Raw genomic sequence first — 144,179 nt, 5'->3', positions numbered from 1 at the left:
ACACAACAGTTCTAAGCAGAATGTCAAGTGCAGTTTCTGAGAAACCTGAAATTCCTAAGGCTTGTTTTTTGGGCATTTGGCTTGGTGTTTTTGTGTTTTTTGTTTTTTGTTTTTTTTTTTTTTGAGGACAAACTATGAAAGGTTTATTCCCCCATATTCAGACTTGACACTCCATCTTTCCACATTAGTATGAGCACCAAAGTAATTTATTGAGTTGTTTTCTAATACACAAAAAATGTTCATCACAGGGCACTCAGGCTACAAACAGGCAAGGAGGGAGTGAGGTACAAGTCTGCTATGAGACCATGTCGTGGAAAACAGCACAGCACTTCCCGTAAGCAGAAAGGAGCACCCCCCCCCCCCACCAGTCACTGTGGTCTGGATCAGGCCGACCCATTTAGCTTTGAGAGCCTGAATTTCCCTTCCAAGATCTGTATCAATGGTCTTTAAAAAGTACATTTGCCTTAAAGGGTAGTTAATATAACAAAAGGTTTAAACAAACCATGCGATCTATCAGTAAGGAGACATGGTGGGTCTTCAAAAAGATCATTAGACAAAAGTCAAGGAAACCGGGGAGATAATGCTGGCCTCAGAGAAGAAGGAACCATCCAACAGGAAGGAGAAAATCAGGGAGGGAGTAACTGTTGGCAGGACCACCCTGGAGATGTCAGCAACACCCCCTGCAGATGCTCTTTATTACCCGAGGGGCTGGCCTTGCAGATCTGATCTCAGGGTTTTTACTGGCATTCCCAGCGTCAGGAGTTATCATGCAAAGCCTTTTACTCTTCCCACTATGCTGTAACTCCAGGAATTAAGAGATTTGAGCTCTCCAGAAGTTCCCTTGTATAGATTTCTAGTTTAGTTAAAATATTTAATACCATGAAGTTGGGGCAACAGTTGGCAGGTCCATGAAAAAGTCAAGCATGACAGAACGTCTGCGCAACATTCTGTCTTTCTCTGTGGCTGGAACACTACCTGACAAACGGACCGATAAAGAAAGGCGAAGCGCCTGTGTTTACTTAGGCTGCAGAGATGAAAAAGAACTCTCCCCAGCCACCTGGAACGGAACTGCTGACAGAATAGGAGCCACAAGAACAACAAGGTAGAAAAGTCAGGTCTTAGGAAAACTGACTGAAAGCCTGACTGTTGGAGCCTGGCATTCTTTTATTATTCCACAAAGAGAACATAAATGGGGGTCATGCTGGCTTTTTGAATAGTTTAATTCCTTCCCGCCCCCAACCCTTTTTATTTCTTCCTTTCTTCCTAAACAACACTAAGTGTCCTGGGTTAACAACCGAGTGTGTAAACACATATCCATATTCACAAACACATACACACATATATACGTACATGGCATACTTTTTCCTTGTATATTAGTATTATTTACAGAAATAGAATACCATACATCTCCACAACTAGATTTTTGTCACTCAAAAATACTTCATAGGAATCCTAACCAAGTATACAGACTCTGCTAAAATGTGTCCTTTTTAATGGCTGCATACTATTTTATGAAATTTTTCTAAAGTTTCTTTTGAAGATCAACTCAACCACTCTTCTATGGAGATTCTCTTTGTTTCAGAATTTCAATTGTATGAACAATGCTCTAGTAAACATCATGGTCCATATACTTTTATGAAATTATATTATGTTTTTCTTTCTTTGGAATAGCTTCTTAGGAATGAGACTGGTAGATCCAACTGTATGTGAATTTTTATTTTCAGAAGATATTGCCATACTGCAACTAACATTTAATTTGCAAAGTATGACAGTCCCTTTTCCTCTGCATCCTTACCTCTTAACATTATCCTTCTATTATGCTTTTATTAAATACATGATTATAAAGGGAAAATGCATTGTTACTTTAATTTGCATTTCCTGATTACTGATAATTTTGAGTGCCCATACGTTTATGGCCATTATACCTACTTTTGGATAAATTATTCTTTCATATCTATTTTCTATTATCTGTTGCCCCTTAGTAAGAACTCTGTATTATAAAGATGTTAACTTTATTTTAATCATCTGTGATGCAAATACATTTTTAACTTTATAATTTCCCACGGACCTTATTTACATTTTCTATAGCTTTCAGTTCTTTGTCTTACTTAAGAACAATCTCCACAAACCCTACATTGTATGTATAGGCTCCTAGATTTCTTTCTATAAGTAATTTATTCATCTGTTATTCATTGATTTATTTTTACATTTAATTATTTGCTTTAAAGTCTTCAATTATCTGTAGAACTTACTTCTACAAATGCTGAGATGTGTACACGTCCATCCTCTTCCAGATGGATGGTCAGCTGAGCCTGTATCTTCCTTCTCCCACTGAATTGAAATGTCAACTTCATAATAGATTAAAATAGTGTATATTGTAAGATCTAGATTGGGATTTTCCTTAAAATTCCTCTACCATCTTTATTTATTTTAAAAACCAATACCCTTATAGTCAAACAAAACTGTAATTCAAGAAGATACATGCACCCCTATGTTCACAGCATCACTATTTACAATAGCTAAGACATGGAAATAACCTAAATGTGCATTATCAGATGAATGGATAAAGGGGATATGCTACAAGTATATACAATGGAATACTACTCAGCCATTGAAAAGAATGAAGCAATGCTATTTGCAGCAACATGGATGCAATTAGAGATTATCATACAAAGTAGAGAAAGTCAGAAAGATAAGGACAAATGGCACACAATATCCCTTATATGTGGGATCCAAAATATGAAACAATTGAACCTATCTATGAACCAGAAACAAAATCAGAGGCAAACAGAATAGACTGGCGGTTGCCAAAGGGAGAGGGATGGGAGAGGGTAGGAATGGGAGCTCGGGATTAGCAGACACAAACTGGTATATGCAGAATGGATAAATGACAAGGTCCTACCATATAGTACAGGGAACTATATTTAATATCCTGTGATAAACCATAATGGAAAAAAATATGAAAAATAATGTGTATATATATGTATAACTGAGTTACTTTGCTGTACAGTAGTAATTAATACAATATGATAATCCAACTATACTTCAATAAAATAATTTTTAAATGCTTTGATTATAGTGACTTAATAGTAGCCATTAATATCTGCACTTATTAGTCTTTTTTATACATTTTATTCTTGGGCTTTTTATTTTCCCAAATAAGCTTTAAGATCATTTTATATTATTTTGAAATGTTATATGATTCTAATTTGAATTACAGTATATGTCATAACTAATTTTATATATAAATATTATATATACATGTATATAGTGAATTCGAGAAACTCTAACACTTCAGTTATTTTCAGCCTATACACCTAAGAACTTGGTATGATTTTCCATTTGTTTGAGTCTTGTTTTCAGGACAGTTATTCTCTTACAGTATTTCTTTTCATTTTATTATAACCACAGATTATTTTTTCCCATTTTCATGTTTAAGTCATTTTTTGCCTTTGATTGTTGCATGTATTTTTATACCTATTTGTGTTACAATTCAAGTATTTTTTCTTATGTCGTTTGGATTTTCCAAGAATAAAGTATCATCAAGAAAAAGAGTTCTTTCCTTTCTTTTCCAATGTTTAGACAAATTATTTTACTGTCTATTCTCACTGTGTTTTCTAGAACTTTGAAAGTAATATTGAGTAATAGTGGCAAGAATAAGCAGTCTTATCTAGTTCCTGACAATAATTAAAGTGGTTTTCATGGTCTGCTATTTAGAATCACGTTTGCCAATGAGGCAACAGTTAGAACTGGACATGGAACAACAGACTGGTTCCAAATTGGGAAAGGAGTATATCAAGGCTGTATATTGTCACCTTGCTTATTTAACTTACATGCAGAGTACATCATGAGAAACGCTAGGCTGGGTGAAGCACAAGCTGGAATCAAGATTGCCAGGAGAAATATCAATAACCTCAGATATGCAGATGACACCACTCTTATGGCAGAAAGCAAAAAAAGAACTAGAGCCTTTTGATGAAAGTGAAAGAGGAGAGTGAAAAAGCTGGCTTAAAACTCAACATTCAGAAAACTAAGATCATGGCATCCGGCCCCATCACTTAATGGCAAATAGATGGGGAAACAGTGGAAACAGTGACAGGCTTTATTTTGGGGGGCTCCAAAATCATTGCAGATGGTGACTGCAGCCACAAAATTAAAAGATGCTTGCTCCTTGGAAGAAAAGTTATGACCAACCTAGATAGCATATTAAGGAGAGACATTACTTTGCCAAAAAAGGTCCATCTAGTCAAAGCTATGGTTTTTCCAGTAGCTGTGTATGGATGTGAGAGTTGGACTATAAAGAAAGCTGAGTTCTGAAGAACTGATGCTTTTGAACTGTGGTGTTGTAGAAGACTCTTGAGAGTCCCTTGGACTGCAAGGAGATCCAATCAGACAATCCTAAAGGAAATCGGTCCTGAATATTCATTGGAAGGACTGACGCTGAAGCTGAAACTCCATACTTTGGCCACCTGATACGAAGAACTGACTCACTGGAAAAGACCCTGATGCTGGGAAAGATTGAAGGCGGGAGGAGAAGGGGACGACCGAGGATGAGATGGCTGGATGGCATCACTGACTCAATGGACATGAGTTTGAGTAAACTCTGGGAGTTGGTGATGGACAGGGAGGCCTGGCGTGCTGCAGTCCATGGGGTCGCAAAGAGTCAGACACGACTGAGCGAGTGAACTAAACTCGACATCTACTGACGTGTTCACTTATTTTTCTGCTTTAATCTGTTGATGTAATGAGTCTCATTGCTTGATTTCCTGGTACTAATGCAACCTTGCATCCTTGCAATAAACTACTTGGCCACAGTTCATTAGTCTGTTAATACATTACTGGATTATTGTAGCTAATATCACATTTAGAATCTTCTGCATCTAGTGTACTATTGATTTTTTCACAGTATTATTTTTACCATGTTATAGCAATAAGATTGAGCTTCCTTGGTGGCTCAGTGGTAAAGAATCCACCTGCTAATGTAGGAGACGCAGGTTCGATCCCTGGGTCAGGAAGATTCCCTGGAGAAGGAAATGGCAACCCGCTCCAGTATTCTTACCTGGGAAATCAAGGACAGAGGAGCCTGGCAGGCTGGAGTCCAGGCTGGAGTCGCAAAGAGTCAGACATGACTTAATGACTAAACAGCAACAGCAAAGTATTAATAATAAGACTGGCCTCATAAATACAATGAGAATTGTATTTAACTGAACACTATTTAAGCTTAAAGGGCAAACAATTCTGATGTAATTTAAAGACTGTAGAAGAAGACAGACAAGTTTACGGAGAAGGCAGTGGCACCCCACTCCAGTACTCTTGCCTGGAAAATCCCATGGACGGAGGAGCCTGGTAGGCTGCAGTCCATGGGGTCTCTAAGAGTCGGACACGACTGAGCGACTTCACTTTCACTTTTCACTTTCATGCACTGGAGAAGGAAATGGCAACCCGCTCCAGTATTCTTGCCTGGAGAATCCCAGGGACGGGGGAGCCTGGTGGGCTGCTGTCTGTGGGGTCGCACAGAGTCGGGCACAACTGAAGCGACTTAGCAGCAGCAGCAGCAGTGTTCAGTTATGTAATTCTCAAATTCTGTTAACTTCTTCAATAATACATTTTTGATCTTTCTAATCTCTCCTATGGTTCTAAAGCTATTCAAAATTTCTACTTCTTCACTGAATTTTAACAATTTATATTTTCTTAGTAAATCAATGATGTCACCTAGATTTCCAAATTACCTTACTGAGATTAAGATTTTCTGTGTGGTCAAAACCATGATTAACTATGTAAATGTTACACGGACACTAAAAGACTACATGTACTTTAGGATTCAATACATAAATAAATTTGTGTTTAATAAACAGAAATTTATTGAATCCTCCTTGTTGTTTACAATAGCTATAGGCTTAGGAGAAATAGGCTAAATTTCTACGTCTCCCCCTTTGCCCGTCTGCAAGTTTTTATAAAGGTGTTCACCACACGTGTCCCCAGTGGCTGGGTAACTTGTATTTACAGTTAGGTCTCAGTTTTATGTCGTTTCCCCCAGGAAGTCCTTCTTCATACCCTAGACTCGATTGTGAAACATTGACAATACAAAGAACGTTTTCCTCTTGGAAGTTGTCTTATTTGTCATTACCTTGTATTTGTATACAAAATAAAGAAATATCCTACTATCTAGTAACTTCCATGAGGATGGGATAATGTTTGCTTTATCTTATCCTCAAAATATAGCTGAACACAGTAGAGTGCCTGGCACACAGTAAGCGTGCAATATATATTTCTTATATGACTGACTGACTGAATGGATGAATGGCCTGTTAATCAGAGGAGATACAAATCAGGAACCATCACTGGCAGTTTTCCACCCAGTGGTTGGAAACCCAGGCTGCCACATCAATGAGCCTTGAAGCAGACATTCAAGAAAGAAGCAGAGTTGAGAGATGGATGAAAAGAAAACACCCTGGCTCACGAGAGCACATCAGTGAATCAGAGGCCCCACTCCATCCCAGTCCTTGGGGTTGTAAGACCTGCTGGAGCCTGCTAATTCCACTTTTTGCTGAAGCTAAAAACAAAAGTAGATTTCCTTAGGGTCTTCCTAATGTCCATCTTCTCTCCCAAGATGCCATCCAGGACGTAGCGTTATGTTTAGTTCTCATGCCCCTCAGACTTCTCCTGGCTGTTCGTGTTTCTCTTTCCTTGTTTTTAGTCCTCGTATTTTTTTTTTTTTAGTTTAGTTTATTCCTTCTAATTTTCTGTTTACTTTTTATTCACTTTGGTTTACTTTTTTGTCTCCTCTTCTTTCTTTTGATGTTTTTTTTGGTGCGGGTGGTGCTGGGTTTCTTTTTTCACTGTCTTTTTAAATTTTGTTAGTGCTGTTGTTTTGTAACTTTCTATACCTTAAATGTTTGCATCCCCTTTCTAGGACCTCATAACAAAACATATTTCTGTAATTCTTGTTTTTAAAAAACTTTAATTCCTTTCCTTCACTCAGCTAGTCTAACTACTTAGGTCAGCCTTTTAGAACATTTTCACTGCTGTTCTTCTCAAATGTGCCCTCACCCAGATCAAAATAAAATCTTTCACCTGCTTTGCCTCATAACTTTCCTCCCCATTCACCCCTAACTTCTAGATTTCTCTGAGACAGTTCAGTACTTTTCATCCTAGATTATTATTAGAATTGCCCTTACATAGTTCCTTTCTATTTTAAGAATTCTTCTTTGGAGTAGCTAGCATACATTCCTGGTCTATTACTGTCCACTTAAATTTAACTGGATGTGCATCGGGGATTCCCAGGTGGCACAGCGATAAAAAAGAAACTGCCTGCCAACGCAGGAGACGCAGGAGACACGGGAGAGGAGGGTTTGATCCTTGGGTTGGGAAGATCCCCTGGAGGAAGAAGTGGCAACAAACTCAGGTATTCTTGTCTGGAGAATTCCACAGACAAGGGACCTTGATGGGCTGCAGTTCCTGGGGTCGCAGAGTCAGACATGGCTTAGCGACTGAGCATGCACGAATGTTCCTTGCTGGGCACTCCCCTCTGCCTCTTCATGTTCTCCTCTCTCCCGTGGTGGCGCACGCGGAGGGGGGCGGAGCACTGGTCATGGTAGTTGTTTGGTTACATAGCCCTCCCGCTAGTAGTGGGAGGGATGATACGCATGAGAGATGTATTTTCTGGACTGTGGCACATCATGCACTCCTCTGTTCTGAAAGGGGAAAGACATCTTGAGTGGATACAGGAATCCGGGTCGCAGTCCTCTTCTCGCTGCTGCCATTCTGTCATCTTCCAGCTAAGGCGTTTCATACAAAACAACCTGACAAAGATGTCACAAAAAAAGAAAACTACAGGTCAATATCACTGATGAACATAGATGCAAAAATCCTCAACAAAATTCTAGCAATCAGAATCCAACAACACACTAAAAAGATCATACACCATGACCAAGTGGGCTTTATCCCAGGGATGCAAGGATTCTTCAGTATCCGCAAATCAATCAATGTAATTCACCACATTAACAAATTGAAAAATAAAAACCATATGATTATCTCAATAGATGCAGAAAAGGCCTTTGACAAAATTCAACATCCATTTATGATAAAAACTCTCCAGAAAGCAGGAATAGAAGGAACATACCTCAACATAATAAAAGCTATATATGACAAACCCACAGCAAACATTATCCTCAATGGTGAAAAATTGAAAGCATTTCCCCTAAAGTCAGGAACAAGACAAGGGTGTCCACTTTCACCGCTACAATTCAACATAGTTCTGGAAGTTTTGGCCACAGCAATCAGAGCAGAAGAAGAAATAAAAGGAATCCAAATTGGAAAAGAAGAAGTAAAACTCTCACTGTTTGCAGATGACATGATCCTCTACATGGAAAACCCTAAAGACTCCACCAGAAAATTACTAGAGCTAATCAATGAATATAGTAAAGTTGCAGGATATAAAATCAACACACAGAAATCCCTTGCATTCCTATACATGAATAATGAGAAAGTAGAAAAAGAAATTAAGGAAACAATTCCATTCACCATTGCAACGAAAAGAATAAAATACTTAGGAATATATCTACCTAAAGAAACTAAAGACCTATATATAGAAAACTATAAAACACTGATGAAAGAAATCAAAGAGGACACTAATAGATGGAGAAATATACCATGTTCATGGATCGGAAGAATCAATATAGTGAAAATGAGTATACTACCCAAAGCAATTTACAAATTCAATGCAATCCCTATCAAGCTACCAGCCACATTTTTCACAGAACTAGAACAAATAATTTCAAGATTTGTATGGAAATACAAAAAACCTTGAATAGCCAAAGCAATCTTGAGAAAGAAGAATGGAACTGGAGGAATCAACTTGCCTGACTTCAGGCTCTACTACAAAGCCACAGTCATCAAGACAGTATGGTACTGGCACAAAGACAGACATATAGATCAATGGAACAAAATAGAAAGCCCAGAGATAAATCCACACACATATGAACACCTTATCTTTGACAAAGGAGGCAAGAATATACAATGGAGTAAAGACAATCTCTTTAACAAGTGGTGCTGGGAAAACTGGTCAACCACTTGTAAAAGAATGAAACTAGATCACTTTCTAACACCGCACACAAAAATAAACTCAAAATGGATTAAAGATCTAAATGTAAGATCAGAAACTATAAAACTCCTAGAGGAGAACATAGGCAAAACACTCTCAGACATAAATCACAGCAGGATCCTCTATGATCCACCTGCCAGAATTCTGGAAATAAAAGCAAAAATAAACAAATGGGATCTAATTAAAATTAAAAGCTTCTGCACAACAAAGGAAAATATAAGCAAGGTGAAAAGACAGCCTTCTGAATGGGAGAAAATAATAGCAAATGAAGCAACTGACAAACAACTAATCTCAAAAATATACAAGCAACTTATGCAGCTCAATTCCAGAAAAATAAATGACCCAATCAAAAAATGGGCCGAAGAACTACATAGACATTTCTCCAAAGAAGACATATGGATGGCTAACAAACACATGAAAAGATGCTCAACATCACTCATTATTAGAGAAATGCAAATCAAAACCACAATGAGGTACCACTTCACACCAGTCAGAATGGCTGCGATCCAAAAATCTGCAAGCAATAAATGCTGGAGAGGGTGTGGAGAAAAGGGAACCCTCCTACACTCTTGGTGGGAATGCAAACTAGTACAGCCACTATGGAGAACAGTGTGGAGATTCCTTAAAAAATTGCAAATAGAACTACCGTATGACCCAGCAATCCCACTGCTGGGCATACACACCGAGGAAACCAGAATTGAAAGACACACATGTACCCCAATGTTCATCGCAGCACTGTTTATAATAGCCAGGACATGGAAACAACCTAGATGTCCATCCGCAGATGAATGGATAAGAAAGCTGTGGTACATATACACAATGGAGTATTACTCAGCCATTAAAAAGAATTCATTTGAATCAGTTCTGATGAGATGGATGAAACTGGAGCCGATTATACAGAGTGAAGTAAGCCAGAAAGAAAAACACCAATACAGTATACTAACACATATATATGGAATTTAGGAAGATGGCAATGACGACCCTGTATGCAAGACAGGAAAAAAGACACAGATGTGTATAATGGACTTTTGGACTCAGAGGGAGAGGGAGAGGGTGGGATGATTTGGGAGAATGGCATTCTAACATGTATACTATCATGTAAGAACTGAATCGCCAGTCTATGTCTGATGCAGGATACAGCATGCTTGGAGCTGGTGCATGGGGATGACCCAGAGAGATGTTATGGGGAGGGAGGTGGGAGGGGGGTTCATGTTTGGGAACGCATGTAAGAATTAAAGATTTTAAAATTTAAAAAATAAAAAACTAAAAAAAAAAAAAAAAAAGGCAGAAAAAAAAAAATGGCGGTCTGATTCCTTAAGTAGCTGGTTATCTCTGCCTACGGTTTCTCTTCATTCTTGGTAGCTGAAGAATTTTCCAGACAAGCTTGGAGGACTTTTTCTTTTTCTTGCCCCTTCTGCTTGGAACTTGGTGAGTAGTTTCAAGTTGCACCTTCAGGTCTTTCTTAATCTCAAGGACGTTTTCTTCTTTATTAGTTTAATTAGTGCCTTTTCTTCATCTGTTCCTTTTCTACTCTCTGGATCTTCTTTTATTCACAGGTTAGTTCTTCCAAATACATCCTCTAATAGTCTTTCTTTTAACTCATGATTGTTTTCCCCTTATATTTTTTGCTCTATGTTTAAAAATATTATTTCCAGTTGAGTTTGTAGGCCACTAAGTCAAGTCCCAACACTGATTTCTACTCTCTTTCAATTTGTTCATTATATTTTTTGTTCATAAATCATGTAGAAAGTCTTTAAAAAATATGACTGACTACTCTTCCATGTTTCTATATTTTGGTTCAAGTTTTAATTCCTTCATGTCAGGGCTTGACATGAGCAGGCTCCTGACAAGCCTGCTCTTATTTTCCTCTCTCAGCTTTCTGGCCCCTCTCTGAACGCTAGAGCTTAGGATCAGCTGCTGGAGGTCTCCAAATGACACCAGGGAACAGTGGTTCTCAAAGGGTGGTCTGCCGAGTTCTAGAATCCCTGAGACTTTTTCAGGGGATCAACAAAATCAAAGCACTTTCATAATACCAATATGGTATGTGTCTTTTTCCCCTGTATTGACATTTGCTCTGACAAACACAAAAGCGATAGCAGGCAAAACGGCCGCTTCCTTAGCATGAATCAAAACAGTGTCACCAAAAATGTATCAGCTGTCATCGCCCGTTCACCACCACACACGAGAAAACTGAAGGATGGAAGGCCTTCCGTGGTTTGTAAAGGTCTCATTGCAATAAAAGGCAAAGCTGGGCTCATGTAAAAATCTCAAGCCCAGGGTCAGACACCTGGCTCTTCTGTGACTCCCCTCCCCTGAGTAAAGTGAAGTGAAAGTCACTCAGTTGTGTCTGACTCTTTGCAACCCCATGGATATACTGTCCATGGAATTCTCCAGGACAGAATTCTGCAGTGGGTAGCCTTTCCCTTCTTCAGGGGATCTTCCCAACCCAGGAATCGAACCCAGGTCTCCTACATAGCAGGCGGATTCTTTACTAGCTGAGCCACAAGGGAAGCCCTGAGTAAACCAGTTCTAATTCCGGAGAGAAAAAGAGGATGAAAATAAACATAAACATAAAATATACCAGTACTTTTTACCAGAGTAGTGACTAAGCAGAAAACCAATCCGTTCTCCTCAGGCTTTCTTCCTCTTTAATGTCACTCCACACCTAATGTGCTGCTGTGGCAACCAGAAAAAAAAAGCACAGACTGCTTCCAAACCCAGGCTTGCCCTTCAGGTGCCTGAAGTTTCACCTAGTCCCTCTGACTCACTCTCACCCCAGTCCCAAGCTGACCAATCCCTCTGCTTTGGGCTGTATTTTTTTGTCAGGATGAACAGGAACCTGGGACTTTGGGTAGGAAACCTCACCTTCTTTGTTCTCCTATAATATCACCTCTTTCTTCTGGGAGCAGGGCTGCATGCTGGAAGGAGTCAGTACAAAATGACAATGAAATCCCCTTGTTTAAAAAGCAGGGAAATGTGCTTATATAAAGGTACTAAAACAAAAGGATTTTTTCTTTTAGAAATATTTTGTTACTTTCAGAAAAGTAATATGGGTAATAGTGATACATGAGAAACAACTAAATCTTAGAAATTTTCAAAATAATATTTTGGTGTCATAATATTATATAATACATGATAATACTTTATAGTGTGATATTTTGATTGCAAGATTTCTTTTTTCTGGCTCACTTTTCTGTAAAATTTATTAGATCATCAAAATCTTTACTTTCAGCAATTTAATTTTTAGTAAATATACTTGAAAGCAATATTGCTTGCTCTTAAAAATACAAGATTGTAAATACTTTTTGACAGTTTTCGATTTTGAGGCCCTTTCTGCCTTCCCCAGTAGCTCAGAGGTTAAATCATCTGCCTGGAATGCAGGAGACCTGGGTTCGATCCCTGGGTCGGGAAGATCCCCTGGAGAAGGAAATGGCAACCCACTCCAGTACTCTTGCCTGGAGAATCCCATGGAGGGAGGAGCCTGGTGGGCTACAGTCCATGGGGTCGTAAAGAGTCGGACACAACTGAGCGACTTCACTCACTCTGCCTATGCAACTCTTACTAGAGCCATGAAGAGTAACTTTTAGGCTGTGACAACATTGTTGGGATTATTTGGGGGTATTACATTGGGATAAATTTCTGATGAATTTGTCAAAATGTCCATTTTATTACATCTAAAACTGATGATTGTTGAGGAATGATTTTTCTAGAAAATTTCACTCTCTGTACAAATGTGTTTCATATAAGTCTGAAGTTCACTTTAAATGTGGATTTATAATGTGGTTCCAATATCTCCTCTAACATTTCCTCTGACTTGCAGCGTTGCCTGTGGCCACTTCTGCTGTTGTCTCTGTTATTGCCCCTAAGTGGCCCCTGTCCTGGCCTGGCCAGTCCCTCAGGACCCTGAACTGCCCGAGTCACCATGGGCGTCCTGAGCCAAACGTGAGCAGCCCAGACTGTTCACAGCACCCCAACCACTCACCTCTGCACTGCCGCCTGGCGCATCTCCATGGCCTATGTGGAGCACTGGCCCATCACCCTCCTCACAAAATACAAGTTCAACGATAAAATTATATTAAGGATTTCAAGACAGTCACAGAAGAACATTAAACCAAGCTCTGGGCCTTTCTCAACACAGGCCCTGCCCGGGAATCCAGACATATAGCAATGGTGATTTCTGGTTTTCCACCCGCTGGTGGTTTGGATTGGAGTGTTTAATGCACTTTTTATTGCCAATCTAGTCAGTAATTTGTCTCATAAATCTGCCATTTACAGTCTATCCTACTAGAGGCTTTCGGCAGCTCTCTAAGCCAGCAATCATCTCTCTTCTTGTAAATCAGTTGGCACCTCTTCTAGAAAACCAATGTGAACCCTAACTTTAAATAGTCGCTAATGACTTAAATTAGTGGCTGTCTCTTTCTGAGCCCCTCATTTTCCCTGAGACTAATTAGCTCAGGCCTAGGGAAGTTCTGGATTCTTCCAGCCATTTGCTACATGATGGAAATAAATTCAGTCCCTACCATAATTCAGCGTGCAAGCTCTGGAATAATCCTGCCTGTTCAAATCCTCCACCTTCCTGCTGTGAGCCTTCGGCAGGTGATTAACCTCTGCAAGCCCCAGTTCTTTCATTTATAAAACAGGGATAACGGCTTACTTTTAAAGATAAAGCTTGACAAATGTTTATTATTACTATTCAATTCTAGATAAGCGGGGCTCAGTCTCTTAGCTTACAGCAGGGATGTTCCTAAGAGGACCAAAGGGCTAGCTTTGACTAACAGATTTTTGGTAAAATATAGAGGATGTTCACTTCTGCTTTCTGAAAGAGTCCACAGGAGAGAAGAGACAGAATCTAGTTTAGGAAGGTCATTCAGAAAGTACAGCGGGGAGAAGCTACTGCAGAATCAGCTGAGGGTGTGGAGGGTGTGTGAGTGTGTGTGTGTGCGTGACCATGAGTTTGCATGTGATCAGCCCTGTGTTTACTTGAAAACAGGCTTTGAGTGTCCGTGTCGACAACCAAGAAACACACATGGCTTTTGTTTGATGTCTGCGATTGCTCCACTGGGTGATATGGCAGCTGTCAGCAGAGTTCCAAAGGGACAACACTCAAAAGTAATATACATAGAGACAAAGAACAGGCATTTTCTGAAGTTGGCTTTTTTTTTTTTTTAACTGGGATGAGCCTTTTCAAACACCTAATGTTTGGTCACATATTCCAAGCATAAGCCAACAGCAGGATTTGGTATAAAGGAATTCTGAATTTAAAAAGAAATTCACAATTAGGTGTTTTCAGCTTTACCACTATGTACGGAAAGGGTAACCACCATTAGAGGGTAACTGGTAATAAACAGGCCAATAGATGTTGCTGTTGTTTAGTCGCTTGGTCATGTCCAACTCCGTGACCCCATAGACTGTAGCCCGCCAGGCTCCTCAGTCCATGGGATTCTCCAGGCAAGAATGCTAGGGTGAGTTGCCATTTCCTTCTCCACGGAATCTTCCCCACCCAGGGATCAAACCAGCGTCTCTTGCATCTCCTGCATTGTCAGGTGGATTCTTTACCACTAGCACCACCTGGGAAGCCCCTAAATATACAGCTGTAAAGAGCCATATTTTGTTTAAAGGCTACCGGAAAAAGTGATTAGATATCGCACTGTGCATCAATTACAGCAAGCCATTATCTAGCACAATGGAAGCACAAGGCATTTCCAATACACATTAACTGACTAAAGTAGAACATCCTGCTTAATAACTCTATTAACGGGTACATATTTAGTGTGTGCTAATTATTTGTTGAATGAATTTCATCAAAGGAAGATTAATGTTCAGTGTAATATTGTGAATTTTAATTTCATTTTAATTATTTTTAAATGGATAATCCATGATGATACATATAATGAATCTGTTAACTAGAAACAAACATCTTAATATGATCTTCTTTTAAATAACTGAGAAGTCATTTCAAGACTTTGTACAGCCCTGGGGTAATCACTATGAACACCAATTATCATTATAAATATTACTAAAAAGAAGTCTGATTGGCAAAACTCCAGGTAATAGAGTTCAACTGAGCCTCGGTAACTGAAAAAAAAGTGAACTCTTTTCAAATAACCATCTATAATGCATTTTTATCCCTTTTTATTAAGTATTTATTCATGTAAGAAATATTTCTCAAGCAACTAATATACATGCTAGGGAATAACAAGTCAACTAAGATGCAGTCCCTTCCTCAGAGCATTTTATAATCTAATGGAAACGATTAGACAGTCACGTGAGTCCTGGTAAGAGGCAGTAGGTGCTGATTCTAACGTTCAGCAAGGTTGAGGGTGAACCCAGAGGACCCGAGAAGAGACACTTGACAGCAAATGTCAGCTGACTGGGGGAGTCATGACACACATTAGGAGTATTTGAAGAGAGAAGTGACCAAATCAAAATGATGTGCAGAATGGACACACGCCAGGAAGCCATTTAGGGATTACTGGAAAAATGTAAGTGAAAAGTTCAGAGAGGACAATGGCAGCAAGTATCCAAATGAAGGTGGATGCTAGAAATATCAGAATGAAAAAATCCATAGAATTTCATACCTGAATGTCTCTACCGACTGACTGGAGAAAAGGAAACAAAAGGGAGAGTTCATTGGAAGGAAAAGAAAATGAATAGAAGGCTACAGACATCCAACAAGAGACATCCACTGTGAATGCACAGAGAACACTCACTGTTTGCAAAGTCATTTTATTATGATCTTGACATTATGCAATGGTATTCAGAAATAAAATACTCACTTGTCATTCGCATTCCAAAATATTGTGGATAAAAATATAAATTCATGGTAGCACGGTATTCTTAAAGACTTTTAAAGACATCAGTGCAAGTCATCATTGTGTGTGTGCTCACTCAGTCGTACCCAACTGTTTGTGACTCCAGGGGCTGCAGTGCATCAGGCTTCTCTGTCCATGGGATTCTCCAAGCAAGAATACTGTAGTGAGTTGCCATTTCCTCCTCCAGGGAATCTTCCCAATCCAAGGATCAAACCTGCATCTCCTGTTTGGAAGGCAGATTTTTTTACAACTGAGCCACCTGGACAAGTGATCTTTACATGCATCAAATATGCAGTTTCCACTTAACTTTAACAAAATCACAAGGATGAATCAGGATGATGGATGTTGAAGAGAACCAGATCCAACTGTTCAAAAGTCCATCATATAAACAGCTATGATCCTTGGTGGACTTTGTAGATTTGTGCTTTACTACCAGGACTGGAGAGATTGCTGAGATGTTCGGTTCCGTTCAGTCACTCAGTGGTGGCCAACTCTTGTGACCCCATAGACCACAGCGTGCCAGGCTTCCCTGTCCATCACCAACTCACAGAGCTTACTCAAACCATGTCCATTGAGTCAGTGATGCCATCCAACCATCTTATCCTCTGTCCTCTCCTCCTGCCTTCAATCTTTCCCAGCATCAGGGTCTTTTCAAATGAGTCAGCTCTTTGCATCAGGTGGCCAAAGGACTGGAGTTTCAGCTTCAGCATCAGTCCTTCCAATGAATATTCAGGACTGATTTCCTTTAGGATGGACCAGTTGGATCTCCATGCAGTCCAAGGGATTCTGAAGAGTCTTCTCCAACACCACAGTTCAAAAGCATCAGTTCTTTGGTGCTCAACTTTCTTTATGGTCCAACTCTCACATCCATGCATGACTACTGGAAAAATCATAGCTTTGAGTAAATGGACCTTTATTGGCAAAGTACTGTCTTCTGCTTTTTAATATGCTGTCTAGGTTGGTCATAGCTTTTCTTCCAAGGAGCAAGCATCTTTTAATTTCATGGCTGCAGTTATCATCTGCCATGATTTTGGAGCCCCCAAAAATAAGGTCTTACTGTTTCCATTGCTTCCCCCATCTATTTGCCAGGAAGTGATGGGACCAGATGCCATGATCTTAGTTTTCTGAATGCTGAGTTTTAAGCCAACTTTTCACTCTCCTCTTTCACTTTCATCAAGAGGCTCTTTAGTTCTTCTTCACTTTCTGCCATAGGGGTGGTGTCATCTGCATATCTGAGGTTACTGATATTTCTCCCAGCAATCTTGATTCCAGCTTGTGCTTCATCCAGCATGGCATTTTGTATGATGTACTCTGCATAGAAGTTAAATAAGCAGGGTGACAATATACAGCCTTGACATACTCCTTTCCCAATTTGGAACTAGTCTATTGTTCCATGTCCAGTTCTAACTGTTGCCTCTTGACCTGCATACAGATTTCTCAGGTCAGGTGGTCTGGTATTCCCAGCTCTTGAATAATTTTTCACAATTTGTTGTGATCCACACAGTCAAAGTCTTTGGCGTAATCAATGAAGCAGATGTCTTTCTGGAATTCTCTTGCTTTATCTGTGATGCAACGGATGTTGGCAATTTGATCTCTGGTTCCTCTGCCTTTTCTAAATCCAGCTTGAACATCCAGAAGTTCTCGGTTCATGGACTGTTGAAGTCTCACTTGGAGAATTTTGAGCATTACTTTGTTAGCATGTGAGATGAATACAATTGTGGGGTAGATTGAACATTCTTTGGCATTGCCTTTGAGACCTGGGTTTGATCCCTCGGTTGGAAAGACCCCCTGGAGAAGGGAATGGCAACCCACTCCAGTATTCTTGCCTTGAGAATTCCATGGACAGAGGAGCCTGGCAGGTTACAACTCATAGTGTTGGAGAGTTGGACATGACTGAGCAACTTTCACCTTTCACTTTCTTTGGGATTGGAATGAAAACTGACCTTTTCCAGTCCTGGGGCCACTGCTGAGTTTTCAAAATTTACTGGGATATTGAGTATGGCACTTTCACAGCACCATCTTTTAGGATTTGAAATAGCTCAGCTGGAATTCCATCACCTCCACTAGCTTTGTTCACAGTGATGCTTCCTAAGGCCTACTTGACTTCACATTCCAGGATGTCTGGCTCTAGGTGAGTGATCACACCATCATGGTTATCTGGGTCATAAAGATCTTTTTTGCACAGTTCTTCTGTGTATTCTTGCTGCTGCTAAGTTGCTCAGTTGTGTCTGACTCTGTGCAACCCCATAGATGGCAGCCCACCAGGCTCCTCTGTCCCTGGGATTCTTCAGGCAAGAGTACTGGAGTGGGTTGCCATTGCCTTCTGTGGTATCCTTGCTACCTCTTCTTAATACCTTCTGTTTCTGTTAGGTCCATACCGTTTCTGTCCTTAATTGTGCCCATCTTCCATGAATTGTGCCCATCTTTGCTGAGACGTTAGGGATTATATTTTGCAATTGTATTGGAGTTGGGTTGACAACAGTCTCACAGTTTGCTTTATTAACTCTACAGCATTTCACTGACTCTTTCCTTTCTTTCTCTATCTCTTTAGTGATGATGGGCAAGTCATTGCTTCATCCTAACAACAGGTAAAAAGCTGAACAGATGGAAAAATCAATAGTTGTTCTGGTATCCATAAGACAGGGTAGGACATAGGGCACATTGCTGCCTCCAACTGGAGAGATAATACAGACAAACAAAGGACATCGGCTTCCCAAGTAGAGGCTCATGAAGGGAAACCAGCTCAGGAGTCAATGAAAGTGAGTGAAGTTGCTCAGTCATGTCCAACTCTTTGCAACCCCAGGGACTGTAGCCACCAGGCTCCTCCATCCATGGGATTTCCAGGCAAGAGTACTGGAGTGGGGAGTCAATACAGGGTAAGAAAACCTGAACTGTAATTCATGAATTGCCAGAGGTTCTGGGTGGACAACTCTGAGAGTCAAAAACTTGCCGGTGGTCCAGTAGTTAAGGCTCCGCACTTCCACTGCAGGAGCACGGCTTCGATCCTTGGTCGGGACCATGCCACACAGTGCAGCCAAAAGCCAACCAACCGAACAAAAAGCTTCAAGCAGACCCCGTCATGGGAGAAAGGAAACCATGTTGAAATACGCGAGAGCACACTGGCATATTAAATGTAAGACCAGATAACTATAAAACTTTTAGAGGAAAATATAGGCAGAACACTCCTTGACAGAAATAGAAAGAGTGGATCCACTTTCTATTTTGGATCCCCCTCCTCCTAGAGTAATGAAAATAAAAACAAAAATAAACAGATGGGATCTAATTAAACTTAAAATAATTCCAAAAACACATACACCCCAGTGTTCACTGCTTCATTATTTACAATAGCCAAACATGGAAGCAACCTAAATGTCCATTAGCAGAGGAACGAACAGAGATGATGTGGTAAACATATACAATGAAATATTACTCAGGCATAAAAATGAATAAAATAATGCCTCTTGCGACAACATGGATGAACCTAGAGATTTTCGTACTAAGGAAAGTCAGACAGAGAAAGACAGATATCAGATTATATCACTTTTATGTGGAATCTTAAAAAAATGATACAAATGAACTTATTTATAAAACAGAAACAGACTCACAGATGTTAAACACAAACTTATGGTTACCAAAGGGGAAAGGTTGGTCAGGGGGATAGATTAGGAGTTTGGGATTCTATTACTCACTGGTTTAATAGATGTTGGAGGCGAGGTTCCTATATGGTTGTTTGAAGGATGGATGTAGTTTGAGATTAACATATTCACACTACTGTATATAAAATAGATAACCAATAAGGACCTACTGTATAGCACAAGGAACTCTAGTCAATACTCTGTAATAACTTACATGGGAAAAGGGTCTGGAAAAGAATGGACCTACATTTCTGTATAACCGAATCACTTTGCTGTATACCTGAAAATAACACAACATTGTAAATCAACTATACCCTGATATAATAGAAACATTAAATTTAATAAAGACATAATTTGAAGAGCAAGCATCATTTGTATCATCATTTTAGATTCTTTCCTTAACTGTGTCCAGTCTACTTTACAGATGGGCTTAAAACCCATCAAAGGCTTTCTTCGTTCCTGATACAGTGTTTTTGATCTCTAGCGCTTCTTGTAGGTTCCTTCTGAGACTCCCATCTCGCTCCTTACACTGCCCATTTGTCCTTGTATGTTGTCTTCTCTATCCACTAGAGTCCTTAGAATATTGATCATAGCTGTTTTAAATTCCTGGTCTGATAATTCATAACTCCTGACCCCCTTCCCTCTGCTTGATTACCATGACACCCTGCCCTCTTCACCTATCTGGCGCTGAGCCCATTCTCAATCCTCTGTTGCAGTAATCATGATCCCTAGTCATTTGTCTTCAATAATAAAGTTGGCGTGGTACTGTTGTTGCTTTGTTCTGTTCCTGTTTGCTGGAGGTTTCTATTGAGATACTCTCAAGCTCAGAAGTTTCTGGTTCACAGTTTTAACTTTCCATTTTAATCACCTGGGAGCTTTAAATAATACCACTGTCTAGATCCCACCCCAGGAGAATCAGATTTAATCAGTCTGGGGATGTTTAAAAGCTCCCGCATGACTCTAATGTGTAACCAAGGTTGAAACCTACTGGTGTTGATAACTCCCTCTCTGTACATACAAGAACAATAAGACTCCACGGACTTGGTGACTTGCTCCAGGTTATAAAGCAAGTTGAAGAGCAGGACTAGAAACTGGAAAATCCCCATCTGGATTAGGGCTTTCCTTCCACACTGAGGCCTCTGTTCCCAGCTGAGGAGCTGGCTTGACCCTTGTTCCCCAGAGACATCTCCATTCACCTGCTCCTGTTTCTCATCTTAGGAATGTTCTGATTTTCTTGTTCTCGTTCAGTTGCTGTCGTGTCCAACTTTTTGCTTCCCCCATGCACTGCGGCACACCAGGCTTCCCTGTCTTTCACAAAGTTCGCAGGTTTGCTCAAACTCATGCCGACTGAGTCTGTGACATCATCCAAACATCTCATTCTCTGTCGCCCTCTTCTTCTTTAGCCCTCAATCTTTCCCAGCATCAGGGTTTTGTTTTGTTTTTTTTTTCCAGAGTTAGGTCTTTGCACCCGTGGCCAAAGTATTGGAGCTTCAGCTTGAGCCTCAGTCCTTTCAATGAATATTCAGGGTTGATTTCCTTTAGGATTGACTGGTTTGATCTCCTTGCAGCCCACAGGACTCTGAAGAATCTTCTCCTACACCACAGTTCAAAAGCATCAATTCTTTGGCACTCAGCTTTCTTTATGGTCCAACTCTCACATCTGTACATGACTACTGGAAAAACCATAGCTTTGACTAGACAGACCTTTGTTGGTCTGGCTTTCTGGACACACCCTAATGCCTCTCTCACCGTTTTGTTTGTTTGTTTTTAACTGAAGGATAATTGCTTTACAGTATGGTGTCGGTTTCTGCTGAACATTAACATGAATCAGCCATATGTACACATGTGCTCCCTCCCTCTTGATCATCCCTCCCACCTCCTTCCCCATCTCACCACTCTAGGTTGCTCAGTTCAGTTCAGTCGCTCAGTCGTGTCCGACTCTCTGCGACCTCATGAATTGCAGCACGCCAGGCCTCCCTGTCCATCACCAACTCCCGGAGTTCACTCAAACTCACGTCCATCGAGTTGGTGATGCCATCCAGCCATCTCATCCTCGGTCGTCCCCTTCTCCTCCTGCCCCCAATCCCTCCCAGCATCAGAGTCTTTTCCAGTGAGTCAACTCTTCATGTGAGGTGGCCAAAGTATTGGAGTTTCAGCTTTAGTATCATTCCTTCCAAAGAACACTCAGGACTGATCTCCTTTATTTAGGATGGACTGGTTGGATCTCCTTGCAGTCCAAGGGACTCTCAAGGGTCTTCTCCAACACCACCGTTCAAAAGCATCAGTTCTTCGGCGCTCAGCTTTCTTCACAGTCCAACTCTCACATCCATACATGACCACTGGAAAAACCATGACCTTGACTAGATGGACCTTTGTTGGCAAAGTAATGTCTCTGCTTTTCAATATGCTATCTAGGTTGGTCATAACTTTCCTTCCAAGGAGTAAGCATCTTTTAATTTCATGGCTACAGTCACCATCTGCAGTGATTTTGGAACCCCCAAAAATAAAGTCTGACACTGTTTCCACTGTTTCCCCATCTATTTGCCATGAAGTGATGGGACCAGATGCCATGATCTTCGTTTTCTGAGTGTTGAGTTTTAGGCCAACTTTTTCACTCTCCTCTTTCACTTTTGTCAAGAGGTTCTTTAGTTCCTCTTCACTTTCTGCCATAAGGGTGGTGTCATCTGCATATCTGAGGGATTGATATTTCTCGCGACAGTCTTGATTCTAGCTTGTGCTTCTTCCAGCCCAGCGTTTCTCATGATGTACTCTGCATAGAAGTTAAATAAGCAGGGTGACAATATACAGCCTTGATGTACTCCTTTTCCTATTTGGAACCAGTCTGTTGTTCCATGTCCAGTTCTAACTGTTGCTTCCTGACCTGCGTATAGGTTTCTCAAGAGGCAGGTGAGGTGGTCTGGTATTCCCATCTCTCTCAGAATTTTCCACAGTTTATTGTGATCCACACAGTCAAAGGCTTTGGCATAGTCAAGAGAACCCCATTTGAGCTTCCTGAGTCATACAGCAAATTCCCATAGACTATCTATTTTACAAATGGTAATGTATGTTTTCCCATGATACTCTCTCCATACACCCCACCATCTCCTCCCCTCACCCCACTCCATGCCCATATGTCTGTTCTCTATGTCTGTGTCTCCAATGCTGCACTGCAAAGAGTTTCATCAGTACCATCTTTCTAGATTCCATATATATCTCTTAGAGGGAAACACAGGCAGAACACTCTATGATATAAACCACAGCAAAATCCTTTATGGCCCACCTCTTAAAGTAATGGAAATAAAAACAAAAATAAACAAGTGGGATCTAATTAAACGTAAAAGCTTTTGCACAGCAAAAGAAACAATAAACAAGGTGAAAAGACAAGCCTCAGAATTGGAGAAAATAACAGCCAATGAAATAACTGACAAAGGATTCATTTCCAAAGTATGCAAGCAGCTCATATAAGTCAATATCAGAAAAACAAACTATCCAATCAAAAACTGGGAAACAGACCTAAACAGATATTTCTCCAAAGAAGACATACAGATGGCTAATAAACACATGAAAAGATGCTCAACATCACTCATTATTAGAGAAATGCAAATCAAAACCATGATGAGATATCACCTCTCTCACAGTTTTCATCTTTGTTTTGCATCCCTCCCCTCCTCCACTGGGCCCAGTCTCATAGCACTGAAATCATTCTCAGACTCTCCAGCCTCTTTGTAAATAAATGCCCTTCCCTGTACCCTGGACTAACACTCTCTGGGCAACATCACCTCCAACGACACTGGTTCTCCACATGACCCTCCTGATACAAACCCAAAACGCATCGTGAGTTCTGACATCCCAGCTACTGGTTCAGGCCCTTTCTCCTTCTGTCTCCCTCACCTTCTTGCACCCACTTCCCTTGGGGAGCCCCTTTGCCAAACCGCAGGTGCTGCAGCCATCTTCCCGAGGGCACTTCAGAGAGTGGGGACTGTGGTAAAAGTCATCAGCATTTTGCCATCGCACCCCTCGATTCTGAGGCCCAGCTCCACCCACAGGCTCTCCCCGATCCTGCAAGCCTTCGCGGGCTTCCTGGCTTCCCTCACCTCCGCCCTTCCTGTCTATGAACCACCGCTGCCCAGACCCCTGCACCGCAAGGAGCTTGCAGCTCTAATCTTGTCAGTCGAGGGGACGAGTAACCCCCACTGTGTTTGTTTTGTTAGTTCATTAAATCCAAGGCAGGCACAGATACAATAAGGACATTTTAGAATGGTGCCACTTTGGAAGAAAATCTGGTCGTGTTGTCCTTTGCTAATGGAATATTTTCACCTGACTCGTCAGTCTTCAGCTCTAATTATATCTCCATTTCACCACTCCGTGGCTTACCACTACTGCCCCTGTCGATTGAAATGTTTTATTTTGAAGTCTTTGGACTACCTGCCAGAGGGAAAAAAAGAAACATATAAAACCTCCATGTCTTCATGTCTTAAATGAAACAGCAACGGCCTTGAAACACTATAGAACTTTCAAATCTAACAACTTGAAACTAAATTAGCTAAAGCTTTGATTAACATACAGATGGAGACCAAAACAGGCTGAAATGCTTTAGGCAACAATTACGCTTACGGCCAAAATTAGACAACCGCCATAATATTGAAAGAAAAACAAATTTTACAAACTAATCAATTGAGCCTTTCAAAAGAAAAAAAAAAAAAAGTCAGCTTATTCCAGCAATTAATTAAGGGGCAATGTTTCAATTGCAAATAATTTATATCAAATAAGTAAACTCATTTAAAATTAATTAGCATTACCATAAATAAACATACTGAGGGCTATACCAAATCTGAATCTCTACCAAACATTTTTGATCACATAAAAATTTAGCTGATGGGCCTCCGATTATTACTAACTAAATAACAAACCAACAAGTTTCAGTGTTTTGCCTGTGTCATTAGATTATTTCAAAAGAGCAGATGGCACAACAAATCTGAGATAGAAGCATCTTCTGTCAAATCATCTTCAGGAGTCTATCAATCCAACATTTGTAAAATTCAAATCCAAGAAAAGAATCTAGTATAATTAAGTAAATGTGGGGATTGATTTTTGTTTGTTTAGTTTTACCAAGGACATTCTATGAAGATGTATATTCAAAGCCACAAATAAAATAACTCAAGGGCTTCTGGGTGTATCATCTGACTGTAACAGGCCCTGGTTTTATGTTACTGAGCTCTAAAACTCTGATTAACAAGAGGGAAACCACACACACATTAAGTGAAATTAGTCTAGGAAAAAATACTTCTAGGGTAGGTGCTTTATTTACTGAATACTTACTATGTTCACAACTGTGCTACAGCAGGTTATTCCCATTTTACAGATGAGGAAACTGAGGCTCAGTGAATTTTGAACATGGGTCTTGCTGACTCTTTCCCCTATACTTTTCTGACTCCATTAATACGTAGGTTGAAGTGTTTTTTCTTCTCTAACCTATTGGATCAAAACAGGAGCTGAAATCAGTCATCATGTCACAGCCATGTCGTGAAACAGGATTTCACCATATTTTAGGTGTCTTGTCACAGTTGTTACTGGCATTTCCACTCTTTACTCAAGGTTCCTTGTGGTTTTTCTTGACTTCTTTCTATTTGATATCAAAGGGTATATACCACAAATGTATGAAACAAAAATGGTTTAGGAAATGCACTATAACAAACAAAACTCCAACAATATTTGATGGTTATAAAAACTGATAAAGGTAATGGGTCTGAGCGAAAAGCTACATGTTCTAGGAGATGTAGCTAGATGTAGCTCTTTACGTAAAGACGTAAAGAGATTCCTTCCAAATGAGCTCCCTATTTTTATTTACAGATAAAGAATTTAACCTGATAACAAGTCTTATAAACAAAAAAGGTTACTGACTAGTTAAGGGACAGTGTGAATGATGAAGAAAAGAGCTATAATCCTCTCATCTAGTTATTAGTCTAGAGGTGATGATAGGATAGCTATTTACTGCCTTGCCACCTAGAAAGACAGGTTATCAAAGGTTATTACAAGTAAGTCATCATTTGCTCCTCTGAATACAAAGAACCGAGCTGTGTGTTACCTAATACACAGCTGTTTCTCTTTCTTGACAGATGGTCCCTACTAAATCAGTCTCTGGACAAAGGTGGTATCAGCAAGCTGATTCTGTTCATTCATTAACTCCATCATTCCTTCCCACATCTTTTGAACTAATAGTGTCTTTTTATATTTTTAATGTGACTTCTAGAAAATTTAAAATATGTGGCTTGTATTATATCTCCGTTGGAGGGCTCTATAAAAAATGTTTAAAAAAAAAGAAATGCTTCTGAGGCATTAGTAGATTCTAATTACTATCTCTGGAAGTCAAAAAATAGAATGAAAAATGACCTTAAATGAATCTGAAAGTCCATCCTTCCAAACTAAGGCAAAATAAACGGGGCATAAGTGCAGGGCCCCCCACCTCCATTTCCTCCCCACCCCACTGCCAGTTCAAAGGAAGGACCAGGGGCAATATGGGGGAAAAGTAAATACGAAAGAAATTAGCCCAGAGACCTTGGGAGCCACAGCTTACCACTACTGGCCCTGCAGAGCTGACCCCCAAAAAGTACTAAGGGATGCAGGACTTCCAGGAGAATGGTCTCTCTCTCTGTCTGTCTCTGTCTGTCTCTTTCACTCTCTCTCTCTCTATATATATATATATATATGTGTGTGTGTATGTGTTTTAAAACACATGTAAAGTGGTGAAAAACCCAGAATTTATCAACGTAACGCATTAATGAAAAATGTAAGGCCCAGAGAAGCCGGTTAAGAAATGAAGATTCTTCACCCCATTGGACTAGAAAAGCTTTCTAGCCCCTCTCACTGGCCCCCAGTTTCCAGCCTCATCTGGGAGGTGCCCTCTCTTCTTTGCTGCCCATGGGGAACCACCAATCTCCCACTAAGAACCAAAGGGTCTCAAAGCTAGCCTGATGTTCACCTGATAACTTTTTTGAGCGGTGCTGAGGTATCATTTCCCTTTAGTTCTTTGGCGTCTCTTTCAGTGTCTGAAATTCCCTCTCAGATCAACTGTAGGGACTAGCCTGGGGCATCCTCCCCACCCTTACCTTATTCAAGTCTCGAAGTTCACTCCTCCTGTTTTCAGACCCCTTTCTTCACCACTCAGATCATATTCTATGTCGTTCAAGTAATTCAAAAGAAAAACACTTAAGAAATTTATTTAGTCATTTGATCATGTAAGAAGACAAAGTTGCGAGTAGATTTATTACAAGACTTTATCAAGGGACAAGATTACTTCTCTCTACACTGAAGGAAATTAAATAATGTAGCAGGAAAATTATTTTTAAACAACATCCATTATTTCACCATAATTAACAATAAGAAACTGGTCCAACAAATAGGAATGATTAAATAAATTGTGATAAATTCACATAGTGGAGTTACTCTACAACTATTAAAAATCATGCTTTTGAAGACTAATGACAAAGGAAATGCACACAATGAAAATTAATGAAGACATAACTATTTTCAATAAGATCTGACTATACAAAATATCATACATACACCATGTTAAAAGTGGCTACCTCAAGGTGGTGAAATTACAGGTAATATTTTTTCTGTACATATAGTTTCTGTGATTTTAATTTTTTTTACAATGAGCATATATTACTATTATAATAAGAAAAATATGCACATAAAATAAACTATTATTCCCTACTCTGTGATTTTAATGGTAAGTCTGATTTTTAAGAGTACCACCAAAAAGCTTATCTTTCATGGAAAAAAATCATACCACCTCTAAAGATGATATATAATACAGTACTGCTGCTGCTAAGTCACTTCAGTCGTGTCCGACTCTGTGCGACCCCACAGACAGCAGCCCACCAGGCTCCCCCGTCCCTGGGATTCTCCAGGCAACAACACTGGAGTGGGTTGCCATTTCCTTCTCCAGCACAGTTTTTTTTAATTCACTAGAACCCTGTGTCAGCAAGATTAGTTGTGCCAGATATGATATTGGTTTATCTTGCTTGATATCATTTTGGCTTATCTATAAAATCATCCTCAACTCCAGTGTAATAGACTTCCCTGTTTGAAAATCAGCAAGATTTATTTAAGGGGCATTAAAGTATAAGACCCAATTAGCCCTTTCTAAAAATCAGTAGCCAGTTGCAGTATAAAAGTTCAAAGCAAAACTCATGTAAAGCTAGCTCCACAGAAGTAGCAGCAAAGAATATAAAATGGACCTCAGCAATTATAAAACAAACCTTCCAGTGTTATTAGACCAAATGCTTTTGAACCTATTAAGAATTTTCAAAACTCAATTCAAAGAAATTATGGCACATTCTAAAGAACAGAAAGTGGAGTCACTCCTCATAAAATGAGTTATTGTTTCATTCTTATTCTTTCGGAAAAGGTCACCTCATTCATTCCAAGGTCTGCTCTAAATAAAAGAGTTTATAATCAAATTAATCGCAATGTCAAGGACTTTTTCCTCCTTTCTGTCCCCTCCAGCCACTGCGCTATAATGCATTTCACAGTCGGTTTATGCTTTCTTAAGGGCCCAATATTGCATAATTCATGCTTATTTTTCTGCACACATTTAGTAAAAGCCCCCTATGTGCAGGCCCTCGATAGTGACACAGATTCCTCAAGAACTTGGGGCTTAGAGAGTGTCTCAAAATACAAAGAAATATATTTTATACTTATATAAGAAACAGAATTCTTTAATTTGCTCTGCTAAGCATATCATTAAAGAGATATATAAATTAATGCTAACAGTATTTGATAGAAACCTTGCTTTTAAAAGGAACGTTCCAACCTAGGGCCCCTTGCCATCTGTTCTATATTCTGCCATCTTCTTTTTCAAGGGGAGCTTGGTTCCACAGAGACCATCAGGCATATCATGGCAGTTCAGAACGGTTATTCAGGACTTAACATTCGATTGACTTAACATAATACTTGCAACTAGAAGTTAAAGGCAAACATTACACACAGGAATGGGCACAGATAAAAATATTAATTAATTAATATCTTAATTTATATAGAAGTGTTACCAGATGGTTTCCATTCTTCATGCTTTGTTATAGACTGTGTACAGAAACGATGGCCCTTATCAATCTTTTTTTAACATACCTCCCCTGGAAATAGAACAAATTCAGGCACTATTCACATTATTCAATATTTTACAATCACGCTCATTTCAAAACCTATCATATGTTATGAAAAGGTTTTCTAGAAGTCAGATATATAAAATCTAGTTCACAACACTGAGAAGCGCAAATGTTAACAGCTGATGTGTGTGTATAATTATTTCAAACAAGAAAAATATCAAGACTATTTGTAACCTCTTCTACCTTTCTTAGAGTAGTAAAAAATCAGAGAAAGAGAAATAACAAAGGCAAAAAGTAGAAAAGCTATGAAAGCCAGTAAAGACTTTCGGGCATGAAAAAAGCTGCACTCTGTACACAGGGTGAATTCTTCTGGACAAAATCTTCCCAGAGTTTCAGGACCTGGAAAGCCATTGTTGTCTATAATTTTCCTGTAATGTTTCATTGACGGTTTGGGCTCAAACTGATTTGCCGCGTAACGATAGAGGCCAAACTTCGGAGCTGTGCGATCGTTAAATGAATAAGCAAAGTATCCACAAAGATTGATGCCATCCAATATATAGGCTAGAAAAAAAAAAAAAAAGGACAGGAGAAAAGTTATTAAAATATTTTGGCCACAACATTTTGCCTTTACCGAGCCCTGGTGCATCAGAGAAATTGTCAATACCATTTCAAACTACTTTCGATTAAATTAGATTTCATCAGTAAAGCTCCTTTTATCCGAAGACAAAGTGGCAACCATCAAGGCAAATACTTAGCTAAATTTAACATAGTAGGTTTTACATACGTTAAACCTACTTTGATGTACTTCGGTTCAATCTTTAAGTATGTGAAGTAGGCAAGACTGCTATGAAGCCATCTGATAAGGAAAGAGATGGTCGGGGCTCTTAGCAACCTTGAATAGTTTCAGGGAATCTTTTCATCTTCCACTTTTAGTCAAACTCCTCTTTCCTTGGGGAAACTAGCTAGCACTTGGACTTTTCCAGTGTTGTCAAGGAATGGATAGCGCTTGCTCTGTGGGTGACAATCTGTGTATCTGTTTGAGAGTTTCTATGTATCAGGTTCTCAGTTGGCATAACCCCCAAGAGACCTCTGTACTGAGTGCTCCTTACCTTTCAAAGCTTCGTTCACATAATTCTGCATGTAATACACCCTCAGATTGTCCTGGGCTGTGTGCGGATCATCATCGATGCCGTTGGATATTATATACATGGGGAGGTCTCCGTACTTGGCCTTCAGCCAGTTCAGTACCTTGCGTAACCCCCAGGGCACCACGGCCACCTGACTGGGGGAGTTGAGCCAGGTGATGTCGGTCATTTCTTGCACGGCCAGGTAATCGTTGTATTTTATGGGATCTTCTTTCTCCCAGTCTACAAGGATGGTGGTGTAATGGCTCAATGCCAAAAAGTCAAAGGAACCCCGGATTAGCTTTTTTTCCTCGTCAGTGAAATAAGGGAGGAGGAAATTGTTTCTCTGGTTCAGCCACTCTCTCATCACGCGTGGATAATCGCCGGAGCCGAAAATGGGCTCGGCCAGCCAACCGATGTCAAATTCCAGAACTCGCTCGGCCACCTCGCGGTCCTCCGGGGAGAAAGGGCAGGCGGGTTCTATCCAGTCCGCCTGCAGGGCGATGGATATTTTTCCTTTCTGCGAGCGCCTGAACCTCTCGTCGTACGTGCGCCAGGCCAGCGCGTGCGCCTTCAGGAGGTTGTGCCCTGCGCTGTAGGTCATGTTCCGCGTGGACGGCTCGTGCATTGTGATCCAGAACTTGACGTGGCGGCCGAGGTCTTGAAAGCACAGGCTGGCGTACTCGGCAAAGGCCAGGGCGGTATGCGGGTTCTCCCAGGCGCCGTGCCGGGCCAGGGGGGCCGGCAGTCCCTGGTGCGGGGCGGCCGGGCGCCACAGCGCCACCACCGGGGTGATGTTGGCGCGCACCAGCTCGCTGGCCACACAGCGGTAGAACCCCAGGACAGTGCGGTTGACCTGGGACCGGTTCCCCAGCGGCAGGATCAGCGCCCAGTCCAGCGAGAAGTGGAAATGCGTCACGTGCATTTCCTGGAGTAAGGCGATCTGGGGTCGGATGGCGGCGAAGTCCACGCAGTAGGATTTCCTTGTCTTGGTCAGAACCCCATCCACCTTGATGAGCCTCTTACTGCGGTGGACATCCCACAGGTAGACGTTGGGGTCGATGAACTGAGACAGGGTGGTGTCCACCTGGCGGGAGGAGAGGAACCGTTAGCCTCCCTTGGACAGCCCTGAAAAGTCGTTCGGTGCGGCTCTGGTTCTGTCAACAAACCAGCCAGGACGGTGGGCAAAAATACTGTAGACACCTTCCTAGCTGAATGTTTGAACTGTTTTTCATAAATAGTTAAGTTCCTGGGGAAGAAAATATTCAACTTTGTTCAGTGCACATTTGTTTCACCCACAGTTCTCTGTAAGTCTGGAACTGTTACTTTAAGAAATCTGAATTTTGGAGGTCACTTCAGATGACTAACATTAATAATCCTCACACATCTGTGGTCTGTGTTAAGCAAGCAGAGTATTTTGGACATTTTTCTTTTAGAATAAGAAATCGTCAATGATATGAGACTTTCAAATTAAAAAACACACACACACACACACAAATGATAAAGCTTAAAACCTGACAGTCAGAAAATGAAATGATACTTAAATTGTGTTTCTTAACATCACATTCTAAATGGAGGTTTGCTAAAGGTCAAGGACATGGGAAGTATGCAAAACTACTGCCTTTTATTGGCATTAGTGCCCATAACAGAATTTAGCAAATTCATTCTGACTGATGGTAGAAAAAGACAGAGAATGTGGAAATGATACTGTCATCCACGTATAATGGGATATTTTAACATAGCTTTTAAAAATTTCTAAATTATTTTTCTGTGATGATCATGAGAACAATGGTTCTCAATCTCTGATTTGTAAGACTACAAAATGAAAATAAGTATTTAGGAAACCTGGACAAAATACAAAGTCAAAATCACAAAATCCTCCCTCAACTTGCAAACAAACATTTGTTTATCCTAAGGTGTGTGTGTGTGTGAAAGTCACTCAGTCGTGTCTGACTCTTTGCGACCCCATGGACTATACAGTCTATGAAATTCTCCAGGCCAGAATACTGGAATGGGTAGCCTTTCCCTTCTCCAGGGGATCTTCCCAACCAGGGATCGAACCCAGGTTGAACCCAGGTCGATTGCATTGGAGGTGGATTCTTTACCGGCTGAGCCACAAGGGAAGCCCAAGAATACTGGAGTGGGTAACCTACTCCTTCTCCAGGGGATCTTCCCAACCCAGGAATTGAACCAGGGTCTCCTGCATAGCAGGTGGACTCTACCAACTGAGCTATTAGGGAAGCTCTTATTCCCAAGGACCCACCACCTAAGCCAGTTTTCTTCTCAGAAATAAGCCTGTCAGAGTTGGTTCCTGAGTTTGACCCTCTATATAAAAGCAAAGGTCAAACTTTGGTTTTGAATCTCTAGCAGAGGTTTCCTTGCACTTTTCAGGCCTGTTGCAAATAGGCTTCTGTTTCTCTAGAGGGGTCAGTGCTCTGTTTATAAAGGAAAGTAATAAAATACAGCGTGTCAGAGGGAAATTGCTTTTTCTGGAGAATTGTCCTGTGTAGATCACCCACGCATACATTTCCTCTAATTTGTGGGAATGCTGTCAGAAGTATTTTTCCAGTGTGATGCACCCACAAATCATGTATCCTCAACTTCGCAAGAAAAATATTTGCATGCTCTTTGGAAGTGAAACTGTTCATAGCTAGAAGGAATTCTTTGGATTATTTTTACAGAGCTCTGAGTTGACAAAATTCGTAACTTTTCTACCATAACTGTTCCAAAACAACAGCTCTTATTCAGTCCATCCGAAAACAAACATGAGATGCAAAGGTGTAATTTCTGAGCAAAAAGTCTATTTCTTAAAAATACAGGTCATTTATAAATGGGTGTTTAGGCAAAATTCTATAGAATCTCCATTAATTTGTTTGATTTATTTATTAATAAAAATAATTAAGTCGAACCTTTCAGAAGGTTATGATGTTATGTGTTTAGTATATTATGGAAGAAATGTCTCCCTAACAGTAGCCAATGTTAAAAAAAAAAGCTCTCCATCCCCAGTACATAGCAGATTCTGTATTTACTATGAACATTAGTGGTTATGGAAAAACAAACCTCTCAGTTGGGAAATTAGGTCCAAGGACAATGACAATCCGTGTGAATAAGCCTAAGATCAGACTTCAGACAGATGTGTCATCTCAGACAGGTGAGATATAATTTAAAATTTTTTTCAGGTGAAATGCATTCCTCATTCATACTGGGAATTCTTGAAATATTAGCCAGAAGTGAAAAGATAAATTTCAGTGGTTTAAAATTCACTTTTCAAGACTCTAATATAATGCATTAAAAGTATAGAGATCTGCTTGTAAATTAAAACATACCCATATGCTTATCAGAACTTCCCTAACAAAAAACTCATTTTTGTTCTGTCAGGAAGTTAGCTTGGAAACACAGTGCCAAAACAGTACAAAGATCAAGGTGAAAAGCAGAAAGAATAAAATAGCAACTGCAGCCTTTTTCCCCTAGAGAGCTTCTGGAGGAGTTCACGGTCATGGTGGTTTGTGTCTGGCTGGGTCAGCAAAGGAGACGACTGCACGGCTCTGCGAGGTGGAGGTAGCCCTGACCCTGAGCGGTGCAACCCGAGAGCAAAGCCCCAGGGCTGATGAGTGGCTGGCACTGGATCAAAGTCTAAACAACTGCTTCTAGGAAGCAGAAAAAGGAATTCTCTCCCCATCTCCCTTCCTCTTTGCTGCCATATTTGTTGCTTCTGATCAGTTTTCTTCTCTCTGGAGGAAACAGGATGTATTCTTAAAATGTTCTCGCCACTGACCAGTTCCCAAGACAAACACAGTCCCTGGATGGGGAACAGAGCAGAAGTAAAAGACCTCCCACAACATCCCCACTGCTCCCTGAGTTCACACCGTCTGCACAGAAACACTGGCAGAGCCTTCTCCTCACAAAGGATGAAGCTGGGAATTACCAGCCTGGCTGGGCTGCTGTTGGAAATGGGACAGAGCACAGGCCCTCAGTGACTCTGGTGGCCCAAGACCCAGCAGGAAGCAGGGCTCAGCAGAAGGTCCAGAGGCAGAACAGCGTTGAGGGACCAACCAGGATGGACTGGGATCGCCTGCCTCCTCTCTCCTCCATCACTAGCACCTCTTCTGTCCCTTCAGATCCTACTTGAACCCCACCATGGATCCCACTTGCAGGAGAGAAGTTAGAATGGGGAGTTTCTAAATAGCAGTGGGTTGAGGGAGACGGAGCAGACAGAGGAAAACCCCAAATGGAGCCAGGTAGAGCCCAGAAGACAAGCTACTGGGCTCAGATATTCTTGAGAACATAGCGTTCTTGGTTGCTTTTGAAATGTAAGGAAGGGGGACTTCCCTGGCCGTCCAGTGGTTAAGATTTTTGCCTTCCAATGCGAGGGGTGAGGCTCGATATCTGGTCAGGGAGTTAAGATACCACATGTCTCATGGCCAAAAAAGCCAAAACATAAAACAGAAGCAATACTGTAACAAATTCAATGAAGACTTTTAAAATGCTTCATACTTTTAAAAATCTTTAAAAAAAAATCATAAGGAAGGGATTACTATGGTTGGATGGCATCATCAACTCAAAGGAAATGAGTTTGAGCAAACTCTGAGAGATAGTGAAGGACAGGGTAGCTTGGCATGCTGCAATCCATGGGGTCACAGAGTCAGACATGATTGAGCTACTGAACGACAACAACAGAGGAAGGGATTAAAGTCGAGACTGTCCTTAAAACTAACTGGAGGTCTGAATAAGATGTAAGCATAATATGACTCAGCGGAAAAAAAAAAAGTATTAAGGATCATGTTGCTTTATTTCCTAATGAATCAAAGATTTCAACTAGATATTTACCAGGAAACAGCAACTCGTTTCAGCTAGGAGGACTTTCCCCAGATCCAAGCACTCTCTTCAAATACCTCTTCTGAACCAAAAGGTAACAGAATATGATGCCCCAAAATACGACTGTAGAAGTCAAGGCATGCCACCCCTAAAATGCCCCTTCAGTATATTATTTTGAGGTTCAGGCACTTGAAAAAATAGCAAATGCAAGGGAAGGGCTTTCTCTGAATTCCCCTTATCTGCCCAGAGATGAATCCTCCAAAAGAAACTCAAAAGTATTGTCATAAATCCCCTTGTGGGAGTTTCGCCAATGAGGGAAGCCTGACTGTTATCACAGAAGAGGGCATTCGAAGTCAACATCACATTCAGGCAAACTTTGCCACAAGCTATCAGAGCTCCCATCTCTTCTTTTAAGGGCCCATTCATCTTTCCTAAATATCACTTACTTTTCCCCTTTTCCTGTTAAGACAATATTTAAGCCTGAAATTTTAAGCCATCTTGGCGAGTTACTCATTCTTCTCAGGGTATCTCCCATATATACCTGAGGTATACATACTAATAAACTTCTGTTTGTTTTTCTCATGTGAATCTCTTACTACAGGGGTCTCAGTTAAACACTCAGAAGGGTACAGGGGAAGTTATTTTTCCTCCCCTGCAGAACCAACAAATTGGCTAGAAGCACCCAATGTGCTAAAAACGCTCTGTTCGTCTGTGGACACCAAACTTCATTTCTATCTTGGTCTCTATTTTCACAGACAGACTCTGTTCAGCAACACCTCCATCCCCTACACCCTCCTCACTTGCCACCATGCTCTGTTCACACTCTTATACTATTTGTGACCCATCATTTCCCCTCAATAGACTCCTCTGAAAGCAGGAACATATCTTACTCATCTCACTGGGTACTCCCCTCAGCTGAGCCCTCTTCCCTCCCACAGTTAACAATATACACACGAATCTTCCAATAAGTGCTCACTAAAGTATTTAATCAAACCCTAGAAAACAGATTCCTTTGAAGCTGAAAAAATTAAGAATGATATTGAGGGCTAACTGCACAGAGGATGCTCAATAAATATTTGGTTGACCATTTTGAAGAACTTCCTTACCATTTCAATTCGAAAACTGCTGTTAGAATTGGCATTCTGATCAGTGCATCACTGAGAAAGGGCTCTCATTCCGGGGGTATTTCCACAATCTTGGGGGTTCCACAGTTATGCCTCAGGAGGGCTCTGCCTAACGTCCCTGCCTCCATCTCAGCAGCTCCAGTGAGATCTCAGATAGTGTGGAGTTCTGTGTCACATCTTGTTTATGGAAGAACTCAACAACTACTTTAAAAGGGATTGAAAACCACAGTATTAAAGAGAGGAGTATTTTAATCTTTTACTATCTTATCAGATCTTAAAGATGGATATATTTTAAATCTGTTCCCTTTTGAAGCTGATTTAAAGTGCAGGATGAAGCCAGGAAGATTTTTGGAGAGACGTGTGCAGCATTCCAAATGATGCCTTTCGTGCACTCGCTAGGGAACCACGTTTGGCCTGAGGAATGGACCACGTGCCATGACAACCTAATAAGGAAGCACTACTTACTAGAGATAGGGCTTGGTGAGACTGCGGATTGGTTTTGTCAGCTGACTTACTTGAATGCAGTTGTCAACAACTCCCCAAGCAAAGTCACAGGGAAATGTCCCTTCTAGGGGTTGGTTTTCAGGTAAAGGAGGGAAGCCATTGTTCTCTATCAGCTTTTGGTAGAACAAGGCTGAAGACTTCGGCAACAGCTTCTTGTCCTGGCTTAGAAAGTCGACGTAGAAGAGTCCACGTCTGATGCTGTAGCCCCGGTGCCACTCGAAGCCATCCATGAGTGACCAGGCCGTGTACCCAATGACATCCACCCCGTCCAGCCTGATGGCTGCAAAGGAAAGAGGACAAGAGCATCGTGACCCTGTGATGGGCACTCGCCACATGGTTCAAGAGCATTTGAGGATTTTACTACTTTGGGAAATAAGTATAATGTTTATTGTTTGGTAAACTGATGACCTTCCTCATCGATGAAAGGCTCTGATAGAACCTAGTGCATGCGTGCTCACTCATGTTCAACTCTTTGCAACCCGCATGGACTGTAGCCCGCCAGGCTCCTCTGTCCATGGGATTTCCCAGGCAAGAATACTAGCGTGGGTTGCTATTTCCTACTCCAGGGGATCTTCCCGACCCAGGGATCAAACACATGTCTCCTGCATTGGCAGACAGATTCTTTACCACTGTGCCACCTGGGAAGCCAGTAGAACCTAGAGAACTCTGCAAATAAATGTCCTCACAAATAGGGTTATCTCCAAAAAGTTTTATTTGGATTTCCCTTGTTTCTAATGGGTGCTCTTTGGGCCAAGGTGTCTTGTTCTACTTTTCTGTCCTAAGTACCCATGTTTGTGCTTGATGCAGTAAATGAATTAAGTCTTTAAAGACATGGACTACTTACTCTTTGCCAGAAAATATTGACGTCCCTTTTTAAAAAATAAAAAAATACAAAGTGTTTTATTCAGCAAGCAATCTAAGCCGGAAAAATGTGTACAGGGATCTAAATATCTTGGAATTTACTTAATCTTTAATATAATGTAAAAATCTAGAGTAGTAACTCTGAAAGTCAAGTAATTTTAAGCATTATAACCTTTATAATTATATAAACATTAAAACATTTCTCATTTATGAAACGAACTTAAAAAATTAAGTTCTCAAGCCCCCAGATGAGAAACGTGCTATATAAATGCATTCCTACTATTGCCAAAATGAATTTATACATTCTGACTAAAAACTATAAATTCACACAGTTTATTAAGATCATCTTAAGGATTGTTTTTCCAGTGGATTTTGACAGGAAATTAGGATTTTATCTTCAATCCTACCTTTTAAGGTTTCCATTATGAATTTTTTGAGGTAATACATGTATTTGGCATCATCTCTCTTGGTGGTCCCTGAAACAAACCAGCCATTCTCCACAATAAATATTTGAGGGTGGTTATACTCCAGGTCAATCCAGGAAAGGAGTTGCCTCAGGCTGGGAGATTCCAGTTGGCGGAATTTCATCTGAGGGTCCAACAGTTGAAAACTCAAGGTTGGGCCAAAGGAAAGAGCAAAAAAGTCGGCTGTTCCCTTGATGAACTTTTTCTCAGATTCAGTAAAATCAGGCAGAAGAGATGAAAGGTTATTCTTCATGCTCTCAGGATAGTCTCCATCAATAAATATGGGTTTGGCAAACCAGCCCAGGACAAAGTCAAGAGATTTTTGACATTCTTTGATGCTGTGTTCAGTCATTCTTCGAGGACTGATCCAGTGGGAGCTTAGGGCAATGGACACCTGGCCTCCCTGAGTGGGGCGGAAAGAAGTATCGTAGAGATGCCAGATTTTGGCATGAGCCTATAAAGAGAAAAAGCATGGTGAATTGATCTCTGATTGTGAGCAGAAAAACAACACATATTTGAAACTCCAGTTCTAGTTCTGTTTCTCGTCAAGTCTAACTAGTGACTAATCCCTCAATGTAAAAGTCACCTGAAACCAGTATATAATTCCAGAGGTAAGTCAGGTCACAGTGAGCTGCTACCATACCTGGGATCATTGTCATTGTTTTCTAGCAGCCCATGGAAAAATATGAATTTCTAGTGTTGAATGTATTGTTATTATTCATACTTTGAAAAGTTAATGGAATAAGAACTTGTAATATCTTACTACTTAACTGACTTTGGATTATGTACTTTTTAATTAATAGGTTTCATGAAAAGAACCAATTCCACATCTGTGATTACACCAGGAATTTCTAAATAGGATTATATTTTCTTTTATCCTAAGAGACAGGGAGTTTTCAAGTTGACACAAGTTGTTGGAGTCAATTTAATATTTTGTATTCATCTCTCATAACAAAATTCTTACACGTGTTCTCACAATCTTTGTTCTTCTCTTTAAGAAGAATCAGTGCACTAAATTAAAGAACCGACTCCAATATCTAACCTTGGCCCACTCTCCAGAACTCTGGGACACTGCTGGCTTACTGCCGGCCCTCGCAGACTGCAAGACACAAGCCAAAAACAAAAAACACTTAAATGTAGCTTCAAGGAAATCAGATGTCCACAGTCAGCACTCAGCTGGGAGTTTCCTACAGCAATGAAATGGGCTTGGCTTCCATAAGATCAGCTGTAGACACCCCATAAGATCTTGCTGACTTCTGATATCTTATTTTCATTTGTTTCCTTTCTATTTACAAAGAAAAGTGTCTTTTTTCTTCCTTAAGTTTCTCTTACTTTTGAATTCCTGGTTTACTCCCCCTGTTTGTATCTAAATACAAGAGCTATTTATCAGCCTTTTCCTCTCAAAACATATTCTCTTAGAAAACTCCATCCTAATTCTGTTTGATTCATATTCTCCCAATGATCTTGCCAATTTTCATTCCACTCCCTAGTCCTGAAGAAGCTCTTGCACTCATATGCCAAATATCCTCTTCCTTGCCCTTAATATTTTTCTCTTTGTTCATTTCAGTGCAAGTGTCCAAGAATGGCCTCATCCTCATTCTTATGGGTTCAGCCAAACATTTCAATGGAATAAAATAATGCATTCTTTCATTTTTATTTTCTTAGTAAATACCTGTTATTCTTCATTTCATGAAATATATTTTATTTATGACCTGAGGCAGCTATCTTTATGCTAAGAAGAAAAAAGAGAATAAAATATTGATCAGAAGAATAATGGCCTTCGCCCATGTGATTCAAGGAACTAGGATTTGATTGTACTATGCTGCTGGATTTGTGAGGTGCCCCACCCTTTTCTGTCTTCCGCACCTCTATCAACCTATCTTACCCTTCCCAGCTGATAAGAAATCTCAACAGTTAAGAGTTAAACAGAACAGAAAGGGAGAAATTCAGGCTACAGTAGGCAGAATGTTAGACTAGAGGACTTTCTTAATTTGGCTGGTTTGAAGCCTACAGAGAGTCATGACCTAAACCTAACAGACATACCTCCACAGAACAAAGGCTGTGATGGGGAAAGTCAGAAGGCCAGGGAGAAGTGTGAGTAGCCAAGAATTTCCCAATCTGGGTCCGTTTAGCAGGTAGCTGAGTCAGAGCCCTACAGTAGAACGTCTGCAATCACACAGCACTCTTCTAACCTTGAGTGCTTTGACATGGCTCAGAGGAGGTTCAGCAAGGGAACAAATGACCTTGGCTATAAGAAAGTGCATATGTGGTATTTGATGTCAGATAAAATTCCTGTGCCATCACTTTCTGTGTGTGCCTTTATACCTTAACTTGAGTAGGTAAGACTAACTTTCATGTGTCTCTCACAGGCTATGCATGCATGCTAAGTCGCTTCAGTTGTGTCCAACTCTGTGCAACCCCATAGACGGCAGCCCACCAGGCTCCTCTGTCCCTGGGATTCTCCAGTCAAGAATACTGGAGTCGGTTGCCATTTCCTTCTCCACTAATAGGCTACAATGAGGATTAAATGAAATACTTTATGTAAAACACCTAACAGAGTTTCCATACGGTAGGGTCTCCATGAATGCTTATTCCTTCTTTTCCTAAAGGATCAACAGAACAAAAAGGAAAACACAGCAGGCAAAGGAAATTCCACCTGCTAAGGAATTCAGCCCATAGCAGTGACATGATGTGACCTGGAGTCTGCATCAGAAGACTCTTAAGTTGGGCTCCCAAATCCTCTTCCCATTACCAGTGTGAGCCTCAGGTATTTTCTTTTTTAATTGGAGGCTAATTACTTTACAATATTGTAGTCGTTTTTGCTATACGTTGACATGAATCAGCCATGGGTGTACATGTGGCCCCATCCCGAACCCCCCTCCCACCTCCCTCCCCATCCCATCCCTCAGGGTCGTCCCAGCGCACCAGTCCTGAGCGCCCTGTCTCATGCTTCTTTGTACAGATGGGAATAGCATCTGTTCTCCTACAGGAACGTGGCAAGGATTAAATTACATGAAACAATTCAAAGCATTTTTCTAGTGGTCAATTATTTTAGAAAAATGTAGTATAAATTTTTAGCATTGGAAAGTGTGATATTAGTTTTATGTGTTGATTGACTGGGCTAAGGGACCCAATCAGATTGCTGGTAAAATATGTGCCAAGAGTTTAACTAAGCTGCTTCATGGTGCTCTGCCTTGGCATCCCTTTTGTTGAACCTTGTGTCCTTCAGGAACCTTGTGCCCACTAGCCCCATCAAGGTAGCATGTGCCCTGGATAACAGCCCACAGTCACAAATTACTATAAGTTCCCAATATGACTTCCCCACCAGCCCCTGTGACCAACAGTTCTCCCCTGCCTCCCACCATCTACATGCCGTATGCACCCCTTAGGTGAGACTCCCCAGCACTACCGAAAGCCCGCTTTTGGTTTGAATTGACCCATCTGGCCCAGGAACCCCAAAACACTCACACACGGACCCTCTTAAAGGCATGTGTCCTGGGTCCTGTCTCTCTCTCTCTGTGTCATCCTGTGTGGTCCCTCAAGGAGTCCACGAACTTCCTGCAGGACCTGTCAGTGACAGACTTCTCTATTTCAATTTCTCTTTTGATCTATTATTAAACCAAGGCTCAGCTTAGGCACCCTGTGTTCCACTTAACAAATGTTAAGTTCTGTTTAGGTCATGGGTTCATTTCAATGAAGATGCCTGGTTGGCAGCTGGGTAAATAAGTCTGAAGTTGGAGAAAACATGGATGGTATTAATCACTCAAATGTACCTCAGAGGTAATACTCAATGGGTCACTTTTTTAAATCATTCTTTAAATTTTTAAAAAATTGAAATGGAAAATTCTTAAAGGATTAATTTAATCCTACAAATAATCTTAATTAAATGGACTGAGACCAATGACGAAACAACTGAAGTACAGGCCATAAAGAGAAAATCTTTCAGTTCAGTACAGTATAGTTGCTCAGTCATGTCTGACTTTTTGCGATCTCATGGACTGCAGCCGGCGAGGCCTCCCTGTCCATCACCAACTCCCAGAGTTTACTCAAACTCATGTCCATTGAGTCGGTGATGCCATCCAACCATCTCATTCTCTGTCCTCCCCTTCTCCTGGCTTCAGTCTTTCCCAGCATCAGGGTCTTTTCAAATGAGTCAGTTCTTTGTATCAGGTGGCCAAAGTAAATCATTCTGATGGCTAATTTGTGTCCATTCCCTACCCAGAAAGAGCCCTCAAGATGTTGTTTTGGTTCTAAAATAAAGGTGCACTCTTCTGAGAAAGGTCAAAGGAGCAGACATTTCAGAGAGCACTGGAGATTTCTTTCCCCCATTTGGCATCCTCTTACCACTAAGAACAGTATCACAATTACATATCAAAGGACTTTTTCTTAAAAGTCATAGCTACCCTACACTGTTACACAAGTACACCATCTAGCCTAATATTCATGATTGTAGACCAAATTATTACTCTTCTATCAGCACAGCTTCATAGATTGTAAACTGAAGTTCATTAAGATAGAATTTCAAGCAGCCTCCCCCCAAAATAACCATTTAATAGTGCATATAAATAATTTCCAAAAAAAATAGCCATCTATAGCTTTTATCCCCCCAAATAACCAGTAGTTCTGTGTGCAGTTTGTCAAAAGTTTCCTGGAACCTGCTTCTATCACCCAGGCCCTAACCTGTGCCCAGCGCCTCAGGGTGTCACCCTCCCTGACACCTTGTCACATAAATCATGGATATAGGAAGCATCTGAGCTTGTTTGACTTCATTTTATACTTCTTAGGCCATTCCCTTCTCCCAGGGATCTCCCTGACCCAGGGATCAAACCTGGGTCTCCCACATTGCAGGCAGAGTCTTTACCATCTGAGCCACTTGAGAAGCCCTCTTAGGCAATTAAACAAGTAAAATTTCTAGCTCAATCACCAAACCATGCAGCTTCCCACAAATTAACACTTTCCTATCAACAGGTACCTTATCACTCCCCAAGTCGGTTCTTTGGTTACAGTCAGGTCAATTTCTCATCACCCTTCATCCAGGCCTGTACCTAACTTGGATCACAATCTGTCAATCCTGAAACAACATTCTACTTTTTCCTCTATTATCTATATCCCTCTCTGCCTTCTGTTTAGACTTGCTTCTTCCAAGCCGCAGTCCCTCATTAAACCTGATCACTCTTACTGCTGGGCTTCCCTGGTAGCTCAGTGGTAATGCATCTGCCTGCCAATGCAGGAGACGTGAGTTCAATCCCTGAGTCAGGAAGATTCCCCAGAGAAGGAAATGGTAAACCACTCCAGTATTCGTGCCTGGGAAATTGCATGGACAGAGGAGCCTGGCAGCTACAGTTCACAAGAAAACAAGAGTTGGATACAACTTAGCAACTGAACCACCATCACCACCACCGCTCTCACTGCTGTTTTCCCCAGTTACTACTTCTTTGATGGTAATGGTGCTCTGCAAGATCGAGCTCCAGAGTCTTTGGAGCTCAGTTCGGTGACTCGTCCCAGCATCTTTCTAATAAAGTTCCTTTGCCTCTTGAACATAGTTTTAGTTGGGCTTCAGTTCAGTCAGTCCAGTCGCTCAGTCATGTCTGACTCTTTGCGACCCCATGAATCGCAGCACACCAGGCCTCCCTGTCCATCACCATCTCCCGGAGTTCACTCAGACTCACGTCCATTGAGTCAGTGATGCCATCCAGCCATCTCATCCTCGGTCGTCCCCTTGTCCTCCTGCCCCCAATCCCTCCCAGCATCAGAGTCTTTTCCAATGAGTCAACTCTTCACATGAGGCGGCCAAAGTACTGGAGCTTCAGCTTTAGCACCATTCCTTCCTAAGAAATCCCAGGGCTGATCTCCTTCAGAATGGACTGGTTGGATCTCCTTGCAGTCCAAGGGACTCTCAAGAGTCTTCTCCAACACCACAGTGCAAAAGCATCAATTCTTCGGCGCTCAGCCTTCTTCACAGTCCAACTCTCACATCCATACATGACCACAGGAAAAACAATAGCCTTGACTAGACGGACCTTAGTTAGCAAAGTAATGTCTCTGCTATTCAATATGCTATCTAGGTTGGTCATAACTTTTCTTCCAAGGAGTAAGGGTTTTTTAATTTCATGGCTGCAATCACCATCTGCAGTGATTTTGGAGCCCAAAAAAATAAAGTCTGACACTGTTTCCACTGTTTCCCCATTTATTTTCCATGAAGTGATGAGACCAGATGCCATGATCTTCATTTTCTGAATGTTGAGCTTTAAGCAAACTTTTCTACTCTCCTCTTTCACTTTCATCAAGAGGCTTTTTAGTTCCTCTTCACTTTCTGCCATAAGGGTGGCGTCATCTGCATATCTGAGGTGATTGATATTTCTTCTGGCAATCTTGATTCCAGCTTGTGCTTCTTCCAGCCCAGCGTTTCTCATGATGTACTCTGCATATAAGTTAAATAAGCAGGTGACAATATACAGCCTTGACGTACTCCTTCGCCTATTTGGAACCAGTCTGTTGTTCCATGTCCAGTTCTAACTGTTGCTTCCTGACCTACATACAGGTTTCTCAAGAGGCAGGTCAAGTGGTCTGGTATGCCCATCTCTTTCAGAATTTTCCACAATTCATTGTGATCCACATAGTCAAAGGCTTTGGCATAGTCAATAAAGCAGAAGTAGATGTTTTTCTGGAACTCTCTTGCTTTTTCTATGATCCAGCGGATGTTGGCAATTTGCTCTCTGGTTCCTCTGCCTTTTCTAAAACCAGCTTGAACATCAGGAAGTTCACGGTTCATGTATTGCTGAGGCCTGGCTTGGAGAATTTTGAGCATTACTTTACTAGCATGTGAGATGAGTGCAATTGTGTGGTAGTTTGAGCATTCTTTGGCATTGCCTTTCTTTGGGATTGGAATGAAAACTGACCTTTTCCAGTCCTGTGGCCACTGCTGAGTTTTCCAAATTTGCTGGCATATTGAGTGCAGCACTTTCACAGCATCATCTTTCAGGATTTGAAATAGCTCCACTGGAATTCCATCACCTCCACTAGCCTTGTTCGTAGTGATGCTTTCTAAGGCCCACTTGACTTCACATTCCAGGATGTCTGGCTCTAGCTGAGTGATCACACCATCATGATTATCTTGGTCGTGAAGATCTTTTTTGTACAGTTCTTCTGTGTATTCTTGCCACCTCTTCTTAAAGTTGGGCTTAGTCATTTGCAAATATAGAAGTCCTTAATATACATGTAACCAAACGAGATTCTATAAGAACTCACTCAAAGGCATGCTTTTATATCTAGACAAGATAGAGATCAAGGTAGATTTTTTAAAACCATAATGTAGTTTTGGAGTTTTGTTACTTACGATCATTTTGTCTGGATTTTTCCAAAGTAGGTTATAGAAAAGGCCTTATTCATTTGTTTTGCTTCAAATGAAGTTAAAAATTATTTCATAACTCACTCTGGGAAAATATGTCAATAAATCAGAGGTTAGGTTTCTTGCCTCATTAATTTATCTGTACAGAACCAGTCAACATCAGTTAAATCATTCTATTTAATACTAAATCACGCTGCTATCAAAATCCTTCTAAATCACTGATGCTAGGTTGTTAACAAAATATCTGGCTTATGACCAGAATCTGTCTGGTCCATTAATCACAGCATTATCAGAGACACAGAGGAGTTCCAGTTCCTGACGTTTGCATCTGTTTTTCTAACAGCAACAAACTGAGAGCTGAGAAAGGAACAGGTATGAGAGACATTAGGCTAGATGAGAAAAAGCGACAAGAAGATCAAGGACTCAGATAAAGGATATATTCACAAGATCAGCAAAAGCATCAGAAGTTCCATCAGTCAACCAGGCTCTTTTCAATAAACATCTATCACTATAATCACCGAAGTAATCCTATAATACCCTCATGAAACAGCTACTCTCTGATTTCAACAAAGTTGTGAAAAGTGGGGTTTTTTCCATAACAGTCACCTTTACTTTCTAAATGTTTACCTCTGTCTGCTCCTCTAATTCTCCTGCTTTGACTTACCAACAGCAGATGCCAACCAACTGACTCTCTTGAGACTCTAAGATCATTTCTCAGCTCCCAGGCTCATTTCTGGCTCTTTGCTTTGGAAATAACTCATTTTTATTGCAGGAGAGAACACTTCTCACCTAAAGAAAAAGTGACACATGGATGTGTCATGAGGACTTCTATGCTGTGACACAGGATAAGATTACAGAAATAGGAAATATTTGGCCAATAATGAAAGTAATCTGCCTGCCCCCTTTCCCCTCTTTTTCTCATCTGCCTTACATGGCAGCAGTTTCTACATGGTTTTAAGTCAAAGTTCTTCATACCACAGATTCCAGTTGTGAAATCAAGTTCTGTGTATCCACAACAATTTTCAAAATGGAAATAAAATAGAACTGATTTGAAAACATGAGGGGACTTCCCTGGTGGTCCAGTGGCTAAGACTCTGCACTCCCCGTGCAGGGGACCTGGGTTTGATCCCCAGATCCCAAGTGCCACAACTAAGAGTTCGAATGCTGCTATTAAAGATCCTAGATGCTGCAATGGAAGATCCCACAGGCCTCAACAAAGATCGAAAATTCCACGTGCATCACAGCCAAAATAAACAAATATTTTTTTAAAAAAGAAAAGGAAGCGCACCACATGTCATAAGGCTAAGTATTGCTTTGTGAAACTTCTCTGTTGTGTATGTATCAACATGTGAAATGCCTTTCTTACTGTTGGGGGTCAAGGTCAAAAGAGTTTGAAAGTCACTGATCTACATTAGGGAATATTTTCCTTCTGCAGGTATTTATTAAGCATCACCTATTTGGCAACCCACTCCAGTATTCTTGCCTGGGAAATCCCAAGGACAGAGGAGCCTAGCAGGCTACAGTCCATGAGTTGGACACTGGGCAAAAGAGTCAGATACGACTTCGTGACTAAACAACAACTATAGGCTTGGCCCAGTTCTTAGGGATCCAACAGTGAACAAGTCAGAGAAAAACATCTGCCCTCATGGAGCCTCCATCTCAGGAGGAGGAAGGACAGCAAACAACAAACATAACAAACGTGAACTAAAAAGAATATTAAAGGGTGGCAAGTGGGGAGTTCCCTGATGGTTCGGTGGTTGTGGGGTCCACCTGCCTATTAAGGGATGCGGGTTCGATCCCTGGCCCAGGAAGATCCCAATGCCACAGAGCAGCTGGGCCTGTGCGCCACAACTACTGAGCCCACGCTCTAGAGCTGGTGCCCACAACCAAAGAGGCCATCGCAACGAGAGGCTAGCGTACCACAAGAGGATCACCTGCTTGCAGCAACTAGAGAAAGCCTGAGTGCAGCCATGAAGACCCAGGACAGCCAAAAACAAGTAAACAATTTTTTTTTTAATAGGTGATAAATGGTATGAAAACAAGGGAGGCCTGGTGCCAAGGAGAGGAGATGCAGCTGTTTTTGGTGACACAAGAGTCTCTTTTCCTTTCATTGACTATGCCGTCATTTTAATCTTTTCATTTTCCATCTCAATAAGACAAAATCTATATATGGATTGCCTATTAGGCAAGAATGCTTTCCATAAACATCTACCCTTATAGAACTTAAAATACCCTGATGCACAGTAACCAGCAAACCTAACAAAGCTGCCCTCTCTTCTTTACCCGCAGAGAATCAGAGAACGGGATTAACCTGGGCAGGGGCTCAGAAGGACACCAGTAATCCTTCTGCCCCATTTCCAAGTCTAGGAAAAATGTTCCTTACAGTTTCCCTTTGTGATCATAAATAATCCCCAAAGATTATTCTTTATCACACACAAAAAAGCGGGTCCGCTTGGGCTTTGGTCAGATTCATTTACCAGTGTTCATCAAGGGTGTTAATTAACACACATAAGCCTCTTGCCCCTGCAGTGTTGCTCAACTGCTAAATGCAAGGAATGAGCTTCTGTCTGGGGGCTGCATAAGGACTCGCAGGCTGCCTTTTTAATAGCCACTATGATGCCAGAGGTCGTGCGTTTGTTTTTGTTTTGTTTTTTAAATTGCTCTTCTACGGTCTTCTATTCTGAAGCTAAAAACCAAACCCGAGAAATTCGTATTCATGCATACGAAGTTGATGAACTCCTCTCTCCTCCAGGTTCCCAGGAAGTGCTTCTTGAGCCAGGAAGGGGTCCCGTTAAGTCTGGGGTGCGGGGAGAAGCATTTTAAATGGGGTGTTCAGGATGTGCCTCATTTGAGAAAGTGGCTTCTGAGCACAGGCTTACAGGAGGTGAGGGAGCTATGGATCTGGAGGTGGGGTGGGGAGGAAGAACATTCCAGGCAGAGAGAAAAACCAGATAAAAGGGCCCCGAAGCACAAGAGCAAGTCCTTCCTGCAGCTGGAAAGCAGTGGGTGAGGGGACAGGGGACTGAGTTGAGGCCAGATATGTTAAACAGCTGTGAAGTGAGGGTGCTTTCAGCACAGGGAACTGGAATCCTAACTGCTTGATCTGTCTTCCTCTATGACGAAAGGGAAAATTCAAAACCACTGGGCTTAAACATGAAAGGAAAAGAAAAAAAGAAAAGAAAACCTTTTTAATCAAATTGTAAATGACATGGTTTTCATTCCCCCGTCTTCTTTATTTCTCACAGAGTAGCAATAAACACCAGGAAACAGCCACATACGGTTCCTGCTGTAACTCCTCCTGAGAGACTGCTTGGTTTTCAGAAATGAGAATGGTGAAGAAAAAAAAAAAAAAGAGCTCTGAATTGAAATGCACTTTTTCATGACTATTATTTGAATTATCATGGAATCATTATCTCACTAAGCAAATATTTACACAACAGGAAGTTATTATGCAGGGAATATGCAGAGATCGCAGCACAGGTGTACAATGTGATGATGATGACACCAGAATGAAAGTGTTATAAGAAGGATTTAAATATATATATATATTAGGGAAGGACTTCCCTGGTGGGTCAGTGCAGGAGGTGTGGGTTCAGTTCCTGGTTAGGGAGCTAAGATTCCATGTGCCCCATGGCCAATAAAAACAAAACATAAAACAGAAACAATATTGTAACAAATTCAATGGAGACTTTAAAAATGGTCTGCATCAAAAAAATTAAAAATACAACAGGGATTCGGAGAAAAGAAAAAGTGCTTCTTGTTGAGGGACATCATAGAAGTCTCCGTGGAGGAGGAAGTTTCTAAACCATATATTGAAAGATGTGTAGGTCCTGGGGAGATGGAAAAAAGGCATTCCCAGCAGATCACAGTGAACTAGAAAGCCTGAGATGCTTCGCGAAAATTTTTCTGAAGATAGCACATTCCCCAAGGCTCTCAACATTGTGACCTTGCCACTCCTCACGGGGGTGGGGGGTAGTAGGGGGAGGGGGATGCTGTGACTTCTCTGCCAGAAGCTGACACTGCATGACATCGAGGCTAATCAAAAGTCAGCACCACATCCTCCTAGTCCTCTTGGGATGCTTGCTGGGGGAAGCCAGCTGCCGCACAGTGAGTCTAAACTAACCTGAGACCACCGTGTTGGTGAGGCTTTGCGGCGTCTGGTCGTTTTGGACGCCCAGCCTGGTCAAACCCTAAATGACTTACAGCCCGCTGAAAAACTGCCCAGATGCGCCTTTCCCCAATTCTGACCCACAGAATTAAATGTTTTCTTAAAGCCAATAAGTTTGGGCATATTACACAGAACAGTAAGGAGAACAGTTGTCTATGGGTTAGTAGTGTTGTTTTGCTTTGTTTTGTTTTAATTAGCAGTGATGAGTCTCCAGATGTTAATGAAGGTTAAAGGCATTGATGACTCGGAACTTCCCTGGTGGTCCCATGGTTAAGACTTCACGTTTCCACTAAAGGGGGCACAGGTTCAATCCCCGGTCGGGGATTTAAGATCCCACATGATGCCTAGCAAGCCAAAAAATAAACAAACAAATAAATGAAGGCATTGGTGACTCCTCCATTTCTGAGCATTGAATGTGAGGACGAGGAGGGAACTCAGTCTTGGAGTAAGGCAGTGAGCGCTGGAAACAGGAGTTCAGAAAACCTGGGTTCTGATTCCAGTTCAATCCCTTGGTAGTTTAGATCCCTAAACTCTGAGCCTCTCAACTCATTTACCTACCTGCACCCCCCCCCAAAAATACACAAAAGCATTTCAGAAACTATAAAGCATTATTCGGTGGTACAGGTTTTTTCAAAATTATTTTAATTAAAGAAATCCATTCATGTAGTTTAAAAATCAGAGGCTTATGAAAAACAGTAAACATCTTTCCTACCCCATCTCAAACTCCCACTTCTGCTCCCTGCAGACAACTACATTTAACTTTTTGCTGTTTCTTTTAGTAATGACTACCATATTTCTAAACAATATGCTTCTTCCCAACATTTAATAATTCATCATAATAATGAAAAGCCAACTTTCACACCTCTCAGTTTTCTTCCCTAATTCTCCCAAATGTTTGCTCTTATTCAAATCATTAATCAATAACCATACCCAGGATCTCATATAAATATTGTTCACTGCAGAGCCAAATAGGAGTCTATAGCATTTCCATTTCTCTTGTACAGCTTCTTGTTTTCCCTTGAATAAATAATCACCTCATTATTAAATTTGTGTAGTATTTCCTATGTGTTTTAATGTTTTTGTGAGTCTCCATCATATTCACTACCATACTCTCTATTCTACTGATTCTGCTTTTTCACTTAGAGTTCTTTTTCCTCTTGTATCCTTTTGGTTCCACCTGGACTAGATGCTGTCTAGAATTGCTCTCATCCTAGGATTTTTCTTTATTTCTTACTGATGATAGTTTTCTAGATCCTATTTCTCCCCATTTACTCTGTAATTTTGTTGATACATGCCTTAGCTTCTTGGGAAAGATTACACAGAAGTCAAGCTTTCTAAACCCCTATATAAAACTGTGCATCCATTGTGCTAGGAATTCAGAAGGATCTTTAAAGCTAAAGGCTTGTGTTCTTCCGTTCTGAAGGATTTTCTTATATTAGTTCTTAATTTCCTGCTCTCCATTGCCTTATTTTCTTCCTGGAACTCCTATTAGTTTGACGTTGGACGTGTGTGTTTCATATTTTAAATCTTTTCCCTTTTCTTTAATGTCTCCAGTTCTTGGTCGTTTTGTACTACTGTGGAGGCATTTCTTTTCCTCTATCTTTCAGTCTTTTTACTAAGCATTTTATATCAACAATCACCTTGTTGATGTTCAAGAATGCTTTAATATTCTCTGATTCTTCCTTTTTCAGTTTGTGTGTATTCAATTTCCTGCATAATGTGTTTTTTCCTGGTTTGTTTTTCTGTCTATTTATTTTATTCTCACTGTTTCATGTTGAGCACTTTCCTTAAATATCTTTTGATGATTTGCCCTCCATTCATATTTAAGAGAAAAATGCTTTAAAACTGGTCAAAATTATAGGCATGGGAAGACCTTATAGGGAACAAGCTATACCCTATATTGATTTACCAGGATCAGTCACTTCACTGGGGACTTGTGTGTGTGCTCAGTTGCTCGACCCCATGGACTGTAGCCCGCCAGGTTCCTCTGTCCGTGGGATTTTCCGGGCAAGCATACTAGAGTGGGTGGCCATTTCCTGCTCCAGAATATCTTCCTGACCCAGAGAGTGAAGCCGAGTCACTTGCATCTCCTGCACTGACAGGCACATTCTTTACCCCTGTGTCACCTGGGAAACCCATGTCATGCTTGCTTTTATTTTTTTGAGATGACCTTTAAAAATCAAGACATTTCACTCAAAATTCTAAGTTTCTAGCTTCTTTTACAATCAGAAAATCTGGAAGAGCCATCCCTTATCCCTCCTGACAGAAATTTACTTGGGGTACACGCACCCCAAGGGCCACAACTTCCCCCACATCAGCCCACTTCACTCAAGTGAAACAACCTCTTTGCCCTGTTAGGCATCACACTTCTCAGCAGGTCACCCAGCCAGGCATGAATTCATCAAGATATCAACCCCCATGTTACTCTGAGCTTGCTCAGCAGAACTGTATCTATGTGAAATAAAATCTAGGATCACAAACTGCGTATACAGTACATGACTTGTACAACAGGCACAAACACTCAATGATATTCGAGTGGTTGAGCTTATTTGTACAAAAGACATCTATTTCTAAAAATCAGTTTATTACCCTCAACATAATAAAGTTGATTTGAACGTCAGCACTGCGTTGGGAGGTTGACTGATCATTGCAATTATCTAACTTCCTTAATCCAATGCCTTTGTTGTGTCTCCTGAAGACCACTAGGCCTGCTCTAATCTTCCAGATCTTTCTTAGATTGTCTTTATCTATCCTGGAGAGTCCTTTTAACTAGTGTCACCAGCATGTCTGACTCTGTTGCCTCTTGCCCTTCTATCGTATCTATCCTCAGACCACACTCTAGACTTGGATTCCTCAGCACGAGGAAAGCACTCCAGGAGACTAGATGCCATTCCGAATTCATCATCTCCAAAAAGGACCTACCAAAAGGATTTGCAGTTATAACTACGAAATGATGAAACTTTGAGGGATCACCAAACATAAGGTGCCTGAAGATTGAAAATGTTCTTAATTGTTAACAGGGAATAAGATATGCATTTCAGAAACAACAGACCCATGAGCAAAATCACATAACAGCTTAATAAATGTACATCAGTACAGGAAGAGAGGAAAATGAGGAAGCAGCGTGGATTCATAAAATAAATGCCAAACCAGCACCCAATTAATTTTTTTTTACAGTTTTATAGCTTGTCTGAAAACGCAATAGACTCTCAATGTAATAGTTTTGACAACTGTCAGATCTTCTTGGAATATTCTTGGAGTCAAGAAGAAGAAAAGTCAGACATATACAAGGATACTACTGTAGATATATGACTAATGCTTGAAGGACCATATTTTAAGTGTTTATTGATTAAACAAAAATTTACTGATTTGTTGTTAGGTTTCAAACACTGATAGATGTTTGAAACATGATTAGTGGGAGATAGTCCACTTGGGAGAAGGTGACTAACAATACCCTATAGGGTTTACTCATGGCCCTGTTTCTTTTCAACATTTTTATTATTTTATTGAAAGGATGAAAACTCAGACAGCATTAATCTGAAAATTGGGAAATACCTCAAAGCTTGATTCAAAAATAATTCTCCAGGCTGAAATGCTGCAAATATGTGCTATAACAACAAAATTAAGTGATGGTAAAAATTATTTCTTTTTTTAATTTTTAGGCAGCTTAAAATAATAATCACAGTCTCCTGCCCTACTCCCCACCCCCACTGTCCCCAGTTACCTCCCCAGAGGTAGCCATCTATGACTTTTATGACATTTTCTTTTGATATCTGCACATTTCCAAGGGGCTCAGTGGTAAAGAACCCCCCTGCCAATGCAAGAGATGCAAGAGACATGGCTTCAATCCCTGAGTCAGGAAGATGCTCTGGAGGAGGGAATGGCAGCCCACTCCAGTGTTCTTGCCTGGAGAATTCCATGGACAGAGGAGCCTGGCGGGCTACAGTCCATGGGGTTGCAAAAAGTTGGACACAACCGAGCACACAGCACATTTCCACACTTCCCTACTTTAGACAGGATCCGTTGACTTCCTGATAGGGTAGATGAGGATTTAGCTCTCTCACACAGGCAGTTTCGTTATACAGCAGGATCTGGTTGAATAATATTCAGTACTGACATTACTCTGCCAACAGGACTATGACTCACAGCTGGGCATTCTAATGTGGTAATTAAGACAAAGTTTCCATTCTTATTTTTGTTTTCCTTGAAGTTAATCATTGCATTGCTTTTTCACTTCCTTGGTTTTCTTTGCACCTATGGCTAATTCTTCTCACACTTTAATAGCACAAACTTCTGCAAGGTCACATTGGCCTCCAGTATTTTTCTTGGAGACACACTTCTGGAATCTTCCCCTCTTCCAGGCTAGTTGCTCTTAGGTCTGGTGCACAGCACATTTTCAATTCATCATCATGCTCCCGAGTTATATCTACTGTTCTGAACATTCTAGGTCTTCTTCTATCTGATCTATATCATGCTACTTGGAGTTCTTCCTCCAATAACTTCTCTGTAAGGCGTTCGAGATGTATTTTCTGAGACTTTGGATGTCTTGAAATCTCATTATTCTATCCTCATGAATGACTGAGAGTAGAGGTAACTACATTCTGGTTGGAAATAATTTTCATTCCTTTCTTCTGAATGGCATAACTCGCTGGTTTTTTGGTAGCGGTGAAAATGTATCACTCAGTTCCCCTGCGGTGAGAAGCATAATGGACGGATTGCACCGGTTGCTACCCCGTCACCCTCCACTGCACTGGCCCTGAGGCCATGCTTCTCAATGGCTACTCCCTTATGACTGAAACAAGCCAGGGGTACTAAGCAGACCTGTTCCTGCAAGCCATGGACTCCTCCAACGGGAATGATGGCTCAGAACTCCTCATTGGCCTGGTTGGATCGTTCTTAGATCTATACTGCCATCTGAGACGCTTCTCATCGCACGCCCCCTCCTTCCCACGCTCATGCGTCAGACAGACATCATGTCCTAAAGGCTCATCTGCCTTCTCTGGCTCCTCCCCCTTTTCACTCTGCTGTTGTTGCCCATCAATAAATGTCCTGCACATCTAATGCTGTCTTGATATCTGCTTCTCAGAAGGCCAACTAAACCCAACTGAGGCTTGATTTCCCAGAAGGCAAAGCGAATGCCATTCTGAGCTGTATTCAAGGGGGCAGATAGACCTCTGTCCCAAGATGGTGCCCTAATTGCCAAGTATTTCACCAGCAGTAACCTGGGGGAATGTCTTAGTTGGGAGGAATGCTGCTACAGATGCAATGATTCAGGCATTCCAATCCCGATGGAAAGAGAAGAATGAACTGGTTCCTGCTATATTGTATTGGGTCCTTACAGAGAGATATGAGAGCCAGACGGTCTGATTGGTAGCCTACGGAAAGGCCCTTATCTCTGGCACTTTCAAGAGGGAGTGATCCAGAAAGAAAAGTTCCAATGTGAAAGTAGTTATCAAGTTTTTGCTTGCATCACACTTGTTACTGTCCCATTGAACAAAACAAGTCACATGCTCTAGCCCATAGACTATGTGGGATGCAAGTATACAGACCTGAGAAGCATAGTTCAGTGTGGTCCCCAAACACAACACTATTGCACCCCTCTCTTTCCGGAACTCCTGTTATTTCAGTGATGGGCCTCTGGATGGTACACTAATTTTCTTACTTTTATTCTACGCTTGTCCATCTATTTGCCTTCTTGCTCTATTCTTACGGAGATTTTATCACCTGTATTTTCCAATCTATTAAATTTTTCAATTCTGCTATAACATTTAATTTCCATGTGTTCTTTTCCCCCACCTATTTTATTGTATTATCCTATTCCTATTTCCTAGATGCAACATATTCTCTTAACTCTTTAAGAGTTTACTGAGGTTTCTTAAAATTTATTTTTCTTTATTGAGATATAATTCATATATGTTATATTAGCTTCAGTTACACAACATAGATTGCCTATATTAGGAAATGACCATCACCATAAGTCTAGTCAACATTTGTCACCAAACACAGTTACAGTTTTTTTCTTACAAGAACTTTTAAAATCAACCTCCCTTCAGTTCAGTTCAGCTCAGTCACTCAGTCGTGTCTGACTCTTTGCGACCCCATGAATCACAGCACACCAGGCCTCCCTGTCCATCACCATCTCCCAGAGTTCACTCAGACTCACGTCCATCGAGTCAGTGATGCCATCCAGCCATCTCATCCTCTGTCATCCCCTTCTCCTGCCCCCAAACCCTCCCAGCATCAGAGTCTTTCCCAATGAGTCAACTCTTTGCATGAGGGGGCCAAAGTACTGGAGTTTCAGCTTTAGCATCAGTCCTTCCAAAGAAATCCCAGGGCTGATCTCCTTCAGAATGGACTGGTTGGATCTCCTTGCAGTCCAAGGGACTCTCAAGAGTCTTCTCCAACACCACAGTTCAAAAGCATCAATTCTTTGCCACTCAGCCTTCTTCACAGTCCAACTCTCACATCCATACATGACCACAGGAAAAACCATAGCCGTGACTAGACGGACCTTAGTCGGCAAAGTAATGTCTCTGCTTTTGAATATACTATCTAGGTTGGTCATAATTAGCATTCTCAAATACACAACACAGTACTAACTATAATCACAAAGCTGTACATTACATCCTATGACTTCCTTATTTTTACAACTAGAATTTTTATCTTTTGACTTCTTTTTTTTTGCCTTTTAGCTTTTTTTCTCCCCATATATTCTCAGTTTCCTCCAAGTTTTCTCCCCTCAAAGTTGTTTTTTTTCCTCTCTATTTAGGTGGGTCTCAGTCTTTCACATTAGACACTTTCCTCAGATCCTGCTGATTCCTAATCATCTACTCATGTTTAAGAATGAGAAACAAAAACCCCGACTGGAAGATCTGAGCATGTGGGTGGGGTGTGTTGACTTCAAGCTTCACTGTGGAGTGATCTGTCTCTGCCATTTTGTTGTGGAACCTTTAGGACCAGCGTCTTAGGTCTTTCCACATGAGCTCATCAGATTCCCAGAAGATGCTTCCAGTCCCTACCTGGAGAGCAGAAGTCACATGGCCAACGTTCCAAGAGCCTGTTGAGCAAGAAGGGCTGGGGGTGGAATAAAAAGAGAGGCTGGGAAAGGGGTGCGGGTCTCCACTTCCAGGCTCATATGCTCACTTAGTCCCTCTTTTCAGCGTGGTGCTCATGCCCTCAAATATGCCTGAGGTCCCTCAGTCCAGATGCTTTCCATTTTATACACTCCAGAAAATTCACTTTGAGTTTTCTCCTTGAGTGGAGAAGTGACATAGGCCCAACAGTGGGTATGATGGGGAAGAGATCCGGAAATCGAGTTGTTTCTTACACAGCTTTCAACCAGTTCTCATTTTAGCAGCCATGCCCTTCAGCACCCTTTCCAGAGCACCTGGTCTTGCTATTCTCTGAGATTCTGCAATCGTGGGATTGGTTCTTGGCTTCTCCCACAGCTGATCTAGTAGTCAGCTTGCTCGGATCCACTGAGTCAGGAATACTCCACCATCTGCTTCTGAGCTTTTAAAGTTTTGTTTCCACGGTTCTCTCCACTCTGTGTCTTCCTCCGTCTCCCTCCCCTCATTCTCTCCTTCCCTCCTCTTGCCCATTCCCCTTTCTTTGTTTTAACTGTTTCTCTGCTAATGGTCACCTTATTAAAGGGAATCTGCCTACAAAGCAGGAGACCCAGGTTCTATCCTTGTGTCAGGAAGATCCCCTGCAGAAGGGAATGGCTACCCACTTCAGTATTCTTGCCTGGAGAATTCCATGGACAGAGGAGCCTGGCGGGCTATAGTCCATGGGGTCACAAAGAGTTGGACACAACTGAGCAACTAAGAGTTACTGAAGTGTACTGGGGTTTCAAGAGAGAAAAATTTGATGGGTAAATTCAATCTGCCATCTTTTCCCGGAAACACTACTTATGACTTCTCCACCAGAAAAGTATCACATTTTGCTTATAGAACAATTAGAAAAAATCCAGACAATCAGAAGGAAAAAAAAAATTACCTGTAACACTACTATCTAGAAACACCCACAAATGGTAAGCAATATAAACATGACTCCTGGCATCACAAAGCTGAGATCTTTGCAGGGGGAAGACCACGAAACAAATTATTTCAATAAAAATGTGTGAAATATTATAAGATGGGCAGGACAGAATTTTATGGAGCAGAAAGCAGGGATAGCAAATCTAGGCTTGGCATGTCAGGAAAAAGCTGGGGGAAAGGGCGGCAACTGGAGAATGCTCTCTACTCATTCACACTCACTCACACAGCTAAGATATGTAAGAAGCATAATACAGCAAATGGCATTTTTCTCTTAATAACATACCATGCGCAACTTTTTAATCACCATACATAAACTTTTTAAGGGCCAAACACTATTCCACTATGCCTGCCACTGCTACTCCTTTAACTGCTCACCCTAATATTATTTAGGTCATGTTCAAATTTTAAGAAGTATTCACCATCTGTCATAATCCTCCTCTCACCTTTACATATTCAGGATGAAATTTAGTAAGATTAAATGTCCAAAAATAAACAACAAAAGGAGGTGACAGGGAAAATCTGGTTTAAGAGCAATTTGCACAGGGAAAAATTTTAAAGCCTGGGAGGTTTTAGCTGACCTCAAACCAATCTGAGTCCGCAGGAAGGTGACAGCCAAAGCCGTCAATGCAGTCTTGGACAGCAGGGGCAGGATCCAGTGTCCAGAACAAGAAATATGCGCTGAATCCTGGGGGCAGCTGAAACTTGGTTTGCACATCGAATCTTAAGAGAAGCCTCCACGTCCTTCTCTTTGCCCCTCCAGCCACTGATCCTGTGGCATGAACTGGGCATTGCTTCACCTGGTGTGGCTGCACAACTGGCCCCCAGGACACAGAACCCAGAATACCCTTCCAACTCCGGGTGTCCTCAGTCATCGCCACCATCCGCAGCCCCTTGGTAAGGACGATGGCCATGGGCAGGTCCCACAGACAGCCAACTCTGTTCTGCACTGTTCCTCAAAGACACACACCCTGGGGAGATATTAATAGAAAGGTCAACTCTTCCTTCTCCCTCCCCACCTTCTCCTCAAGGGTCAGAAGATAAAGAGACCTCTCAAAGGTCACATTTGCTTTCTCAGAATTCAACCACCTTCCTGTCTGCCCCACTGCATCTCCCCAAGAAGGAGCCCTAACTAAATGGCAGCTCCCTCTAATTCTTGGAGGCCTGACCCGGAATGTGAATAAAGGAGAAAATACTTAGGAAGAACATAGTGGCCTTTTCAGATATTTGAAAAGCTGTCTCCACAAAAAGCAATTTGTTTTATTTTTTGACACAAAGAAGGCAGAGACAACCAGGGGTGAGTCCTCCATAGAGGCAGGTTTCTAATCAATATGAAAGATAAAATCAAGTGGGCTACTTGAGAGAACCTGGGTTGCTTTTGCTAGAAATAGTTGAGCAGAAGCCAGAGGATCCCAGGACAACTGCAAGGAGTTGGTCCAGAGAAGAAATCTGACCTAAGATTCCTCTGTTGCCTTTTTATTCTAATTATCAAATAATACTGCATTTACAGACATGGAAATAATATCTGTTCAACCATTATATTTAAAGCATTAGCCACTCAGTTGTGTCTGACTCTTTACGACCCCATGGACAGTAGCCCGCCAGGCTCCTCTGTGCATGGGATTCTCCAGGCAAGAATACTGAAGCACGTTACCATTGCCTCCTCCAGGGGATCTTCCCAACCCAGGGATCGAACCCGGGTCTCTGCATTGCAGCCAGATTCTTTACCATCTGAGCCACCAGGGAAGGCTTAGTGTCTAAAACTGGTTTCAGTTTATCTTGACTATTTTATCAAACTATAAATGATACTGGTTCGTGGCTGATGTTCTGACAGACATCCATACTGCAAACGATAATGTTATTAATAAAAAAAAATCTATTCAGACTGGCGCCATGCAAGTTGACTAAACATTTATCTTAAGTCAATATACCAAATTATATCAGTCATAAATTTTAGTAAATTTCCTTTAAACATCAAGAAAAGGTACTTGGTAATAGGTTTTATGTAAAACAGCTCATTTCAAACCTGATTTGAAATTTAGTCAAATGCTGCTGAAATAACTGCAATGACTGTCCCACTGAATGCTGAGGGTTACGAATGAAGTTAAGTGAGGCAACAATTTCTAACGCATTTGTCTAATTCCTTTCATCTAAACAGCTCAAGAGGATCACTTCTCAAGTTCTTTTGCTTTTATTGACTGTAAAGATTCATACCTCACCTTTGTAGAGCTCTTTACATTTTTCAGAACATGTTGACATACCTAATTTTAATTCTCACAATGTATCTGAGAGGTGGACAGTGTGGGGGAGATCACTGCTTGTCCTCCATGACCTGTTCCCAATTGATTTGCTGAGCACACAGCTCCGCAGCTGCAGTACACCTCCGCTCCCTGCACCATGTGACTGAATTCTGTCAATGGGAGGTGAGTGCAAGAGATGGTGTGGCCTTCAGGTGAAGCTCCCACAAGGTCACATACTCCTCCTTCCCTATCCCCCATCCACTGGATGAAAATGGAGATATTATCTGCCTTGGAAATGCACAAAGGTCACATTCCTGTCTGGGTAGAAATTGTTTCCCTTGTTCTTCCTCGCTTTTTAAAACTCCTTCCCAGATACTGGGTGAGAAAGCAGATTGCAGATATTCAATTTACAAAAAAAAAAAAAAAAGGACATATTGAAATAAGTAAAGATTATTTTACATCTGTGTTAGAAGAGCTATAGTGATACTTTAAGCATATAAAAGGTAGATTAAGCTTGTCTATTTAAATATATTATGCTTATCTGTTTATATGCTTAAATTATTTTTAAGCACATAAATACATAATTATATAAATAAAGCATAATTATATGTTTAAATTATGCTTATCTGTTTAAATATAGATCACTGACTTGATGGACATGAGTTTGAGCAAGCTCCAGGGGTTGGTGATGGACAGGGAAGCCTAGAGTACTGCAGTCCGTGGTGTCACAAAGAGCTGGACACAACTGAGCAACTGAGATTACAAATATCACTTTGTAGTTTCCTGAGATGTGGATCTTGAAGGATTCAGAAACCATATGCATTTGTACTTACCCTCTCTTTATTTCTCGTCCTCCCAATTTTGTTTTTAATTCTCTTCCTAGACCTAAAATTTCCTTTATGCCTTAAAAAGATAACATTCCTTTTAAATATCCAGAAAAGGTATTGGGTAATATGTTTTATGTAAAGTAGGTGATTTCAAAACTGACTTGAAAATCTAGTCAAATGCTGCTGAAATAATTACAAAGAAACATTTTTTTGTACAAATTAATTTTAAAATTCTGGCTTGGAACATCGTACTGTTTGAAAAAATAAGATAACTCAGAAGACTTCTGTGTGCAAACTTCATGACTAACTACTACGTTCAGGTAACACGGTGTGCACTCAGTCATTTTGCACTTGAGAAATGCACATTGGCATTATTTGAATGCTTAGTAGTCCCTCTTCAGCTCAAAAGAATTTACATTGGTAAACACTACTTTGATTTTGAAATTATTTTATTAGTTTTCTTCCTATTCTTAAATTTTTTCTTGGACTTGACTGTGACCTTCAAAAAAACATTGTGTTCAATCAGATATTCAAAGAAGAGTGAGTCAAGCTCTTCAGGAGACATTTTAACCATTTCTGACTAAATACACTATTGAATTCAGTAGTCTATAAAATACATTAACATTCAACTCAGTTGATTATTCCAGCAATGTACCAAAAAATTTTAATGAGAGGAAAATTAGTAAAGTGCTTCACAAAAGTACATAGTCTTATAATTCAAACATGTATCTAATAGATAAATTGCCTCCACTATTACTTGGGGAAGGACAGCTCAACCAGATAAGAAAGCCACTTCCAATACATGCTCCTAAAACCAGCCAGGAGAATTCCCCCATCTCCCATTCTGAAAACTTTGTCATAATGTTTCATAGAGATTATAGGCAGTTTTCAGTTGTTTGGGAACTTTTACAATGGAGTCATACATGTGATGATGAACCTTAAATTTTTACTGAAAATGTCAGATTCTGCACCGTTATAGTTACTGATCTTACTCTCTGATTAGGATTTAATACTCCCTGTCCCATAAGAAAGTGGCTAGAAAATTGATGAAGAGAACAGATCTTAGGAACATGAGTTTATAAGGGCAAAGTCAGGCTGTTAAATAGCGAGAAGTCACTTACTTAGCACTTACCAAGGGCAAGATGGCATTTTAGGATAGATGAAGTGAACGCGTTTTCCTCACTTAAGGAATTACCCAGCTAGTGAAGCAAATGATTAAATGAAAGAAAAAGTGTGGTAGCGGGCATCAGAGTGAAGCACTGTGGGTTCCACAGAAGGAACAGATGGCATTTGAGTGTAGGGCCAAAGGGAGCATGTGAGCTAGTTCTTCAAGAAAAAATGTGATTTTAATAAACAGGGGCCTTTATCCTGTTCATTCATAATGATATCCTTGGGAATATCCGCCACGGCAAACTGCAAGGAGCAAGGGCAGAGGCAAGGACATCAGTCATTAGGCTGTTCCAGTGATCCAGGCAGAATGTGATGGGGGCTTGGAGTTTTAGATAAAGAGAGAAGTGGCTGGATTCTCAATACATTTTGAAGGTAAGTAGAGCTATAGGCAATGGCACCCCCCTCCAGTACTCTTGCCTGGAAAATCCCATGGACAGAGGAGCCTGGTAGGCTGCAGTCCATGGGGTCACAAAGAGTCAGACATGACTGAGCGACTTCACTTTCACTTTTCACTTTCATGCATTGGAGAAGGAAATGGCAACCCACTCCAGTGTTCTTGCCTGGAGAATCCCAGGGCTGGGGGAGCCTGGTGGGCTGCCATCTATGGGGTCGCACAGAGTCGGACACGACTGAAGCAACTTAGCAGCAGCAGCAGCAGCAGAGCTATAGGATTGGTTGATGGATTGAACATAAGATTTAAGAGAAAGGAAGAAGTTAAGCTTTGGTGTCCAACCAACTGAAAGAGCAAAGCTACCATGATGAAGATGGGGAAGACAAGAATTTGCTTTTGGATGTTAAATGTGACATGTCTATTTGACATCAAAGAGGATAAGCTCTACACTCTATCTGAGTGTAGAGCTCAGGGCAGAAGTTCTGGCTGGAGACTCAAAATTTGGAGTCATCAGGATATAGAGTCTTAAAAGAACTCATTTGTAGTGAATCTAGAGCATAGGCCCCAGGAGGGAGGCCCCAGCACTCCAACATTTAGAGCCATGATAGGGAAGAATAAGCAAAGGGAACTGGGAAGAAGATGCCAGTGAGCTGAGAGGAGAAGGGAGAGACAGTGAGGTTCTGGAAGCCAAGCTAAGAAAGTGTGTCAAGAAAGAGGAGAGCGGCTGGACAGATGCTGTAGACAGATCAGCTGACAGGAGCACTGGTCTCAGTACCATATGTACTATACGTAATGCGCAAAGTAATGTCTCCCAGCCCCACCTCCTTAAGTGAAAGAAGTTGTCTTTTGGGACTTCCTTGTGGTCCAGAGGCTAAGACTCTGTGCTTCCAGTGCAGGGGGCCCGGGTTCAACCTCTGGGACCTAGATCCCACAAGCCACAGCTAAGAGTCCACGTGCCGCGACTAAGACCCAATGCAGCCAAATAAATAAATAAATATCCCCCCTGCCCCCCCAAAAGTTGTCTTTTTGTCACAGGTTCCCTGAACAGACATTTGCAAGACTCCCTGGGAGTCCCATGTGTATCTCCAACTTGGTCCTGGTGTCCTCCCCAGAATCCCATGGGCAGAACAAAAACTCCCAGGCACCGTTGGAGCTGGATTCCAACTACCAGCCTTAACACTAGTTCTTCAGGGGCCATTAAGACCCATCTTTCTAGAGCTGCAAAGGCACAGCAGTCCCTCTTCAAGCTAGAGAGAAGAAGTTACATCTTCTTTCCAGGTTATATTTGGATGAGCAAAGCAGTCTGGAGTCCATGGGCTCTGCAGGGAAATCTTTCTGTCCGTTCTGGCTCTGTCAGGTTCTGTCTCTGTCTTTCATACATACACACACAGAGGCTATTTTTATCAAGGGGACCTCAGGACCTAAACCCCACAAAAAACAGGAAGACCTCCATTCTGAGCAAAGCTTCCCCATCCCCTCATTCATCCTGCAGTTTGTCTGGCCTGCCTCTGTCCTCCAGGCCATCAGACAATGATTCTTAAGTATCTGGTGCTGGGGGTGGGGGGGGAATGGGGTGGGGGGGAATGTCAAATTTCCAGTCTCCCTAAGGCATCTCCTTAGTCTACTTGTAAATTAGTGGAAACACAGAATGGGGGAGGGGAGAGGTGCTGGCCAGATTGATTCTTCACCAGCATCAGATCCCCAAATGTAAATAAATGTGCTAAGAGCTCAGTAGCCCCTACCAGGAATACCTAAAACCTGGCTGAAAAGTTCTATTAATATCACCAAAATGTTCCATTACCAAAATCTGGGAATATGATTTATCTTTTCAAATAAGATCAAAACTTCCATACTCCCCTCCCTGTAACACAAACACCAAGAAAGAATATTAACATCAGAATGAAAATATCTCATAGGACATAATTAAAGATATTATATTTGATCATAACAACTTACTTCTTTATGAGATACAAGAATGACTACATTCCAAACCAAAGATATGTGAAAGCAAAATTAATTTTTTACAGCAACTGTAATTATGTTTGCAGCATCAGCAAAAGCAACTGTCTACTTGTTACTAATTTCTTATGAACACAAAGTCCACTGGGAAGGATGGTTAGTGTTTGGCAAGTTTTTGTGTAAGGAGACAAAAATATAACTGAGAAGTTAATCGAAAGGCAAAAAGTGGGCATAAGAGTCAAAAGCATGTTGACTGTTTAATATACCAGAGTACCAGAAAGCTCCTGCAGTCCCAGTTTCTTATGTATGAAATGAATGGGTAAGTGGTTATAATAACAATTGATGAGTTTTATATTCATACAGAGTTTATTACAGGCATTCTAAAAACAGAACTCATGTGATTTAAATCTACAATAGTAATTTTGCAGGAATAGTTTATTTGGTCCTTTAGTTGGTCCACAAATCTCTTGTTTCTGGTATGAGCTGAAATTTGCTTATGTTTTCTTCAAAAGAGGGACCAGCTTTTTCCATAGTTTTCTATCACCAATCATGAACAGGTGCTGTTTGGGTCTTCTGATTCCTTAAAAGAACTGACAGACTGAACAAATTTATTACCACTGCTCTAAAGTATCTTACTGAAATATATATATATGTATATGTGTCAATATGGAATCACTAAAATCACAAGTTTTGGTCAAACAAACTCAACATTCTTTCATGACCTGTGGTAGCAAGCAGGTTTTTTTGGAGCTGACACACAATCTAATTAGCCCTTATTACAACACAATCAGCAGCTCTGAGTGGTAAGTCAACTCAGTGACCCAGGAACTGTTCTGCCTCAATTACCTATGGCTTCGATTAAAAGTGTGTAGAAGCGAGTCCTCATCTTGATTTTGTTCAAAACATGTGGTTTAATTCTAAATTAAAAAATAGGTCTTCCAGTAGATGCATAAGTCACCAAAATACTGTGCCAAATGTTATACATTTAAACCCATTTATTAAAAGGTTTGCACATATACATATAAAATATTCTCTCATGATACAAAACTGTACAAAGTGTACAACTGACGTTATAAAGGAACCCTCAAATTGATGAACCTAATCTTGAACACTAAGTAAAGGAGAAAAGGGGGAAAGAATTCTTTGGGAGACAACTTCATCATGGCACATTAATTCCTCCTCTGTCAAAATGTATTAAGCCTTTTGCACAAAGGTGTTAAAATCAATTTTGTCAGGCTAATAATCTCATCCTTGGGGAATCCTTCCAATTGGAGACAGCATCGCTATCCCGCCCTTTAGTAGTTTCTGTATCTTAGGTAGCTTTGTTTAAGACCGTACAAGGGGTCTTCACACTCCTGCTGATTAAGGTCGGCGGATGTAGTTCTCAATCCTGCCACTGAAAGAACTTCCAAAGACAGTTGAAACTCTGCTCTGCAGGAGATGGGATTTTAACATCTTCGAGTTTGCTGCCGTGTGAACTTGTGCCACAAGCAAGACAGATCTTATTGGATTAAAACTGAACTCGTGACATCTCCACAGACTCTAGCAGAGAGCAATGCTGTCTGTGTGGCTTCCGAGCAAACTTCTTTCCTCGTGCTCTGGCGGCCGCTCCTAGTCCTATTTCACCTCTAGGAATCCTCTACCCTCAAGAGAAAGGCGCTCCCATTTCTCATGGGAGAAATGAATCCCCATTTCTTTTTGACGATGGCCTCAAAAAAGGCAGTCCCCTGGCACGCCCACTGCGGGGTTTCCCTCCCATTCCCGACTCCACGATTTCCTGGGAAGCCCAAGAAGCTCAGCGCCCCCCGCCCCCCCTGGGCGTGGACCCCAGGAAACTGCACAGGTGTGCTACATAGGAGCCTCCTCTGACTGGCATCCCCCAGTCAGACACCCCTCTTGCCCCGGGCGTCTCCAGGGGCCCTCTCCCCTCGTGGCCCTCCGCCTGGCCCCCTCGCACTCACCAGGAGGAGGTTGTGCGCCACCAGGTAACCAAGTCGCGGGCTGCCCCGGACGCCGGGAGCCAGGCGCCCGGTGGCGTAGCCGTGCCAGGCCACCACGTAGGGGTTGTCGATGGTGATCCAGTACTTGACCTGGCCGCCGAAGTGGCGGAAGCAGAGCTCGGCGTAATCCCTGAAGTGGTCGGCCAGGGCGCGGTTGGCCCAGCCGCCGTAGGCATCCTGCAGGAGCTGGGGCAGGTCCCAGTGGTACAAGGTGACCACGGGCTGCACGCCCAGCTCCCGCAGCCGCTCCAGCAGACGCCGGTAGTAGCGCAGCCCCTCCCGGTTGGGGGCGCTGGCGCTGCCATTGGGGAGCACCCGCGCCCACGAGATGGAGAAGCGGTAATGGGTGACCCCGAGCTCGCGCAGCCCCTCCGTGTCTCGGAAGACATTGTTGTAGCCGTCGCTGGCCACGTCCCCGGTGGCGGGCGGGGGCGGCGACGGGGCGCCCGACGGCCAGCCGGCCGCCGAGGGGTCGCCTGGAGGCGCCGGGGGGCGGTGGGTGAACGTGTCCCAGATGGAGGCGCCCTTGCCGTGCTGCTGCCAGCCGCCCTCCGTCTGGTAGGCGGCGCTGCCCACGGCCCAGAGGAAGCCGTCGGGGAAGGTGTCGTGGAGTAGCCCCGCGGCCTCGGGGGTCGGAGGGCGCGCGAAGCGGGCCCAGGTCTGCGCGCCGTCGCCGGGCTCGGCGCGCAGGGGCCGGCCGCCCAGGGCCAGCAGCAGCAGCCACAGCGGCGGCGGCGGCGGCGGCAGCGCCCGCAGGCGGCGCGGCGGGGCGCGGGCGGGCATGCTGCGCGGGAGCCGGGCGCACGGGCGCCGCGCCGCGCCCCTTTATGCCCGCGCCCCGCCGCGCCGCCCACCCCCGCTTCCCCCCGCGGGCCCCGCTGGCAATGATTACCTGTGGCCCCGCGCCTCCCCCCGCCTCCCTGGATGAGGGGGAGGGCGGGGGGGACTGGGGCGCAAAGGGCGAGCGGGAGCCCGCGCAGGGGGCGCGATCGTGGGCCCGGCGCAGCGGGCGCGGCTCTCGGACGTCGGAGAAAACGCACCTGTGCCTCTCTGCGCCCAGGGGCAGCCAGGGATGTTTCCTCCGCAGGACTTTTCCTGCGAGCTCGCTTTCTACACTCCATCTGCGCCCCTCCTGGAAGAAGCCGCCGAGCCCGGGAAGGGAGGCTGCTGCCCCAACTTTCCCGAGTTCGACTCGGGATCTGCGGGAGCGGGGTGCGCCCACAGGAAAAGCGCCTGCTTTTCTCTTCTCTCCCTACTCGGAGGCCGAGAAGAGCGACTGAGGAGACTGGAGTCGATTAGGAACCGGCTGAAATTGTATTGGGAGGGCAGGGTGGGGAGAGCTAGGTTGGAACTTGAAATGTTGGGAGAGAAGGACCCGAGGTGGACTTTCCATTGTGGTCTCTAAGGAAGATGCTCGCATGAAGAGCCGCCCCACGGGCGCAGCCCGAGTGGCGCTTCCCGCAGGCCCCAGTCTAGGACGCCTTCGAGGAAGACGAGGGAGACGCATGGGCTCCCTTGAACTTTGCTTTCATCACGGTTATCTTTTAACCATTTCAAACCAGTACTTGTTCTTCAATTGGATCGTGCAGAATGACTTGGTGAATGTCTAAAGACAGTTGTTGGTGGTTCTTCCAGAAGAAAGAGAAACGCCAAGGTTTGGACTTTGAGTAGTTCTCATTCACCTCTGTGTCCTTTTGCATCTGTTTTTTGAATAGTCACATGTTTTAGCTTTCAGCTCTGGCTTGGCAAGTAATTTATCTTGTATGAACGAACCGTGCACGCAGCTGCCGGTGGAGTGGGCGGACTCTGGATCCCTGATCAGTGAAGAGAAAAGGGAGGAGGGGTTTAGCCCAAGCACCTTCGAGGACAAAATAGAATCATGACGCCTTTCCGGTCACCAAAGAGCCCTTTTGACGAATTGTGGAAACACTGTGAGTGTGCGTAGACCTGTTATGTGACTAACTGGGGACTGGACGCTCTGGGCTCCTCCTCCTTTGCGATCTTGGGCGGGACAGTCTCTCCAAGCCTTAGGATTCTTATTTATAAAATAGAGATGGTCATGTCTGCCCTGCCACCTTAAGACACTTGTGACGCTCAAATGAAACAAATGTGCGCACAGAGCAGGTGTGCCTCCATCGTGGCACACCTTCTCCTGTGATCAATGACTCAGATCTTCTTAGAGGTACATCTGTTCTTACCTAGTTATCACCCCTGCACTGCTGTTTCATACAAACTTAAAATCAATAAAGTTTTAAATTTTGCAGATGAAGGTGCTTCTATTAATTTCCTTAAAATGTAAGCACAACAAATTTATTCCAGTGTTTTATTAAATATTCCCAACTCTAGCCAGCATATATTATCGTGGTTTAGTAAGATTAAGCCATTAGGTCGGAACAAGACATTACTATTCTGTTTCATGTGGCATCTACATTTTTCAATAAATGTGAAATAAACAATGACACTCCAGCAATTAAAAAAAAATTATACCATGCAAGCATACAGTCACACTCTCTTCCAGATAAATTAAAAAGCTTCTGTGTCCGCACTCAGGCTCACATTTCCCTTCTAAAACTGATGATTAGAGTGTCTGCTTCTTGTAGCTTGTTAAGTTTCAATTAGAAATGCTTCATGGGTCTCATGGAAAATAGCTTAGGCTAAGTGTTCACTTATTGATGTATGGTCTGTTTGCTCAGGGCAGATTGTATTTATTGCTACTTTCATTTAACCAACAGTGAGAGAAAGAGAGAGAGAGATTTAAAGAGATGGATGTTTAAAGCAGTGATTAAAAAATAGAACCAAGGTGACTAATAAATGCTTCACATTTGAAGTTCTCTCTCTGAGGGGTACATAAAGCCTATGTATCTCCAGTTGAACATCATAGCTTTCAGTATTTCAAGGATGTTCCCAGGTGATAGTTAATTCAACCCAATGATAAAGATCGCATGCTAATTAAACTTTATTTCCAGAACTTGCTGTTTACCAAGGTTCTGTTAATGGTTATTAAATTCTGGATTCCTGGAGTATAAACAATTGCTGCTGCTGCTTTGCATTTGTTCAGTTTTGATTCTTTCACATCTAAAATGTGGATTTCATTCAATGCTTTGTTCTCCCACAAACGAGATTAATTACTTGCTGTGCTTTGAATATGAAGGTAAAGTTATTGATGCATTGAAGGAAAGGTTTTTTGTTTTTTGTTTCTTTTTTGAGGTACAGAGGACAGATTGGAGGAGATTTTTAAATTTACTTACTGACTTTTGTCATGATGATGATTTTCAACAGCCTAAAGGGAGTCGTCAAGGTGACTAACATCCTTCATCCCATCCCTTCTCCTGGCTGCTCCTGGGACCAGCACAGCCCTTGTCTGCGAAGGGAGAAGAAAGGGGTTCACTGACTCACATGGGCCTAAACAAAACATCAGCCCCAATGGGGGCTCCTAGCTCACCAGTCACAGACACTAGCGTCTCTGAGGAGATACCGAGATCATCAGAACAATCCCTCTCAGCAACCACCATGGGCAAAGCAACCATGAGAAGTTCAAGCCTTCAAAACAGGTGACGACCCCCATCCGCAGAAACAGTAGTGATGGGGACTTCCTTAGCAGTCCGGTGGTTAAAACTTCACCTTCCAATGCGAAGGATGCAGGTTCTGTCCCTGGTCAGGGAGCTAAGATCTCACATGCCTCACAGCCGAAAACTCAAAATATAGAACAGAAGCAATATTGTGACAAATTCAATAGAAGCTTTATAAATGATCCACATTTTTAAAAATCTTAAAAAGAACAGTAGTGATTGGAAGAAACAGGACAAAGAAAGTTAGTAATAATGTTGTTCAGTTTATTACACTGAGTGTTAACAAATGACACCTATGACAGGTATTTGAAGAATTCAGAAGGAGGAATTATTCTATTTTGAGTTGGTTGGAAAAGTTTCACAGATAAGACATGGTACTATCTGGGGTTACATAGTAAAACTTACAAAAAGTCTGGGAGGTAAGGATATGGGGAAGCAAAATATGAAAGGAAAAAAGTGTCCTCAGTGTATTCATGGTAAAAAAAAAAAGTCTATTTGTCAGTGGAAGGAAATAGTGGGCTGAAAATGTAGGTAGGGATAAAGAGTCTTTAATAGGTTTTATTATTATATCACATCAGAGCTTCTTTCACTCATTAAATAAATATTTGTTTTGTGCTGAGCACTATTCTAGGCACTGGGAATGCAACAGTTAACAGTTAACAAAATAGACCAACAATCCTTGCCTTTTTGTCATACCACTCTTTACTCTGTTCCAGCCACATACACCTCCTGCTTGTCCTTGGAACTAGCCAAACTGGCTCCCAACCTCAAGGCAATTTCTCCCTGGAATGCTTTTCAGAACCACCTGCTTCTCCTCAGTCAGGTCTTAGAACAAGAGTCACATTCGGAGAGCAGCCTTCTTTAACTCTCCGTCCAGAGTAGTTACCCCCAGTCACTCTCAATTACATTGTCCTGTTTTATTTTTCTCAATGAGCTTAGGACTAACCCAGATTATCTTGTTTACATTTTTCCTTTATCTTCAATTAGAATGTAAGCCCAATGAAAAAAGGCATGGGGCTTTTTCTTTGCAGTACCTGGAACACCTAGAATAATGTCTATCCATTATAGTTGCTGCACTCATATGTATGGAATGAATGAATGAAACCATTAGTAAGAGAGGTCTGAAGAACATGCTGAGAATTCTGGAGCCACATCCCGGCTTACAAAAGAGGCTTGATGAGTAATGTCTACTAATCAATCAAGAGATTGATTAGTAATATCTATCTTAGCACAGGGAGGAGAATTGGTCACAGCAATGGCCATATTTGACATCCTGCATCTATGTGTATTTCAGGGGGCAATAGCCCAGGCCCACTCCTCTAAAACTGCAGATAAGTCTGATGCTACAACAGGAAAAAGAACACAAAACAATGTCACTGTGGAATAGTTTAACTGCCAACTACCCCACTTCCCCTGGCACACTTCTGACAAGCTCCAAAAGATTGAAAAGGCACTGGAACTAGGGCTCTGAGCTTCTCTGAGCTGGTAAGGTAAGTTCTTCATTTCACAGAGGTTTTCAGAGCCACCAAGTATCAGATGCACCTTCCTAAAGAACTAGGAATGCAACAAGACTCTGTTCCCACCTGCTTTATCCTTGTTCTGCTTATTTGCCATTGAAACAAAGCTAAAGTTGATTTACAATCCAGTAGCTTAACTTCAAATCTGTAAGGGCTTTTGTGGTCAGTCAACTCAGGAGCCACAGAAAGGTTTTGTAGTGGAGCTACAAGAGCAAACAGCAAGATGCCTCAATTTATTTTAAGAAAGGGGACAATATTAGTCAATTGATTTGTCAGTAAATTGAGAGGGAGATACTAGAACCTGAAAGATCACTTTAAAAGCAACTATAGTAAAGTACATAATGAGTTAAGGAAGGCTTCTGCCTAGCATGGTAAAAAAAAAAAAAAAAGAGAGGCAATACAAAAAAAGAAAACTGATTGCATGTGACAGGTAGCTGAGAGGGGAAAGTAAATGATGATTTAAATGTTTTGCGATGAGCTGAAAATAAAAACACCACCACCATTGATGTTCCTGAGTACATCAGGAGGTGTAATTAATTTCTGATGAAGGATGACTTCAGTGCTAAATATGTTAAATTTGAAGTGTCAGTCAAATTTGTAACCCAGATATTAAGCAAATAATTGGAGTTATCACTTTGAAGCTCAGAAGGCAGTTACAGATTGGAGATTAAGATCAGAAATTTTGATCCCAGGATAGTGGATGAGGACATTCAAAAATCAAAATTGTGATTTCCCTGATGGGAAGTGGTTAAGACTTCCCAATGCAGGGAGAGCTAAGATCCCACATGCCTCCTGGCCAAGAAAACCAAAACATAAAACAAAAGCAATATTGTAACAGATTCAATAAAGACTTTTAAAAAATGGTCCACATCAAAACATATATATATTGAAAAAAAATCCAAGGCCAACTAAAAGCCAAGGGCTTGCCTTATCTCCATTTGTAGGGAGTGGATAGGGTGGAATTAAAAGAAAAAAAAAAAAAAAAAGAACACACAGCGTGGGCCAGAAGACTGGGGTAATGTGTTTTTCAAGCTTAAGGAGGTAAGCATTTCAAAAAGGAAAGATGACCAAACTTGGTGAGAAATGACATCTGACCTAGAAATTAGATCATTCGGAGATTTTGGAGACAGATGTTTTAGATTGTAACAGGGCTTAAGCCAGATTACAGTGTAAGGCATTAAGTGAGAGTCTGTGTGAGATGAAAAAATAAAGGCCACAAGCACATAATCTTCTGACAAGCTGGCCAGGAGAGTGAATGAGAAACGATGGTCACTTAAAGGGTTCTCAGAGTTCAGAGAAAATATTTTCAAAATAAGAAACCCTGCACACCTTTGTACACAGAAGAGGAAAGGTGAAGGAGAAGGAGAATTGAAAGTTTCAGGAAAAAGGTGAAGCATACAGTCACAGCTGTGATCTAAGGCAGCTGATTGTGGGCTTTTAAGGTCCCAAAATATTAAACACGGAGACATTAAGAAAAGCAGAAAAACAAGATCGTGCAGCTAGAATGCTGGAATGGTGGGGAAGGAGCAAAAGACAAGGAGTGGTAGACAAAAAAAATCACTAAAAAGAAAGGCAGCAAAAAGGAGCTCTGTGAAGTCTTTTTCTTCCCCAACAAATATGCATATTTAAAAATGTTATTGAAGTATATTTGATTTACAATGTTAATTTCTGTTGTACAGCACAGTGACTCAGTTATACATATATATACACTCTTCTTCATAATTCTTTTTCATTATGGTTTATCACAGACTATTGAATATAGTTGCCTGTGCTCTACAGGAGGATCTTGTTGTCGTAAAGGCAAGACAACAGCAAACGTGTTCCCAGGAAGCTGCAGCTCTGCTGAGCTCTCTGGGACTCAAGTAGACCTTGAAGACACTACTTTGGACTCTGCGTGCTTCTCACGTATCTACGTTTCAACTCTTCTGGGTAGAGCAGGGAGTCCAAAGGCTCAGATCCTCCCCTTATCCTCCTAAGTAACATCACTGCCTCTCTAGCCTGGAACTGTCTTGCTACACCAACTAAACACGTGCTGACACCGGGTTCATGTCTAGCAGCAAAGAGCACGGCCATTAGGGACTTAGGGCATTGCACTGCTAGAGTGAAAATGTTTCTACTTCCTTTTTTTCCTCAACTCCCCCCATCCCAATACAACAAGGAGAGACATAGCCATCTTAGTAAAATTGAGAGAGGTTAGTGTACATGAAGGAAATGAAGATGAAGGGCTGGTGAGTGAGATAACTGAGAGAGAGGTGCATGAGAAGCAAGATGGTGTACCTAACATCGCTCCAGAAAAGATCAAGAGTAGAGATACTGTGCGAGGAGAGGGGCAGCTGGCGGGCTGAAAATGGAGCCGTTAGATCCCAGCTTTCCATCCTAAGCACAGACTGGCTCTACTCATCTGCTAGCTCCACAGGAAACTGATTGTCTCTGGAGAAATGGATCCAAAGAGGCTACTGCCTTGGGAACAGCATGCATGGAGAAGAATGTGGGTGAAGCAGGGAACTAAAAATTAACTAAGTGAATCAAATTCTGCATAGCCAGCAGTGGAACCCCCAATGCTCTCCCAGGCTAGCTCCAGAACTCCATCAGGGTACCTGGTAGTAACACTCCGTCTGTTACAAGCTCTGCCTATGCACATAAAGATTCCAGACAGCTTCTTAGCGATTTATGCTTATATATATAATAATATATATTAAAATATATTTAATATAAATATATTTATATTTAAATATACACAAATATAAATGTTTATAAACATAAATATAAAAATCTTATTTTATATCAAATATCAATATATTTAATATATTGATATAAATATATATATTTACTCTTCCTTTTTTATTGGAGGATAATTGCTATACAATGTTGTATTGGTTTCTGCCATGCATCAATGCAAATCAGCCATAATCATACGCATATCCCCTCCCTTTTGAGCCTCCCTCCCGGCCCCATTCCCATTCCACCCTTCTAGATCATTACAGAGCTCCCGGCTGGGCTCCCCATGTTATACAGCAGCTTCTCACTAGTTGTCTGTTTCACACATGATAGTGTATGTATGTCAATGCTACTTTCTTAATTTGTCCTACCCGCCCCTTCCCCTGCTGTGTCCACTAGTCCATTCTCTTGTCTGCATCTCCATCTCTTCTCTGTAAACAGGTTCATCATTATTTTTCTAGATTCCATATATATGCATTAATATACAATATTTGCTTTTCTTTTTCTGACTTACTTCACTCTGAATAACCGGCTCTAGGTTCATCCACCTCACTATAGCTAACTCAAATTCATTCCTTTCTATGGCTGAGTAATATTCCATAGTAAATACATGCCATAACTTCTTTATCCATTCATCTGTTGATGGACATCTACGTTGCTTCCATGTCCTAGGTATAGTGATTCACTCTTAAATATAAAGAAACTCAGCCAGGAAGCACCAGCTAGGTGAAGGGGACCTCCTCATGGAGAGTCCAAAAGCCATTATTAATCATTTCAATCAAGGGAAAACATTGCATCTATGATACAAGAAAAGGATAAGGATAAATACTGGAACAATTCATTTCGGTTCAGTCGCTCAGTCGTGTTTGACTCTTTGCGACCCTATAGACTGCAGCACACCAGGCTTCCCTGTCCATCACCAACTCCTGGAACAATGGAGAGCCAAAAAAAGAACCCTTGAAAATTAAGAATATGATAACAAGTAAAAATAAAATTTTTTAATTGGCAAAAGTATTGGAAAATAAGAAAATCTCTCAGAAAACAGTACAAAAAAATAAATAAATAAAGCATTGGAAAAGAGGAAATAAAAAATAAGGAAAATTTAGGAAATCAAACATCGAACTTCTAGGTGTTCAAGTGAGAGAATGAAGAAAATGTAAAATGTCTTGGTGTTTAAGGACATGCATTTCTAGTTAAATAGGTCTGAGAAGCACAATAATGATTTTTTTTTAAAGCCAAAGTAAGGCACACCATTGCAGAACTTCAGAATCCCTAAGATAAAGATAAGATTTTCTAGCTTCCAGAAGGCAGGGGAAAAAAAGTCAAGAATCAAAGAAGCCTTGGACTTCTCAAAAGAAACACTGAAAATTAGGGAACAGTGGAGCCACACCTTCAATGTTCAGAAGGAAAATTATTTTCAACCTAGAATTCTCTACCCCACCAAACTAATAATCACAAGGGACAGCAGAATAGACATTTCAGGCATTAAAGGTATTTTTAAAAGTGCTTTCCAGGTACCTGAAGTTATAAAAATATGTTCCACGAAAACAAGGAAGTAAACCCCAAAAAAGAGAAAATGTAGATTGCATGAAACAGGACAGAAGGCAGGATAAATACAAATGGAATTTGTAGGATTATAGCAAAAGGAAATCTTAGGATGCAGCCAATTTAGGGCAGAGCATTCCAGACTGGGGCAGGGGTGGGGGACTTCCCCGGTGGTTCAGACGGTAAAGAATCTGCCTGCAATGCAGGAGACCTGGGTTCAAAACCCTGGGTGTAGAAGATCCCTTGGAGAAGGATATGGCAATCCACTCCAGTACTCCTGCCTGAAAAATTCCATGGACAGAGGAGCCTGGTGGGCGACAGTCCATGGGGTCGCAAAGAATCAGACACAACTGAGCAACTAACACACACTCCCTCATTCCAGATGGGAGAATGAGGATAGACGGCTTCAGGAGAAATGTCTCCAGGAAACAAAACACAAAAGAAACGGGAATATCCAATATACTTTGCTGAGAGAGATTTTATAGGGTTTTAGGAGTCAATAAGAAAACTTACTGAAACCATAATCACAGAAAACTAGCCAACTGATCACATGGACCACAGCCTTGTCTAACTCAAGGAAACTCAGCCATGCCCTGTGGGGCCACTCAAGACGGACAGGTCATGATGGAGAGGTCTGACAGAATGTGGTTCACTGGAGAAGGGAATGGCAAACCACTTCAGTATTCTTGCCTTGAGAACCCCATGAACAGTATGAAAAGGCAAAATGATAGGATACTGAAAGAGGAACTCCCCAGGTCGGTAGGTGCTCAATATGCTACTGGAGATCAGTGGAGAAGTAACTCCAGAAAGAATGGAGGGATGGAGCCAAAGCAAAAACAATACCCAGTTGTGGATGTGACTGGTGATAGAAGCAAGTCCGATGCTGTAAAGAGCAATATTGCATAGGAACCTGGAATATTAGGTCCATGAATCAAGGCAAATTGGAAGTGGTTGAACAGGAGATGGCAAGAGTGAACGTTGACATTCTAGGAATCAGTGAACTAAAATGGACCAGAATGGGTGAATTTAACTCAGATGACCATTGTATCTACTACTGTGGGCAAGAATCCCTTAGAAGAAATGGAGTAGCCATCATGCTCAACAAAAGAGTCCGAAATGCAGTCTCAAAAATGACAGAATGATCTCTGTTCGTTTCCGAGGCAAACCATTCAATATCACGGTAATCCAAGCCTATGCCCCAACCAGTAACGCTGAAGAAGCTGAAGGAATGGTTCTATGAAGACCTACAAGACCTTCTAGAACTAACACCCAAAAAAGATGTCCTTTTCATTATAGGGGACTGGAATGCAAAAGTAGGAAGTCAAGAAACACCTGGAGTAATAGGCAAATTTGGCCTTGGATAACAGAATGAAGCAGGACAAAGGCTAATAGAGTTTTGCCAAGAGAACACACTGGTCATAGCAAACACCGTTTCCAAAAACACAAGAGAAGACTCTACACATGGACATTACCAGATGGTTGACACCAAAATCAGATTGATTATATTCTTTGCAGCCAACGATGGAGAAGCTCTATACAGTCAGCAAAAACAAGACCGGGAGCTGACTGTGGCTCAGATCATGAACCCCTTATCGCCAAATTCAGACTTAAATTGAAGAAAGTAGGGAAAACCACTAGACCATTCAGGTATGACCTACATCAAATCCCTTATGATTATACAGTGGAAGTGAGAAATAGATTTAAGGGACTAGATCTGATAGACAGAATGCCTGATGAACTATGGACAGAGGTTCATGACATTGTATAGGAGACAAGGATCAAGGCCATCCCCATGGAAAAGAAATGCAAAAAGCAAAATGGCTGTCTGAAGAGGCTTTTTACAAATAGCTGTGAAAAGAAGAGAAGTGAAATGCAAAGAAGAAAAGGAAAGATATAAGCATCTGAATGCAGAGTTCCAGAGAATAGCAAGGAGAGATAAGAAAGCCTTCCTCGGAGATCAATGCAAAGAAATAGAGGAAAACAACAGAATCAGAAAGACTAGAGATCTCTTCAAGAAAATTAGAGATTCCAAGGGGGATATTTCATGCAAAGATGGGCTCGATAAAGGACAGAAATGGTATGGACCTAACAGAAGCAGAAGATATTAAGAAGAGGTGGCAAGAATACACAGAAGAACAGTACAAAAAAAGATCTTCATGACCCAGATAATCACGATGGTGTGATCACTCACCTAGAGCCAGACATCCTGGAAAGTGAAGTCAAGTGGGCCTTAGAAAGCATCACTACGAACAAAGCTAGTGGAGGTGACGGAATTCCAGTTGAGCTATTTCAAATCCTGAAAGATGATGCTGTGAAAGTGCTGCACTCAATATGCCAGCAAATTTGGAAAACTCAGCAGTGGCCACCGGACTGGAAAAGGTCAGTTTTCATTCCAATCCCAAAGAAAGGCAATGCCAAAGAATGCTCAAACTACTGCACAATTGCACTCATCTCACATGCTAGTAAAGTAATGCTCAAAATTCTCCAAGCCAGGCCTCAGCAATATGTGAACCGTGAACTTCCAGATGTTCAAGTTTAGAAAAGGCAGAGAAACCAGAGGTCAAATTGCCAACATCTGCTAGATCATCGAAAAATCAAGAGGGTTTCGGAAAAACATCTATTTCTGCTTTATTGACTATGCCAAAGCCTTTGACTGTGTGGATCACAATAAACTGTGGAAAATTCTGAGAGAGATGGGAATACCAGACCACCTAACCTCCCTCTTGAGAAATCTGTATGCAGGTCAGGAAGCAACAGTTAGAACTGGACATGGAACAACAGACTGGTTCCAAATAGGAAAAGGAGTACGTCAAGGCCGTATATTGTCACCCTGCTTATTTAACTTCTATGCAGAGTACATCATGAGAAACGCTGGGCTGGAAGAAGCACAAGCTGGAATCAAGATTGCTGGGAGAAATATCAATCACCTCAGATATGCAGATGACACCACCCTTATGGCAGAAAGTGAAGAGGAACTAAAGAGCCTCTTGAAAGTGAAAGAGGAGAGTGGAAAAGTTGGCTTAAAGCTCAACATTCAGAAAACGAAGATCATGGCATCTGGTCCCATCACTTCATGGCAAATAGATGGGGAAACGGTGGAAACAGTGTCAGACTTTATTTTTTGGGGCTCCAAAGTCACTGCAGATGGTCACTGCAGCCATTAAATTAAAAGACGCTTATTCCTTGGAAGAAAAGTTATGACCAACCTAGACAGCATATTAAAAAGCAGAGACATTGCTTTGCCAACTAAGGTCCATCTAGTCAAGGCTATGGTTTTTCCTGTGGTCATGTATGGATGTGAGAGTTGGACTGTGAAGATAGCTGAGTGCCGAAGAATTGATGCTTTTGAACTGTGGTGTTGGAGAAGACTCTTGAGAATCTCTTGGACTGCAAGATCCAACCAGTCCATCCTAAAGGAGATCAGTCCTGGGTGTTGATTGGAAGGACTGATGCTGAAGCTGAAACTCCAATACTTTGGTCACCTCACACGAAGAGTTGACTCATTGGAAAAGACCCTGATGCTGGGAGGGATTGGGGGCAGGAGGAGAAGGGGACGACAGAGGATGAGATGGCTGGATGGCATCACCGACTCGATGGACATGAGTTTGGGTGAACTCTGGGAGCTGGTAATGGTCAGGGAGGCCTGGTGTGCTGCAATGCATGGTGTTGCAAAGAGTTGGACATGATTGAGCGACTGAGCTGAACTGAAGAAAACTTAAAGATTTGAGATAAAGGGTTTGAATTCTCCAGTTTACATGTAAAGAACTGGGAAGTCATCACTTCCATCCTCACAATAAGAAAAAAACTGAACAAACTGAAAATCAATGGCTCTTCTTAGGTGCATCAAAGAAGTGAGGTCATGGGGCAAACTGCTGCCCTGAAAACTGGAAAGATAGGCGGGGAACTACACAGGAGCATAGCCTGCTAGGCGCAGAAGCCCACAGCTGGAGCCAACAGAGTAGGAAAACGTAACACTGTAATCGATAGATCTCTGGAGATTCAGTTGGGGCAAGCTTGAGAGTTAAAAGCTCTGAAAGTGAATTTGCTCAGTCATGTCTGACTCTTTGCAACCCCAGGAACTGTAGCACAACCAGGCTCCTCTGTCCATGGGAATTTTCCAAGCAAGAGTACTGGAGTGGGTTGCTATTTACTTCTCCAAGGGGTCTTCCCGACCCACGGATCAAACCCAGGTCTCCCACACTGCAGGAGATGCTTTACCATTTGAGCCACCAGGGAAATTCCTGGGAAAAGGAAAAAGCTCTGAAGGGACCCAATTTTAAGCAACCCTCACACTTTTGCCAGTGTTATCTCCATGAGCCCTACCATATTCTTACCGTGAAATGAGAAAAACCCCCTCCTGCTCCTGGCAGGAGAAGGGGGAAAGTAACTATTCTAAAATGTACCCATACATAATATCAATAGTTTGTAGGTAAAAAATAGATAAGTAATGAGAACATACTCTATAGCACATCGAACTCCACTAAATGCACTGTGGTGACCTGAATGGGAAGGAAGTCGAAAGGGCGGGGATATATGTCCATGTAGGGCTGATTCATTTCACTGTAAAGTAGAATCTAACACAACTTTGTAAAGCAACTCTATCCAATAAAACTTAATTAATAACTAAATAAAATGCACCCATCACTCTCTGTCCTCCTCAGCAAGACTTGCCCTCAAGGGAAACTGTTGTTCCAGAGCCTGGTCAACCTGTGTAAATCTTCCAACTTTAGAAAAGGGTAATTTATCATCATCTATAAAAAATACACATACCCAGGCCGTCTGATCCAGAGATTCCACTTCACGGACTCGATCTTATAGCAATAGTAGCAACAAATACATAAAGATATACATGCACACACGCCCATTGCAGTGATGTTTGTAAAAGCAGACAATAGGGAAATCCCCAACCGGAGAATGTTACATAAATTATGTATTATATAGATATAAAAATATTAAAATTTTAGATTGTTTTTAAAAACATCTCTTTTGGTTGAAAATACTTATCTTTGAGACATAGAATCAGAGGAAGGGATTTTTTTTCCTTTTGTCTTTACCATATAAATACTAACTCTCCATCCCTTACCCCAGAAGAGAAAGAAAAAGGACAGGAAGAGAGAAAAAAGGAAACACGTCAGCTAAATAACTGCATTAGGATTAACTCAATTTTGAAGTACCTGTGGGTGCAGTGATCAACAAGGATTGATACTATGTGAATGGAAATGATCTCTGATTTAAGTGTTTTCTTCTCCCTAATTCTTTTCTTTCTCAACTACACCTTCCTGTTGGAGGTGGGGGGCGGGGGGAAGCTGTGCTATAACATAAAAGGAAATTCCAAACAAGTAAGGACGGGAGAGCCTGGTGGGCTGCCATCTATGGGGTCACACAGAGTCGGACATGACTGAAGTGACTTAGCAGCAGCAACCCATATTCTGATGAAGGCTGCATCAAAAATAGAAAGAGCTGCATCTTGAGGAGCAGATGGTAATGACAGAGAAAGGGCAGTGAAGGAAGGAAGGAAGGACAGGGAAGCCAGGTCTCAGCAATCGTTTTTTGTGGTCATCTACTGATGACCCCCTGGTGACACCGGCTCCCAGCGCTTGGCGGCAACAAGAGTGGGAGTGGTTTCCTGTTCCTGGAAGCACAGCCTCCACCGTGTTTTGAAAAGCATCCCAACCATTGTGTGAGTGACTTAACATCCTTTCATAAACAAATCCTTTTTCTGCTTAAACAGGCCAGAGTGGGTTCTGACGTTTGATACTGACCATGACCTATATACCTAATCTTATGGCTTTATCCACCCTGGAACTCCACCCTAATAAAAAAAAAAAATTGAATCTTGGAAGGAAGCTTTGGAGTCATATGATCTAAACTTCCTCCGGTGGAGGAGTCTCCTCCAATCCTCTCAGTCTTCTGCCTAAACATTCCCTGTGACTGTGACGGGGTGATGGCTAGCTGGTGAAGACACAGCAAATCAAATATCAGCCCTCCCACAGAGTCTGCCTTGCTGCACCTTCTACCAGAGAGTCTGAGCTCTGTCCCCAGGAGCTACACACCGCTGGTGCAGGGCATTAGCATCTTTGTGGTTTGGAGGAAGCACATTCTTTCTCTCTCTCTCTCTCTCTCTCTCTGTGATCCTGCGGCATTTTCTCTAGTGGACTTCTCAAGGGCAGAGGCTGGTGCCCTCCTGCCTTGCAAAGTGCTCAGTAAACACTGGTGGAATGAATAAACAAATGAGCGGCAGTTTAATATCTCCCCTTAGGTGCTGTAGCAACTATAGTATAGTTGAGCTTGTGACCAATCATTCTTACAAAACTCCAACCTATGGTCACTGAAGTACTGGCCCCCCAGTCCTGCTCCCTACGGTGGGAGGAAGGGAGAGACCCCCAGCACCCTTGTAGGAAGTGTGACCTGGGAATGGTGTCAGAGGAGATGAACCATAAGTGCTGAGAGGCCAATACTGTGGCACGGGCTACAGCGCATTCTGAGGCTTGAGAAACCTGGAAAGCAGAAACAGGAATGAAATGGGAGCTGTTACCAGTTTGCACTCTCCAACAAGCTGACTGAACCTCCGCGGGAGGAGAGCTGAAGCAAGAGTTCAGGGGAGGTGACCTGGGGCTGTGTCATCAGAATGGGGGTGGTGAGCTTCCACCACCAAGATCCTCTGGGAACAACCACTAGAATGCCAGAGGCGAGGTCAGTCTGGCCTGATCTAAAAGTAAATGTACAGCAACCAGACCAAAACCTGAAACTTATTTAATATTCCAAGGAATTTATTCACTCATTCAACAAGAAGGAGGGTTCTCTCACCTGAACCCATCCCTGTGCAGTGTGCTGTGCTCAGTCAGGTCCAACTCTTGGCGACCCCATGGACTGGAGCCCACCAGGCTCCTCTGTCCATCAGATTTCCCAGGCAAGAGTACTGGGGAAGCAGACCTTCCCCACCCAGGGGCTGACCCCACATCTCCTGCACTGGCAGGTGGATTCTTTACCACTGAGCCACCAGGGAAGCCCCCAAACTCAGCCCAGCTTGTACCCTAATCTCAGACTTCCAGCCTCCAGGCTTATGAGAAAATTCATTTCTGTTGTTGAAGTCACCCAGTCTAGGTATTTGGTTACTAGGTAAGCCCAAACTAACATACCAGGTGGGCCCAATGTAATCACATGTCCTTATAAGGGAAATAGGGAGGAAAAGAATAGAAGATGTCCATTACATCATCAGAGAAGATGTAACGATGGAAGCAGGGATTGTCGTGAAGCACAGCCTTGAGGCAAGGAATGTCAGCAGCCTTTCGGAGGACAAAAGCAAAGAAACATATTTTCCCGAAAACCTCCAGAGGGAGGAACACAACCCTGCCGACAAGTTAACATTAGAGCTGTAAGATAATTGATGTGTTGTTTTAAGCCACCAAATTTGGGGTAATTTGTTACAGCAATGATGGGAAACAAAAACACCTACTATGTGCCAGGTGCTGTCCTATGCGTTTCACATAGAGCAGCAATAAAGTCCTTATTCTCATGCCAAGTATATTCTAGTGAACAGAGACAGAAAATAAACAACAAGCTTATTAAGTAATTTTTTTTTTCAGTATTTAGTATATTCCGAGGAGATACATGCTATAGGGAAATAAACAGGAAAGAGAACAGGACTGCCAGGCTGACAAGACTGCTTGCAGTTGTAAACAGTGTGGTCAGGATGAGCTTCATTGGGAAGGCAGCATTTCAGCAGAGATCTGGAGGAGGTGAAAGTGAGCCATGAATATAGCGGGTCAAAGGATAAACGACAGAGGGAAGAGCCAGTGCAAAGGGCTTTGTTGAGGGTGTGCCTGACCCATTCAGATCAGCAAGGAGGCCGTTGAGGCTACAGCAGAGAATACAGGTTCTTGCTTTAGGTGCGACGGGAAGCACGAGGGTTTGAGCAGAGACATGACATGAACTCGTGTTGCTTCTAAAGGATCCCGCCTTGCCTGCTATTTCGGGAAAAGATGGGAGAGGTAAGGGGGCTGGGAACAGGATGGCTGGTAGCCGTGGAAGTAAGGAGTCAGATTTCTGGATCTATTTGGAAAGCAGAGACAAAACATTTTTTGACGTTCAGAAGTGACTTTGAGAAAGAGAAGTAAAGAGTGACTCCAGAGTTAAATTAAGTTGAAAAAGTGAAAATGTTATTCGCTCAGTCATGTCTGCCTCTTTGAGACCGCATGAACTGTAGCCTTCTAGGCTCCTCTGTCCATGGGATTTTCCAGGCAAGGATACTAGAGTGGGTTGCTATTTCATTCTCCAGGGTAAATTAGGTTAAATTGGGTTAAATTAGAAGCAAAACGTGAAACAGCTTGTTAAAATTCCAATTAACAAGCCCAAAGTAATTCTATTACCATTAAACATGTAAATAAAAGAAGATAGAATTTGGGCCCATTAAAGAAATAAAAATTAAGAGAGAAAAGAGTTTTGGTCTTAAGTTGCAAAGTGTTGGAGAGGATTTAGGGGGAGAGATTCTCTTAAATGCTGCTTATATGAACTGGGTGCAGGTTTAGCTATACTGTGTGCATTGTGCTTAGTCGCTCAGTAGTGTCCGACTCTTTGAGATCCCATGGACTGTAGCCCACCAGGCTTCTCCGTCCATGGGGATTCTTCAGGCTAGAATACTGCAGTGGGTTGCCATGCCCTCCTCCAGGGGATCCTCCCAACCCAGGGATCAAACCCAGGTCTCCCGCATTGCAGGCAGATTCTTTACCATCTGAGCCATGAGGTAACAACAATGAAAACAGTGGGTTGGCCGAAAAGTTCGTTCAGATTTCTCCATAAGATGTCATGCAAACCCAAGCAAACTTTTTGGCCGACCCAATACATGCGTTGAAAACAGTATGGAGGTTTATTTCTCACTCCCATGACAATCTAGGAGAAGACACCCCAGGGTCTGTCCTGGCTCTGCCATCTTCAGCACGTTTCCCAGGTTCTCCTGTTATCACCATTTCTCAGCCGTCAACAAGGGAATCAACAGGAGGATGTCCAGAGTACAGATCTATCAAGTAAGGACCCAGAGTTGCAAACATGTCCTTCCCTGCACATCCCACTTGCCAGAACAAATCTTATGGCCATACCTAGTCGCAAGGATGCTAGGAAATTAATCTGCAGCTGGAACGCTAGGTGCCAGCTGCAACTTGGGGAGATCTATCACCCTGAGACAGAAGGAAGCATGGACATCACAGGAGACTCGGCAACCTCTGCTGTACCATCACCAGGGGTAAAACTGATGCAGCGTTTCCCATGAGCAACTGGGTAAGATGGATTGAAAACTTTGAAATGTTGAATCACAACTTCACTTCTAAAAATTAACCTAAGGAAGTCATCATGATATTTTGCCCAGTGTTGAGGATATACATTTTAAATTAAATTCGAAACAATGCAACATTCTAGAGAATCAGAGAATTAGAGTCTAACATTTGCCTCATAAGTTTAAGCCTATTCACTTGTCTGTTTCCCTGCCCTAAAATATGTGAATCTTGAGGACTGGGGTGGTTTCATATTTATTTTTGATCCCATGGGGTTCAGCACTCAATATGTATTTGAAAAATAAATGAATAAAGAAAGAATCGTGAGTATGAACAAATATTTAGCTACAAGAATAGCTATTGTAAAATAATTGAATGTAGCCAAAAAACTGAAACGACTTTAATATTCAATAAGAGATGGTTGGTACAATAAATTATACGCATGATGGACTTTAATGTGGTTATTAAAAATGTCACTTTAGTAGGCCATGCAATGACCTAGAAGGTTTATTGCATATTGTTAAGTGTTAAAAGAGCAGGTTATACAATTTTAGGTAAATTATTATATAATTTATACTTTAAAACACACATATTGATACTAGTCAGGAAAATGTATACCAAAAATTTACCTCTAATTATTTTTTCTTTTTATCTCCCAATATGTTATCATACAAGGACATGATGACTACATGTTGCTTTAAACTATATCTTTAAAAATGAGAAAATTATCTTGCTTTCAAATTGAACCCTCCTGCTCATTTCTCTTTCTGTCCGTGGTGATGATATTGGATACTCTGTCATCTCCAGGCTTAAGACCTTGGAGTCAGCTTTCATTTTTCTTTTCTCTTGCCTCTGATACGCAGTGATCAGATAGACTGGGTTGGTTTTTTCCTCAAAACAGTTCTTATTTTTGTTCCTTCTCCCTTTCCTTCCACAGCTCTGCTCTGTTCAGGCATTTAGTCATTTCTCCAAAAAGCAGAAGTTGAGTTTCAAAGAATGAACATGTCTCAAATCATAATTGCAAAATGTGAAAGGAGACACTCCAGGAGAGAAATGGAAAGGAACACAGACAAGCATCGTGACAGCAGAGGTCAGGCAGGAGCCTCCTTGACCCTCATCGCTTCCTCAGGACATTGATTTCTGCATTTTCCCTCTAGACCCCAGGACTTTAAAAGGTGTTCCATCAGACTACAGACAGCCACTAGTTGTGAGATACCAGTTTTTAAGGTGATACATACAACATGAAGATAATGGTTACTGAGTGGTGTGTGTGATTACATTAAAGAAAGTCCTATTGGGACTAAGTAGATAGCATGTTAATAAGCTAAAAATGCAGTGCTGTGAATGGTTGATAAAACTACACACCTGGCTTCATTCTGAACCTGGGTTTGTCTCTCTGGGACATGTGAGCCTTCTTGTGAGACATGGGGGCAGTGATTGCAGAGAAATTTTAAGGCACCAAGGGGACCACTGAACATCAATCTAATTCAAGCCAGTGCTGTCAGCAGTGTTCGTGCTGGGGCAGGTGGGTGTGTGGGCTATTCGCCTGCTGGCTTTGAATAGCCCCACCCTCAGCTCTTTAAAGCAGCTTCAGGACCCACCATGTCTCCCTGAGGGCATCTACCCCAGGTTCAAGTCAGCCCTAAGGTCTAGGAGGATCAGGAGGGTAGGACATTCTAAGTTCTTTTTTGCTTGAAAGTTCTGCTCAAAGAGTATAAAATAGGGAGTGTGGGGGGGGGGGTACCTCCAATGGCTTCTTAAATTATTTTCCAGAACCTCCTAAAAATGAGAAATTTCTCAAGAAGCTTAATGTACTATTCCTCTTCTGAATGGACCAACGAGGAAAATTAAGCAAAGCATTGCATTGAACAGACCCTCCCTGCTCCTTTGGCTATAGCAGTTACTAGGTCACACCATTCTTGGTCATGTTGTCAGCTATAGCCCTTCCTTATATATTCCGAAGTCAAGAAGTAGAACCTTCTCCGTCATCTAACCTCCCACTCCAGCTGCAAAACACCCGCTAGAAAGCTCAGCTGATGGACCTCAGTAGACTTCTCCTCCCTCTCCATCTACCAATGGGAGGGCCAGGCTGGGGGTACCTTCCCATATTCATCCAGCAAAGGGCGTCCCTTACACTGCTCCATGTGTCCTCTGAGGACTGGAAAAGCAGTTCCTTGATCAGAAAAATAGGATCTCAGGTGCCACAGGGCATCTAAGCCTGTGTGCCACAACAAAAGATCCCATATGCTGCAACAAAGCACCCACATGCCACAACTGAGACTCGATGCAGATAAATCAATGAATTTTTAAAATATCTTCAAAGTCTCAAAACATTGTACTGATGATATAAATTGAATTGATAAACAATGAAATATGAAATAAATTAAAAGATAAAAGAAAGATAGGGTTTTAAAATGAATCTAGCAGTCGGACACGACTGAAGCGACTTAGCAGCAGCAGCAGCAGCAGCAGCAATGCAGGAGGCCTGGGTTCGAGCTTTGTGTCGGAAGATCCCCTGGAGGAGAATATGGCAACCCACTCCAGTATTCTTGCCTGGAGAATCCCATAGACAGAGGAACCTGGTGGGCTACAGTCCACTGGGTCACAAAGAGGTGGACACGAATGAGCAACTAACACTACTACTAGGAATAAGGCTAGAAATATATACCAGCTAGATTTATACAGTGACTAGAAAGATCCACAAGAATTCACTAATTTCCCCAATAAAATGCAATTGACACATGATGGATGGTGTTTGGAACGTGACAGTTCATGCTCTTCCCTCTTTCCCAGAGCTCCTGTCTCCTTTGGCCCATCTTCATTCACTGATCACATATTATTGGAATGCACTGTGGAGTGAGAAGATGTACCTGACATACTCAATTTCATTTCATTACAACAAACTTTACTGAGTGCTCAAATGAATTTTTCCTCTTACAAAGAAGACTTAACCTGTGGCAATAGCCCAGGTGAAGCCCTCCCCAAGGGCCTGAGAGAGGATGGGTGAGTCATAGATAACAGGAGGCAGACAGACCAACAACTACCAAACATGTTGTGTGTACGAGCTTAGAGACACAAATGAGAAATTTGGGTGACATGCTTCCAAACGTTCTTTCCAGTAATGATTATATTATGACTCACTATTATCTGCATCATGGATTAGCATGTGATCTCCTGTAAAATATTTCATGCTACTATTAAACTCCTATATTATTTAATTTTTCTTAAGTTTGAATGTTGTATCCCAAACTAGACTTGAAGTTTTTTAAGACAGTCTGTTCTTACCTTTTTTCACCTCCTTTACACCAGTGCCTGTGGAGTGGGAACTCAGGGGCTACATGTTTATTGAAATTGAATGTCAGTTACTTTCAAATAAACAAACATCCAAGCTCTGTCTGCTTCCTGGTTTACCTTCCTTATACACTAAGTATTGGTGGTGCAGCATGTTCATGTCTAGAGAAGTTGCTGACCTGAGAGGAAACACAGCCCCACCATCAACAGAAAATTGGATTAAAGGTTTACTGAGCATGGCCCTGTCCATCAGAACAAGACTCAGTTTCCCCCACAGTCATGCCTCCCATCAGGAAGCTTCCATAAGCCTTTTATCCTTATCCTTCGAAGGGCAGACAGAATGAAAACCACAATCACGGAAAACTAATCAAACTGATCCCATGGATCACAGCCTTGTCTAACTCAGTGAAACTATGAGCCATGCAGTGTAGGGCCACCCGAGATGGACGGGTCATGGTGGAGAGTTCTGACAAAATGCAGTCCACTGGAGAAGGGAATGGCAAACCACGTCAGTGTTTTTGCCTTGAGAACCCATGAACAGTTTGAGGAGGCAAAAAGATATGACACTGAAAGATGTCACCCCAGGTCAGCAGGTGCCCAAATTGCTACCAGGGAAGAGTGGAGAAATAACTCCAGAAAGAAAGAAGAGATGGAGCCATAGCAAAAACAATGCCCAGCTGTGGATGTGACTGGTGATGGAAGTGAAGTCCGATGCTGTAAAGAGCAATATTGCATAGGAACCTGAATGTTAGGGTCCATGAATCAAGGCAAATTGGAAGAGGTCAAACAGGAGATGGCAAGGGTGAACATCGACATTTTAGGAATCAGGGAACTAAAATGGACTGCAGTGGGTGAATTTAACTCAGATGACCATTATATCTACTACTGTGGGCAAGAATCCCTTAGAAGAAATGGAGTAGCCATCATGCTCAACAAAAGAGTCTGAAATGCAGTACTTGGATGCAATCTCAAAAACGACAGAATGATCTCTGTTCGTTTCCAAGGCAAACCATTCAATATCACGGTAATCCAAGCCTATGCCCCAACCAGTAACGCTGAAGAAGCTGAAGGAACGGTTCTATGAAGACCTACAAGACCTTCTAGAACTAACACCCAAAAAAGATGTCCTTTTCATTATAGGGGACTGGAATGCAAAAGTAGGAAGTCAAGAAACACCTGGAGTAACAGGCAAATTTGGCCTTGGAGTACAAAATGAAGCAGGGCAAAGGCTAGCAGAGTTTTGCCAAGAGAATGCACTGGTCATAACAAACACCCTCTTCCAAAAACACAAGAGAAGACTCTACACATGGACATCACCAGATGGTCAATACTGATATCAGATTGATTATATCCTTTGCAGCCAAAGATGGAGAAGCTCTATACAGTCAGCAAAAACAAGACCGGGAGCTGACTGCAGCTCAGATCATGAACTCCTTATTGCCAAATTCAGACTTAAATTGAAGAAAGTAGGGAAAACCACTAGACCATTCAGGTATGACCTAAATCAAATCCCTTACAATAATACAATAGAATTTACAAATAGATTCAAGGGACTAGATCTGATAGACAGAGTGCCTGAAAAACTATGGTCAGAGGTCCGTGACCTTGTTCAGGAGGTGGTGATCAAGACAATCCCCAAGAAAAAGAAATGCAAAAAGGCAAAATGACTGTCTGAGTTCTTACAAATAGCTGAGAAAAGAAGACAAGCTAAAGGCAAAAGAAAAGATACCCATTTGAATGCAGAGTTCCAAAGAATAGCAAGGAGAGATAAGAAGGCCTTCCTCAGGGATCAATGCAAAGAAATAGAGGAAAACAACAGAATCAGAAAGACTAGAGATCACTTCAAGAAAATTAGAGATACGAAGGGAACATTTCCTGCAAATATGGGCACAATAAAGGACAGACCTAACAGAAGAATTAGATATTAAGATGAGTCAAGAATACACAGATCTATACAAAAGATCTTCATGACCCAGATAATCACGATGGTGTGATCACTCACCTAGAGCCAGACATTCTGGAATGCAGTCAGGTGGGCCTTAGGAAGCATCACTACGAACAAAGCTAATGGAGGTGATGGAATTGAGCTATTTCAAATCCTAAAAGATGATGCTGTGAAAGTGCTGAACTCAATATGCCAGCAAATTTGGAAAACTCAGCAGTGGCTACAGGACTGGAAAAGGTCAGTTTTCATTCCAATCCCAAAGAAAGGCAATGCCAAAGAATGCTCAAACTACTGCACGATTGCACTCATCTCACATGCTAGTACAGTAATGCTCAAAATTCTCCAAGCCAGGCTTCAACAGTATGTGAACCATGAACTTCCAGATGTTCAAGCTGGTTTCAGAAAAGGCAGAGGAACAAGGGGTCAAATTGCCAACATCTGCTGTGAAGAGAAGTGAAGTCGCTCAGTCGTGTCTGACTCTTTGCGACCCCATGGACTGTAGCCTACCAGGCTCCTCTATCCATGGGATTTTCCAGGCAATATTACTGGAGTGGATTGCCATTTCCTTCTCCAGGGGATCTTCCCCACCCAGGGAACGAACCCAGGTCTCCCGCACTGTAGACAGACACTTTACCGTCTGAGCCATCAGGGAAGTCTGGATCATGGAAAAGGCAAGAGAGTTCCAGAAAAGCATCTATTTCTGCTTTACTGACTATGCCAAAGCCTTTGACTGTGTGGATCACAACAAACTGCAGAAAATTCTGAAAGAGATGGGAATACCAAACCACCTGACCTGTCTCCTGAGAAACCTATATGCAGGTAAGGAAGCAACAGTTAGAAATGGATATGAACAACTGACTGGTTACAAATAGGAAAAGGAGTACATCAAGGCTGTATATTGTCATCCTGCTTATTTAACTTCTATGAGGAGTATATCATGGGAAATACTGGGCTGTATGAAACACAAGCTGGAATCAAGATTTCCAGGAGAAATATCAATGATCTCAGATATGCAGATGACACCACCCTTATGGCAGAAAGTGAAGAACTAAAGAGCCTCTTGATGAAAGTGAAAGAGGAGAGTGAAAAAGTTGGCTTAAAACTCAGCATTCAGAAAACTAAGATCATGGCATCTGGTCCCATCACTTCATGGGAAATAGATGGGGAAACAGTGGAAACAGTGACAGACTTTATTTGGGGGGGCCTCCAAAAATCACTGTAGATGGCCACCACAGCCATGAAACTAAAAGACACTTGCTCCTCAGAAGAAAAGTTAAGGGCCAACCTAGACAGCATATTAGAAAGCAGAGACATTACTTGTCCAACAAAGGTCCATCTAGTCAAGGCTATGGTTTTTCCAGTAGTCATGTATGGATGTGAGAGCTGGACGATAAAGAAATCTGAGCACTGAAGAACTGATGCTTTTTAACTGTGATGTTGGAGAAGACTCTTGAGAGCCCCTTGGACTGCAAGGAGATCCAACCAGTCCATCTTAAAGGAAATCGGTCCTGAATATTCATTGGAAGGACTAATGATGAAGCTGAAACTCCAATCCTCTGGCCACCTGATGCAAAGAACTGACTCGCTGGAAAAGATCTTGATGCTGGAAAAGATTGAAGTCAGGAGGGGAAGGGGACCACAGAGGATGAGATGGTTGGATAGCATCACTGACACGACGGATATGAGTTTGAGCAAGCTCCAGGAGTCGGTGAGGAACAGGGAAGCCTGGCGTACTGTAGTCCATGGGGTTGCAAAAAGTTGGATACGACTGAGCAATTGAACTGAACTGAGGTTGCTGACAGATGATTTCCCTGATGCTTTATAAGCAAGCCTTTCTTTAAAAGGCATTTAAAGGCACATGAAATTATTATATTAAGCAAAAAGAATAGGATACACAGTAGTATGCATAGAATATATCCCAATTTTAATAGAGACAAATATGTCATTGGATGTTCCAGACGTCACTAGCCTACAAATGCAATGGCATCACACTAGTATTTAGATGCCGAAGTTTCTGTTCTCATTCCCTCCTGCAGAAACTGGGACTCCTCCTTAAAAGACTTTCCAAAAGGGACCCCCATATGATCATATCTGACACTGAGGTACAGGATGCTACCTGGCACCCAGCGTATTCCCCAGATGCTGTCCACTGCTGTGAAGCCACATGGAGGGCTAATAATGCCCAGCAGGAAATGCCAATGTCTGACCAAGCTGGGCTCTGTCCCTGGAGACATCACACTGCAGTGCCTGGAAACACAGCAGTGGCCTTCTCTCCGGCTCCAGCATGTTGTTGCCCATACCCCGAAGCTACATTCTTTGTGTCTCTAAATTCAAAAGTCCATAAAAGCAAGCCATCTTGTTGCTATTCCAACTCCTCTCTCTCTCCCTAAAAGCTGTGACTCTATCTGGAGGGCCTGGTGGGAAAGAGATACCACACTTTTCTCCCTGCTGCCTTGATCCTCATCTCTGTCTTCACTTGAGCCATCAGAAACACAACAAAATCCAGCACACCCCTCTCTAAACATACCCTCTGGAAAACTGTGCCCTCAAGCATATCGAACACACATTGATGCCTAGAGAGGTCAGCAGCCCAGCCAATTTCCAAAGTCTAACTCAGGAGGACACAGTATGGGTTCAACAGTGACACTCTGTGACATACAGCTTCCTAGGTGGCTCACTGAAAAAGAATCTGCCTGTCAATGCAGAAGACACAAGTTCGATCCCTGGGTTGGGAAAATCCTCTGGAGAAGGAAATGGCAACCGAGCTCTAGTACTCTTACCTGGGAAATCCGATGGACAGAGGAGCCTGGTGGGTTACAGTCCATCAGGTTGCAAGAGTCTGGCATGACTAGCAACTAATATAAACAGCAACAATATACATATATATACACACACGTGTTTGTGCATGTGTGTGTGTGTGTGCGCGTGTGTGTGTGCATTTCAACAAAAAGACTAAAAGGAAATGTACCAGGATATTAATACTCATTCCCTCTGTGGAGTAAGATTCCAAGTAATTTTAATTCTTGGATGTTTTTATAATCTCCAGATTTTCTAGATTATTAGTTTATCATCAGAAGAAAAGTGTTGATTAAAAACATCTATATCAAGCCTGCAAGATAGCCAGAGAGCTGCTCTTGTGAATACCCCTGCAGAAGTCAGCGAGTTGAATGAGGAAACCATGAAGTGAACGCCAGATAGCTCATGTCCCAGGAAGTGTCAGAATCTGCCGGGGTCCCTCCATTATCTTAGTTCATTAAGAGTAAAAAGCACACGACAAAACTGATTCCTGGCTGGCTTGTTGCCTGATGAGTCTCAAGATTCACAAAGGCAAGGAAGTTCATTGTAGGGGAAAAAATATGTAAGCCATTCATGTGTACCAATAGCTTTGGAATTAGCGGAAACCTCACAGGGAAAGCTATATGAGTTGTCAGAGGCAGCCTAATGAAGACATCTGCCAAATAGAGAAATTTGGCCAGAAACGTAACAAGACATTCAGACCATGTTACAAAGAGAATAGAGTATTGCTATGAAAAACTTAAGGGTGCTGTGTGCAGTAATTAGCAGGAACTGACCGAAGCATCAGAGACAAAAGAGGCAAGTTGGCTTGTAGAATAATAGTGTTCATGAAAAACATTGGCAAAACAAACTTTATAGTCTTTTAAGTTAAACATGATCCATATGTGTTCAAATAAGGAGAGTATGGGTCATAGTTATTTTGTGTCCTTCTAGAAAATAAGCACTGAGAAATCAAGGTTGTGATGTATACATTAAACAATAATTCAGCAAGGATGTGATGAGTTTCCTTAAAAAGATATAGAATGACATTTTATAAAGATGCATGCACCTCACATTATATGCAATATAGAATTTTCCTCTGGTACAGGAAAGAACACAATAGTACCCAATGAGACAATAGGAATGTTTCTTTAAGTCTGGTAAGAAGTGAATTCCTTTTTACAGTCTACAATTTGTTAAATTCACTATTTGGGCTATTGTTATGGAAATGTAAGACACAGAAATAAGAATATAAGGAAATTTAAAACTCATTATAGCAAGAGTAGAATTCTGCAAATACAGAAAGAAGAATAAAAATCATGACCACTATTATTCAGTTTGTACAAAATTTTCAGCAACTTACACTCCAAGTAAATTTCCTTAAATCATGTTACATTGCAAACCAAAAAGGGACTGAAGTTAGGTAGAACAGGTATTTCTGAAAGAGGGAATAACGTGGAGAAATTGGTATTGTGTATCAACCTGTGTTTTAAAGTAGCCATCTTAAAAACAAAAAAAAACAACAACAAAAAAAACCCAGATAATCTTATCCTTTAATTTTCTTTTCTGCTCATCAAACTCAAGATAAATATCATCTCAGTATACGGTAGTCTTCTGTCTGTAGAATATACCTCCAGCAATGTTGAGGGGAGTCAAGAAGTAAATGTGAGTGGGAATCTAGTTTGGAAGTTTCATTCTGTTCTCGAGTATCTAATGGCTGATAATGAAAACAGTATTTTCAGACACACTTAAAATCTAACCTGCTTTTCCAAGGCAGAAACACTTGAGTTAGTCACCTAATGAAAAGTGTATTCCTTTCAGGGTCACCTTGCCCCAGGGGGAGAGGCCTGTAGCTGTCTTTGGTTGCCACCTCCAGCCTCAGGGCTCCTGATGGCCTCTCCTGTATCCCTCTTCAGTTTTCACTAGAGGACTTAGAGCAATGGATTTCAAACTTGATTTTAGCTGCAGAATCCCATCCCTTAAAAGGTGCCTTATAGAACTTCCCTGGTGGTCGAGTGGTTAAGAACCTGCCTGCCAATGCATAGGACACAGGTTTGACCCCTGCTTTGGGAAGAATCCACTTCATGGGAAATAGATGGGAAAACAGTGGAAACAGTGTCAGACTTTATTTTGGGGGGCTCCAAAATCACTGCAGATGGTGACTGCAGCCATGAAATTAAAAGACACTTACTCCTTGGAAGAAAAGTTATGACCAACCTAGATAGCATATTCAAAAGCAGAGACATTACTTTGCCAATACAGGTCTGTCTAGTCAAGGCTATGGTTTTTCCTGTAGTCATGTATGGATGTGAGAGTTGGACTGTGAAGAAAGCTGAGCGCCGAAGAATTGATGCTTTTGAACTGTGGTGTTGGAGAAGACTCTTGAGAGTCCCTTGGACTGCAAGGAGATCCAACAAGTCCATTCTAAAGGAGATCAGCCCTGGGTGTTCTTTGGAAGGAATTTTGCTAAAGATGAAACTCCAGTACTTTGGCCACCTCATGTGAAGAGTTGACTCATTGGAAAAGACTCTGATGCTGGGAGGGGTTGGGAGCAGGAGGAAAAGGGGACAACCGAGGACGAGATGGCTGGATGGCATCACTGACTTGATGGACGTGAGTTTGAGGGAACTCCGGGAGATGGTGATGGACTGGGAGGCCTGGCGTGCGATTCATGGGGTCGCAAAGAGTCGACTCGACTGAGGGACTGAACTGAACTGAACTGGGAAGATTCCACATGCCGTAGAGCACTAAGCCCATGAGCTACAACTACTGAGCCCGTGTGCCCTCGAACCCGTGCTCCACAACAAGAGAGAAACCCTTGCTCGCTGCAACTAGAGAAAGCCTGCATGCAGCAATGAAGACTCAAGGTAGCCAGAGAATAAATCAATTCATTAAAAAACAAGCAAAAAAATTGCTTTAAAATAAAGAACTAAAAGGAGCCTTATATAGTAAACAATTCTCACTCAGAACACTCCTGAGAGGTGGGAGGGACACAGACCCGTCCCCACCTCCTTCTCACCCCTGAGGTACCTGGAGGATTTGGGAGCCAAGCTGGAGGAGCTTGGCCCAGGGCGATGATCCAGACTCAGAGCTGGTTATTAATGGTTCCTGATGGACTTGAAGCTTCAAGGATAGTTTGTAGGATAAGAAAAATACTTTTCCTCTGACTTTATTCTATAACTCTTGTCAAGCTCTGTAAATTCGGCCAGAACTCTAAGCTTTCTGTTGACCTTGTTTGTAGCCTTTTGTGTGTATCTGGCTATTTGCAGACACTCGAGGGGCCTTAGAAAATTTCAAAGAAGGTGCTCAAGGCCCTTTTCTGATGCCCTATCTTAACAGATGATCTAGCCCAGTGAGTCGGATAGAAATGTAATGTGAGCTACTTGTATAACTTCAAGTTTCCTAGCAGCCAAATTAAAAAGTACAAAGAAACAGGTGAAACTAGTTTTAATGATGTTTTTTGTTTAGTCCAATATATCTAGTATAACTTGGACCCTTATTAGCCACTGATTCTGTTTTTCAAATGTTTTCTTTGAGGTACAATTAACATACAACATTATGTTAGTTTTAAGTATATAACAAAATGATTTGACATTTTTATATATTGCAAAATGTCTTTCACCACACTTATAGAATTCTTTTTTGTGATAAGAACTTTTAAGATTTACTTTTAGGATTTGCATATGTTTTCAAATATGCAATATGGTATTATTAACAGTAGTCCCCATGCTATACATTACACCTCACAACTTATTTATTATATAACTAGAAGTTTGTATCTTTTTACTCCCTTTACCATTTCACCCAGCATCCAGTCCTGCCTCTGGCAACTACCAAATTGTTCTCTGTATCTGTGAGCTTGGGTTTTGGGGAGATGTGTTTGTTTTTAGAGTTCAGATGTAAGTGGCATCATGTGGTATTTGTTGTCTTCTGTCTGACTTATTTCACTTAGTATAATGCCCTCAAGGTCCACCCAAGATGTTGTGAATGATTTTATTCATTTCGAAGACTAAATAATAGTCCCTATATATGTATATTTAAATTCAGGCTTAAATTGAAGAAAGTAGGGAAAACCACTAGACCATTCAGGTATGAGTGAAGTCGCTCAGTCATGTCAGACTCTTTGCGATCCCATAGACTGTAGCCTGCCAGGCTCCTCCATCCATGGGATTTTCCAGGCAAGAGTACTGGAGTGGGTTGCCATTTCCTTCTCCAGAGATTCAGGTATGACCTCAATCAAATCCCTCACAATTATACAATGGAAGTTACAAATAAATTCAGGGTATTAGATCTGGTATACAGAGTGCCTGAAAAACTATGGGCAGAGGTTCATGACATTTTACAAGAGGCAGTGATCAAGATAATCCCCAAGAAAAAGAAATGCAAAAAGGCAAGATGGCTGTCTGAGGAGGTCTTACAAATAGCTGAGAAAAGAAGACAAGCTAAAGGCAAAGGAGAAAAGGAAAGATATACCCATTTGAATGCAGAGTTCCAAAGAATAGCAAGGAGAGATAAGAAAGCCTTCCTCAGTGATCATTGCAAAGAAATAGAGGAAAATAACAGAATGGGGAAAACTAGAGATCTCTTTAAGAAAATTAGAGATACGAAGGGAACATTTCATGCAAAGATGGGCTCAATAAAAGACAGAAATGGTATGGACCTAACAGAAGCAAAAGATATTAAGACAAGGTTTCAAGAATACACAGAAGAACTATATTAAAAAGATCTTCATGACCCAGATAACCATGATGGAGTGATCACTCACCTAGAGCCAGACATCCTGGAAAGTGAAGTCAAGTGGGCCTTAGAAAGCATCACTACGAACAAAGCTAGTGGAGGTGATGGAATTCCAGTTGAGCTATTTCAAATCCTGGAAGATGATGCTGTGAAAGTGCTGAACTCAATATGCCAGCAAATTTGGAAAACTCAGCAGTGGCCACAGGACTGGAAAAGGTCAGTTTTCATTCCAATCCCAAAGAAAGGCAATGCCAAAGAATGCTCAAACTACTGCACAAATGCACTCATCTCATGCTCTAGCAAAGTATTGCTGAAAATTCCCTAAGCCAGGCTTCAACAGTATGTGAACTGAGAAGTTCCAAGTGTTCAAGCTGGATTTAGAAAAGGCAGAGGAACCAGAGATCAAATTGCCAACATCCGTTGAGTCATCAGAAAATCAAGAGAGTTCCAGAAAAACATCTATTTCTGCTTTATTGACTACACCAAAGCTTTTGACTATGTGGATCACAACAAACTGAAAATTTCTTAAAGAGATGGGAATACCAGACCACCTGACCTGCTTCCTGAGAAATCTGTGTGCAAGTCAAGAAGCAACAGTGAGAACCAGACATGGACAACGGACTGGTTCCAGATTGGGAAAGGAGTACATCAAGGCTGTATATTGTCATCCTGCTTATTTAATTTCTGTGCAGAGTACATCATGCAAAATGCCAGGGTGGATGAAGCAAAGGCTGGAATCAAGATTTCCGGGAGAAATATCAATAACCTCGGATATGCAGATGACACCACCTTTATGGCAGAAAGTGAAGAACTAAAGAGCCTCTTGATGGAAGTGAAAGAGGAGAGTGAAAAAGCTGGCTTAAAACTCAGCATTCAGAAAACTAAGATCATGGCATCTGGTCCCATCACTTCATGGCAAATAGATGGGGGAAACAATGGAAACAGTGACAGACTTTATTTTCCTTGGCTCCAAAATCACTGCAGATGGTGACTACAGCCATGAAATTAAAATATGCTTGTTCCTTGGAAGACAAGCTAAGGACCAACCTAGACAGTATATTAAAAAGCAGAGACATTACTTTGCCGACAAAGGTCCACCTAGTTAAAACTATTGTTTTTCCAGTATTCATGTATGGATGTGAGAACTGGACTATAAACGAAGTTGAGTGTCGAACAATTGATGCTTTTGAACTGTGGTGTTGGGGAAGACTCTTGAGAGTCCCTTGGACTGCAAGGAGATCCAACCAGTCCTTCCTAAAGGCAATCAGTCATGAATATTCATTGGAAGGACTGATGCTGAAGCTAAAACGCCAATCCTTTGGCCACCTGATGTGAAGGACTGACTCATTGGAAAAGACCCTGATGCTGGGAAAGATTGAAGCCAGGAGAAGAAGGGGACAATAGAGGAAGAGATGGTTGGATGGCATCACCGACTCAATGGACATGAGTTTGAGCAATCTCGGGGAGTTGGTGATGAACAGGGAAGCCTGGTGTGCTGCATTCCATGGGGTTGCAAAGAGTTGGATACCACTAAAAGACTGAACTGAACTTAACTGATATGTATATTTATCACATTTTCCTTGCCCACTCATTGGTGGACACAGGTTCTTTTCAAAAGCTTTTTTAGTTTGAGGTGGTCTCACTTGTTTATTTTTGCTTTTTTGACTTTGTTTTTGCTTTGAAATCCAAAAAAGTAATTGTCAAGACTGATGTCAAGGAGTTTATGTTTTGTTCTAGATCTTTTAAAGGTTTCAGGTCTTACTTTCAAGTCTTTAATACATTTTTAGTTGACTTTTGTCTATGGTGTTACATAGTGGTCCAGTGTTACATAGTGGTCCAGTTTCATTCTTTTGCAAAAAGCTCTTCAGTTTTCTCAACACAATTTGTTGGAGACTGCTCTTTCCCCACTATATATTCTTGGTTCTTTTGTTATAAATTAAATGACTGCATATATGTTGGTTTATTTCTGAGCTCTCTATTCTACTCCATTGATCTATGTGTCTCTTTTTATGCCAATATCATACTATTTTGATTACGATAGTTTTGTAATATCACTTGAAGTTAGGGTGTATGATGCCTCCAGCTTTATTCTTCTTTCTCAAAATTGCTTTGGTTATTTGGGGGTTTTATGGTTTTCTATGAATTTTAGGACTGTTTGTTCCTGTTGTTCAGTTGCTAAGTCATGTCTGACTCTTTGTGATCCCATGGACTGCAGCACACCAGGCTTCCCTGTCCTTCACTATCTCCCAGAGTTTGCTCAAACTCATGTCCATTGAGTCAGTGATGCCATCCAACCATCTCATCCTGTCGCCCCCTTTTCCTTCTGGCTTCAATCTTTCCCAGCATCAGGGTCTTTTCCAATGAGTCAGCTCTTCACATCTTCAGCTTTAGCATCAGTCCTTCCAATGAATATTCAGAGTTGATTTCCTTTAGGATTGACTGGTTTGATCTTGCTGTCCAAGGGACTCTCAAGAACCTTCTCCAGCACCACAGTTTGAAAGCATCAATTTTACTTCTGTGAAAAATGCCATTGGAATTTTGACAGAGATCGTACTGAACCTATAGATTGCTTTGGTAGCATGAATATTTAACAATATTAATTCTTCCAAACCATAAGCATGAAGTATCTTTCCATTTATTTGTATCTTCTTCAATTTTTTCATCAATGTTTTATAGTTTTTAGTGTAGGGGGTCTTTCAACTCCTTGATTACACTTATTTCTAGGTATTTTATTCTTTTGATACAATTATAAATGGATAGTTGTTCAATTGCTGTCATGTCCAACTCTAGTTTTCTTAATTTCTCTTTCTGATAGTTTGTTATTAGTGTATAGAAATGCAACAAATTTCTGTATATTGATTTTGTATCCTGTCACTTTAGTGAATCATTTATTAATTTGAACAAGTTTTTGGTGGATCACTGATTCTGTTTTTGTAAATTTGCCTACTCATTAAAATTTGTTTTAACCTCAATTTGTGTGCATGTAAAGAGTGGTAAAAAATTTGAATCACCTGACTCACATGCCAGCTGAGGTCAAACAAGGCAATGCTCTGCCTTCTGTTTCAGCTCTCATCCCATATAAACAGTGTCTTTTTGCGGTCTACTTAGTGCCACATTTTATATATTTGTGGGGTTTTTTTTGTTGGTGAGTCTCTTGTCTAAACTGACTCCTAAGCAAGGCCTGGCATGCTGCAATTCATGGGGTCGCAAAGAGTCGGACACGACTGAGCAACTGAACTGAACTGAAGCATAATTTGAAGTGCTGTCTACTGTTCCTGAACACGAGAAGACTGTGATGTGCTTATGGAAAAAATACGTGTGTTAGATAAGCTTCATTCGTCATGAGTTACAGTGCTGTTGGCAATGAGTTTAATGTTAATGAGATAAGAGATATTAAATAAGGTGTCTTTACATAGGAACACGCATAAATCAAGATTATGTATTGATCAATTGGTGGAAATGTCATAACCAGAGATTCTCAGGAATCCAACCCTGTATTTCCCCTAGAAGCAATGGTTCAGTATTCACTGATGCTCACAGCAATTTTATAAAATGAGATATATCACATTACTTTGTATAATTAAAAATCTTCATGTTGATATATTGCAAAACCAAAACAATACTGTAAAGTAATTAGCCTCCAATTAAAATAAATAAATTTATATTTTTAAAAAATCTTCAAAATCTGATGTGTGTTTTGCACTTATAACCCATCTCTTCAGACTGGCCCCATTCAAAGGGCTCAGTGGTCCATGTGGTGAGCAGCTATGTCCTAGACAGAGCAGGTCTAGATTATGACTCACAGAGAAACTGAGACCATTAGGGAGACCTCCCCAGGCATGACCGCCACACACATCTGCCTCTCCACGGAGCTCTGGGCCCCATAACTCTCCAGGGAAGTTACCATTCCGTCTGTGCCTAAGTACTAGCAAGGAGTACATGGGGTTTTGAGAACTTGTAACAAAGAGTCCTGATCTCTTAGATATTAACTCCTGTATCAAATACATGATTTGCAAGTATTTTACCCCATTCAGTATGTTGCCTTTTTATTTGGTTGACGGTTTCCTTGACTAAACAAAAGCTTTTTCAGTTTGAGGTGGTCCCACTTGTTTATTTTTGCTTTTTTGCCTTTGCTTTTGCTTTGAACTCTAAAAAGTAATTGCCAAAACTGATGTCAAGGATCCTATGTCTTGTTCTAGAACTTTTAATGGATTCAGGTCTTACTTTTAAGTCTTTAATGCATTTTGAGTTGACTTAGTACTAGCAAGGAGTACATGGGGTTTTGAGAACTTGTAACAAAGAGATCTCTTTGTTCAGACTTTGATTAGACTTCTCTGAAGAAGGAACGTTGAGCTCAGTCAGAGTTAATACACCAGAGTCTTAAATTCAACTCACTAAAATGAGACCTTTTAGTGAGTGAGTGGGGAGTTTATCACTGAGCCAGGGGCACCTGAATTAGTGCCTGCAAGCAGTAGGTTTTCAATAAGCATTTGTGAGTGAGTGGATAAGATATACAAGAAAAAGGAAAAGGGGAGAAAGAAGAAGTGGAAGAATATTCCAATCTATGAGAAGATCATGTCCAAAGACCCTATGGAAGGAGGCAGCATGGTGCATGTGAGGACTGAGCTTGAAGACCACTGTGGCAGGGCAAAGAGAATGAAGGAGAGAGCAGGATGAGAGGACAAAGAGAAGGTAGGAGCATGCCCTGAATGCATCGCTGGCCACCTTAAACACAGCTTTCTCCAACTTAAGAGACATTGATTTTTAGGAGGGGAGGAGGGATAGGAAATGATGTGACTAGATTTGGTTTCAGTGTAGAGAATGATTTGGAAGGCTGGGTATATTTTTGGCATAGAGCCCCATCAAGAAATCAGAAATAATAACATAGCTTGGACTGTGATGGCAACTGAAGGTGGAGGAAAGTGAATGCATTGGGGAAATACTTAAAAAATAAAATCAATATGATGTGGTAATTGACTGAATAAGACAAATGACAGAGAGCATGATCAGGATAGTCACTTATCATGATTCCAGAATCACCAAGATTCTGGCTTGTGCCAGTGAGATGGATTGTGGAACTATTCTTCTAGAGAAAAATAACTGAAAGAACATTTCTTGGGGCTGAATAACAAGGGATTTTTTGCGGGGGGGACATGTTGGGTTTACAGTTCTTTTGATAGAGTCAAGTCATATAAAGAAGGTTATGTTATGGGTTTGGAATTCAGAGAAACCTGGGGTAGAGATATAAATTTGAAACTTATAGTGTAGAATGAGCCCCAGTGTCTGGCACATGGTAGGAATTTAATAAATATTTTCTGACTTAATGAGTGGTTGAGAATTATTAAGGATGAATTTTATTAGGGCATGTTGAATTTTTAGTAATTGGGCTTAGAAATAGATAAATGTACTTCTAAGGCTTTATTTTTATAAAAGACTGATACACAAATAATCCAAATAACATTTTATCTTCCCCAAATCTATCATATTTTTTATGTTATGGCTTGTTTTTAATTATATTTCTTAGCTTTTAATGGTTTAATATCATTGCTTGAGATAAAAGCTACATTGAAGATAGAATCTCATTTATTATATGTCAGTTTATCTTTCCATATAAAAAAGATAAGAGATCTCAGAAGGAACTTTCCTGCAGTAATAAATTTTTATTTTTATCTCTATTCTTGTGGCACATGAAATTCTCTGACTAAAATTAATAAACAGTCTCATTACCCCATGTTCATAAATCATATTTAGGCTTGGATACCATCAGAAAGAGCAAATAAAGTCTCTGGAAAAAGCAGAGCCTTAATAAGTATTTATTAAACTGAATTGAGAGATTACAAGTATGTTTCCAGTCTCCTTTTCTGTTCATTTGTTTATTCCCTTTTATCCTTGTAACCAACCCATTTCCCCTCCCCACATCAAACATCCTAGTGTGTTTTACAAATACCTTGAAAGGGGTATTTGCTCTTTTGTGTGAATATATATTTTCTCTTAAAAATTATTCTTGAACTAATTAACTCATTGATTTTAAAATCTGTGTGACATCAACCACTGAATTATTACATGTTTTGACTGCTTTACATCAGTAAGACATAAACTCACATCTTCTCCTACCTTCTTAAAAAAAAAAAAATTGCTGCACTCTTCTCTGAAACGTCTCTGAAACACTTCCCTGAAACTCTTCTCTGAAACTACCAAAACTACATATTTTTTGTCTTTTTTTTTTTTTTTTTTTTTTTTTTACTTTTTGGCCACACCACATGTCATGTGGGATATTCCCTGACCAGGGATTGAACCTGTGTCCCCTGAACTGGAAGTGCAGAATCTTTCTGTCTTTTTAAACTTATTTTTCACTTTTCAAATTGTGATAAAATATACATAACATAAAATTTACCATTTTAACCACTTTAAGTGTATAGTTCAGTTGCAGTAAATGCATTTGGAATATAATGTAGAGTATATGTGATGCATATACTTGTGATGTATATCACAGCTATCCATCTCCATAATTTTTCCATCAAACCAAACTGAAACTCTGCATTCATTAAATAATAACTCCCCATTTCCCCTCCCTCCACACCCTGACAACCATCATACTGCTTTCTCTCTTTATGAATTTGACTACTCCAGGTCCCTCATATAGGTGAGGTGGTATCAGACAACATTGGCTCTTTTGTGACTAACATTTCACTTAATGTAACATCTTTGAGGTGCATCCACACTGTAGCATGAGTCAGAGTTTCCTTCCTTTTTAAGGCCGAATAATATTTTGTTGTATGTCTGTACCACACCCTGTTCGTTCATTCATCTGTTCACGGACACTTGGATTGTTTCCACTGATCGGCTATTGTGAAGAACGCTGCTATGAATATAGGTATGCAAATATCTGATCAGGTTCCTGCTTTCACTTCTTCATGGTATATACCCAGAAGGGTAATTGCTGGCAAATTACTGATCGAATGGCAATCCTATGTTTAATTTTCTGAAGACCCACCATACTCTTCACAATGGATCTACCACTTTACATCCCCACCAGTGATACATAGGTTTCCAGTTTCTCCACATCTTCCCCACTACTTGCTATTTTCTGGCTTGTTTTTCATTTAATAATAGCCCTCCTAATAGGTGTGAAGTGATTTATTACCATGGTTTGAACATGCACTTCCCTAATGACTAGTGGTGTGGAGGATTTTTAAATATGATTATTGGCTATTTGCATATTTTCTCTGGCATTGTGTCTATTCAATTTCTTTGCCCATTTTTAAATTAGGTTGTTTGTTTTTTGGTTGTTGAGTTGTACGAGTTTTTTCATATCCCGGTTTTAATGCCTTATCAGATATATATGATTTGCAAATATTTTCTCCCATTCCATGGGTTGCCTTTTTACTCTCTTGATAGTGTCCTTTGGTATACAAAAGTTTATAACTTTATGAAGTCCAAGTTGTCAACTTTTTACTTTCATGGCCTGTGCTTTTGATGTCATAGCCAAACAATTATTGCCAAATGTAATATCAGGAAGATTTTTCAGTATGTTTTTCCTAAGTGTTAAATAGTTTAGGATGTATCTTTTATTTATAGAAATATAATTATGTTATATATCTCATCTGTTTGTTACTTTGTTCACTCAGCGCTATAACTTTAAGATCTACCCATGCTCCTATATGAAAATTGAATCCATTGCTTCTAGCTGCAGTATGGTCCTCCAGGGGGGTTCACCCTCACATTTTATCCATCTGCTTCTGATGAAGGACATCAGATTGCCTCCTGCCTCAGCAGGCTTAGGCATACACTTAGCTGGGCGGAGTGGCGTCACTGCCTCACAGATGGCTGCCCAGTCTACTCTTTCACCAGAAGGCCAGGATACTCCTAATCTCACAATCCTCGCAACAGTAGGCAACATCCATCTCTCTGATTATTGCCTAGTTAATGGGCACAATGTGATATCTCATTATTTTACTTTAATTTCCTTTATTAATAATGTTAGAGCATCTGTACATCTGTTTTTTACCTCGAAGAGTTTCCTCTTCTGTAAACATCCTCTTCCGCATTTTGCCCATTTTTCTATTGGATGATTTTGTTGTTGTAGATATGCAGAAGCTTCTCTGTATATTCCAGATGTTAATCCCTGTCCAGGGTAGACATTATAAACATCATACCTCTTTGTGTCACCAGTGATCCATGGGACCACAGTGTTTTATTTTCACCTTATTTTATTTAGCAGATACATTTTTTAAGTGAATTACTTTGTCAACAATAAAATTAATATTTTTGTGATACTTGTTCTGTCTCCCTGATGAAATTAGTTGCTAGAAGTAAAGCAGTTAGAAAAGTCTGGCATATGTTAAGCATTCAATGCATATCATTGTTATCATCACTATTTAATTCAAATGTGTGTTTCTCATATGAAATCATCTCTTATGATCTAACTAGCATAATTGCCTTAGGATACATTCAAATGACTGAAAACTGGATTCCCTGTTTGGCAGACAGATTCTTTTCCACTGAATACCTGGGAAGCCCTCTTATCAGGAGGGTTATATATGCCACAGAAATTGTAGCATCTTTGAACTTTTAAGAAAGAATATACACCCTGTGGCATAATGTCAGTCTGTCTGTTTCATTGTTTCAGTCTTCCTGATTCTCCGTTCTTGTGTTACCTCATGGTAACCTCTTATTTCCTTATTCTAGGTACTAAGAGTCATTACCATGTTAAAAAAATTCACCGGCAATGTGATCCATTCTTCCCTTTAAATTCCCCAAGTAGAGGTTTCAATTCAATTTCTGGAAACACAGTCTTCCATCAAGGACTGAAGTGTCTACCAGAAAGGTTGCTTGTTTCATCTCTTTCACATGGCCCCTCAGGCCCTGCTGTAGAGCCACTCCTTTGCCTCTGAACCATGACTCCAAACTTCACTTGGTGCCCTTGTTCTTCACTATCATGATGAAAACACCTGAAGTCATGGCAGTGGGTCAGACGGTGTACAAAGGGAATCACAGACATACCTGTGTTCTCTGCCTTGAGCTTCTGATCACCCTATTGCAGACACAGAGAATAATAGTTTTAATCTCTCAAAAGTTTACTTTGATCAATGACATGTAAATAAACAAACGAATTGATTGTGATGTCAGGAAGGTATTTTCTTCCTAGATTTCTTTTCTTTTTTTAAAAGTTTTTGTCCACACCACATGGCATGTGGTCTCTGAGTTCCCCAACCAGGGATCAAACCTGTCTGCCATGCATTGGAAGAGGGACCAGTCTTAACCACTAGACTGCCAGGGAAGTCCCTCTCCCTAGATTTCTCATTTCTACAAATCCTGAGACATTCTGATTAACCGTGAGAATAACATCTATAAGGGAGAGATGTAGATATAAGGATAGAGTTATAGACCGACAAGAGACATTCAAGTGTACATTTTCACTTTGGAGAATGACATCATAGTGAAGTTGAGAGATTTTCTTGCATAAATAATTGAATAGCTTTCATGTAAACAGTAATTATTTCCTAATTCTTTTCCAGATTTTTCATTACTGTCATGTTGCCTAGTAAATTTTTATTCACAAAGTATTATAAGGAAGATAATTCAATTTTTATCACACTGAATACAGTGGAATACCATTCATGTCAGCAATTTTCTCTTCAAGGTTGCCTCATGTAACTATTCCATTAGAAGTATTTTACTTAGTGCCTTTTAATCCAAAAACAGAAACTGCTCTGAACAGCTAAAGAGGGTGTTGGTTCTTTTTAAATGATGTTCAGTGTTTTCTTTTTTCCAGATTAGAGAGCTCTTACCTTATGGATCAAAATGTAAAAGAAACAGTTCAGTGTTTGCAGTGAACTTTGTTTTAATGCATTGAGTATGTTTTCCTAGTAGTTTTGTAAACTTTGGCCATCTGTCACTGAGCTGGAGGACCACATACTTCCTTTGCCAGTGAAGTGAGATGCAATACATTTAATCTCTGTATGTGTAAAACCAATGATTTAAAACACTAGAATAATGGATCAAAGTCAAGCTGAAGGAAAAAGGCCAACATTTTAGCAATACTCCTAGCAGCAATTTTGCAAGCATCTTCACAGTGTGTGACTTGTACCATCTCATCAAGGACCAAATGTTTGTGTCCCCTCAAAAATTTATATGTTGAAGTCTTAACTCCCAACACGATGGTGTTTGCAGAGCGAGCCTTTGGGAGGTAATTAGGGCAAGATGATGTCATGAGGCTGTGGCTTTCATGATGGGATTAGTGTCATTGTAAGAAGAGAAAGAAACATCAGACCTCCTACCATATGAGGACATGGTGAGAAGGCAGCCAGCTGCAAACCAGGAAGTGGGTCCTCACCAGGAACTAAATTGACTGGCACCTGGATTTTGGACTTTCTGGCCTCCAGAATCCTGAGAAACCAATGTCTGTTGTCTAAGCCACCTGATCTATTTGCTGTTCACTGTTCAGTAGTTAGTGGCATCTGACTCTCTGTGACACCATGGACTGAAGCACGCCAGACTTCCCTGTCCTTCACTGTCTCCTGGAGTTTGCTCAAACTCAGGTCTGTTGAGTTGGTGACGGAATAGCTGTGGGTGATAAGATTGGATGGAATCAGCAGTCTTACCTCAACTTCGCTAGCTAAACTCAATTTTGCTATCTAATCATCTCATCACCTGATCTATAGTATTTTGTTACAACAGCCTGAGAAGTCTAAGACATGTGATTGGTGATAACCATAGGGACTGAACAGATACATTCAGCAATTATTTCTCCAGCTACTTTCTCTGCTTTATATATGAAGTCCCACACTGAGAAGCAAACCCGGCCAAAAGAGTCTCACCAGCTGATTAGAGCCTTTGTAATCTCATGTTGACCGTGGGAGAATATTCTGTGAAGAACACAAAATGTACCTTCATCAATTTCGACCTCCTTTTTTATGGCAAATAATCTCAAAAGTTAATTCCTAAGACAGAGTTGGCCACACAACTGTACCACCCACCCTCCTGCAACTTACACAAAGTGTCTGCTTTTTAAAATTAGATGCTTTTACCCAAAGGAATGGATGAACATTGGGATTTAGAACATCAAGGCATCTTTGTAAATAATCAGAATTTCTTTCCTTTGCACTCATTTGTGTTCACTGACTGCCTGCTCTGTTTTCAATTAAATACTTGAAGCCTCAGAATCAGGCTCAACTTCTGAGCTCCTCAGGCTCCTCTCCCATGCTCTGCAAATAGGCCTCTTGCTGATTCCATCCAGTCTTATCACTCACAGCTGTTCTGGAAAATTCTTTCCGTGGTTTATAAATTTTCCTGTTACATTCAGTGAGTAGAATCATACTGATCCCTCTAGAAAAGAGCAAGTTTTCAGAAAGAAAAAGCTCCTGCATAGAGCTAGGAGAGGCTTTCTTCAGTCATCAAAGCTGGGAGCTCAACTGGAGGTGAAGGGTGATTATTCTTCAGTCCTTAGCAAGATCTTTAGGGCTATTTTGAAGATCTGCAAGCTATCCCATTTGTCTCCCAAGATCTATCCCCTCTATGCTGTCATGTGCCCCAGGAGGCTGGGCTCTCTAGACTGAATCTCCCAGTTCCTGGCCATTGACATCTGGTTGGGTTCAGACAACAGGAAGCAGTGGCAGGAGATCAGAGAAAGGATGGGAGAAAGATCAGGGTATTTCTTCCTCTGCTCCTTGCTTCAGTCATAGTCTGACTGTGGCCACCTCCTCGTCATATAGCAGCTGCTGCCAGGCAGCCCCTCCAAGACTCATGGGCTCTGGAAACATGGCCTTTGTCCCTTCAGGCTGTTGGGTGGTAACCTTCCTGCTAATGTTGGTTCCCTGAGGGTTTCACTATTCCTAGTTATAGTTCCCTTAACTGTGTCTATACTTCTGTAAATAATCATTTTTTGGTTAAATTCTTTGGGGTAGAATTCTATTTCTTGCTAGAACCCTGCCTGATCCATTCTCATCTACTTATCCCTATATATTCTTATATCTATTTTTTTTATTATATAGAACAAGTCATCCTAGTTTACCACTAAAAGAAGAAAAAGCATAAAATATTGATCTGAGTTCACTTTACAAAATGTAGAAACTCAGGGACAGAAGGGAAATGTAAATATAGGAAAGGAAGCATATTAGTCAGGGCTGTCTGTAGAAACAGAACCAGTAGGAGAGGGAGAGAGAAAGAGTGAGAGAGGTTTATGTGTTACAAAAAAAAAAAAAAAAAAAAATTGGTTCCACGATTACAGAGGCTGGCAAGCCCAAACTCTGCAGCATGGGCTGGCAGACTGCATTCCCAAGATGGTGCTGATGAGCCCAAAGGCAGTCTTCCAGAGAATTCCCCCTTGCCCAGCAACATCAATCTTTTCATTCCACTCAGGCCTTCAACTGCGTGAGTGAGGCCCACCCATAACATGAAGCACAACCTGCTCCATGCAAAGTTCACCGATTTAGATGTTAATCTCACCCCAAAACACCTCCAAGTAGACGCATAATATTAACCATTACAAGGACCTAGATAATTTAAAAACAATATAGGAGATCTCAATGATCAGGAAGTAACTGGGCCAATTGAAAAGTATTTTTAGTGTTATTACAGTGAATAGCATCCGAAATACAGCCATTTCCTTGGCTTTTGAACACATGTGGGGCACATTCTTGCTTGATCATTTCATTTACTCAGATGTGGAAGAGAAGTCTTTTATTCATCTGAGTAGAATGAAACACAAACATAAACACTCACAAAAAGACGCACATTATGTTTCTCATTTGTGCCACTTGAACAGCTCAAGTCTAGTGCCTCTTGACACCGACAAGGCCCTCGTCCTGGAGTTGTGTCACTGTCCTTCCACACAAACCGGACGGCACAGAGGTGCAGCGGGGGCATCAGGACCCAGCGTGCGGAAGGGTCCGTGTGCATGGCTTTAGAACAAATGGAGCTGCTCTCTCGAGCTTGGCAAACATCTGGAAAAATATATATTTATCCTCTAAGTTCACTGTTTAGATGAGGCCCGATGCTTTTAATCTTTATAATTAGAGCAGGCAAGAATGTGTTTTTAATCTTCTGAATCAAATTTTCTTTTGTTTCATAGGCACAAAGTGACAATTCCCCCAAAATCTGTATAGAGAAGGAAACTAATCACTCATGTAGGAAAAACTATTTTATGAGACTCTGGTGTGTGGGGAGGGTAGGGGGCACATTTAAAAGAGATAAAATGGCTTAATTTTAAAAGAAGGACCTAAAAGTGAATCAAAATCTCCTTCCTAATCTCTTTTCTACCATGTTAGGTTCCATTCAGACAAATGAAATGGTGGCATCGTTGTTTCAAATAGGACTCAGAATGCAACACTATTCCTCATGTCATTTTTTATACCCAAAGCCCTGATCCAATGAGTGCCAAAGTATTTCTTCCATTAATATGGAACTTAATGTTGTCACACTATTTTTTTTTAATCAAGAAAAGATGTTAATTTTGTGCCCTGCCAACTTTTTTATACCAGAGCCCATAGGATGGTAGGAAATTTTAACAGTTTCTTTCTGGGGTTCTACAGCCGTAGAGTTTAATGGAGCAGCATGGGACATGTTGAGGTGTTCCTCTTTCTGCCCAGTGCAGAAAACACTAGTGGATAAAACACAGATGATAAAGGGACTAAGATATAGACCTTTTTGCATCAATAAGGCCCCATTAATCCACTGCTTTTACCCCTGCTCTGAACACTAAAGGAAGAGAGACTTCCAACATCTTCTTCCAGGACAGAGGAACTGCTTGCCTTACATTTTCATGTCAAAAAGAGGTTGCATCAAAAAAGATACATTCCAGGACTTCCCTGGTGGTGTAGTGGATGGGAGTCTGCCTGCCAATGCAGGGGTCATGGGATCGATCCCTGGTCTGGGAAGATTCCACATGGCATGGGGCAGCTAAAGCCTGTGCCCCACAGCTATTGAGCCCTTTCTCTAGAGCCTGCGAGCCACAGCGAATGAGCCCGTATGCAGCAACTACTGAAGCCTGAGCACCTAGAGCCCATGCCTCTCATAAGAGAAGCCACCACAATGAGAAGCCTGTGCACCACAACCAAGAGTAGCCCCCGCTCTCCGCAACTAGAGAAAGCCCTCACGCAGCCACAAAAACATAGCGCAACCAAAAACCAATAAATGAATTATATATAAAAAAGATACACCTACTCCAAATATAAAATAGTACAGTCACTATGGAAAACAGTTTGGAGGCTCCTCAAAAACTTAAAAACGGAATTACCATATGATCCAGCAATTTCTGTGTATCAGTTCAGTTCAGTTCAGTCGCTCAGTCGTGTCCAACTCTTTGCGACCCCATGAATTGCAGCACGCCAGGCCTCCCTGTCCATCACCAACTCCTGGAGTTCACTCAGACTCCCCAGATTGAAAGCAATGTCCTGGAGAGATAATTGTACACACGTGTTAATAGCAGTACTATTCACAACAGACAAAAGATATAAATGAATCAAGTGTCTACTGATAGATGAACTAAGTGTAGTTAAGACATGCAGTGGAATATTATTCAGCTTTAAAGAGGAAGGAAACTGATACATATAATAACATGGATGAAAACTGAAAACATTATGCTAAATGAAATAAGCCAGACAAAAGGACAAATACCATATGATTTCACTTACATGAGATACCAAGAATATGCAAAATCATAAAGACAGAAACTGGAATGATGGTTGTCAGGATTTGAAAGACAGGGTGAAGGGTTATTGCTTAAAGGGTACAGAGTTTCACTTTGAGATGATTAAAAAGTTCTGGAAATTGATAATGGTGATGGTGGTATGATATTGTGAATGTACCTTATGTCAATAAGTATATACATAATAATTTAAATGGTAAATTTTATGTTATATATATTTTACCACAATTACATATATGCATAATATATACACATTATATATATATATATAGGAGTGGGCTTCCCTGGTGGCTCAGATGGTAAAGAATCTGCCTGCACATGGAAGCAACCTAGATGTCCATCGGCAGACAAATGGATAAGGAAGTTGTGGTACATATACACAATAGAATATTACTCAGCTATAAAAGGAACACATTTGAGTCAGTTCTAATGAGGTGGATGAAACTGGTGCCTATTATACAGAGTGAAGTAAGTCAGAAAGGAAAACACCAATACCATATATTAACATATATATAGGGAATTCAGAAAGATGGTAACGGCAATCCTATATGCAGGGCAGCAAGAGACACAGATGTAAAGAACAGACTTTTGGACTCTGTGGGAGAAGGCGAGGATGGGATGATTTGAGAGAACAGCGTTGAAACATGTATATTACCATATGTGAACTAGATGACCAGTACAAGTTGGATGCATGAAGCAGGGCACTCAAAGCCGGTGCTCTGGGACAACCTAGAGGGATAGGGTGGGAGGGGAGTTCAGGATGGGGGACACACGTGTACCCGTGGCTGATTTATGTCAATGTATGGCAAAAAACCATCACAGTATTGTAATTATCCTCCAATTAAAATAAATTAATTAAAAAATTAATAAAAGAATCTGCCTGCAGTGCAGAAGACCTGGATTCAATCCCTGCATTGAGAAGATCCCCTGGAGGAGGGCATGGCAACCCACTCCGGTATTCTTGCATGGCGAATCCCCATGGACAGAGGTGTCTGATGGATTACAGTCCATGGGGTCACAGAGTTGGACACAACTTAGCGACTAAGCATAGCACAGCATATATATAGGAGTAGAAAATGGCACCCCACTCCAGTATTCTTGCCTGGAAAACTCCATGGACAGAGAAGCCTGGTGGGCTACAGTCCAGGGGTCACAAAGGATCATATGCAACTGAGCACACACACATGTATTTACACTCCTAGGTCTCATTCCTGCTTATGTAGAAAAACTGCTGGCAGATTTACCTAATTTTTTAAGAATTATAAATTGGGCTCTGGATGGCCCCCCCATTGAGGGATTCCATTATATATAATAATTCTTGAGTTACTAATAAACTGTGTATAGTTTTCATTCTAATCTACAGTATGATTTTAGTCTTCCTCAGCTATTTCTATTGTCCTCATAAAATTGCAAGTGAAGACCCTCCCAGTTTGGGTCTTCACAATTGGGAGACCAGTTTTGAATAAGCAGAGGAGACTAGGACCAGGTCAGCACGCATGACTGTTTCAGTTGAGATTCTGGACCCAGGTTTGACAGTTCTGAGTTGCACTTCTGTGAGTACTATGCATTTCAGCAGTAGTTAGCAATAAAGGAAACTACTAGAGATTGACACTAAACAAAAAAAGAGTTAAAACAACATAATAGCAAAATTACCTCATATAATGTCATTTTATAAGTAGTTCCATTAAGGATATTGGCAACATTTAGAAATAATATTCTTGTGTTTGGGTTCACTGGCACCAAAGATAATAATCATATGCATACACGCATGGTTAAATGGATTCGAGGAAAAGATATGGTCGTTACATTCCTCTGCGGCCTGTTTAAACAACTATGCAAGCACCAGGATCCAAGAAATAATTGTCCCTCTGCTCCAAATACTATCCTAATGAGCCATAGCAAATCTGAAAGCCAAATCTTTCAGTTGTGTCCAATTCAGCTGCCTGTTTGCAGACATACTCTGCCAGTTTGCTAAAACAAACTTTCCTGCTATATGAAGTCATTATCTTTAACACAGGAAGCAACTAATGGTTGGTGAAGGTTTGGAATCCTGTATAAATAACATAATATCATGAAAAATGCTGTAGTGGGTAAGGAAGAAAATACATCAAATAGATCAGAATGTTTGTCAGCTCTTATCAAAAGTATATCAATGTAATCCAATAATTCATTAACATACTATACTAAGATTTTATTTTCCATTGTATCCTGATTTTTTTGTGTGCCTAACTACATATATTTTCATCCCTAGAAAGTGACCATTTTTAGGTAAGCCACTGAGTCAACTTCTTTGCCCCTCATGCATATTTTGATCTGATTTAAAACTGATTGCCACCAATTGTGCAGACTGTATAGTGATTCTAGTCAATAAGCCAGTCCTGCTGAGTTCACCTGTTTGGATTCCATATAACCAGGAATTACTCAAATGGCTTGGGTCTGGTCATTTTTGTGGATGCTAAACTATAAATTTATTCTTTGCAAGGTGAAGTCAGGATTTGTTTCATTTTTCTCACATCTTCCCTACACATGATTCCTCCCCTAGTCAGAAGACTGAACCCACTTACACAGTGAGTGTTTAGATCATCACAGTAACAGCCAGCCTTCGGCCCCACCATGAATTTCGCTGCAGAAGTGTGGGTGTCATCCTGTAGATTCTCAGTTCCTCAAACAATTACTACCTGAAAGCAGGATATGTTATTGAAATCCACATCAGGGGTTTAAAATCCCACTAGTAGAACTATTCCTTAACAGCATGTTTGTTTGCTATGTAAGTTCTCCAAGTTCTCCTAGCGTTTCTAGTTTGTCACTTGGCCAAGAATCTCGCTCAGTGTATTCCCCACACCCCACTCACTCTACCACCACTAAAAATCAATAACTCTTCATTTATTTTATTTCAAACATACCAGTCACTCATCCTAGTCTCAGTGCTTCTCATCAGAGGAATCATCATTTTTCATTTAGAGTATCTGAGCTATGAAATGCAGCATTTCAAAATGACTTCACACACCTGACAACTTTACATGGATAGATGTGGACTAAGCACTTCTGGGCACCAGGCAGCATACCAGGCTCTGGGGACTTATGGTGACCAAAAGTAAGCTTACTGACCTGTAGGAGAGGCACTGCCCTCATGGAAGGCAGAGAGTATGTTTAGGGACTGACCCTTTGGGAAGCAATAAACAAGGTTTCATTTACAAGGTCTGTGTAAAAAGTTCTGTTTGCATACTTAAAATACCTAAATGAGCACTGAGGAAACAGCTGAACTCTTCAAGTGGTATTCCCCACACGCCCCCCACCACCACTATTAAGAATCAATAACTCCTCGTTCATTCTATTTTAAATATCCCAGGCACTCATCCTAGTCTCAGTGTTTCTCAACAGAGGAATCATCTACTTTTGCTCTACAATTCAGAATATCAAAACTCCCCTGAAAAAGATTTTACATGTGTGCAGGGCTTCTCAGGTGGTGCTAATGGTAAAGAACTCACCTGCCAGATTTATATGTAGGTGTATATATTAATAGTAACAGCTATGTATGTACAATTGACCCTTGAACAGTGGTGGGGTTAATCTGAGTATAGTTTATAGTTGGCCCTCCATATACATAGTTCCTCTGCATTTACAAAGGGTGTTCAGTTCAGTTCAGTTCAGTCACTCAGTTGTGTTTGACTCTTTGCAACCCCATGAACTGCAGCACGCCAGGCCTCCCTGTCCATCACCAACCCCCAGAGTTCACTCAAACTCATGTCCATTGAGTCGGTGATGCCATCCAGCCATCTCTTCCTCTGTCATCCCCTTTTCCTCTTGCCCCCAATCCCTCCCCGCATCAGGGTCTTTTCCAATGAGTCAACTCTTTGCATGAGGTGGCCAAAGTACTGGAGTTTCATCTTTAGCAACAGTCCTTCCAATGAACACCCAGGACTGATCTCCTTTAGAATGGGCTGGTTGGATCTCCTTGCAGTCCAAGAGACTCTCAAGAGTCTTCTCCAACACTACAGTTCAAAAGCATCAATTGTTCAGCGCTCAGCTTTCTTCACAGTCCAACTCTCACGTCCATACATGACCACAGGAAAAACCATAGCCTTGACTAGATGGACCTTTGTTGGCAAAGTAATGTCTCTGCTTTTGAATATGCTATCTAGGTTGGTCATAACTTTCCTTCCAAGGAGTAAGTGTCTTTTAATTTCATGGCTGCAATCACCATCTGCAGTGATTTTGGAGCCCAAAAGAATAAAGTCTGACACTGTTTCCACTGTTTCCTCATCTATTTCCCATGAAGTGATGGGACATGATGCCATGATCTTAGTTTTCTGAATGTTGAGCGTTAAGTCAATTTTTTCACTCTCTTCTTTCACTTTCATCAGGAGGCTTTTTAGTTCCTCTTCACTTTCTGCCATAAGGGTGATGTCATCTGCATATCTGAGGTGACTGATATTTCTCCCGGCAATCTTGATTCCAGCTTGTGCTTCTTCCAGCCCAGTGTTTCTCATGATGTACTCTGCATAGAAGTTAAATAAGCAGGGTGACAATATACAGCCTTGACATACTCCTTTTCCTATTTGGAATCAGTCTGTTGTTCCATGTCCAGTTCTAACTGTTGCTTCCTGACCTGTGTACAGGTTTCTCAAGAGGCAGGTCAAGTGGTCTGATATTCCCATCTCTTTAAGAATTTCCCACAGTTTATTATGATCCACACAGTCAAAGGCTTAGGTGTAGTCAATAAAGCAGAAATAGATGTTTTTCTGGATCTCTCTTGCTTTTTCCATGATCCAGTGGATGTTGGCAATTTGATCTCTGGTTCCTCTGCCTTTTCTAAAACCAGCTTGAACATCTGGAAGTTCATGGTTCACATATTGCTGAAGCTTGGCTTGGAGAATTTTGAGCATTACTTTACTAGCATGTGAGATGAGTGCAATTGTGTGGTAGTTTGAGCATTCTTTGGCATTGCCTTTCTTTGGGATTGGTATGAAAACTGACCTTTTTCAGTCCTGTGGCCACTGCTGAGTTTTCCAAATTTGCTGGCATATTGAGTGCAGCACTTTCACACATCATCTTTTAGGATTTTAAATAGCTCAATTGGAATTCCATCACCTCCACTAGCTTTGTTCATAGTGATGCTTTCTAAGGCCCACTTGACTTAGCACTATAGTATTTACTATTGAAATAAGCGGAGCCACACAGTTCAAATCTGGGTTGTTCAAGGGTCAACTGTATTTAGGTACTTTAAACTATAGAAGGGACTCCATTCTCAGGTCAGCCCAGCTGTAGAGGCTGAGCCTGGCCCCCTGCCCCAGCTCCCACAGATCAATGACTCAGTGTTCCTGTGGATCCTCCTGGGTAGCCTGTCCCACAGTGGCTGCTCTTAAATTACCTTGAGTAACTTGTATGGAGTAATTTTGGTGGGGTTTTATGACAGCAGTATGAATAGAATGAATATGAGGAAGCCTGGAGAGAAGGAGGGAGGGGTGGAAGGAAAGATGATAGGATGGAAGCAGGAGAAGGAGGGAGGGAGGAAAGAAGTCACAAAGCAGCTGAAACCAAAGAAAGAAACCTAAGCAAAAGTGGGTAGACCAGAAGGTCAAAAAGCATGACTGCCAGAGACATGCAGAATTATTGCTGCCTTAAGATAGTAAACTCCTTTCTCCATCATCTCATCCTACTAAAGTCTATACCACAGGATCACTATCAGTCTTTTCCCAGCAACAGTTTCCCACTGGGCATTAAGTTGACTGACTCAGTTCCTCAGATATCTATTAAAAACCTCCTAGGCTCCAGGTGCTAAGCATTAGCTGCATTAACCCACTTAATCCCCACAAGAGCCCCATGGGGTAGGCAGGAACCCTATAGCCCCTCACTCAACACAAAGGAAATATTCAACAGGTATTTGCTGAATCAGTGGTTTCAATAAAATTTCCAACACGCTGTGATGGAGCACACATAGAACTCCATGGAAGCTGATTCAAGGGAGATCAGAGAGTTCCTGAAGGGCACAACTATCTCCCCTCCTTCCTTCCACTGTCCAGCACACAGAGGGCAACAGCCAGTGTTTGTTGAATGAATGAACAAATGTAAGAATAAATTTAAAACATTTTTACAAACCCTCCCCATAGACAAATCAGCTTCTGTTTCAAAGCTTTATTTAGTAGTTTAAAATTTTAAAAACTCTTTCCATAAGACAGGCTTCAATTCTGACAATGTTGCCATTGCTGAACCTGAATAAAACATTACAGGCTCTTTCTTTTTAAAAACAAATTTGAATTTAAGCTGTTAAACAGAGCCAGCTTTCAGTAGATTTTTCTCATCTCTTCCCCTGCTGCTATATATCCTATGTCCACAAACAATGGATGAAAAAGGGGAAATCTTTTCAGTTTTAAGTATACTCTTTGCATGAAAGAAAAAAAAAAGGAATAAAGAAATCTTAATGGTTTTTGCCCAGCTTATTTTGGGGAGAGTTGATGGAATTTTTTTTTATGCTCTTAAATAAACACAGCCTTATGGTTCTCTATAGTTTTTAATCCCCCTCCAACCAGAAGTATCGCAAAGTTCTTAACCAATTATATAGCAAAGAAATTATAGAATTATATAATGCCACAGATTGTGACAATTCAAAGTTAAATAGCAGCTTAACATACTTAAAAGTATAACAGGAAGGAAAAAGCATTAACAAGTGAGCTCATCTAGCTTATTATAGACATCAGTGCTTCAAAGTTCCACTCTATAGCAACAGCAGGAGCAGTCACCGGCTAAGACGGTGGAATGTACACATTGCAAGCAAGAACCTTGAAAGCTCCCGTGCTCATAGGCAAACCGGTTTCACTTTCTTGGTAGCTGACTCGGTTCAGCGTGGACTTGGCCTTCTCCCCAAATGTCCTCTGAGGTCAATATCCCCTGTTAATTTTCTTCTAATATTACATTAATGAATCAGAGGCTGGCAAGTAGTCAAATTTCCAAAACTCATTATAAAACTGCTTGCTGCCAGTGGTAATGGTACAGCCGTGCTCGCTGCTCCATGGTTTCTGGCATTTGAGAAGAGGAAAGTGCACTCATCGGAGTGGAATTTCTGATTTCCATACGTGGCTGACTTGTGGGGAGGGAGTGGGGATCCATACTGTTAGCAGCCTGTGTTCTTCAAAACACATCTATTGTGTTCACAGACTCTTATTACCCTTTGCTGTTTGATACTCCTTAATTTGCTAGCTGACTTCTGTCAACTTCCAGCACATTCTAGGGATTTTGGTCTCTTCTCTGACACTGGATGCACATGGTTGAATGAAATCAATGATATCTAGAGGGAAAGGAGCCAATGTTTCTGAACACCCTCAATAGACCAGACTCACAGCCACATGCTTTCCACACACAAACCATGGAGCAGGTGTCACTGCCTCACTGTATGGAGGAAAGGCCTGAGACTTCACCAGACTGAGTCAACCTTCCCCAAACTATGGTTCACAGGGTTCATGGATCAAAATCACCTGAAAACTCGTAAAATGCAGTTCCCTGGGCCCCACTGTAAAACTACTTAATCAGAATATTTGGGGAGATTCCTTAGAGATGCCTTCTTTCACCCAATATATCATGTCCAACTTTCAACAAAAATTACAAGGTATCCTAAAAATGCAGCTTGAGGAGATAGGGCAAGCATCAGAGATGGACTTTGATTATGGCAGAAATGTTGAAATTATCATTCCAGGAATTTAAACCAACTGACTTATATACTAAGCACTCTATTGGAAAAGATATAAGAGTCCTTAAAATGTGTGTGTGCATGCCTAACAACAGAGTGTCAAACTACATGAGGCAAAACTGATGGAACTCAAGGAAAAATAGGTAAATTTACTATTACATTTGGAGACTTCCATACCCCTCTCACAGAAAGGCACAGATCCAGCAGACAGAACATCAGTAAGGACATAGTTGAACTCAACAGCACCATCCATCAACTGGACATAATTGACATCTATAGACTACTTCATCCAACAACAACAGAACACAATTCTTCCCAAGCTCACATGGAACTTTCACCAAGCCGACCATGTTCTGGGCCATAAAACACAACAAATTTAAAAGAATAGAAATCATATGATATCTGCTCTCAGACCACAGTGGAATTAAACTAAAAATCAAAAGCAGAAAGATAGCTGGAAAAATCCCAAAATATTTGAAAAAAAACAAGGTATAGAGTGAGAGAAAATCTTTGTAAAAGATATTATTTTTGTAAATGACATATCTGGACTTTTAAATAAAAGATATATAAGGACTGCTATACAAAATGTTAAAAAAAAAACCCTTTAAAAATTAAACAGTAAGAAAATAAACAACCTGATTTAAGTGGAAAAAAGATCTGAATAGACAGTTCACCAAAGAAGATGTAAGAATGGCAAATAAGCATATTAAAGGATGTTCAATATCATATGCCATTTAGGTAACTATAAATTAAAACAACAATGGAGATATCACTACACTCATTGGAATGGCAAAAACCCAAGATACTGACAACACCAAATGCAGGCAAGGCTGTAAAGCAACAGGAACTTTCATTCATTGCTGGTGGGAATGCAGGACGATTCTTTTCCATAGGGATGCAAGATGCCTGTAAGAATGCAAAATTTTGGAAGACAGTTTGGCAGTTTCTTACAAAACTAAACCATACTCTTCCCATATAGTGGAACCATTGTGCTCTTTGATATATACCCAAATGAATTGAGAACATGTCCAAACAACAACAACAAAAAACTGCATATGGAATCACCATATGATCCAGCAATACCTAAATTCCTATATTTTAGGTATATATCCCAAAATATTAAAAAAAAAAAAACTTGGAAGCAACTAAGATGTCCTCCAGTAGGTAAATGAATAAATAAATTGTAGTACAGCAAACAAAGAAATGTTTTTAGTGCTAAAAAGAAATGAAGCATCAAGCCATGAGAAGACATAGAGGAACATTAAATGCACATTACTAAATGGAAAAGCCCAACTTGAAAAGGTTACATACTCTGTGATTCCAACTATATGACATTCTGGAAAAGGTAAAATTCTGGAGACAATAGGTTGCTAAGGGTAAGGGGAGAAGGAGGGATGAAAAGATGGAATACAGTGGATTTGGGGGCAATGTAACTATTCTATGTATTATAATAATGGATGCATGTCATTACAGATTTGTGAAAACCCATACAACATACAACACCAAGAGTGAGCCATAATTAAACTTTGGGCATTGGGTGACAGTGATGCTTCAATGTAGCTTCCTTTAATGTGACAAGTATGCCACTCTGGTGGGGATGTTAATAGTGGGCAAGGCTGTGTACCTGTTGGGACAGGCAGGTTACAGGAACTCTATATTTGGGCTTCCTTTGTGGCTCAGCTGGTAAAGAATCCATGTGCAATGCAGGAGACCTGGGTTTGATCCCGGGTTTGGGATGATCCCCTGGAGAAGGGAAAGGCTCCCCACTCCAGTATTCTGGCCTGGAGAATTCCATGGACTATAGTCCACGGGGTCACAAAGAGTCGGACACGACTGAGCAATTTTAACTTTATTACTTGCTTTGACCCCAAAACTGCTCTAAAGGTAAGAACTTACATTTTCAAAACAGTAATGAACAGGGCCAAAGCTCAATTTGTAAGCAGGAAGTTATAAGATATTTTGTCCAGATCGTCTCTGAGGTCTTCATAATAGTTCATGTCCCCCACCCATCCCTCCCTGAAACTCTTGGCTCTCTGAGCCACGCCATCCTGTGTCTGCCTCATTCTCTAACGGCACGTTCTTTGTCCATATCCACCACCGCCCCTGCTTCCTTTCACAGACCTGTTGTACACACACCCCTCTGGTGTTTTCTTCAGTCACCTTTCTCTCCAAACCCACTCTCAGTTTTCAATTACAAAGACTTAAATGCACACAGCCCCCACATCACCACTCAGTTCCAAACTATCACCAGAATCCACCACCAAATGCCTGCCAAACACCTCTCCTGAGATGCCTCCTGGCACCTGGAACTTGCCACATCTCAAGTTCATTACCTGATTTTTAAATCTAGCATCTATTCTGCCAGGATAAGCATGGTTCTCTCCGCCTCCCAGGTTTGAAGCCACCTTTGATTACACCTTCTCTCTGGATCCCAGCATCCAGAAAGCTGGTTCTGTGGATGCTTCCACTTGTTTCTTTCTTTCTAACCCTCCAATCACCACCTCTGTGCCTTCCGTTTGGCACTTTCTCATCTCTTGACTCATGTCTCTGCCTCAAAGCCTTTCCTCTAATCTGCTCTATTCTATGTATCATAATAATGGATGCATGCTCTAATCTGCAACCAAATCTGTCTTCTTCAAAATGTCTTTCTATACTGGATAGCACAGGGAACTTTACTCAGTACTCTGTAATGATCTATTTGAGACCAGAATCTAAAAAAGAGCGAATATACGAATATGCATAACTGATTCACTTTGCTGTACAGCAGAAACTAACACAACGTTGTAAATCAACTAGACTCCATTAAAAATTAATTTGTAAGAATGTCTTTCTGTACAGGCTCCCTCTGTCTCTGAGAGCCCAAGCATTTGGGTCCCTGCCTTGAGCTGCATTGCCCATAAGGTCTTTTCCCATCGTGAACTTCTTCACAACCATCCACTGGACCTTTCGCTTGGTATCTACTGCTTGCTGCCTGAAGTTTTAGTTATCCTATTACCTGTGTCTGCACTCCCTTAACTAGACTTTAATAGCAGAACGAGTGCTTGTGGGTCACCAGAAAATGCTCACAAATACCGTAGGATACCAACCCGTAGCCTCTCCTGGAGTTGACAGTGTTCTCTTTCTTCCTGGTGGGATCATTATTAATGATATTGCCATTATTTATGATAACAAGCATTAATGAGGATGGACCACATGTGAAATCACAGGGCAGAGGAGGCCGCTGACCATCGACTATTATCTCTGTTGTCCCTTCCTGCTTCATTCATTTCTTCATTTCCAACAATGGCCCTATTTAAGGAGGGGGTAGGAGGTGGGTATAAATTGAGAGTTTAACATATACACACTCCTACATACAAAACAGATAACCAAAAAGGACCTACTGTATAGCACAGGGGACTACACTCAATATTTTATAATAACCTATAGGAGGAAAGAATATGAAAAGGAATAAATAGATAGATACATAGGTACAAACATATGTTTGAATCACTGTGCTGTACACCTTAAAGTAACACAACATTGTAAATCAACTCTGTGTGTGTGTGTGTGTGTGTGTGTGTGCGCGTGTGTGTGTGTGTGAAAGTCTCTCAGTCTTGTTCAACTCTTTGCAACCCCATGGACTGTAGCCCACCAGGCTTCTCTGTCCATGGAATTCTCCAGGCAAGAATACTGGAGTGGGTTGTCATTTCCTCTTCCAGGGCATCTTCCCAACCCAGGGATCCAACCTGAGTTTCCTGCATTATAGGCAGATTCTTTACCATCTGAGGCACCGGAGAAATCAACTATACTTCAATTTAAAAAAACAATGGCCCTGTTTAGGTTTCTTAACCCATGCTTCTCTTCACGCACTGGTTATTTAATCCTAGCGTTTCTAACAAGTGCTTGCCTTCAAGCGCCTACCTCACGGTCTCTGTCCCTGTCCCCTATGTCAAGGCGCCAGCACTCACCGCCACCAGCCTATTTCATCCAATTCTTTTCTGTTGGCTTCAACCTTCTCAACTCTGAACATGTGAGATAATACATCCCTGCTCTTAACTGTGAACTTTATTGCCTTTAAAAATACACATTATGTGCACATACAGAAAGTTGTCCACCCACCATTCTAAAGAAAGAGCCTTTTGTTGTGGGATGGGGGTTGGTTTTTTTGACAGATAACTTGAGGATCTAGGACACTTCTACACTGTAAATCTAAGTTCAAAGACCTTGTCCTCCAAGCAGTTATCCTTGGAATGAGCTACTGATCTCTCAGCTATCACTTTATGAATGTGTGCATTTGTATGTACTTCCTCATCATCTTTCTGTTAGTTTGCTGCTTATTTAAAATACAATTATCATTTTATTTTATATATATATATATATATATATAAATGCACACCAAAAAAGGCATGCACACTAAAATGGTATTAGTAACTATCTATGACTTGTTTATTCTTTTTACTTTAAACTTTTCCTATTCAGGTAAGTGTGGCTCATCAGATCCAAAGAAAATTATAAAAATCCAAGACATGGCATTGGAAGACATTAAGTTTCTACAGGCTGCCACGTACAGACTCAGTTTTAATGATACCTCTTAGGTTCTGACATAGGATGATTCTTAAACGCATGTTCCTTGAGGACAGATCAAGGAAAAAGAAATCTCTGTATCTCACTGCACATCCTGGCTATCAAGCTCCAGCGCCCACCAGGTCGTCAGGCCACACGGGATATAGACACCACGCTCTGTCAGCGAGAACCCCCTATTCCCAGTCCTCTTGGGTTCACCTGTCATGCAAGCCATCCCTACAGTAAAAACAAGTCACTCATCTCTACTGGGTGATGAAGTCCCCACTAGAATTTCAGAACACTTTGCCAGGCCTCAGTAAATCTGTTGGCAATTCCCAATTTCACACATTTCAATTTTAGACATTTGGAAGCTAGCAAGTCATTGGCCCTTCTCTCTAAGAAAGAGAAATCCATAGGCAGGTGGTACTGACTTGCTCAGAGTTCCAGCAGCAGCACCAATGAGGCATGAAGCGCAGGGCATGGAGCCTAGACGTGATCTGTGCTCTAAACGAGCCTGGCATGATGCTCTGATTCATTTCAGCATCTCCCAGCCCTGGGCAACCCCAGTGCAATTATCTGTTAAAAGTATTTCTGTCACGTTCCCCTCATTGCTCTTTTAGTTCTACTCAGTCCTGTGAGGCTCTATGAGTCATTCTCTTTTCCAGGTTCCTGTAAGAACATTCCTAAATGTGTGTCTTATATTTGGGTACATGGAACAGTGTCCCCAGTCAATCCAAAATAGCAGTTGCTCCAAAATGCATGCCTGCAGCTCACTGTCCTGTGGAATGGACATGTCATCTGTAAGTATCATATTCAACCCTCTCTGTTACCTATGAACACCAGTATCAAGGTGCCCAAGTTCCTCCCACCAGCATTTCAGCTTTCTGATTGATCCACCTGGGCCTTGACAGGGAAGGGAAGGAGGCAAGCAGTGGACAGGCTGCCACCGCCTCACCTTTCCATCCATTCCAGATTCCCAGTTACCCCGGTCTGACCTGAGTGCCCCTTGGCTGTGGCAGCTTGAGATTTGCCACCTTCAGGTCATGCTCACCATCCTGCTCCTGCTTATCTAACATACACACACACATTCACACACACATGCACAAATGCAGACTTCAGAACGCTATTTCACAGGAGGTGTATAAACCCATGGGGTTAGGAAGACCTCAAGAGGTTATCTAGACTGTTCTCCAGCCTTTGTTCACTCACTCATTCACTCATTCATTTACTCATCCACTCTTCATTCATTCAGTCATATAATCACTGAACAAAATTGTTCTACATGGTACCAGGTCCTGAGGGATCAAGAGCACTGAAACCAAGATCTTTGATACAGTAGATTATCTGATTTTTCAGTTTGTTTGGTTGGGAGCACAGTATGCACTCTCCTTTTTGTGGAAAGGAGCTCCTAGGTTATTTTTGGTGATGAGGGGGTCAGTGAGGAACCACTTGTCCCTCATTCACAGCTTACAGAGTTTTGAGGAGGCTGACAATGGACTGGAAAATGTCAGTTTTCATTCCAATCCCAAAGAAAGGCAATGCCAAAAAATGTTGAAACTACCACACAGTTGCACTCATTTCACATGCTAGCAAAGCAATGCTCAAAATTCTCTAAGCCAGGCTTCAACCATATGTGAACCGTGAACTCCCAGATGTTCAAGATGGATTTAGAAAAGGCAGAGGAACCAGAGGTCAAATTGCCAACATCCGTTGGATCACAGAAAAAGCAAGAGAATTCCAGAAAAACATCTACTTCTCCTTTACTGACTATGCCAAAGCCTTTGACTGTGTCAATCACCACAAACTGTGGAAAATTCTGAGAGAGATGGGAATACCAGACCACCTGACCTGCCTCCTGAGAAATCTGTATTCAGGTCAAGCAACCATTAGAAGTGGACATGAAACAACAGACTGGTTCCAAATTGGGAAAGGAGTACTTCCAGGCTGTATATTGTCACCCTGCTTATTTAACTTATATGCAGAGTACGTCATATGAAATGCTGGGCTGGATGAAGCACAAGCTGGAATCAAGATTGCTGGGAGAAATATCAGTAACCTCAGATAAGCAAATGACACCATCCTTATGGCAGAAATCAAAGAAGAACTAAAGAGCCTCTTGATGAAAGTGAAAGAGGAGAGTGAAAAAGTTGGCTTAACACTCAACATTCAGAAAACTAAGATCATGGCATCCAGTCCCATCACTTCATGGCAAATAGATGGGGAAACAATGGAAACAGCAACAGACTTTATTTTCTTTGGCTCCAAAATCACTTCAGATGGTGACTGCAGCCATGAAATTAAAAGATGCTTGCTCCTTGGAAGGAAAGCTATGATTAACCTAGACAGCATATTAAAAAGCAGAGACATTATTTTGCCAACAAAGGTCCATTTAGTCAAAGCTATGGTTTTTCCAGTAGTCATGTACGGATGTGAGAGCTGAACTATAAAGAAAGTTAAGCGCTGAAGAATTGATGCTTTTGAACTGTGGTGTTGGAGAAGCCTCTTGAGAGTTCCTTGGACTGCAAGGAGCTCCAACCAGTCCATCCTAAAGAAGATCAATCCTGGGTGTTCATTGGAAGGACTGATGCTGAAGCTGAAACTCCAGTCCTTTGGCCACCTCATGTGAAGAGCTGACTCATTTGAAAAGACCCTGATGCTGGGAAAGATTGAGGGCAGGAGGAGAAGGGGACGACAGAGGATGAGATTGTTGGATGGCATCACCAACTCAAAGGACATGCGTTTGGGTAGACTCTGGGAGTTGGTGATGGACAGGGAGATCTAGCGTGCTGTGGTTCATGGGGCCGCAAAGAATGGGACACGACTAAGCAACTGAACTGAACTGAACTGAACTGATACATATATCCCCTCCCTCTTGAGCCTCCCTCCTACTTCCCCGCCTCCCACTCCTTTAGGTCATCGCAGAGCACTGAGCTGAGCTCCCTGTGCTTTACAGCAGCTTCCCACTAGCTATCTATGTTACTCATGGTAGAGTAGAACTGACATATTCCTAATTCCTTCTTTGTTCCCAGGGCCCCAGCCAGCACCACTATCTAAAGGCTCCAGAGTGCCTGATTCACATTCTCACAGTCCTCTAACACTACTGCCTGCAAAAAAAAACATCAGCAGCCACACTTTACAGCTAGGAGATGTGATGGAGAACACCCAACCAGGGAACCCTGTGGTCTCTCACATATCACATCACCCAGAAGCTGCTGACCTAACAGGGACAAAATTATCTGCTGCAGGAAGAGCTGAGCAGCCAATTAGGATGCAGTGTATCCTACAGGACACAGTAGACTTGCTAAATCAGCAACCAATGGACGATGATATGTCCCCAGTAGGAAGATAGAAAGGCATGGATCCAGAAACCAAGGGATGTGAGCAGGATTGTTTAGTCATTAAGTCATGCCCGCCTCTTTTGCAACCCCATGGGCTGTAGCCTGCCGGCTCCTCTCTCCATGGGATTAGAATACATCAGGCAAGAATACTAGAGTGGGTAGCCATTTCCTTCTCCAGGGGAATCTTCCCAACCCAGGAGTCAAACCCACATCTCCTGCTTTGCAGGTGGATTCTTTACCACTGAGCCACCTGGGAAACCTCATGAGCCAGGCTAGCCTCACTTGTTACCACATGGGAAAGCTCTGCTTTTTATCCCTGCATCTCTGAGCTCTGCAGGTTAACAGGTTCTGGATTTTGAAGGGGGATAAACCTGCTAGTGAACACAGCAAGAGTCTCATGGAACTTTGAACCATGTCTGCCATCTGGGAACTTTGGACCTGATGCCAAGCGACCAGCAGGCAATGAGAAGACCTCCATCCCATCCTTGATACAGTAGGGGCTGGGAATCAGGGTGTGGAGGCCTTTAGAATGTAAAGGGTGATGGAAGCCACAGCCTTGGATTAAAACACAAACAGAAAGAAAAGTAGAAGAGAGGGGACTATCCATTTGTCTTCAAAATCCATCCAATAAGAGGATGGCAATACTTTCTTATTGGTGGTAGTTCCTGTCTTTAGCACTTAGATCCCTCACAATGTAATAGAATTATTTCTTCTCTGGTTCTTTCATAAAACATTTTGTTTCTTCGATGATAGTAAACCCTCCTCAATCTTTTAGGACAAAATAATCTCTGATCCCTTTACTTTCTTCCTCAGCAAGATAAAAAATTTATTTTAAGAAACATACCTAGATAAGTTAAAAATTAATTCCAGGAGATGACTTCAGAATTCCTGGAATCAGTGAAGCCCAACAGGCATGAACACTGTCTGAATGGCCTTTTTTTTTTTTTTTTTCCCAGTCCATGTTCAGTCAACAACAAGCACAGATGGTGAGTTTTTCCCAGAGCCATGTTTTGAAGAATGCTTGCAAGATTTTATTATTTCAAAGTGGAAAACGAGCAAGGATTATGTGTCCCCTTAAAGAATAAAACCAAGCATCTTAAGTAGAAACCAACACCCCCTTCTGTATTTGTCTGAATATATTAGAGCCAATAAGCTGGTAAGGGTCAACGTGTCACCACAGAGTGGACAAAATGCTGAGCCAGAGGCCAGGATTCACCCCAGCACATGCCCCAAGCACAATCCTGGCTGGGTCAGTCCTCTCGGTATTAGTTGCTCATTGCAAATTGAAAGGATTAGGCTAAATGACAGCGGTGTTCTCTTGAAGTCAAGAAATTCTATGCTATGATGTGTTTCCTAATAATTCCATGTTTCCAAGTAGACTTCCCCACCTAACAGTAAATTCTTGGGGCAGGGACTTCCCTGGCAGTCTAGCAGTTAAGACTCCGGGCTTCCACTGCAGGGGATGCTGGTTCAATCCCTGGTCAGGGAACTATTAATAAGATCTCACATGCACATGTTGCAGCCAAAGTATCCTCAGGGCAGACATGTGGAACTGATTTCTCTTTTCCCACCCACATAACACAATATACATTTATCTCTGACAGTGACCCTCAAACTTTGCTGGGCTGAAGAACCACCTGAAGTGACATAATGTCCTCAAGTTGTTGATGCCTCAGCCTTCTGTCCATGTGTTTGGGTTTGGTCTGGAATGAAGCTCAAGAATTTGCATTTGTGACACGTTTCCCAGGTGTTTCTAATGCAGGTGGCCCATCACCACATTTGTGATTATCTACTGCACACAGTGGGTACAAAATACATATTGCTGAAGGACTAACAAATCTGATATCTGTCATTGTCTCCATTCTAGGTCATGGCTTATTTTCTCGGTGTGCTTCTTCAAGACTGCTGCCTTTTAAAGCTTTAAAAAGCATTTCCTTATGATGAATATGTGATGATGATGATGATTTAAATTGGGATATGATTCTAATTTGTTCTAATTTGCTGTTCCAGATTTTCTTATATTTTCGAGTACTGGAAAATAAAATGAATTTTCAATAGCTAAATAACATCATTTTCCCCTTTCATTCTCTAAAGCTCTGACAATTCAGACAAGTACATTATAAAGAACCACTAGTATTTGTTCATTTGTTTTTTATTTCAAGTGACATTTCAGCAAAAATGTGATAATATAAAATGATTTAATTTATCTGATGTTTTCATAATTAAGTTACAAAAATGATTCCCTCTTGTCTTTAAATGATTGGGGAATTTTTTATATATATATTTTTTTGCTTTTTTAAAAAACTCAATCTTGAGAGTACTCTCTAGTGTAAAATTTTGTAGTGCTTCCTTTGACCATTTAAAAAAATAATAACTTCTAAATCAGTGTTTAGATCTTTCATAGCATTAGAATATTCTGCATGAAAATGCAATAAAGTCATGATGAGAGACAGGGCGGAGGGTGGAAACCCCACTGGAGACAGGTGTCAGTTGTCTCAGTGTGAGGCATAAGCCAAGACTGGGTTATCAGGGCAGCTTCATATGGCCTCTGGCTTTCAGTCCTGGCCTTCATTCATCCTCCACCCTGGAGCCAGAGAAGCCCTTTAAAACCTAGATCTGCCATCACTTCTGTTACAGACTGAATAATGCTCCTTACTCCCAATTTCTCTGTTGAAGCCCAACCTCCAGGACCTTAGAATATGATTGTATTTGGAGTCAGGGCCGTTAAAGAGGAGATTAATGTAAAATGAGATCGTAAGGGTGGACCCTAGTCTGATATGACTGGTGTCCCTATAAGAAGAGGCTGTGTGGACACATACACACGGAGTAAAGACTATGTGAGAACAGAGGGAGAAGACAGCCATCTCCAAGCCAAGCAGAGGGACCTTGGGAGAAAACAAGCCTGTTGACAACCTGACCTCAGGGTTGTAGCCTCCAGAACCATGAGAAAATCAATTTCTGCTGTTTAAGCCACCAGGCCTGCAGTATTTAGCCACGGCAGCCGGAGCAGACTAGAGAGCCGAGACTCTCTCTCTCTCACTTTCTCTGTCTCTCACTTTCACCCACTGCTGATATCCGGGGAATAGGTAGGTCAGAGGGTACTGTGGAAAGGGGACCTAGTTAGCAGCTCTAGCTAAAGGAGGAGTTCCATCAATGGCTGAAGGCTGACCCTAGGAACAACTCTCTATCGGCAAGATGATCTTCAGTTGCCAGAACTATCAATTACTGATCCACTTCACTCCTGACACAGACACTAAACACTCCACTGGCTCTTAGCTGAACAACAGGAGGCCCTACATCCACCCTGACTTTGACTTTGACACTATTTCCTATGACCTCTTCTCCTGTATAAGTCAAGGTTCCCCAACCTTCCCCAAGCCTTCTGGCCAGTTGCTCTCCCAGCCCTATCCCTTCCTACCAACCCCATAGAAAACAGTTTTTCTTGTGAACGTGTCACTATTCTCAAACCTGGTGAAGCATGACAATCACAAGAAGCATTTGAAGAGCAACATTCCTGGGCCCCAGCCCCAAAGATTCTGAAGTTCACCTGGAGAGAAAGCATGGTCTGTTGCAACCTGTTCCTTTAGAGATGAGCCACACTCTCTTGGCCTCTCTGTGTTACAGTAAATTTATTCGAATTCTTAAACTAGCTTAAGTGAAAGTGAAGTCGCTCAGTCGTGTCCAACTCTTTGCGACCCCAGGGACTCTAGCCCTCCAGGCTCCTCCATCTATGGGATTCTCCAGGCAAGAATACTGGAGTGGGTTGCCATTTCCTTCTCCAGGGGATCTTCCTGACCCGGGGATCGAACCCAGGTCTCCCACATTGCAGGCAGACGCTTAAACCTCTGAGCCACCAGGGAAGCCCCAAACTAGCTTAACTATTCTCCAAACAGTGTCCTGGGATATATGAAACTTGATAAGCACCCATGTAAGGTCCTAGCTATAAGAAAGCAATTAATATTTAAGCTGTTCCTCATAGTTGACACATACCTTCTTAGCCCTGCTCTCGTTTGCTTCTCCCAGCCCTGTGAAGGCAGGAGATAGAGCCTAGCCCCGAGACCTCAGCACCAGCAAGGACACCGGGATGAGGTCCTTACTCGGGCTGCGTGTTAGGAACGGCAATTGTTGAGGCATAGCTCAAGCCCCTACGCGCGCAGAGCAGACGTGTGCCACTCTGCAGCATCCGCAGCTCTTCTCTCTGCCATTAAAACCCCTACCTAGTGCTTTCTGAATTCCAAATGGAAACTGGGGCAAGACTGATGTGGCCTAATAGACATGCATTTAATAATTATTTCTTGAACATCACCTGAGTGCCGGGCTCTCATCTAGAAGCTGGGTGACACGGCAGTAGCAAGCACATCAGGGTCCCAACCACACAGTACACTTCCTGAGGAAGGGCAGAGCCCATGGTCACTGCCCCTTTCAGAGAAGGCAGACCAGATGCCCAAATTCATGGTGGTAATGAGATGGATACTATGAACATCTCTGTCTGAAAAGCAATTATTCAAATAGGTTATCCTTAAACTAATACACAAAATATACATTTCCACTAAAACCACATGAAGAGAAACATTTTTAAAGCACGGTTTTACTACTGCTTTATAACTGTAGAGGAAAAGAAATAAAAGACCAAAAGTCTCAACGGTTTTGTTTTTTTTAAACTTCTAACCACTGGTCACTTGTGTGCTTTGTGCAAACCACGTCACCTCTTCCTGCTTCAGTCTCCTTACCTGCAAGATAAGAACTACAACAGCACCTGCCCCAAGGCTGTTGGAAAGGACAAATGAGCTAACACCCCTAAGCAACCAGGACAGTGTCGGACATACAACATGCCAACCTGAAAACCCTTGCCACTTCCATGAAAGTCGTGTTTGGAAGGCCTTTCTCTTTGCCTCTCAATGCTGGATTTTATTTTATATTCTCCTTCTTGTGTCCTCTTAGGTTGCCTTTCTGCCTTTCCTGAGATTCACAATCACTCCCAATTTAATATCCACCATGAATTTAATTAAAGTTCTGTTAGCGTCTACCTCTTCTAGACCATTAATGAGGCTGTTAGATAAAATGTAATAAAGGTCCCTCGAGCAGCCCAGCAGACATTGCTATTAATCTTTGTTTATGTCTCCACAGCCTGTGTTCATACTTCAGGGCCATTTCCAAACCAGTTGAATAAACTCACCTAATATGACTTTGTTTTGTTTTCTTTTAAACAGTGTCAAGTGTCTTTTAAAAGCCATGGTACATACTGGCGCTGAGTGGGGACATGCCCTCTCCCCATACCTCAGCTGGCACTTCTAGGGGTGGATCTGAGCACCTGTGGGCAGCGATGCCCCCTCCTCCATATTCTCCTTCATCACTAATGCCCCTCCCCCACATACAAATGAAAATCTTTCCAAATCCATGGTTAGAAATTCTGTCCTTGGGACTTCCCTGGGGGTCCAATAGCTAAGACTCTGCGCTCCCAATGCAGGGGGCCTGGGTTCAATCGCTGGTCAGTTCTGCATTCTACAACCAAAAAGCTACTGCATGTGACCGCAAAGACTGAAGATCCCATGTCCCTCAACCAAGACCCGGCACAGCTGAATAAATAACTATTAAAAAAAAAAAGAAGACGAAGGCAAAAGGAATCCTCCACATTTAAGAAGAGAAAGAAAGAAACTCTTCTCAATCTTCTCAAAAGTCTTCCTAGCCTCCCTGGAAAGGGTGGTGGAGGAAGTGCATATTGTTATTAATGCCTTTACTTCTGGAACAAGGAAACTGATAGATTAAATATATCCCATTTTTTAAATGTGTTCCAGTCATATTTCTCTGGTCCTCCAGGCCAGGTGAGACTGAGAGCAGCCTACCTGGGTGTGGCTATACAGGGAGTAGATAGGAAGAGAAGATTAAAAAAGAAGGAAGGAAGGAGGCACCAGGTGGAAAAGGTCACACTGAACACAATCCCTGTCTTCCCCCAGAGCTGACTGACCCAACATTACTTCTCCCTGCAACCCACGCCTCCCTCTCCCTAAAGTATCCGTGACAACCTAGCAGATGGGGCACAGCTGAGTTTATAAATACCTGCTCCCTCTCACCTTCTCAGGGGTCTGTGAGGTGTTTATACATGGTTTAGAGGTACGGTCTAGGGTTTGAAGGCAAACGATCTGGGTGCTAGCCTTGACTTCAGCACTTACTATCAACTTTCTCATCGTGAATACAAATGTAGTAACACCTATTGCAAAGTGCTACGGCAAAGATGCTGAGAGATTGTATACTGTGACGTCGAGCATCACTTCAAACCTAATTGCTTCTGGGGGAGAAAATTAGGTTATGTTGACGAGGAATTTTTCAGAGAACAAAGAGAGGAAAATTTAATGAGTCTGTCAATTTTTGTACCTTTGATAGTTTCAGTTTAAATGATACTCTGATCTTAAATAACAGCCAAAAAGGACACTTGGGATGCTCTGGCCTATTGTCTTACTTGAATCAGGAAGCCCTGACAGCCTTGCTACTCAAAGTATGGTTCTTGGACCCCCAGCATCAGTATCACTCAGGAGCTCGTTAGAAATGCAAACCCCTGGACCCTACCTTCAGTCTGTTATGACTTATATGTATGTTAAAGTTTAAGATCATTGCCCTACATAATACCCTTCATAGATGGTCTAAGAATCAATAACTTAGCCAAGCCGTAGTGTGTGTGTGTGTGTGTGTGTGTGTGTGTGTGTGTGTGTGTGTAGGTAGGGATAATCCTAGGTATTAGAGCATTCAGATGCCATAAACCTCCTTTCCTTTCCAGAAACAACTGACTTTTGAGTGGGCCCCTCTAAAAATGAAAGGAGAGCTCATACATTTATAAATCCTCATCTTACTTATTTTGAACTTGAACCAAGCTTGCTGATTCGTTTTTCCCCTTTCTGCTCTCTGAGTCACTTGATTTCCCCTATTTGTTTTTTAGTTTCCTCTTTGGGGAACTGGGCATTGCAGTGCCAGGAAGGATTAATCTTTATCCCATTTTCAACTCAGTTTCTGGATAGGTGGCAGTGTGCTCAGCCCCAGGACTGCCTGCAGTGGTGGTTGTGATGAAAACCCAGGCATAATAAGGCTTGTGAAACTGTGAGTTCAAGTTCAACCAAAACGGAGAACAGAGTACAGTCTAGGTTCCCCTTGGCTTCCAGTTTTTGTGCTGCCATCTGAAAATTAAAGACTGGCCTGCAGAACCCAAAGATGCCTTGCCCTTTAGTGGCTTCCCTGGAAGAAGATTCAGGAGAGCCCGAAACCCCTCCTTGCTTCTTTAAGCCTTTTTCAGGCCCTATCCCCTGCAAGAAGCCACATCACAAGCTCCCATGTGCCTGAATCCCTCTAAATTACATATGGTCTCAGATTTAAATATATAATATATTTCAGAATTATTACAGTTTTTTCAACTAGATTAGAATTTTCCCAGTGAACAGAGGTCATGTCTTAACAACTTTAGGGAGGCATCAAGGTGACACTCCGGGCCACTAAGGGACTTTGTGTCTTAGAAGCTTGAACTTCCCAAGCCTCTGTTTCCCCAGCTGTAAAGCAGAAATAATAATAATGATCATGAAATTAATCAGCAAATAAGGATTAACACGTAGAAAGTGCACACTGAAGACAACGGGCTACAGAAATCAGTCAAATCCAGCACAGCCACAAAACTCTTCTCCCCTTGCAGTGAAGGAGCGAGAAGGCAATAGAATGGCTGCTTGCATCATAAAATATAGGCCCTGGTTTCCTTGGTAGCCATCAGTGAATTTCTATTCGTGCATTGAACAATTTGCACGTCAGCAAGAAGCCTTGAAAATGACCGCAGAGAGCTTGCTGAATGAAAAGTGGGGAAATGCCTAATGTAATCCAAGTGACAAATTCTCATTTTCCTGTTCTCTGAAATGCGTGCAATTTCCCTGCAAGGTTCAGGTCCCCTCCTAGTGGGAACAGCATTTGAATATCAGACAAAGGTGGGTGGAGGGTAGAGAGGAGACAGAAAGAGGACACCTGATTCAGACAGTAAAGTGAATGAGGGCAAAGCCAATCAGATGCTTCTGAAATACCTGCATGTCTTCCAGAAACCAGGAGAAAACCAGGATGGGCCGCAGATAACAGACTGCATCTTGTTGCCTAGCACTGGCTGAAGTGACTGGAGCTGCTAGGCAACCCATCCTCCTGGGCTTGGTGCTCTAGCAAACACCAGACAGATGCTGCTCCTCCGCCACCCCGCCACCCCTCACAGTTCTCTCATTTGTGAGATTCACACCTGGTTAATTTGTCCTCTGGACTTCTTTCCACTTGGATAGGGCACTGTGATGTGCAGGATTGCCTGTGTTCAAGTGAGCCTGGCTGCCAACCTAAAGAATGCCTCTTAGCAAAAAAAAAAAAAATGATCCTCTAAGAATTAAACTGTTAGGAGACTGAAGCCTGAAACTCTGGAGTGAAGGGCAAGAATCTGAACCATTTCTTGTAGAAATTATCAAATTCCCATCTGCATCAAAAGCAGATTGGTCTGGTACATTTGAGACTGTCCTGAACCAGACTGCACAGTCACCCAAGTCTGTTCTCATCCCCCTGTATTGTCTGGAGAAAGGGGGTTGTTTTTCGCTAGCAGCGGGCTTCCTCTGCCTATTCACAGAGGTCACTCTCTCCAGCAAGTCTGTTCAGGTCGGTGAAAGAGTTGAGTGCAAATGTCAATGATTGACAGCAGCTTACTCTTACCCTAACTTACTCTTCCCAAGAGTGCCTACATTATTAAGATGCAAAGTAAAACTGCAGGAAGAAGGTAGAGACAGCAATTTTTGCTCTCCTTTCTTCCCTCTCTTCCCTTCTGTTTATCAAAAATTGTAATACAAAAGTGGTGACCTCTTTAGCTGGGCTCCTTACTAGTTCCTGCTCTCCAGGAACCTCTGATGATAAAAGATAGTAAGCTATTCAAGCTAATATTGTTGATCATACACTATTAAAGAGAGTTACTCGCTCTAGTTTTGCCAGGACTCAGGATTATTGGAGCTTTCTGGATTAATGAGATGAAGGTTTTCACTCTGAGCCAGACTTTACTGTTTCTTCCTTTCCATTTATTCAATGTTAATAACTTTTCGAAGTGTTTTCACATCTACTAACCCACTGTTCTGTAAACCCCTATGCTCTGATGCACATAAGTTAATTACAATGCTTTTCATTTAGGAGAGAGAAAGATTGAAGAAAATTGTAGAGCATAGTGGGAATGAATTTCAGTCCACAAATTCGAGTGCAATGGAAATGCCACTCTACTAAAGTCAGTTTAATTTGGAATTAGGACCCATCCCATTGAATCCGAAGAAATTCAATATCAGTCATAATCTCACTAGAACCCAGGAAGCTTGGGAAGTGCCTGGAAAATGAAGCAAAGACCCCTTCCCCCCAGTCAGGGGGTAGTTGCTGTGGTTTTCTCAGATCCAAGCTCACACGGTTCACTGAAGTTCTTGCCTTCCACCTCACATGTGAGGCATGGAATCTTTGCCAAGTTCTGGAGTCCAAAGACCTCAAGCCTCCACTAACCTCACCTCTGAGGTCCCTGCTGCCCCTTCACCCTCTGATCTCCATCCCTTCCTGTCCTGAGAAAGTCATCTTTCCTTTGCTACACCTAAGACTGCTCTTCTTTCCTAACTCCCCCAATATGTTCCATCCCCACCGGTCTTCAGTTATGTCTTCAGTGGCTTAGATTTTAGGAAAATGCAAAAGCAATAATCTCCAACTGGTGCTTCTTTGAGTTTCACCAGTTATTTATTCTCAAGAATTTGAATCACATGTGACCAACAAGGCCTTAATTTCCAAAATATACAAACAGCTCATATAACTCAATAACAAAAAGACAAACAACCCAATCAAAAAATGGACAGAATATTTAAGTAGATATTTCTCCAAAGAAGATATACAGATGGCCAACAGGCAAATGAAAAGATGCTCAGCATCTCAAATTATTAGAGAAATGCAAATCAAAACTACAATGATGTATCACCTCACATCAGTCAGAATGGCCATAATTTAAAAGTCTACAAATAACATGCTGGAGAAGGTGTGGAGAAAAGGTAACCCTCCTACACTGCTGGTGGGAATGTAAATTGGTATAGCCACATGGAGAACAGTATGAAGTTTCCTCAAAAAACTAAAAATTGTGTTGCCGTATGATCCAGCAACCCCATTCCCGAATATGTATCTGGACAAAGCCATAATTCAAAAAGAAACATACACCCCTATGTTCATAGCAGCACTATTTACAATAGCCGAGACATGGAAGCAACCTAAATGTCCATCAACAGATGAATGGATAAAGAAAATGCGGTACATATATAGAATGAAATACTACTCAGACATGAAAAAGAAGGACACAGTGCCATTTGCAGCAACATGGATGGACCTAGGGATTATCATACTAATTGAAGGAAGTCATAGAGAGAAAGACAAATACCATATAATATTGCTTATATATGGAACCGAAAATATGACACAAAGGAACCTATCTACAAAACAGAAACAGATTCAAGACATAGAGAACAGACTCATGGTTGCCAAGGTAGGGATGGGAGGTGTGGGGCGGGGGGTGGGGATGGATTGGGAGTTTGGGATTAGCAGGTACAGATGCAAACTATGATGTATAGAATGGATAAACAAGGTCGTACTGTATAGCACAGGGGACTATACTCAACATCCTGTGAGAAACCATAATGGAAAAGAATGTTAAAAAGACTGCATATATATATGAATCACTTTTCTGTATAGCAGAGATTAGTACACATTGGAAATCAATTATACTTCAATAAAATAAATTTTTAAAAAAGAAATTGAATCACAAATAGATTTGCACTAATGATATTTTTAGTGTCTTCATGTAATTTTCATTGAAAATTTTTGTGTAACTGACTTTTCAGCCTATTAACAGCTTGATTTGACTTAAAAATGCAATGCAAATGCAAAAATGCCTGAGATAAGGAAGAATAACACAGAGTACAAAAGCCTGTTTGAAACTGGTGAGGGTGGGGAGCACAGGAGGTGGAAACAGAACATAAAATATGTGTTAAAAGTCAAAAAAATATATTCAGCCTTAGAAGAAAGGAAATTCTGACACATGCTATTATGCTATAACACGGCTAAACCTGAGGACCTCGTGCTAAGTGAAATAAGCCAACCACAAACGGTTGAACTCACTCCTATGGGTGTTTAAAGCAGTCAAATTTGTAGAAACAGAAAGTAGAATAGTGGTTGACGGAGACAGAGGGGAGGGGTGGTGGGGAGTTGTGGTTAATCGGAGCGCAGTTCCCATTCTGCAAGTTAAACACTCTTAGAGTGAGAGAGTTATTTGTCTATTTTTTCTTTTTTCACCTGTGACTTTGGTACCATAGCCAAGAATTTATCACCAAATCCTATGTTATGAATGGGCTTCCCAGGTAGCACCAGTGGTAAAGAACCCACCTGCCAATGTAGGAGACTTAAGAAACTCTTTAAGTTCAATCCCTGGGTCAGGAAGATCCCCTGCAGGAGGACATGGCAACCCACTCTAGTATTCTTGCCTGGAGAATCCTATGGACAGAGGAATCTGGCCGGCTACGGTCCATAGGGTCACGAAGAGTTAGACATGACTGGAGCAACTTAGCATGCAGGCACACCAATATTATAAAGCTTTTTCCCTGTTTTCTTCAAAGCTTTCTATAGTTTTAGCTCTTATATTTAGGTCTTTGACCCATTTTAAGTTTTGTATCTACCATAAGGTAAGGGTCCAACTTGGAGAAGGAAATGGCAACCCACTCCAGTATTCTTGCCTGGAGAATCCTTTGGACAGATGAGTCTGGCCAGCTACAGTCTATAGGGTCACAAAGAGTCAGACATGACTGAAGCGACTTAGCAGGCATGCAAAGAGTCCGACACAACTGACTGAACTGACACCAGTGTTATGAAGCTTTCCCCCTATGTTTTCTCCAAAGAATCTTATAGCTTTAGCTCTTATATTTATGTCTTTGACCCATTTTGAGTTTTGTATATACCATAAGGTAAGGGTCCAACTTGGAGAAGGAAATGGCAACCTACCCCAGTACTCTTGTCTGGAGAATCCCATGGAAAAGGAGCCTGGTGGGCTACAGTCCATGGGATTACAAGAGTCAGACACGACTGAGTGACTAAACCACAAAACCAAGGGTCCAGCTTCGTTTGTTTTGCATGTGGATATGCATTTTCCCTGACACCATTTGCTAAAAAGGCTGTTGATCCCTCCACTGATCCGTCTTGGCACCCTGTCATTGACCACGAAGTCACCGACCACTTTTAACCCTGAAAATAATAGCAAATCAGCCCCACAATGTGTGTAGCACCCGCTGCATGCACAGCAGTTTGCTGAGTGATGATGAATAAAACACAGTTTCAAGGAGCTCAGAAGCACATACAGAAAGCCAGACAGAAAGCAAAATAACTACAATGAGGCAGCATGTGACATGTGCTCAAAAAGAGGTACAAACAAAACCCAGAGGGGCCTGGAGGAAAGCACAGTTAATTCCAGCAAGGGAGACTAGGAAAGTTTTCATAGCACAGGAAGTTTCTAAAGCTCTCCCTTGGCATCAGGATTGGATTTCCTGATGCAGAGCTGGGTGTATATAGAAAAAATGAAAGGTACTAACGTTTCTCGTGTTAGCACCCCAGACATGGATTTGCAGAGCCAGTGAAGACAGGGATGCTGATTGAGTTTGGGACAGGAAGGGAGGGAAAATGATGGGGAGGTGAGTTTCTACATCCCCTTTCCTAGAGTGGCTTTGCAGGGCTGGCGTGCCTCCCAACAGTCTCGAGTGATGCTTCAGCATCAGGACCAAAGTCCTATCTTTAAAGGTACCCCTCCCTCAGCACTCCAAGAAGCAGGCATAGCAAGATCTGGTCCAAAATTCCAGGTGGTTAACTTGTCAAAGCCCCTTGAGCCCCAAATGCTGACCCAGCCCATTTTCCACTGGGACAGAGCACAGACATCTGGACCCAAGGGTCAAACAGCCCTGTCTGGGATCTCTGCGATCTGGCATGGAGCCAGCCAGCCAGTAAGAGGCCAGGCCACGTAAGGGGCTCAGAGAAGCCACGGTGCCAAGTACAAGCAGCAGCTGAACGAGGAGATCACAGGGCTCAGTCACTCCATCGCATCCCACTCTTTGTGACCCCATGGCCTGTAGCCCCACCAGGTTCCTCTGTCCACGTGATTTTCCCAGTAAGAACACTGGAGCAGGTTGCCATGCCCTTCTCCTGCGGATCTTCCTGACTCAGGGACTGAACCCCCACATCTCTTGCACTGGTAGGCAGATTCTTTTACCACTGAGCCACCAGTGAGTGCTATTCCCTCAGAGAGTCAGAAAAGTTTGGAAAGGAGACAGCTCCTAGGCTGGGCTTCTGAGCATGGGGCTTGGTGACTGCAGGGAGACAGAATGGGTAGGAGGTGTCACAGAAGCCTGAGGCTGGGGGAACAGCTTTGCCTCCTGCAGGAATGCAGAGTACATGCTTTGCTCCCCAGAGGGAAAAGTGGCCCTTTCACCAGGCTAGTGTTTTCGAACTTTTATGACCATGACCCAGAGTTAGAAGACATTTTACATCATGACTCCATACATGCACTATATACATAATACATGATTGAAATAAACATTTTACAAAATAACTCCTCCTGGAACATAAGCAATAAAATGCATTGTGGTTGCACAGTTCCAGACTTTACAACATCAGCTCTAGAACTGGGTTTGGGAAGAGAGTTTGAGGGAGAATGGATACAGGTATACATATGGCTGAGTCCCTTCCCTGTTCACCTGAAACTATTACAACTTTGTTAATCAGCTATACCCCAAACAAAATGTTTTTGATGTTAAAAAAAATAAAAAATAAAATTTAAAAAACTATGACCAAGAAAAATAGTGTATATTGTATACCTGATAACTAATTTGGGCTTCCCTGGTGGCTCAGATGGTAAAGAATGAGCAGGCAATCTGGGTAAAGGTGATGCAGGCAATCTGGGTTCAATCCCTGGGTTGGGAAGATCCCCTGGAGGAGGGCATGGCAACCCACTCCAGTATTCTTGCCTGGAGAATCCCCATGGACAGAGGAGCCTGGTGGGCTACAGTCCATGGGGTCGCAAAGAGTTGGACCCAACTGAGCGACTAAGCATAGCACAGCATAACAACTAATTTATTTAGAAAGAAAAAGAAAGAACTTTGTTTCCACCCCCCTCCTTTTTTTTTTTTTTTTGGCTGCATTGGGCAGCAGATGGATCTTAGTTCCACAACCAGAAAACGAACGCATGTCCTGTGCTATGGAAACCCGGAGGCTTAAACCACTGGACCACCGGGAAAGTCCCATCTCCATCTTTTCATTCTGTCATCCTCAGTATGCTGGCTACTTCCTTGACATCACAATACACCTGCTCCAGGAAACACTTCACACAGCTGATTTCAGCGATTTCAAAGCACCTGTTTTTCTCTCAGGTCTCTTTTTTAGAAGTAAAGAGACTTGTAGATTTTTTTAATGATGGCTGGAGAGGGTGTGGAGAAAACGGAACCATCCTACACTGTTGGTAGGAATATAAGCTGGTACAGCTACCATGGAAAACACTGCGGAGGTTCATCAGAAAACTAAACATAAAATTACTGTATGATCCAATAATCTCACTCCTGGCCATATAGCCAGACAAAAGTATAATTCAAAAGATACATGCCCCTATGTGTTCACAGCAGCACTGCTCACAATAGCCAAGACATGAAAACAACCTAAATGTCCATTGACAGATAAATAGGTAAAAAGTGTGTAATGCATATATGTAACGGAGCACTACTCAGCCATAAAAAACAACAAAATGATGCCATTTGCAGCAATACTGATACAACTAGAGATTGTCATACTAAGTAAAGTAAATAAAAAAGAGAAAAACAAATACAATATGATATCATTTGTATGTGGAATCTAAAATATGACACAAATGACCTGTGAAAATAGTTATGAAACAGAAAGAATCACAGATATAGAAAACAGACTTGTGGCTGCCAAGGAGGGGTTGGGGAAGGGATGGAGTAGGAGGTTGAGGTTAGCAAATGTAAGCTCTTATATAGAATGGATAAACAGCAAGGTCCTATAGCATAGCACAGAGAACTATATTCAGGATCCCATGATAAACCAGAATGGAAAAGAATATTTTTAAAAGAATTTATATATATAACCAGGGGAGCCCAAGAATACTGGAGTGGGTAACCTATCCCTTCTCCAGAAGGTCTTCCCAACCCAGGAATTGAACTGGGGTTTCCTGCATTGCAGGTGGATTCTTCATCAGCTAAGCTAGCAGGGAAGTATATATATATATATCACTTGCTGTACTTCAGAAATTAATACAACATTGCAAATCAACTATACTTCAAAAAAAAATACTGATAAAAATTTTTTAAAGTAAAGAATCTTAACCTAGAAGCCCCCTTATCTTACTACTTACTCAGTGTGGTCCTCAGACTGGAAGCATGTGGATCTACCTCCCCTAGGGACTTATTAGGTGGCTCCTCAGCTCCACCCCAGACCGACAGACTCAAAATCTACCTTGTAGAAAAATCCCAGGTGATTCACACGTGCAATCAAGCTTCAGAAATGTCTCCACCGCTGATTTCCCCTCCTTGGTCAGAATTGCATCACATACTCAAACTAAAACCAGTTACTGGCAGGCAGGTTAGAATTTCCTCTATAGGCTTAGGTTAATCAAAATTGACTCCCAGAGGCTGAGGAGGAAGCCCAGTTTTCCTTAAAGCTGGATATCTGAATAACATTAAGACTCTATCAGTAAGAAAGAGAAGAGATGGGGTAAAGATTTTGGTAGACAGCTAAGAAAGTGTGTCCCAAGTAGACAGACAGATAAGCAGGGAAATTACAAAATAGTGTGGTAAGTGCTAAGACTGAGATATTAAATGTGCCAGTAGAGCCCAGAGGAAAAAAAAATCAACTAACTGCTTTGGAATGTTGAAGCAAACTTCAGTGAACAGGTATCACTTCAGGAGAATCTTAAAGGATGAATAAAAGCTTTACTGCAGACACCAGGGTGAAGGATATTCCAGGCAAAAGCAATAGCATGTGCTAAGACAAAATATGTTGCAGCATATTTCTCTTTTGCAGCTCTGTGAATTCCTCCTAAATCCATCACTAACAGCTCAACGTGTCTGCATCATAGAATGTATTTGGAGAAAGGAGCTGTACCAGAAAATATGGCTGGAGAAGAGGACAGAATTGGAAGTTATGCTGTAACATTCTTCAAAAGAAAATTTCTTTCTTCTGTCCCAAAGGATCAAAAAAACAAAACACTCACCCCTTCTTACATGGGAATTTTTCCCAGGAATGGTAACTCTCTCATATAGAGCAAGCCACTTAAACCCTCTGTCCAGGGACTTCCCTGGTGGTCCAGTGGTTAAGACTCTGAGCTTCCAATGCTAAATAAATAAATACTTTTTAAAAACCCTCTGTCCCGGGTGTTTTAATCAAGGGAAACACATAAAAGGGAAAGATCGAAGGCAGGAGGAGAAGGGAACGACAGAGAATGAGATGGTTGGATGGTATCACTGACTCAATGGACAAGAGTTTGAGGAAGCTCCGGGAGATGGTGAAGGACAGGGAAGCCAGTCCTTCACCAGTCCATGGGGCAGCAAAGGGTCGGACATGACTGAGCAAATGAACAACAATGAAAACAATGGTAAAGAACCCACCTGCCAATGCAAGAGACATAAGAGATGTGGGTTCGACCCCTGGGTAGGGAAGATCCCCTGCAGGAGGGCATGGCAACCCACTCCATTATTCTTGCCTGGAGAATCTCATGGACAGAAGAGATAGGTGGACTACACAGCAAAGAGTCAGAAGTGACTTAGCACACGCATGCATGCTGAGTGCTTAAGCTAAGTCTTCTATTATTATTCC

The 144,179-nt window shown here is 41.6% G+C and overlaps 1 protein-coding gene and 1 long non-coding RNA gene across 2 annotated transcripts; one reads left to right on the top strand and one right to left on the bottom strand.

Annotated features, from left to right (window-relative positions):
• On the bottom strand, window positions 26,752-66,474 carry KL (klotho). Its single transcript, XM_018056638.1, has 5 exons — window positions 65,653-66,474; window positions 37,496-38,006; window positions 36,239-36,507; window positions 29,770-30,871; window positions 26,752-29,221 (listed from the first exon to the last, which is right to left on the bottom strand). Exons 1-5 carry the CDS (start codon window positions 66,472-66,474, stop codon window positions 28,884-28,886), a joined length of 3,042 nt encoding a protein of 1,013 aa, XP_017912127.1. The 3' UTR covers window positions 26,752-28,883.
• On the top strand, window positions 68,973-85,986 carry LOC106502714. Its single transcript, XR_001918919.1, has 3 exons — window positions 68,973-69,242; window positions 70,555-70,750; window positions 85,244-85,986. It is a non-coding gene; the product is annotated as an uncharacterized LOC106502714 (long non-coding RNA).

Source organism: Capra hircus, chromosome 12, assembly GCF_001704415.2.
Source record: "Capra hircus breed San Clemente chromosome 12, ASM170441v1, whole genome shotgun sequence".
Taxonomy (NCBI): Eukaryota; Metazoa; Chordata; class Mammalia; order Artiodactyla; family Bovidae; genus Capra; species Capra hircus.
This window is presented reverse-complemented; position numbering and strand designations above follow the sequence as displayed.

Bases quoted from the DNA above. Each gene is read 5' to 3' on its own strand.
- KL (XM_018056638.1), bottom strand. From the start codon at position 66,474: ATGCCCGCCCGCGCCCCGCCGCGCCGCCTGCGGGCGCTGCCGCCGCCG. The intron at 38,007-65,652 runs GTGAGTGCGAGG...TTCTCTTTATAG, and splicing joins TGGCGCACAACCTCCTCCTG to GCTCATGCCAAAATCTGGCA. The intron at 30,872-36,238 runs GTAAGTCAGCTG...TCCTCCCGCCAG, and splicing joins TTGTTGACAACTGCATTCAA to GTGGACACCACCCTGTCTCA.